This window comes from Giraffa tippelskirchi, chromosome 2 (genome assembly GCF_054371585.1).
Source record: "Giraffa tippelskirchi isolate mGirTip1 chromosome 2, T2T-mGirTip1v1.2.pri, whole genome shotgun sequence".
NCBI classification, from domain to species: Eukaryota; Metazoa; Chordata; class Mammalia; order Artiodactyla; family Giraffidae; genus Giraffa; species Giraffa tippelskirchi.
The window spans coordinates 74026596-74144592 of NC_137276.1; the positions used below are offsets into that span (position 1 = coordinate 74026596).

Here is a 117997-nt window from a genome sequence, read left to right on the forward strand (position 1 = left end):
GTCATGAGGGAGGAAAGCTCTTTGCTTCTAGATTTCTACATGGCCTTGGAATCTAGTGACAATTACAGAGATGAGATCTGCCTATCTAGGACAGATGGAGCTGCTTTGGTGGGCGAAACACTGACCCTGAAGGTGCTTTGACGCAGTGAAGCAGACTTATGGGCACTGCCCCCTGCTCACCCCGGCTGCAGTTCTGTTTCTTGCCTATTTGATGTACTGGGGGGCATAGCAGAGTCTGCACAAGAGCCCTAATGTTGGTGATGCTGGCACATAAGGATGGGGAGGGGAAAGAAACCAGTGTTTCTAGGTGAAGAAATCACAAAGTAGCCAGTGGGACATAAGGGAGCAATTTTATAAAGTCCTTTTTAGCAATCTCCCAGATTGACTGAATCCTTTGGTCATAATGATACTACATATTCATAGCTCTCACTGGTTTCAAACGCAGACAGACTTCAGCAGAAATGCAGCCAGTTAGAGAGAGATAGAAGCAGCAGCAGCAGCCACTGGTGAGTGCTTTATGGCTTACAAAGCAACTCCAGATACAAGTGCTCATTTCATGTGGCGTCACGACCTGTTCAGTGCTTCAGTGACGTCATTTGAACAAATGAATAAACAAATGACATTGGTCAAAAAATAGCTATCTTTATCATTATATCTCAAATGAGGAATTTGAGAGATTAGGTAACGTGCCCAAAGTCATGCAGATGAAATAAGGTTATCTGCCTCTGGATCTGGTAACCTTTCTGTTACATCAGTGCATGCTCTCATTGACACCTTTGTCACTGCATCGCAGAAGCAAACTTGTTATGCTATAAGGTGGCCAGATGCTGCTGCTAAGTCGCTTCAGTTGTGTCCGACTCTGTGCAAGCTCAGTCCGACTCTGTGCAAGCTCATAGACGGCAGCCCACCAGGCTCCGCTGTCCCTGGGATTCTCCAGGCAAGGACACTGGAGTGGGTTGCCATTTCCTTCTCCAATGCGTGAAAGTGAAGTTGCTCAGTCGTGTCCGACTCTTCGCGACCCCGTGCACTGCAGCCTACCAGGCTCCTCTGTCCATGGGATTTTCCAGGCAAGAGTACTGGAGTGGGTTGTCATTGCCTTCTCTGGTAAGGTGGCCTAGGCCATGTCTGTTCCATGCTCTTCTGTGTCTATAAAGGAAAAGAGGCCCAAAGGAATTTAGAGTAAATGACTATAGGGAAAGATGATCTCTTCCACCAAAGACACTTGGATTTTTATCTTCTTCTTAACTGTTTTCCGGAGATTGTATAATTTATGGTATTCAAAAGATCAGAGGTGTACAAAAAGTACTCAGGAAGATGTAGAGGTATTCAGAAATAGAAATGTGAGGTGGCTCTATTCAGAGAAAAGAGATCTGTGTTGGTTAGGGTTGTAACAGCTGCCGTAACAAATTCTAAAATACTCGAAGTTTAACATCATGAAATGTTCTCGTTCATGGGATGGTCCTGTACAGATGTTGCTCATTAGTGATGATGGGCGGATGCTCCATGTTGCCACTCAGGTGTCCAGATGAATGGAGTTTTTGTCATCCTCAACATGTGGCTTCTCAGCACAGATCATGTGAAGCAAGCAAAATAGAGAGGAGAATGGGCCAGGTCTAGAATATCATTACTTTCCACATATCATTGCTAGAACTCAGCCACATGGTTTATGTGAAGCAAAGGAGGCTGAGAAACATAGTTGTGTTTACGATGAGAAGAGGAAACACTGTTGACCAGCCAGCAATCTCTGCTACAGGATCCAAAGGCAGGATGGTCATTATGGGGAAGTGACAACTTCAAAAGACTGAAAAAATTCACATATATCTGCCCTTTAGGTGGAGTTCTCAGATGATTATGATTCTAAACTATAGCTTTGACAAGGAAGGGTGAGTAGGTGGAGGTGAACCTCCACCTTCACCTTTAGTACCAAAATGTTGAAGACTTTCCTGGTCAGCTCAGCCAGAAGTAATTGTTTTCTCCTCTGGATTACCACATTACTCTATATCGTCACCTCCCATGCACTCTTCAGCCTTGACAAGGGCTGTTGTGAGCATAAGTTGAGAGGATGTGTGTGAAGGACTTAGAACAATGGTTGATACCTAGTGAATATCACATATTAGCATTAGTTATTAGTATGTTTATATTGAGGACACGTTTCTGAGATCTCTTTTCTTGCTTTCCATGATGTGGCCCTTTCGTGTGTCTTTTTCTTCTTCTTTTCAGTCTCTTGTTGGCTCTCATTCCACCACTGGTAACTAAATTTGGAATTCTAACAATGTAGTTTTCTAAGTCTTCATCTCTTCCTCATATTCCCTGGGAGAACTCATCCACTCCATGTGACTCCATACATAGTCCGCATGGAAGTTACCCTGGACCTATATCTTGGCACAGTTGTTGTCTCTCAAGTCCAAGTTAGTGAAAATAGGTGCCAGACATTTCTAACAGAGATTTCACAGCCATCAATAACTCAACATGTTCAAAGTGGAATCCATAATCTTTGTCTTCATCACTTGCTCCTCCGTCTATACTTCTGGACTGGAGGAATGGCTTCACCATGTGCTCACTCCCCAAACTAGGAACATGGGGTGCCAGTCTTTTCCTCATTTCCAATATTCAGATTGTAACTGAAGAGGACAACATCATTACTTTTTCTTTTCCAAAGTATTTACTACCCTTTTTGCTGCTACCGTCTCTATAGAATTTCTTCCTCTCTAGGACCTCCCTCTCTGTGGCAGGAATATATTCCAATTTATTGGCTACAGGCTTTGCCATGTGAATTGCTTTGGCCAATGGAATGTGAGCAGCAGTGTAATATGCATGATGTGTGAGCAGAAGCTTTAAGAACCATTGCTTCTTTTCCTTCTGCAATGAGAATGAAATGTCCCAAATAGGGGCTGATCCCTAAGCCTGGATGCAAGAATAAGGAAGATTTGTGCAGCAGAGCTGCAGATGTCCTGCTGCTGACACGTAATATGAGTGAGAAACAAACCTTTATCATCATAAGCCATGAGATTTTTACAGACATTTCTTACTGACACATAGTCAAACGTTGTGCTATTTGGGGCTGGGTAATGAGCAATTAATTATTATTGGAGGAGAGAAAAGTGGCAACCCATGTTATACAAAGATAATATAATGTGTGTGTACATGCTAAGTCACTTCAGTTGAGTCCAACTCTTTGCGACCCTCTGACTGTAGTCTGCCAGGCTTCTCTGTCCATAGGCATTCTCCAGGCAAGAATACTGGAGTGGGTTGCCATGCCTCCTCCAGCGGATCTTCCCCACCCAGGAATCAAACCCGAGTCTCTTATGTCTCCTGCATTGGCAGGCAGGTTCTTTACCACTAACACCACCTGGGAAGCCTCCAAATAATATAATATACAGGGTAAAAAAAAGTTATCCGAAATTACTTGGAAGTATGGATTGAAGGCAAAAGGAGAAGAGGGTGGCAGAGGATGAGATGATTAGAGAGCATCACATTGACTCAATGGACATGAATTTGAGCAAACTCTGGGAGATAGTGAAGGATGGGGAGCCCCTCATGCTTCAGTCCATGGGGTCATATGTGACTTGGCAACTGAACAACAACAACAACCATGAGAATTTGGGAAACAGAATAATGCTGCTATGCCTTGGTTCTATTGGCTACATGTGACAGGAAAGTGAAGAGCTTGAAAATGAAATAGCAGGTCAACAAGCAAAATCAAAAGGGTATATTTAAGCCTCAAAATTGCAGAACTTATAGAAAATAAAAGTATTTGTCAACCTGCACTGAGAAAACACAAAACTAAGAAGGCAAAACTCAGGGACAAAATCGAACTAAAATTTAGTCTCTTACAACAACATAAATTGTATGATCACTGGATGATTATTTTGGAGTAGTGCTTACTGGGCAATTGCTTTCTTTTAAATTTTAAAATTAAAAAATTTAAAATATTTTATTGAGATATAATTGAAGGGCAGTTGCTTTTGACCAACCATCTCCTTTCTCTTTTAGTTCTTTTTAAAGTTTCATTTGAAAATAGAACTCCACCCTTAGAAATTTTTGATAATCTGTTTTATGCATAAATGGTAGGGACTCTAACATGACATTAATTTATTCAACATGTTTGTATTAAGCACTTCCTATGAGTGAGGCATTGTGCTAGGGAATCAGGATGCATTAATGAACAAAACACAAAAATTTCTGTTGTAATAAAGCTTGCAATCTACTGTAACTGAAAGACCAACAAAATTTAGCAGAAAAAAGACAAACTCTGGGAAATGGTGGAAGAGCAGAAGGGGTGGTCAGGCTGGTGTTGACTAAAAAGGAGATGGCATTTATTGACACGTTTCCAAAAAATTAAAATGTGGGAGTGGAAAGGTATTAATATGATGAAGATGTTGGGGTATTGGGTGACTGAGCCTTTTTGTTTTTTTGTTGTTTGGTTCATTTGTTTTTGAGATGAGAGATAATAAAACATTTTTTTTTTAAGTGCTCAAGGAATAATCTACAGAGAAGGAGAGACAGGAGGTGCAAGGAAAAAAGGGGCAACTGAGGAAGCTTTGCCACTTACTTCACAATTTGTCCTGGGGCAAATCATTTCAATGCTGGGTCTTGAAGGTTCTCCTATTTTTAAAATAAGGAGGTTGGACCAGTTCAGTTGTTTTCAAATCATATTCAGGGGTTTTGCAGCCATTTGAGTTTTAAAGTATACTTCTATTCAATTTTAAGAATTGCAATAACAAAAATTATGTTCCCCCAATTTCTATAGGTTAAAGTCTATCAATCCTTATATATACATGTATATCCATATATATGTATATATATCCGGGCCTTCTTTTTGTCAAGACCTTGGAACAATGTGTCTTCTGACATTTGAATCTGTAAAATTAAGTTTCCTAGTTCCATTTTTTAAAAAATATAAAACTTTACTATCTTATATGACTTATTTCTGTGAGAAGGGATGTTCTCAACAGCAACAAACTAGATGCTGAGGCAGGTTTGCTGCTACTGCTGCTAAGTCGCTTCAGTCGTGTCCGACTCTGTGCGACCCCATAGACGGCAGCCCACCAGGCTCCGCCGTCCCTGGGATTCTCCAGGCAAGAATACTGGAGTGGGTTGCCATTTCCTTCTCCAGTGCATGAAAGGGAAAAGTGAAAGTGAAGTCGCTCAGTCGTGTCCGACTCTTAGCGACCCCATGGACTGCAGCCTACCAGGCTTCTCCGTCCGTGGGATTTTCCAGGCAAGAGTACTGGAGTGGGGTGCCATTGCCTTCTCCTGAGGCAGGTTTAGGACTGTTAATAGTCATTCATAATCCCTAATCCATATTTTGGCTTTATCAGATCAGTCATATCATTCTAATTTGACTTTACAAAAGATAAATGTTAAAATTAGGACTATTTCTTGCTTGCTTTTAAAATAAATTTATACTAGTGAAATACTATTAAAACCTAATTTATATGCTAGAGTTCTATGTATGATTTCATTAGCAAAATATATAAAGTTTGAAAGCTGTGGAATAGGATAATCTCTAAAATTCCTTTAAGCTCCATCACATCTATAATTTTGTTGACCTAACAACATAACCTGGATTTATAGGATAATTGCCAACTTCCCACTTTACTTTGTACTTGGAACCGGTTTTTGAAACAAGAAGAAAAGGGAAAAAAATGGCTGTGTGGAGGAGGAGAAAATTCAACTGCACTTATATGAAACCAACTCAGGCTTTCCAGAAAATACACTAAAAAACTAGTGGCCAGCTTTAAATTACTGCTTCCTACAGTGAATTAGGAAATGGATTCCCCTTAGTGGGCCGTATCTGTCTCTTATAAATGACTCTAATTCAGATGGTCACATGAAAATAAAACAGCATCTAGGAGCTGTTTTGAACTGTACCAAACTGAATTCTACTCTTATCCAACCCAACCCCTAATTTTCAAACTGTCAGTGTGTAAAGTATATGCTTTTTGCTTTCTTTGAATTTGCATAAACTCTAGTAATCTTTTTTTTTTTTTTTGGTTGATAACAGTGTTTGTGTTAAAATCACACCTTCTTTTGATTTCTTTCATGCATCTAGGCTTTTCTCCTGTTTGTGGACATAAGTGCTTTTATCTCACTCTGCAATCAGTCACGACCCAGGGTGGAGGGAGGGAATGTTTGGTACAATATTTCCTATATAAACAGTTTTGCTGTAAAAGGAACAATATGGCTCTAATTTTGATGTATGATCAGTTTAGAAACATGCAAACACATTTGAATATACATCCTGTACATGACAATAGCAATGTGAAATTGATACACAAAAGGATTTTTCTTTTTTTTCCTTTGCAACAGTGATTTCCCTAGCTTTCCCCCAACCAGATAATATCAGCTTCATTTGTAAGCTTTTAAGTGAAAATGCCTGCTTTGATAGCTTTCCCAAATGGATAAAAATATATGTAGTCAAATAGATTTTTTTTTAATGGTCAAGTTGTCCCCTGGCACGCACTCTCTATCTTAGTCTAAATACAAATAGAGGCAGCTCAAATCGAAGAGGATTTAAATTTTTCCAATGTAGCTGTGAAGTAAAACTGGAAGCGTTGGTGGTAGACACACAGCTCAGGGATATTCCAGATGCATTTGTTCTGTGTGAGAAAAAAGCACTTGGATCATTAGATCTTATTTGACTGGGCCAGCTAGGAGGAGCAGTGTTTTCCCTCTGGCTGGTTACAAGTGGCCCAGGTGTGGGTTAGCCTTGACCGGAGAGCCCAGCGGTGGCAGTGCCTTTGTTTTCTCTCTCTTTCTCACAGTACATCTTTGGGGTTGGAAAACAGAAACTCAGTGAATGTAGTTGCAATTTGGCTATTGGAAGTCTCTATTACTGAACACAGATCCTTTCTTCTCTTTATTTAAAAAATATTTATTTGTTTATTTATTTATTTAACTGTGCTGGGTCTTAGTTGCGGCAGGCAGGCTCTTCAGTTGCCACACGTGAACTCTTAGCGGCGGCTGTGGGATCTAGTTCTTGAGCCAGGGATTGACTGCATTGGGAGCGTGGAGTCTTAGCCCGTGGACCACAAGTGAAGTCCTCAGAGGTCCTTTCTTGAAATGGACAAGTATCACCATTATCCTATCACCTAGTATCATTTATGACTGTAAATTTATTAGCTAGTATTTATTACTGTAAATTTACTAAATAACAGAATTTATAGGTACAGTTAAACCAACTTATGAAGTTGATACTACAATTAATATCCCTATTTTTCTGAAAAGGAAACTGAAGCTCAGAGACACTATGTAATTTAGTTAAGGTAATATATTTAGGCAGTGGCCTAGCTGGGATTAAAGCCCAGTTTCAGAGTTAATGTTCTTGATTTCAAACTGCCTCTTAGCTCTAATATATGAAAAGTTTTCATTTCCCCATGTTTTTAATCTGTCTTTGTACATAAAGATGCATAAATTTTCTTATGTGAAATTAGAGTGAGTCTACACACACACATACTGGAATACATTACAATTGGAATATTAGGATATTTGGAACTATTTTAAAATTATCTTGAGAATTTTTTTATATTGCTTGTATAGTCTTCATTACTATGATTTTTATCATTTCCAATGGCTGGAAAATTCATATTAAAAATGTATTTACCATGTAATTTCAAATCATGTGCTAGGCATTGTGTTATTATGTACACTAGACATTTTGTTTTCCCCCAAAAAAGAAATTGTTAGAGGTATGTATCATTATCTCCATTTTACAGATGTGGAAGTTGAGAGTCACAGGATTGTGTAACTTACCCAAGATCACACATCTGATCAGTGTCTGGGCTGACTCCATACTGTAGCTCTGTTCATGATCCCATACCTGCCTTCAGAAATGAGCAAATTAAAAATTAGCAAATCAAAATGTGCAATATTTGGGGCGTGGATAGGCATCATATGCTTCACGGTCAATACATTTACTATGTTGATGGCAGCTGAATGTACCAATGGGCACCGATTTTCTTCCTAGTGGAAGCATATATTGTGGACTACAGTGATAGGATCTGTGCTTGGATGGATGATCCAGTGGATCAGGATGCAGTTAGGGAGATTTATCCAAGCCCAGCAATCTGTCAAACAGTATAGGTTTACAGGATCTGGGCATTAGGTTTCCTGAGGTCTGTTCTAGGGGCAAAAGGCCATCAGACAGGGAAGGAGGCATCATTTGGGATGTGTGTGTGTGTGTGTGTGTGTGTGTGTGTGTGTGTGTGCGCGCGCTGATAGGAAGTTCACATCACCTCCAGACTAACATTGGAAATTCTTTTTCTACAAATGCGAAGTCCTAGCTATCTATTTCTCATCCCTCCTCCTTCCTGGTTTCTTTACCTTAAGGCAGGTGTCTTCATCAGTACAGGCTGTTATGACAAAAATGCTATAGACTGGGCAGTTTAAACAGAAAAAATTTACTTCTTACAGATCTGGAGGCTGAGAAGTTCAAGATCAAGGGGCTTGTGGATCCAGTGTCTGGTGAGAGCCTGCTACATGCTTCATAAACAGCCTGCTGGTCCTCACCTGGTAAAGAGCAGAGAGCCAGAGGAAGCTCTCATGTTTCTCCTTATAAGGCCACTAATCTCACTCATGAGGGCTCCACCCTCAAGGACCAATTATCTCCCAAAGGCTTCACCTCCTACTCCATCACATGGGGGATTAGGATTTCAACATGTGAATTTGGGGAAGTGGAGCACATTTAATCCATAATAGCAGGGTTTCCCAACATGTGCTGTGGCAATGACTGGTGGACGGTGATTGCAGCCATGAAATTAAAAGAAGCTTGCTCCTTGGAAGAAAAGCTATGACAAACCTGGACAGTGTGTTAAAAAGCAGAGACATCACTTTATCTACAAAGGTTCATATAGTCAAAGCTATGGTTTTTCCAGTAGTCATGTATGGATGTGAGAGTTGAACCATAAAGAAGACAGAGCACCGAAGAATTGCTGCTTTCGAACTGTGGTGCTGGAGAAGACTCTTGAGAGTCCCTTGGAGACCAAAGGAGTCCCAAGGAGATCAAACCAGCCAATCCTAAAGGAAATCAACCCTGAATGTTCATTAGAAGCACTGATGCTGAAGCTCCAGTACTTTGGTCACCTTATGCAAAGAGCCAACTCATTGGAAAAGACCCTGATGCTGGGAAAGATTGAAGGCAAAAGGAGAAGGGAGTGGCAGAGGATGAGATGGTTGGATAGCATCGCCAACTCACTGAACATGAATCTGAGCAAACTCTGAGAGTGGAGATCAGAGGAGCCTGGCGTGCTACAGTTCATGAGGAGGCAAAGAGTCAGACAAGACTTAGCGACTGAACAACAACAAACAATGACTGGTTCTATGTGTGCATGTCTGAGTTAATTTTTAGGGGTACCCAGGTGAAACATTGGAGAAGGCAATGGCACCCCACTCCAGTACTCTTGCCTGGAAAATCCCATGGATGGAGGAGCCTGGTAAGCTACAGTCCATGGGGTCGCTAAGAGTCGGACACGACTGAGCGACTTCACTTTCACTTTTCCCTTTCATGCACTGGAGAAGGAAATGGCAACCCACTCCAGTATTCTTGCCTGGAAAATCCCATGGATGGAGGAGCCTGGTGAGCTGCCGTCCATGGGGTCGCACAGAGTCGGACACGACTGAAGCAACTTAGCAGCAGCAGGTGAAACATTTAAAACATTTTAATAGTTATGTACTTAATTTATAAATATTTGAAAATATATATAGCACCTCATTAAACAGTGACTTCAACTAGTATTATTGCTTGCAGTGCCATGCTGTGCTTAGTTGCTCAGTTGTGTCCAACTCCTTGCGGCTCCACGGACTATAGCCCGTTGGGCTCCACTGTCCATGCTAATTCTCCAGGCAAGAATACTGGAGGGGGGTGCCATGCTGTCCTCCAGGGGATCTAAAATAAAAAAGTGAGTCATTTAAAGAAAAATGTTAAAAAAAATTATGGGTGGTACTAGGATGTGCAAAAATCCCAAAGGTGGTTGGTGAGGAAGGGAAGTTTGGGGCAATTTACTGTTTAAAACTGTGGTCCCTAATCTTTTTGGCAACAGGGACCAGTTTCATTTCGTGAAAGACAATTTTTCCACGGACTGGGATGTGGTGGGGGGAAAACAGTCTGGGGATGATTCAAGTGCATTACATTTATTGCACACTTTATTTCTATTATTATTACATCAGCTCTACCTCAGATCATCAGGCATGAGATCCCAGAGGTTGGGGACCCCTGGTTTAAAAGATGTTACCTTCTTCCTTTTCATTCTGCACTGCTGGTGCAGTCTGGTACTCCAGGACAATGCTTTCATGATCTTTCTGGCTGGAACCCCTGTCTTTCCCGCTCTTTGAATCCACCACGTCTCTGCCCCAGCACTTGGCACAGAGCCCAGCACAGAGTAGGAAGTTCATCTGGGATCCTCAGTTTCTCTGCCTGTACAACGGCAAGGGCAAGCAGCCCAACCTGTGGCCTGCCTCCTGGCAGCAGGTTCTGGGATCCAGGGCTCTCAAAGTCTGATCTTCTGCTGAGAGAAGGAAACAAGGGACAGAAATAGAACAAGAAATCTTGAACACAGATAAAAGGCTTTTTGATATTTGCATGAAATATGCTTCTTAAAAAGGAACTATTTTTATAGTATTATCTATAAGAGATTATAGGCAAAAATTAATTTTCTAAGTCTTTATAGTTAAAACAGTCTGTGCACAGAAGGAATTTAAATTCCTCTTTTAATAAAAAGCCATGTATTGTCCTGCAGGCAAAGGGCTAGGGTTTGCTTTTTTTTTTTTTTTTAACATGATTATTTTGTGATTTCTGAGGCCAAGAGAAATTTGTAAAATGCTATAAAGACTGCTGTGCTTACCTCACTGCATTCCAGACTGTGTCTATGCTTCCTCATAAAGGATTATTTGGGGGAGGGGAGAATGGCAGAAAATTTACAATATAGCAATTCAATAAGGTATTATAAAGCCATAAAATACAGCAAAGATAGGGACTAAGACTTTCTAGGTGAAGGAATTAATAAATAGGACAAACTGCCTGAGCTAAAGGAATAGGAGGCAAATAATTGAGCTTAGAACTAACTAAAGGTTGAACCAAAGATATTTGAAGTGTTAATTTATTAAATAATCCTTTACTTTCATGGCTTACAATAAAAATATTTGTGGTCAGGAAAGTTAGGAGACAGGAAGTTGAACTCTTCTAAAACCATTTCTGTGCTTGGAATAAAACCAAACCTTTATCCAGTCATAAACCTTATATGTTTATCTGCGAGGGAATAGAGTGGGGAGAGAGAGGGGTGGTGTTTGATTTCTATTTAAGGTACCTCTTTTCGCCCTGGGTTTTGGTCCTGGTGGGGTGTCCTCATGTAGCTTAGAGGAGGCAGCTGTCTCCCCTGCCCTTCCTCTGCCTTGATCCACAGCACCCACCCCCTGAGCTGATGGGTATGTACTGGCTCAGTTTCCCCGCTTTCGTGAAAATTGACAGGGAAGTAGGAAACAGTTTAACGATCAAAGCTGAACTTGATCTTTATCAAAAGGATCCTTTCCATCCTGGAAATCTGAGTCACTTGAAAATAGTTTAGATATAAGAGAGAACCTACCCAAATGTCCACATAGGCCAGCTTGAAAGGAGACCGGGGCAGATGACCATACATGACCTGCCTTTAACAGGATGCCCTGAGAATAGAGGGCTTGAGAACAAGCCACTGCCCTTAGGCTCTTTTTACTTGTGCTGCAGCCTGGTCAAGTTTCAGTGAAGAATTTGATGGGGAAAACCCTCAAGGACAAAATACGAATTTCTTACATGGCTGGATATTTCTAATATCTTTATTGGATGGATGAAGAAGATGAGACCCTAGGTAGTAGAAGCACTTGATGTGATGTGAATCTACTGAGGAGTGAGACTCTGAGTCCTTCTTGAGAGCAAAGTGATTTTGAGCAAGTGATTTAACCTCTGGAAACCTCAGTTTCCTCATCTTTAGCATGGGGTTAATGATAGTTTGTACTTTCATGGATTGTTTATAAATGTCCGAGTGTTCAATTCCAAGTCCAGGGCTAAATGCAGTATAATTTGGCCTTCTTTTTTTCAAAGCTTGGAGAAGGAGTGTTTGTAGGTTTGACATCATCTGCTCACTCTTCACCCAGTGACCTGAGGTGAGGTTGACCAGAGGTGATATAGGAATAAAAGGGGAGAGTGAAGGAAATTAAATTTGCAGGGTGTGTATCATATACCAGGCACTTTACATACATTATCTCATTTTGAAAAAAAGAAGAAAATTTAGGATATGAGGCTTATTATTCTCATTCTCACTTGGAGATATTGAGCTTCCAAATAGGTCCTATGATAATAACTGAGGTATCACAGCTGGGGCAGACCAGGTCCCAAACCAGGTGGCTCTTGTCTCCAAAGTCTAGGCTTTTCCACCCATGGTACATCACCTTTGGTGGTAGAATGGTGGTGCTGGTGGTGGAGGGAGAGAAGGTGGTGGGAAGTACCCACTGCTCCAGTGGCCTGAGATTTCCTCTCCATTAGCTACCAAGAAAGGCACATTGTGATTCAGAGCTCCTGAACATTTGGATTCCATGTTCAGTTCCTGGGGCAGATGCCCTAGGGCTTACAGGGACTGTACACACATATGGTGGTGATTCACTGAGCATCACTTAGAGGCCTGGTTTAGAGGCTTAATGATACAGCAACATGGCTCTCTTTAACTCTCACACTGGCACAGTGAAGTGGGCGTTATGGCAAATTGACATATAGACATTAAGTGGGTGGAACTTCCCCAGTGATCCAGTAGCTAAGACTCCACACTCCTAATGCAGGGAGGCCAGGAATGATCAAATTGCCAATAACCATTGGATCATAGAAAAAGCTAGAGAATTTCAGAAAAACATCTACTTCTGCTTCATTCACTATGCTAAAGCCTTTGACTCTGTAGATCACAAGAAACTGTGGAAAATTCTTAAAGAGTCTGGAATACCAGACCACCTTACCTGCATCCTGAGAAATCCATATGCAGGTCAAGAAGAAACAGCTAGAACTAGACATGAAATAATGGACTGGTTCCAAATTGGGAAAGGAGTACGTCAAGGCTGCATATTGTGACCCTGTTCTGTGCGTGCTATGTTGCTTTAGTTATGTCCGACTCTTTGCGACTCTATGGACTATAGCCCACCAGGCTCCTCTGTCCATGGAATTCTCCAGCCCAGACTACTGGAGTGGGTTGCCATTTCCTTCTCCATCACTCTGCTTATTTAACTTATATGCAGAGTATATCATGTGAGATGCAGGGCTGGATGAAGCACAAGCTGGAATCAAGATTGTGGGGAGAAATATCAATAACCTCAGATATGCAGATAACATCACCCTTATGGCAAAAGTGAAGAGGAATTAAAGAGCCTTTTGATGAAGAGGAAAGAGGAGAGTGAAAAAGCCGGTTTAAAACTCAACATTCAAAAAACGAAGATCATGGCATCCGGTCCCATCACTTCATGTCAAATAGATGGGGAAACAATGGAAACAGTGACAAAGTTTATTTCCTTGGGCTCCAAAATCACTGTGGACAGTGACTGCAGCCATGAAATTAAAAGATGTTTGCTCCTTGGAAGAAAATTTATGACCAACCTAGACAGCATATTAAAAAGCAGAGACATTACTTTGTCCACAAAGGTCCATCTAGTCAAAGCTATGGTTTTTCCAGTAGTCATGTATGGATGTGAGAGTTGGACCATAAACAAAGCTGAGCCCAAATAATTGATGCTTTTGAGATGTGGTGTTGGAGAAGACTCTTAAGAGTCCCTTGGACAGCAAGGAAATCAAACCAGTCCATCCTAAAGGAAATCAACCCTGAATATTCATTGGAAGGACTGATGCTGAAGCTGAGGCTCCATTACTTTGGCCACCTGATGCAATGAGTGGTCTCATTGGAAAAGACCCTGATGCTGGCAAAGATTGAAGGCAGGAGGAGAAGGGCACAACAGAGGGTGAAATGGTTAGATGGCATCACTGACTCAGTGAATATGAGTTTGAGCATACTCTGGGAGATGGTGAAGGACAGGGAAGCCTGGCATGCTAGAGTCCATGGGGTCTCAAAGAGTTGGACATGACTGAGTGACTGAGCAAAAACAACAACAGGTTAGATCCCTAGTCAGGGAACTAGATCCCACATACACCAGCTAAGAGTTCATATGACACGATGAAGATCCAACGTCCACAACTAAGATCCTGCTCAACCAAATAAATAAAGACATTACATATCTTGCAGTGCCAAGATTCAAGGTGCTGTCTTCAGTTAGTTCATCTCATTACCACCAAATGGTGTGACGAAAGAGCTCATGGTGTGAATGAGACAGCACAGTGCTCAGAAAAGTCCACATCACAGGTTTGATCTTTTGGGCCAGTAGAATTGGCCTAGAGAGGAACTTCTTTTAAAGTTTAACGGCGTCTTTGCCCTTTTCCTGGAACATGACTCATCAGCCATGGACCAGGGGACATTTGAGAGACTGGGGATATTTGGGCAGGATTTGGTGAGAGTCACCCACAGCTGTGTAGTGAGTAGGCTTTGGAATCAGTCATTCCTGTCTGAAGTCCTGGCCTCTGTCTCTATGTACATGCAGGGTGTGATTTATCGAGTGGTTCTAAGCCAGTATCCTTTATGGTACAAGTAATCATAATAATTCTTATTTATCTCATGGGATTGTTTTGAAGATTAAATGAGAGCATGTTTGTTAATAGTGCCAAACTAGGGGCAGGATAGAGCCTATGGGGGGTCTGGAAGGTGTTCAAAAATGTTTTAAGTACCTATCAACTTTTAAAAATGTTGAGGTGTCACCAAAATATCTATGTATCAGTATATGTATGCATGTATCATCTATTTATCTTCATCTCTTTCTTTGCCCAAAAATGAAATTCATGATCCAAAGATTTCTCTGAAAATTCAGATCGGGCAGCAAAGGACTCTCGTTCCTAAGATGTAACAGTGAAATCAAGATAAATGGCAGCCACTACTTTAGGAAGAACATGTATTTTCTGGTTTTCTTTTTTGGTTGCCTGCATGCTCTGTCGTCTGCTTTGTTCATCTGGTCCCTGTGGCCTTCACAGTGTAGAGGCGGGCAGATAGTAGCAGCGTTGTGCTTGGCGTAGAGCAACATAGAGAAAGTGGCAGAGTCAGGATTTGAACCCTGGCAGTCTGACCCCAGGGCCAGCAAGATTACTCAATCTATTCTCTGGCCTCACTATTCAAAATGTGATCCACAGACCAGACATCCCGGCATCACCTGGAGCTTGTGAGAGAGGCAGAGTCTTGACCCTACCCTGACCTACCAAATCAGAATCTGCATTTTAATAAGTTCCCTTGGTGATACATCTACATGTGAAAGTTTGAGAAATGCTGCTCTGTAGTTATTATTATTTACTGAACGTTAAAAGTCAGCTTTATAGATAAGGCTAGTATAGTAAATGGAAGATGGGCCTGAGAACTGAAAATAGAATTCAAGTATATTTGCCTTGTGAATTTGATCAAATCTACTCTGGGCCTCTTCATCTTTCTTTGTAAAATGAAGACAGAGCAAAGCTTATATTTTGCATTCATAAAAATGCTTATGAACAGTATGGCGTCTGGTCAAGTGCCTCCAACCCAGTGCTGAGAGCTGAGGCTACTGAGTCCAGTGAGGCCTAGGTAACTCAGGCCTTCCCTCTGGGGCCTCTCAAAGAGGCAAACAAATTAACCATTACATCACTACGACAAACACGAGCCCAGGTCATACACAATGCTGATACCCTGTGATCCTCAAACAGCATCTCAGATGCACTAAATGGTCCCGAGTGTCTTGACCCAGCTCAAAGAGCCCCCATGTGGGTCAGAGCAACTCCCCTGCATAAGGAACACATTTAGTGAAGAAGTCGACTGGCTGTGTTTATAGCCCAGCGGCTGGGTGCAGCCCCAGGGAAAATGTATGTTGGACCAACACACAGTAAAGAATGTGGATCCTACAGACTGTTATTTATTAACATTTATCCTGAGGGGAGAATGCTTTTTAATTTCATTAAAAAAAAATAAAACAAGACCTCTGAGCTCGCGCTGAATTATAGATAGTGCTAATTTGGTTCAATTATTTTGCTCATTATGGGCAGAAACACAAGTGACATTACAGAAACAGGACTGAGAAATCAAGTCCCAGATTACTTTTGTGAAAATACAAGTGGGATTTAAAAATGTATCAAATAACTAGCTGTCACACCTGATTAATACCACCCGATCTAAGAGAAGTGGCCATTCTATCTTCTAAAATGTCATTAAAATATCAAAAATAAAGAGTTCATGTAATTAAAGAAACATTATTTTGTTCATACAGCCTGAAAAAATGTGATTAGGCAGCAGTTCTGAAATGGTGATATTCAATCAGGTAGGCGTGTGTATACCAGCTCAGAGCTGATACTGCTGGTTATGTAAAATGTTGCCTCGTTACTGGCTGCGTTAGGGCAGACGCTGGGGAAAAAGAGAGATGGAGGTGGGGGCGCATGGTTCATTTGCTCTGAAGTCGCAAGGGTGGAGTTTTTTGTTTCAAAGCCAAAATAGCCCTGTTTTATCAACTAAGCTATCTGGGTTACATTTCCTGTCAGCAAAGCGACAGGATCCACATTGACGCTTAGGTTCCAAATAAGACTGATTTACTTATTCTGTCACTAAACACAAGCTGAATTTCCATTCAACAAAAACAAGAATAATTGGTTTGGTTTTGGAAAGACAAGCAATCATTTTTCATTAGAGTGTGCGGGAATGAAGCATGCTGTTGGTTGTTAATCCATGCTTGCAATAGTACCAGGGGATGGGCGTGCAAACAACACTTAGCAATCATTTTCTAGGAAATAATTTTCATAAAGTAGGGGCTCTGTATATCATCAAGTCCCTTAACCCACACATCTGTGTTGGCTTAAGTCATTAAGCAAAAATAAATTCCTATTTGTTGTGTCTTGTTCAAGGTAGGCACTTAATAAATGTTGGTTGAATTAATTTGCAGGCATATGAGTAGAATCTGGTGTAAGGAAACGCTGTTTTCTTGGAGTTCATGAGCTGTACAATTTAGCCTTAGAAATCGGAGGGTGATAAGAAATACTGATGCTTCATAACTGAAGGCCTGGTTGCAGTGTGCAGCCATGCAGTCAGCCTTGTCTAGGTAATGTATTTCGGGAGAGCAGGCACTGGGGGTTTTCTTAGTCCATGAGTTTTCTGGCAGTGGTCAATAAGCAGCTATTCTTGGTGCATGAGTGAGATATTTTGTGAGGACTATTCACTCAAGCAGTGTGTGTACCCAGTGCCAAAGCAAATGGTTGAAAAGTGAAAACTCAGTCAGTCAAATGACTGATTTGATCATGGTTGTTCTGATTTCGAGAGTGGTTTTAGGAGTCTGCAAATCCCAGACAGGATCCATGATGGTGGACAGGTTTTGACTAGTGGCTTCCTGGCTGGGAATAAGAAATATTTAGTCCAGCCCTAGCCCCAGAGGGTAGGTCAATCCTTGACAGTGTCTAAAGGCAGATGAAATTGAAATTAGGGCAATACTTGGACAATGGAAGCCCAGCCCACTGAACCAATGGTCTCCAAAGAGGGATGTGGGAAGGAAATATTAGAACTCTGTATATTGAATTTTGGTCTCATCCTTTTTGCTTTCTGGTTTGTGTGTTTGTGTATGTGTGTGTGTGTGTTTATAGTGTTTATAGTATTTATACTATACATATTTGAAAGTGGAGTGAGTACAAAATTTACAAACAAGTGAATACATGTATTAGGGATGTGTTGAGTTTTTCTAGTAATGGAGTGAAATAACAAAAAAGTGTTTAGAGGTATTGACCTTGTTCAAGCTCTGTGTGGGCCAGGATGGTGTGATGTTTATTTATCTCTGTACACCCAGCTTCCAGCACCACACACAGAAAACATTTTTCATACTATAAGGTCCCTTAGAGCAGGTTCTCTCATTGTTGCTTTATATCATAACCCAAGTACCTAGCAGAGTCTTTGGAATTTAGTAGGTACTCAAAAATTTTTTTTAAATGAAAGCCTACAAGATAAGTCAATTGCCCTCACAGAAGATTTGATAAAGTTTTTGGTACACAGTTGAGGATCTCTACCCTGGGAGATCTTTGAAAACATTTGGCTATTTTGAATCATCTATTTCTCCAAACACTTGAAACAGAGGGCAAAAAGTGCCGTTTTTAACATACGCTCTGCATGTTGTAATGATTCCCTTTCTCTTTATTTACTTATTAATTTTTTAAAAAGATTTTTTTGATATGGACCATGATTAAAGTCTTTATTGAATTTGTTACAATATTGCTTCTGTTGTTTATGTTTCGTTTTTGGCTACCAGGCGTGTGAGATCTTAGCTCCCTGACCAGGGATTGAACCCATACCCTCTGCACTGGAAAGTGAAGTCTTAATTACTGGACCACCAGGAAAGTTCCCCTTTCTCTTTAAATTGTAAACCAGATTTATTTTTAAGCAACACTGATTGATCAATGCCCAGATCTAAATTCTGGCACTAGTTTACTTTTGACATTTAGATTCTCTGCTTTGCAGAAGGGTCACCATAAAATCCCTTTGAATAAAAAATATCTCTATACAATAAAGTTTGACTAATGAAAAGTAAATAAGTATTCACATTTTCAGGAATATTCTTCTGTATTGTGTGAGGCAGACCTTCGGAGTTGTCTAGTGTACTAATATTATATATCTTGATTGGAAAGAGGAGCAGAATGACTGACAGAGGTCATTTAAAATCTCATGGTAAGGTTTAGAGATTGTGTATGCATGTGTTTGTGTGTACATTTTCCCTTATCTGTATTGTGCTAGGTTTTAACCTCATGAATGAGAACAGCAAAGTATAGGGTTAGGAAATCCCAAATTCAAATCTTAGCTGTGCTGTTTATTAGCTATAATTTGCCTAAAGTAATATTCTGGAGTCTTAATTTACAATAACTATTTCCAATAATGCTTCCTTAATAGATATGTGGATTAAGACTCTCAGTTTGTAAATAAAAGGGGATGATTTGCTCCTGTGAATGACAAGTTCAGTTTGATGGCTCTGGGCCCAGATGAATCTGTAGTTTCTCCAACATCATCAGGACTCGTATCTCCCCTCTTTCACCTCTGTCTTCCTCCCTGTCATTCTGAGGCTCAGGTGGGGAAGATGGCTGTAGTTGTTCTGGCAGTACATTTCCTGGAGAAGAGAAAGTATATCTATCTTAGCACCCAGCTATATATATATTTTTGCCTCTCATTGCCTCATTTGATCATGTGCTCATCTCTAAAGCAATTGCTATGGCTCAGGGAATCTGAGATGCTCTTTGGCTTTAGTCTTGGTGAGATACCCATTCATTGCTATGTGCTGTTAGCGCCTCTTACTCCACACACATCACATGGTCTTGGTGTAAGGAGTGGTAGTTCAACAGACAAAAATTGGAGTAAGGTTATGAGATGAAAGAAGAGTGAATGCTAGAAGGAGGTAAAATACCAACGATCTCCCACAGCTAGCTTGTGGGAAGATCAAATCAGTTCATATATGCACAACATGTAAACAATCAGTAAATTATTAAAAGTAGATGATCAGATGAAGTCAATCTCAAGAAATAAGACTCAGAAACAACGTAGGACATATTTGAGATTAAGCACACAAGGAACCTTATTAACTTGGAATAAATTAGTCAAGTGCAGTAAGCAGTATAGAGGTGTGGGAGCACCTGACCCAAAGGGGAAAATGACAGAGAGCAAGAAGGCAGGTGTTAAGGCAGCAAGACTAAGGGACTGGTCAGATGCATGCAATTAGAGACAGGGAGGCAAGTCAAATGTATGACCAACGATGGGGGCATGGGAACATGTTCCTTTATGAGCAAAGGTGACAGGAAAAGCAAACAGCTGAACCCGGACTGTGCCATCCAAAAGAAAATGGCTGACCACACAATGGTGCTTCCACATAGTAGATTAAACTTACTCTGAAGACGAAAAACACAATATTTTTATAAACATGTAATAGTTGGCAATGCTCTATGGTGACCTAAATGAGAAGAAAATTAAACAAAAGAGGGTATATATGTAACCATTTAGTTGATTCACTTTGCTGTACAGCAGAAACTAACATAACATTGTAAACCAACTACACTTCAATAAAAAAAAAACAAAAAAGAAAAAAATTTAATGATTGGGAATGTGTTCATGATATATAAAGTGAAAAAAGAAGGCTAGAAACAGAATAGCACTATGATCCCCATGTATGTAGACTTAGTTATGGAAACATCTGTATTATATAATTCAAAATGACTTCTAGCACAGGGTCCTTCTCTTCTATCTTTGAATTGAGGGAGTATTTTCCATTTTTAAAACAACAAATTTGTAATACTTTTTAAAATTAGAGGGAAATAAATGGTACATTATAAAAGAAAACCAAAACAGCTGTTTCTGATAAACATTGAGCTTCCAGGGAAGAGGTTCTCAGTGAAGATGAGCAACTGGGTTGGTGGCTTGGATCAGAGCATGGGGAAGGAGTGTCCATTTTTGGTCTAAGATTTTGATGGGTGAGAATTCATTCATACCATGGCTTTTGAAGAGAGTCACTGGGAAAGACTGATGTCTGAAGTATCTAAGCCTGGCATCTGTCATTTGCTTTTGACTTGCTTTTGGTTAAGCAAGAAGCTCCCACATATGGAAAAGGCCCTGAGGTCAGAAGACGTGTATGTAGGTGAAGCTTCACTCTGATTTTAAGCAGTAAGATTGTTGGAAAAATCACCTATCCTCTCTAAACCTCAGTTTCTTCATTTCTAGAATGGGGTAAATACTACCAGCCCTCCCTAACTGCTGCAGGATTCAAGAGATGATGTGAAAGGCCTTCCTTAAGGGTCAAATGTTATCCACCTGTGAGCTACTGTTCCCTTTGTCTTGTGACATTTTGTATAACTCAATACCACTTCCTTTCCCCAATGTGGCCTCCCACCCATGGTGGGTACTCATAGGTTCAGTCAATGTGAATAAGTTTACAGATCAATCTATGAATACACTCACATCCTTCACTCACTCTCCACACCAATAATGGTATAGTGTATCACATATTGTTACTGAGAAGCATGGAAAAGTGTGTTTTTCTTTCCCCCCCCAGTGATACCTGCTGGCTTACACCTCACATTTGGTTTAATGCACCAGAGATTATAAAATTGAAAAGGTCATGTGACATCAAACAAAAAGAGGCATCTCTAGATGAGCTTTGCTTCTCAAGTTCTCCCCATCTCAGTAAATGTCACCATCACCCACTCGTTTTCTCAGAAACTTGGAGTCCTTCTCGTCTCTTCCTTCACACTTTATATCTAACCCATCAGCACTGACTCTCAGTCCTGAATCTGACCACTTTTTCTCATCTCCACTAGTTCTACTCAAGTTCCAACCATTATTGTCTCTTTCCTAGAACACTGGTTTAGCCTCCTTAGAGTTTTCTCAGTTCTACTTTTAATCCCTGACAGTCTGCTGTTACACAGTAGCCAGGATGGTGTTTAGAAAAACATTCCCCTTAATTCCTGGTGGTCTAGTGGCTAAGTCTCCACAGTCTCAATGCAGGGGGCCTGGGTTTGATCCCTGGTCAGGAAACTAGATCCTGCATTCTGCAACTAAAGATCCCATGTGCCGCAATTAAGAAGATCCTGCATACCACAACAAAGATCTCCCACTCACAACAGCTACGAACTGGCACTGTTAAATAAATAAATAAATAAATAAATAAATAAGAACATAGGGGACAAAATTTAAAAACAAACAAACAAAAGATTTAAAATAAAAGGAAACAAAAAAAGAAAAACATTTCCCTCTCAGAACCCTCTATTGACTGTACTTTAGGGTAACCAAGTGTAGATGAGTGGAGAAGGAAATGGCAACCCACTCCAGTGTTCTTGCCTGGAGAATCCCAGAGACAGAGGAACCTGGTGGGCTGCTGTCTATGGGGTCGCACAGAGTCGGACACGACTGAAGCGACTTAGCAGCAGCAGCAGCAGCAGTGTAGATGAGAAAGTTTCTCTTTATAAAAGTATTTCTATGAATAAAATAAAGAAGCAATGATAGAATCAGAAAAGTACCATTTAAAAACTCTCTAGTGAGAAGACATATCTAGATAATCATCAATGGCTGCTAAGATTAGTTGAAAAAGAGATAGCCTTACATTATATCTGGAGGCACATACTATCACCTGAGAAGTTTTCCTGCCAAATTTTAAACTTGAATCCAATTTAGCTTCTAGATCTGCCAACTTATAAGAAATACAAGGGATAGAGATACACATCACATTACACAATGGGAAAGCATTTAGCAGACTATGGAAAATGCTACAGGACAAATAACTTGGCTACTTCAATAAATAAATAGCAAGGAGTGGAGAAAAGAGGGGGACCGATTGGACCTGTTTGTCCAGGACTTTCCTAGTTTTAGTACTGGAAGCCCAGCGTCCTGGGAACTCCCTCAGTCTTTGGCAAAGTAGATGGTTGCTCACCCTCGGCAGCAGAAGAGGGGGTGGAAGTGGGCTAGGGAGGTGGACCCCATAGATAAAAAGAGGCTTATGAAACAGACATATGGACTTCATTTGGCTCTTCCTTAAATAAAAATTGTGGAGGGAAAGACAAGATGAATATTTGATGATATTAAGGAATTATTTTGATTTCTTTTTAGGTATGGTTATGACATGATCATGCTTTTTTAAAAAAAAGAGTTATCTTTTGGAGATACATGCTGAAATATTTATATATAAAATGACATGATGTTTAGGATTTCTTTCTACATAATATTGTGGTTCAGAACAAAGGTTTAGATGGAATTAGGCCACCTGAGTTGACAGTGGTTATAGCTGGGTGATGAGACTATGGGGATTTTTCATGCTATTTTCTCTTGTTTTGTAAATGTTTGAAATTTTCCATAATGACATGTCAACGTGCAAACCAACAAATCAAAAGTTCCCCTCTGATGGCTTCCCTTTACACTCAGAAGACAGATCACACACTCTTGCATGGCCCTCAGTAGTTCAGCGTGGTCTGCCTCCTACACCCACGCCCCTCCCCGACACTGGCCTTCCAGACTTCCTCACTGTCTCCTCTGCCTCTCGTGTTTGTTTTTCTCTTTGTCTGAGGCTCCTCCACAGACTTCACCTGCTATAGCCCTTTGCTCAATTCCTACTTCTTCCCTGAGCAGAGTATTGTCTTTCCCTAATTGTATTAATCATGCCTTTTATCTCAGTTCAGTTCAGTTCAGTTGCACAGTCGTGTCCGACTCTTTGTGACCCCATGAACCGCAGCACGCCAGGCCTCCCTGTCCATCACCAACTCCCAGAGCTACCTCAGATTCATGTCCATTGAATCGGTGATGCCATCCAACCATCTCATCCTCTGTCATCTCCTTCTCCTCCCACCTTCAATCTTTCCCAGCATCAGAGTTTTTCCAAGGATTCAGTTTTTCTCATCAGGTGGCCAAAGTATCGGAGTTTCAGCTTCAACATCAGTCCTTCCAATGAACACTCAGGACTGATATCCTTTAGGATGGACTGGTTGGATCTCCTTGCAGTCCAAGGGACTCTCAAGAGTCTTCCCCAACACCACAGTTCAAAAGCATCAATTCTTTGGCACTCAGCTTTCTTTATAGTCCAACTCTCACATCCATACGTGACTACTGGGAAAACCATAGCTTTGACTAGATGGATCTTTATTGGCAAAGTAATGTCTCTGCTTTTTAATATGCTGTCTAGGTTGGTCATAACTTTCCTTCTAAGGAGTAAGTGTCTTTTAATTTCATTGCTGCAATCACCATCTGCAGTGATTTTGGAGCCCAGAAAAATAAAGTCTGCCACGTTTCCACTGTTTCCCCATCTATGTGCCATGAAGAGATGGGACCAGATGCCATGATCTTAGTTTTCTGAATGTTGAGCTTTAAGCCAACTTTTTCACTCTCCACTTTCACTTTCATCAAGAGGCTCTTTAGTTCTTCTTCACTTTATGCCATAAGGGTGGTGTTATCTGCATATTTGAAGTTATTGATATTTCTCCACGCTAGTAAAGTAATGCTCAAAATTCTCCAAGCCAGGCTTCAACAATACGTGAACCGTGAACTTCCAGATGTTCAAGCTGGTTTTAGAGAAGGCAGAGGAACCAGAGATCAAATTGCCAACATCCGCTGGATCATCAAAAAGGCAAGAGAGTTCCAGTAAAACATCTATTTCTGCTTTATTGACTATGCCAAAGCCTTTGACTGTGTGGATCACCACAAACTGTGGAAAATTCTCAAAGAGCTGGGAATACTAGACCACCTGACCTGCCTCTTGAGAAACCTGTATGCAGGTCAGGAAGCAACAGTTAGAACTGGACATGGAACAATAGACTGGTTCCAAATAGGTAAAGGAGTACGTCAAGGCTGTATATTGTCACCCTGCTTATTTAACTTATATGCAGAGTACCTCATGAGAAACGCTGGACTGGATGAAGCACAAGCTGGAATCAAGATTGCAGGGAGAAATTAGGGGGAAGTGCCCCTAAGCTCCCTGCAAAGCACTCTCTCCTTTCCTGAACCTCTGTTTATTCAAGCAGCAAATGGGGCTTATTCTCACTTACTCACTTCACAAATAGTTACTGTATGAATACTATGCAGCAGGTACCAGGGTTATGGGGATCAAGGGATTAACAGAATAGCCTGGGTTCCTACTCTCAAGTACAGGTAGAGATAAACAATAAATAAATAAACATGTGGTAATGCTTTAGTGCACAATTAGTGAATGCTCTGAACTGAAGTTATGGATTATACTCCATATAAAGATATTATAAACTATTGGCCATATTTTCCTTGTGCTGGACATTACACCCTTTTATCTTATTCATTTTATTTTTATTTATTTTTTTATTGGAGTGTAATTTCTTTACAAGGTTGTGTTAGTTTCTGCTGTACAGCAGAGTGAATCAGCTCTATGTGTCCATATATCCCCTCCCACTGGGGCCTCCCTCCCACCCCCATCCCACCCCTTTAAGTCATCACAGAGCACCAAGCTGAGCTCCTGGTGCTATGCAGCATCTTCTCACTGGCTATCCATCTCACACACGGTAGTGTGTGCATGTCACTGCTACTCTCCCTTTCCCCCTCCTATGTTAAAGTGGAGATATTATTGCAAATGGATGAGTTAATGCCAGGAATGTTCTTAACGTAGTTCCTGGCACGTGGTAGGTGCTTCATGGACGGTGGTTTTTATTACTAAGAATGGTATCTGCTACCCTGTTTGTTTTCTTCTTGGGTTGTTAAAAAAATGTAGGGAAGGCAAGACTAGCATACCTTTATTGGTCAAAATACAATTTGGAATATGGTATCCTAAATCTAAGGCATCCCAGGTGGTGTAGAGATAAAGAATCCATCTGCCAATGCAGGAGACACAGGTTTGACCCCTGGGTCAGGAAGATCCTCCGGAGAAGGAAATGGCAACCCTCTCCAGTATTATTGCTTGGAGAATCCTGTGGACTGAGGAGCCTGGCAGGCTACAGTCCACGGGGTCACAAGAGTTGGACACAACTGATCACACGTATGTACCCAGACATTCTAATCTATTTATTAATATGGATCCAGGGCAGGGCCTTCTAGATGGCAGGCAGCCTATAAACCATGTTATGTAAGAGATGGTTGACACATTGACAGAGCTTACCCCCAAAAATAAGACCTGTACGAGTACTATAGATGACTTAGTAGATAATGTATGATCAAGTATAAAAGATAGTAGATACATCTGGGGAGATCCTCAAAGGGGAGGCCAGGGCTCATAACTTACCTGGGCAGATGCTTAGAATCTGCCCTGATACAGAGGGGCTATCTCCAGCAGATTACATCTCTTTGAGGCAGCATCATGTCTGTCTGAACCTGTACTGCACCTCTTGGGTCCAACATTCAGTTCAGTTCAGTTCAGTCGCTCAGTTGTGTCCGACTCTTTGCAACCCCATGGATTGCAGCACACCAGGCCTCCCTGTCCATCACCAACTCCCGGAGTTTACCCAAACTCATGTTCATTGAGTCCGTGATGCCATCCAACCATCTCATCCTCTGTCGTCCCCTTTTCCTCCCGCCTTCAGTCTTTCCCAGCATCAGGGTCTTTTCAAATGAGTCAGTTCTTTGCATCAGGTTATAATAGCATTGAATGAGTCTTTGTCTCATAAAGCAGAGAAGCAGACCTGGATAACCACTTAATGATTCCAAAGTCTTTTGCAGCCCAACCTTAACTTTCTGTGGTTCTTCCTCAATCCAGCCAGCTTGAGAATATATTCAACTCTCTTTTGTTGTTGTTTAGTTGCTAAGTCTTGTCCGACTCTTTTGCGACCCCACAGACTGTAGCCTGCCAGGGCCCTCTGTCCATGGGATTTCCCATGCAAGAATACTGGAGTGGGTTGCCATTTCCTTCCTGACCCAGGGATTGAACTCACATCTTTTGTGTTTCCTGTATTCGCAGGTGGATTCTTTACCACTGAGCCACCAGAGCACTCAGTTAATTACCTGTTTAAGCTCATTATACTTTTTTCACTGAAAGAATTCAGTAAATATGGGGTACTCTAAGATAAACATCACTAGCAGTGTTCCCCTATGCAGTATCTTAAAACTACAAACACAGGAAACCTCTGAAATTGACTAATGATATTTGGGATTCATGAGACATTATCTCACATAAGTAATTGTCAAGGAATAATGAAAATATAAGGCTGTGAAAATTGCAAGGGGTTTACACGGTCATTAGTTTTAACTTCATATGATACTTGGATCCCTTCTGCACATCCTTGCCAAATGGATGTTCAGCCTGTGCTTGAGCATCTTTAGTGATGAGAAATGCACCTCCCTTGAAAAGAGGTATAGCCCTGAATTTGAGAGCATGGACTTTAGGGCAATCGAGACCCTAGATTCAAATCCCAGTGCCACTTCTTACGAGCTAGCTCTGTGCCTTTTGGAAGTTATTTGTGTCTTCACTTTCTCATTTGCAAAGTGGGAAAATAATGCTGCCTATGTCATAGAGTGTGAAATATAAAATGGTTGTGCCATTGCTTGGCACTTAGCAAACATCCAAAAATGGTAGTTCTTTTGTTTATTGAGGCAGAACTATTTACTAGATTGACTATTAGAAAAATTTTCCTTCTACAATTGAAGTTTTTCTTCTTTGTTTCAGAAGATCAAACAGGTGTAGAATCTAATGCCATCTTTAACTGACTGACAGTGGCTTTCTGGAGACCAATGCTCATAATATTGTAAGGCTTTCTCCAGTAGGAAAGAAAGACAAGATGACTTAGTGATGTCAGGCTTGATGCAAGAATTGGGAAATGGGGGAGGTAGAAATTTTGTGAGTGAAAACATTTGGGCAGTTCATTGGATAGTTCTATTTTCCTCCTGGGGATCCTTCAGAATGTTTCTATTCTCTCATGTCCCCCTAATTCTTCTCATCTCATGAGCCCAGCACCCCAAACTTATATTTTTCCTCTTCTTTTGCTGACAGGCTGAGCTCACATCAGTGATGCCCCTCTCATTCAGAGAGCAGGAACAAGTGCTGAGAAGCTGTCAAAAAGCCCTTGCTTTTTAAACAATTCATCAAATGCAACAATGACTTATTGAAAGCACAATATGAATAAGGAGAGGCTGGTCTCAATTTTTGACGTAACAGAGTGACAATTAAACTACGACTAAAGAAACACAAAGCTCTAAAGCAAGGCTCAAGCACTGAAATCACAGAAACCTTCAGGTCTTTTGGTGTGAGGACAACAGTGCTACTTGCCTTAATAGTCCGCGAGGGCTTCATTATATGATATCAGAGAACAATAATTGGCACACATAAGGTTGCCTCACTTACCAGGAAAACAATACATTATAATCATTGTACTCTGTTAAAGGATCAGGGAGGTCTACAGTGATCTTTACGAAGGTTATCAACAATTAATTAAAATAAGGAAATACTATTGCTAAAAAGATTCTGAAAATTTTATTATGTGAAACACCCCATTCATTGAACATACTGCATAATTAGAAATGCATTTTAACCTCAATCACATTTAGGTGGCATATTTAAAAGCAGAAACTATTCAGTGCTGTAGAGAGATTATAAATTAAATAGATAAGAAATAAATATGAGGGGAGGATGAAGAGTTCATTAGGCGAGAGAGTAGATATTGATTTTATTTTCTTTCTACAAGCATTTACCAAGTGCTTTTTATAAGCCAGACATTGTACTGGGCCCCAACAATGCTAAAGGAATGAGATGTGGTCACTTGCTCAGAAAGTTCTTAGTCTAGCAGGAGAAACTAACATGTTAACAATAACTATAGCACAATGGAAGGAAAATAATTCTGCTTGGCAAAAGATGAAGTGTATGGCAGGCAAAGCTAAGAGGAGATGTAATACTTGAATACTGTATTGAAGAATAAGTAGGAATTTGCTGTTTTCCAGATATGCAAAGGGACAGGTATCTTAAGAAGTCATAATATTTTCTGTTGTTTAGCAACCCCTATGCTATATCATCATAGAAGAGCCCAAAATGAGTTTTGCTGGGAAAAAATGAATTTGGGGAATTCTCATAGGAAGGAAGGAAATATTAGAAGTAAGTCTGAACTCAAAGGAGAGAGAAAACCTAAAATGTTTAGACACAAGGAAAGGCTGGAGAGGAAGTTGAATTTACATGGTGGAGCAAAGCATGTGCTTAGACCAAGTCAGGAGAACCACATTTTAGTGGGGCTGTAGCCCTGACCACTATGATCTGATTTGGGTATGAGCTTTACAGTATGTTTCAAGTCACAGCCACCTAGTTACTTCTTCAGACTTTTAATAAGGGGCTGAACCAGCTTGCAATCTAGTTTCCTTCTAGATCTAAAATGCCTTCATGCCCTGAAAGACTAGGGAGCTAGGAAAGACAGCACCTGAAACATAGTAGGTGCTCCCTAAATTCAAAGGAATGAACTACAGCCTACATGGAGGGAACATGTGCCATCTTGTAAAAAGAATTCAAATGGCATTAGACAAATGTCCGATTTTGCAAGTGGCTGGTGTTCTGTAAGTGGCCTGGGGTTGGAACTCAAACAGAGGTGACTGGCAATGAGATGATGACACTAATGATACGGTAAAAGGGAAATACCTGAGGATTTATTGCCCTAGGAATGGCAAGAAAGACGAGATCAAATATTGGTAAGAATGTCAACATTTGGGAATGCTGTTGTGGGACGTAAGTGGCTTAACCTGCGGTATCGTGTTTAATTCTCTATATTGAGGCTATGAGCCTGATCCATGTTCTTGGGGAGCTGGGCTAGATTGACCTCATATGTGATGATCAAGTGTTCTGTAAATAGTCAAGGAGGATGAGGAACCACATATCCACCTTGTCCTGAAGAAAACTCATGAGACTCAGAGGGGAGGCTGGGGCAGGCTATTATGCTCCTAATGAAGAGCATTAAACTTAATGCCAGCCACTAGCCCTTCTAATCCTTCTGATTATATTTTATATTCTCCTTAACAATTTCCACAACACCTTGGTAAAAACCTTATTTAATTGGTCCATGGGGATCAGTGTGTCATGGGGAGAGTCCTAGGAAACCAGTAACGATCTACAGATCTGCAGTTTTGCAACAACACTCGGCATACCACTGTCTGAAGCTTCGGCAGTTTTCAGAGGCAATGGTCTTGTCAGGAATGGGTTCCCAGAGATCTGAGCAGAAAGAAGTCATAGTGCAGAAAGGCACCTCAGTGTCAGGAAAAAGGTGCCTTGAGGAACTCCTCATCTTACTATTATCACAGAGGCTTTGAGGGCATAGAAGTTAAGTAAGGGTGCAAATACCAAGGTGGACGTGAGTAGCAATTATCCCTTAGCATGGCACTTTCCCATAGGTACCTAACAAGCTTATGAAGAAGGAATTTGATTCACGTCAAGCTCTTTGATAAGTGATATTGTCTCAACAGGTTATTATATAAAAAAAACCAAAAAAGTTAAAAGTACTCATATTGTCACTGCTTTCTATTAATGAATAGTATGAGTAAAAATGATGTTTCCATTCTACGTACCAAAAATAAGCACTTAATATTTTGCTGTAAATCTTTTATGAGTTCTGTCTCTCTGTCTCTCTATTTTGTGTATATATGTGGGATCATTCTGTATATATTAGCCTGAAACTATGGATATTGTAGATATGTTTATATATTGATAGATATAAATGTATATTTTAAAAATAGCTGCATAACATTCTATAGTGTATATCATAATTTCAATCAGTGCTCTACTAGTGGACGTTTATTTTTTAAAATTTTGTTGTTAACATGCTGCAACAAAAATCCATTTGTATGCTATGTGTGCTTTCAATTCTGTAGGCTGAGACCTAAAAAAGGAACTAGAAGGTCAAAGGCTATAGACATTAAAAATTTTACTTTTCAAAAGAAGCTGGGTCAGTTAACATTCCCAATATCAATATTTGAGAGTATTTATTTTTGTTACCTCTGGAATCACTTGAAATGATGCCACTCAAATTTCTATATTTTTGCCAAATTGATGGCTAAAAACTAGTAACTCATTAGTGATATAGTTTGTAATTCCCTGACAGCTAGAAGGTTGAACATTTTCTGTGTTTACTGTATATTTGTATTTTCTTATCTTCTAATTGCCCATTCATATATTTTGCTCATATTTGTGATGAGTTATTTTATTTTGAATTAATTTTTAGGAACTCATGATATGTTCCATATTAACCCTTTATTGACTTTTCCTTCTGAAGACAAGTGACCTTCAAAGAAATGTTTAAGAAACAAAACTGTTTATTCAAAGATACTCTCATGCTAAATCTCAATACATGCCATGAAGTGGGGCTGCAGAATGTGGCCTTTAAATACTATTGCCCACTAAAAATACATCAGAATTCTTTGGAAAATTGGCTAGTTCCAGATTTGGGACACAAAAGCTACAAGAAGTACCTAGGATATCTTGACATACTAGAGAAAATTTATCAAAGACTACAAACGTTCAGGAGCCAATCTGAGTCAGCTCCCGCTGGAAAAAGATGTGAAAATGTTAGAATAAAAAGGACATTAACTGCAATGAATTAAAACATATCAAACGGTTTGAATTTTAAACCATGGGGTTAAAATTTACTTTAGAAACCTTTGATTGGTGCAAAAAACCAACTAGTTGTAAAAACTTAGTTTATTTATCAATAAAGAAATCTGTCGAAAAAGAAAAAAAAAAAGAAATCTGTCATTCATCCCACCTTTCCTGTACCTCAGGATAATCACAAAAGTGATAAGTCTTCAGCTGACAAATAAAGCTATTAAGATTAGAATATTACCAGTTGTACAAGGGATCAAATGTAATGACTTCTGATGAATTCTCTGAGTGGGTCACAAGTCTGAACCCCTAATGCAATAAGGATCTAGGCAATGACCATACGTGGCTGTTATTACCACAAAGAGCTCAATATTAACCAGATATTAAATGCCTCCTGATAAACCTCTGCAATATTCTTGCCAAGAAAATCAAAACTAACTGAGCCAATCTCTCACTATAGCGACCATATTACAGGAAATACAGGGGCCAGAGATGTAACATGTAAAATGATATCATGGGGATGATATCAGCAAAACTCAGACTGTAGAATAAAAGACATGGTTACAGCAGCAAATTTCAAGACCAAAAGGAGAGGAAGATGGGGGTGGGGGAGAGGAAATGATCTTTAGAGCAAATGAGACTAGAGAGACCTATCAACTAATTTCAATATATGGGGCTTATTTTGATCTTGATTTGAATGCATACACTTAAAAATATGAGACAGTTGGGCAAATGCCAACACTGACTGTAAATTTAATGATATTACAAAATTAACATTAGCTTTTTAGGTAGGACCAGTTCAGTTCAGTTCAGTCACTCAGTCGTGTCCGACTCTTTGCGACCCCATGAATCGCAGTACGCCAGGCCTCCCTGTCCATCACCAACTCCCGGAGTTTATCCAAACCCATGTCCATCGAGTCGGTGATGCCATCCAACCATCTCATCCTCTGTTGTCCCCTTTTCCTCCTTCCCCCAATCCTTCCCAGCATTAGGGTCTTTTCCAATGAGTCAACTCTTCGCATGAGGTGGCCAAAGTATTAGAGTTTCAGCTTCAAATCAGTCCTTCCAATGAACACCCAGGATTGATCTCCTTTAGGATGGACTGGTTGGATCTTCTTGCAGTCCAAGAGACTCTCAAGAGTCTTCTCCATCAATTCTTTGGCGCTCAGCTTTCTTCACCGTCCAACTCTCACATCCATACATGACCACTGGAAAAACCATAGTCTTGACTAGACGGACCTTTGTTGGCAAAGAAATGTCTCTGCTTTTAAATATGCTATCTAGGTTGGTCATAACTTTCCTTCCAAGGAGTAAGTGTCTTTTAATTTCATGGCTGCAATCACCATCAGCAGTGATTTTGGAGCCACCCAAAATAAAGTCTGACACTGTTTCCACTGTTTCCCCATCTATTTCCCATGAAGTGATGGGACCAGATGCCATGATCTTAGTTTTCTGAACGTTGAGCTTTAAGCCAACTATTTCACTCTCCTCTTTCACTTTCATCAAGAGGCTCTTTAGTTCTTCTTCACTTTCTGCCATAAGGGTGGTGTCGTCTGCATATCTGAGGTTATTGATATTTCTCCCGGCAATCTTGATTCCAGCTTGTGTTTCTTCCAGCCCAGCGTTTCTCATGATGTACTCTGCATATAAGTTAAATAAGCAGGGTGACAATATATAGCCTTGACGTACTCCTTTTCCTATTTGGAACCAGTCTATTGTTCCATGTCCAGTTCTAACTATTGCTTCCTGACCTGCATACAGGTTTCTCAAGAGACAGGTCAGATGGTCTGGTATTCCCATCTCTTTCAGAATTTTCCACAGTTTATTGTGATCCACACAGTCAAAGACTTTGGCATAGTCAATAAAGCAGAAATAGATGTTTTTCTATTTAGAGAAATGCAAATCAAAACCACAATGAGGTATCATTTCACACCAGTCAGAATGGCTGCTATCCAAAAGTCTACAAGCAATAAATGCTGGAGAGGGTGTGAAGAAAAGGGAACCCTCTTACACTGTTGGTGGGAATGCAAACTAGTACAGCCACTATGGAGAACAGTGTGGAGATTCCTTAAAAAACTGGGAATAGAACTGCCATATGACCCAGCAATCCCACTGCTGGGCATATACACCGAGGAAACCAGAATTGAAAGAGACGCGTGTACCCCAATGTTCATCGCAGCACTGTTTACAATAGCCAGGACATGGAAGCAACCTAGATGTCCATCAGCAGACGAATGGATAAGGAAGCTGTGGTACATATACACAATGGAATATTACTCAGCCATTAAAAAAAATACATTTGAATCGGTTCTACTGAGATGGATGAAACTGGAGCCCATTATACAGAGTGAAGTAAGCCAGAAAGAAAAACAACAATACAGTATACTAATGCATATATATGGAATTTGAAAGATGGTAACGATAACCCTATATGCGAGACAGAATAAGAGACACAGATGCATAGAACAATTTTATGGACTCTGAGGGAGAAGGTGAGGGTGGGACGTTCTGGGAGAATAGCATTGAAACATGTATATTATCATATGTGAAACAGAACACCATTCCATGTTCGATGCATGAGACAAGGGCTCAGGGCCGGGGCAATGGGATGACCCAGAGGGATGGGATGGGGAGGGAGGTGGGTGGGGGGTCCAGGAAGGGGAACACATGTAAACTCATGGCTGATTCATGTCAATGTATGGCAAAAACTATTACAATATTGTAAAGTAATTAGCCCCCAACTAAAATAAATAAATTTATAAAAAAAAAAAAAAAGACTTTGGCATAGTCAATAAAGCAGAAATAGATGTTTTTCTGGAACTTTCTTGCTTTTTCGATGATCCAGCGGATGTTGGCAATTTGATCTCTGGTTCCTCTGCCTTTTCTAAAACCAGCTTGAACATCTGGAAGTTCATGGTTCATGTATTGCTGAAGCCTGGCATGGAGAATTTTGAGCATTACTTTATTAGCGTGTGAGATGAGTGCAATTGTGTGGTAGTTTGAGCATTCTTTGGCATTGCCTTTCTTTGGGATTGGAATGAAAACTGACCTTTTCCAGTCCTGTGGCCACTGCTGAGTTTTCCACATTTGCTGGCATACTGAGTGCAGCACTTTCACAGCATCATCTTTTAGGATTTGAAATAGCTCAACTGGAATTCCATCACCTCCACTAGCTTTGTTCATAGTGATGCTTTCTAAGGCCCACTTGACTTCACATTCCAGGATGTCTGGCTCTAGGTGAGTGATCACACCATCATGATTATCTGGGTCGTGAAGATCTTTTTGTACAGTTCTTCTGTGTATTCTTGCTACCTCTTCTTAATATCTTTTGCTTCCGTTAGGTCCATACCATTTCTGTCCTTTATTGAGCCGTTCTTTGCATGAAATGTTCCCTTGGTATCTCTAATTTTCTTGAAGAGATCTCTAGTCTTTCCCATTCTGTTGTTTTCCTCTATTTCTTTGCATTGATTGCTGAGGAAGGCTTTCTTATCTCTCCCTGCTATTCTTTGGAACTCTGCATTCAGATGGGAATATCTTTCCTTTTCTCCTTTGCTTTTTGCTTCTCTTCTTTTCCCAGCTATTTGTAAGGCCTCCTCAGACAGCCATTTTGCTTTTTTGCGTTTCTTTTCCATGGGTATGGTCTTGATCCCTGTCTCCTGTACAATGTCACGAACCTCTGTCCATAGTTCATCAGGCACTCTATCAGATCTAGTCCCTTAAATCTATTTGTCACTTCCACTGTATAATCATAAGGGATTTGATTTAGGTCATACCTGAATGGTCTAGTGGTTTTCCCTACTTTCTTTAATTTAAGTCTGAATCTGGCAATAAGGAGTTCATGATCTGAGCCACAGTCAGCTCCCGTTCTTGTTTTGCTGACTGTATAGAGCTTCTCCATCTTTGGCTGCAAAGAATATAATCAATCTGATTTCAGTGTTGACCATCTGGTGATGTCCATGTGTAGAATCTTTTCTTGTGTTGTTGGAAGAGGGTGTTTGTTTGCTATGGTTTGTTACTTTTTAAAAAGACTATTTATGTCTTAGAGATACACACTGACAATATTTACAGATGAAATGATATGCTGCCTGAGATTTGCTTCAAAGTTATCTAGGTGATGAGGGTGATAGTGAAGATGAAAGAAAACTGCCTGTGTGTTAACTGTTGAAACAAGGTGAGAGGTATTTGGAGGTTCATTATACTACTCTCTCTACTTTCATATATGCTTTAAAATGTCTATAATGATAGCTGGTTGTCTGTTAAAACAGAGTTGGGGTGTGCAAGGCTCTGCTGGCTCAGCCCTCATCCTCACATGCACTGAGACACATGGAAAAATCTCTGGGGTGCCAGGGCAAAGCTTCTTGATAGTATGGATTTTTGTTCCTTTTCATCCCTGAAGAATCCTCAGTGTTTAGAACAGTGCTTGGCACATAGTAGGTTCTCAGCATTTCATGGCATGGATGGACACTTCTCACGTGGCAGTGACAGATGTTAGGTCAGTGTCATCAGAATCTCTGGGGGCACGTGCTACACCACGGAGAACTGGACACAAGCCTCCAAGATTTTGTCCATCTTGGGCCTTCTGGAGACTATGGGTGCAAACGAATCCACAAGTTCATGGCTTAGTTACAAAACCAGAATGTCAGAGATCTGTCTCACATCACAAGCTAAAGACCTTGACAGCTTCGTGGGCCATATGGCAAGGCTGGCCTAACCACCAGGTGCACAGAGGTCCCCGAACCAGAGGCTTCCATATTAGTAACCACCTAGGGGTGTGTTAAAAAGGAGCACAATTGTGCCATTTGCAGAGACGTGGATGGACCTAGAGACGGTCCTACAGAGTAAAGTCAGAAAGAAAAAAACAAGTATCGTACATTAATGCATATATGTGGAATCTAGAGAAATGGCACAGATGAACCTATCTGCAAAGCAGAAATAGAGACACAGATGTAGAGAACAAATGTGTGGACACCAAGGTGGGTAAGAAAGAGTGGGATGAACTGGGAGATTGGGGTTGACATATATACACTACTGTGTAGAAAATAGATAATTAATGAAAACCTACTGTATAGCTCGGCAAACTGTAGTCAGTGCTGTGTGGTGACCTAATGGGAAGAAAATCCCAGAAAGAGTGGATATATGTACACATAGAGCTGATTCACTCTGTTCTACAGTAGAAACTAACACAACATTGTAAAGCAACTATGTTCCTATCAATTTTTTTTTTTTTTAAACTATGGGCTCCTGGGCCCCACTTTCAGAAAATCAGGTTCCCATCTGCCGGCATAGGACCCAGGCAGGCGATTATACAACAAAACCCCACGGGTGATTGTGAGGGCTATAAGCACCATTACCCAGATTATCTCCTCAGCCGCATCCCGCCCGTGGCCTTCAGAGCTGTGGTCCAGGAACAGCACTCCTATAGGGTCTCCCTCTTGGCGGGAGGCTGAGTGGCTTTGTCTTCTAGGGTGCTGAGAAGTCTGCTGTGACACACGGATGGACTGGTTCCAGGTTCATCACCCTCCTCCTCCTGGCTCCGCAGCTCAACTCAGCTCAGTATTTGTTTTCTGAAGTTGAAACATTTTGCTTTTGTGGGCAGTCACTCCTCATTCTCAGTAGGCAACCCTCATGTCCTAGAGATGAACTGTCCTGCTTCTTTGTTTTTAACTAGTAATTTACTAGTTTCTGGAGGTGGGGCTTCCTGCGGTTGCAGTTACTCTCCGGGCTAGTGCTTGCAACTGATATTCTCCCCGCAAGTTACCTGGGAGATGGGCCACCTCCTTAGCTTAGGAGAAGTCTGGTTGATTCTTCCCGGGCCTCGGCCAACTTCTGCTTTCCTATTCTATAACCTTATTGATTAATCAAAACTATTGCTTACAGCTGCTGCTTAATGGATGATGGCTCTGGAGTTTTTCTGAATACAATTATTTATTGCTTTATTGATGTGCTGCTTATTACTCTGTTAAGTGCCATAGGGTGTTTAATTATGTGAAAGGGAAGTGCAAAGGCAGTTGCTGAAAGCTGGAGTTAAAGAGGCCCAGTACCTGAGTTCCTGACAATATGTCATAAAACAGCTTTAAAACACATGCACACACAAAGGACAAACCTTGTTCCAAAGTTTAACGAGCTTGGAAACAGAATGGGCTTGGGGAGCTGCCTTGCCACTTTGCTGTCTGTTATTAGCCATAGTACAAGCAATGAAATCTTGATATTTTAAATGAAAAGGAGACTTTTTTTTGCAGGGGGTGGTGCTTTCATGCCTTTTCTGTTTATTGCTGTTGATTGAAGAGTCTGTGCTAAAGGGCACAGCTAGAAGAATAGCTGATGGGACTGAAAAATAACTTTTGTTAGAATGGGGTGGGGGCCCAAAATGCCCACAGGTTCCATGGACCGGAACCTCCTTTTTGGTAGGTAGTCAACTCTTGCCATTCCTGAAGGCAGTCATATTGCTCCAGGAGAAACTTTAGAAAGAAATGCAAGGGGTGAACTGTTGAAGCACTTGTTGAATTTTGCATCTGTCCTGTTCCTGACAGTGGGGATGAATTCCCTGGAGTGGTGTCAACAAGTTTAATGCCTCAGAGACCTTGGTGAACGTGTGCCATGTTTGAGTAAGCTCCCTTACTGCTAAGTCCGAGTCCTGACCTGACAAAGAAAGAGAAGAGAAAGTTCCATTATTTTAATTCTTTAGATTGGAGGTTTTCAAGTTAAACTCTGAGGCATCCTAGGATTCTTTATTTCAAAGATGGGCAGTCTCACTCATCATGTGCTAAGCTGAGGCAGCAAGATCTTTGGGCAAAACATTTGGGTTGGGGACCTAGTGGACAGCCTTGCTGACCCCAGCACCTCTTCCCTCGTCTTACAAGGCGAAGTCTTCCTCATTCTGCCCTGGGAATCTCACCGGTCGTGGGAAGGCTCCACAGTTTTGATTTAGGGAGGAGAAACTACCTTTCTTCTAGTCCCCTGTAAAATCAGGAATATACAATAAATTAATATCTCAGGAAACGATGGCGTCACAGAGACAAGCATGTATGTATGCTTAACCACTCAGTTGTGTGCAACTCTTTGTGATCTCATGGACTATAGCCTGCCAGGCTCCTCTGTCCATGGGATTTCCCAGGCAAGAATACTGGAGCAGGTTGCCATTTTCTACTCCAGGAGATCTTCCCAATCCAGGGAGTGAAACCACAAGTATGGATGCCTAATAAATAATTTGTATGATGGGTTACACTGTATTACAAAGAGCTCCCAGCCTGGAGTAAGAAGGTGTTGAAATCATACTTCTGCCACTTTTCAGTTTCATGACTGTGGAACAGCACTTAATTTCTCTGAAACTTGCTTCCTTACTAACAAAATGGACAAAATGGTAGCTGCACACAAGCTTGTAGTGGGTATTAGTTGAGATAATAGGTGTAAAAAGTCCAGCCTTGCCCCTGATACATGGTGACTGAGCAAATATTAATGTTCACTTTTTCCTGATAATATATGTAACATTTGTTCTTTTAGATAAGAAAAAAAAATAGAGACCCCTTTTTGACTTTTAATGTAGACCTTCTTAGAATTTTTGTTCCATGTTGAATATTATATAGGCTGTATACTCATTAAGTAAGCTTAAGTAGAAGTTCAGGATTATAACACTGTACATAAAACATAATGTTTTTTGAAAGTATATTTTTACAAACATATATTTACTAAAAGTTTTAAACATATTTGTGAAATTGGGATCAAATATTGTATGCAATTGTATATCCTACTTTTTTATACAATTTTATTATGACAGGCTCATTTAGCAAAGATTTGTTTTGTTTTGGAACTTTAAACTCTGTTCCCAAGAATTCCCGGGAACTAAGTTTGCTCAAGTACATTTTTTTAAAAAGTTGTTTACAATACTTAAAAGCCCAGATCTGTCCTATGTAATAGAGAATGTCTGAAAGAAAATGGGTACTTTTCCATCACTAGGATTCAAACCTGCAGAGATAGCACAGCACCAGGTTGACTGTTTCATTCCTCGCATCAGGCAGTCAGGATTTGAATTGCAGCTCTTCTACTTACTAGCTCTAACTTGACCTTGAAAAAGCTCTTCAATCTCTCTGAGCTCCAGTTTCACATATGTAAAAGGGGAAGCTAATGGCACATAACCCAGAAGGATGTTGAGGAATGGTGGCTGCAACCTAGGTCAGGCACTGTGCATGGCACAGAGTAAGTGCTCAGTAAATGAACAAGCATTATTTGATTCTTAGATTCTCTTCAAGTGAGCTCATTGAGATGCAAGGGAGGGAACTAATCACAAAGAGGACTAACTACTTAAATTCATTCTTGTTGCCTTGGCTGAATTCTTGTGGAAGGCTTAGCAATACCATAAAATAAGAGCATTTGGAGAATGGTGGTCATGACTTTGTCTTCTCTTGTAGAATATGCTCCGTCCAGTGACTCTCAATGCTCTTTTGCAAAACTTTTTTCCCTCAAGATGCTAAACATTAAAAAAATACATATTATTAATTAGATTTTCTTTGTTTTGTCTCTATTATAGCTACATGTTGATGGTATCAAAATATGATAATGTTACAGAAAATCAGTGTTATAGAGTGGTTTAAAACCTTCTCTTTGGCTTCAGGCAGACCTGGGCTACAGTTTTGCATAACATGGGCAAATATCTAAGCCTCAGTTTTATCAACTGTGAAATAGGGATAATAAAAGGGCACTCCTTTTTGTATCTGCTACCATGATTAGCACATACTCAGTGCTCAGACAGACTGCTGGAATCATCCCCAGGCTACGTGTTAGGCATTATCTCCTGGTGTGCTGTGCATGAGACTCCCCTTGCCTGCGCTTTCCAGACAGGTCCACTCTGATGCCTGGCTACATGACTTCACTGGTTCAATGGTTCCAGTATAAATTCTAATCTTCATTTGTTTCGAATCTTAATAAACACTCTATCCTAAATGTGAGCCACAAGATCCATGCAGTCAAGTGCCTGCTGGACACTCTCATGCCCACCCTGACTGCCTGGCTGAGCACTGATGACTCAAACTGAATTTCCTCTCTGTGTAGCTCCAATAGGTCTCTATACGATCTACAACCTAATCCAAATACAAATCAGATTTGGGGGCATTTGGAGAAATGGAGAGGCACTCCCCTACATTGGAAGGATGATTTATGATTTCAAAGTCCTTTCCTGCTCAGAAGTGAGATGACATACATAAAAGGACTGTGCAAACTATCGAGTGCTCAATAAATATGACTTAGTCCTCTTATGATATCCTCTTAGGATCTCACTCTCGGGGGAATGAACAGCAAAAAATTTTTGTCTCCACTTCCAAGATGGGGAAGTTCTGTAGCCAAGAGGTTAAGTGACTGGCTTGGCCGAAAATTTCGTTCACGTTTTTCCTTAACATCTTATGGAAAAAACCTGAACAAAGTTTTTGGCCAACCCAGTATATGAATAGTTGGTGGCACAAGTGGGATTTGAAGTCAGAGAACTGACTCTTGAGTCATTATATTAGCATTGAGTACTTTCCATGTGTCAATTACTGTACCCAGTCTTTTATCACTTACTTCTCCAGTTTTATACCATATGATACTATGAAACAGGCAATTTATATATGGAGCCACAGAGATTAAGGGAAGTAATTTGCTCAAGTTTTTACAACTAGAAAGTGATGGAAGTGATATTTAAACTTTGGTCTGTCTGATAGCAAGCCTGAGCCCATATTATATAGAAAAGTGTTAACTTCTAAAGAAAAGTGTTAACTGTTCAATAGTAAATATTGCATAAGCCATATACGTGCAGCCTTAAAACAGTTAACTGATGTCTTATTCTGTCCTTCCTTTCTTCATTTAACAAACATTGATTAAGCCCCTATGATGCTTTAGCTACTATACTAGACACAACAAAGAACTTCAGTTAAATGTCTCAGAAGTCATTGCTCATATTTAGACACTTCTGTTAGAATACTTCCCATAGTCCCTCACTCTGATGACACTTGAGCGTGCCAGCCTGGTTTCCAATTCCCAGCTCCTGCATTTTGTGGCTTGAGAGCTTCCTTTGGCTACCCAAAATCTGCTTTGCCTGCCTATGTGGTCAGCTGCAAGTACCCCAGAATTAATGCCTCTCAGGAACAACTTCATCCAAAGACTGATAGCAGCTGGTATATAAACACCCCAGCTCCATCTCTCAGGTGGGATAATTCTGAGGTGTGTGTTCTACACTGGCTTCCAGAGTTTTCCATGGAATTAAGCTCCAGGTGCTGACTTGTAGCTGGCTTGGGTTGGCCAAAAAGCTGGTTAGGTTTTCCCACAACATCGAATGGAAGAACCCAAACGAATTTTTTGGCCAACTCAATACATCTCCTATCAGTTGCCCTTCCCATTCTGCCTCATTTTCCTGCTCCCTATCTGGTGTTTCTTTTGCCTCCCAAAATGTCTTGGGGTCTACTTTTGAGGCAACCCTAAGTGAGACTGGGCTCCTAAGGGTTCTTGTATCCTATCGTGACTGATGTTTGGATTCTCATGAAGGCAGGTAGTTAGATTTAAACTGCCTTAGGAGTTAATTCTTGGGCTAGTAGTGATTTATTAGTGGGCTCCAACAAGTTTGGTACCAGGGACCAGTTTCATGGAAGACAATTTTCCCACGGACCAGGGCCAGGGGGATGGTTTTGGGGAGATTCAAGCACATTACATTTATTGTGCACTTTATTTCTATTGTTACATCAAGTCCAGCTCAGATCATCAGGCATTAGATCCTGAAGACTGGGAACCCCCGGTTTAATTCATTCTTACCATGACTTATGTGGGGTTGTTGACAGCTATCACCTACAAGATCCTAGACTCTTAGTGGATACCAAAAAAGGTAATGTACCAAACTTTCTCCTGAGAGAAAATGTTCTTACCTTGCACGAATTTACTTTGTGAGGCCCCCTGGAGCAGAGAATAATTAGGGAACAAGGTACTTGAATATGGTATTATTTTCCTTTTCTTGAATCTTACTGTTTCAAAGGATATGCTTATTGCTCTTGTTGAGAATGGAATACATCCCGAACTCATGAAGGATTTGGGTGGGCTTTACCAGACAAGTCTGAATGGGAAACCTGGAAGTCATCCTTAATCTCCTTAGAGAGCATTTTCATTTTTCTGTGCAACAAAAGTTTATTGAACCTTTATGGGGCTGACCCCCAGGCTAAGCAATGTGGAATATTCACAAACACACAAAATGGATAAAATGCACACTTCCATCTCAAAATTCTTAGGTCTGGGACGGCAATGGAAATGCCACCACCACCCCCCAGCCCTCACCCTTTCAGAGCTCATTTGGATGGTAATACATTGTGTCCTGGAGAACAATCCGAAAATCAAAATGACTTGGTAAATTTGCTTGATTTTAAAAATATAATCTCAGGGAGGGGAAATAGTCTGTCTAGGAGACAAATGGTTACCAATCTTAAAATAGTTCTTGCTTTATTTTTACCCAGCCAACAAACATTCTCTTTTAGAGTCTTAACCTAATTTCCCAGAGTTGCCTGGCCTATCTTTCTCCTCTAATTTTAATGTTCTACTCAAGTCTTTAAGGTCTCAGTTGGTTAATGTTTAATGCGTTCCACAACCAGTGTTTGATGTTTACACTTTATTGGGCTAACCAAATTTGTAGAGCAAATTAAAAGTGTGCAGGTCTTTGGCAAGCCACATTGAGATATGTGTTGCTCAGAAACCATCTCCTTGTTCTACACTGCATGCCCCAAATAGTTTCAATTAACTGTTCTCTGTTCTTGGCAATATCTGCAGTTCTCTGCATTGCTTTTGGGGAGAAATTAACTTCCTAGATTTATAAACATGATACCCTCATACCCTTTCAGAAAGCAAGTCACAGCAGAGAGTACCACTTCTGTGTGAAGTGAGAGTGTCAGCAACAGGTAACCTATTAAGCCAGATTGACCAAAGACCATAAAAAAGTGCACTTGAGAGGGAGTGGGAGAAGCTGGGGGGGAAGATGGGGGCAGGGTGGGGGAGGAGGGAGTAAGGATTGAGGAGCTGGTATTTTTGTTCAAGCAGAAACACACACATAATTTGAAGAAATCATACAAATATAATCACACACAGATTAGGCAGAGCCATTACTACAATCACCTGAAGAAATATATTATTTCTCTTACTCATGGGTTTAATTTCAGCCTCTTATTTTGAACTAACTGAGTGGTGTGGTGTCATGCAATGGACAGGGTAGGGGAAACCGAAGCTTGGCATCTCCAGCCTGCTAGCTCAGGTCTCCTGTTGCAATGTTGCCCTTAACCTTGCTGGGCATCATCTCCACCAGGAGAGCACTGGCTATCACTGGAGTGTCTCCCAATTCAGGTATTTTTGGGATGTGATCCCATCTTTAGTCTCGTTTTTAGTCATAAAATGCCTGGGGAATGGGACATGGGGCTTACACTAATCCTTTATTTTTAAGTTTGTTTTTTTTTTTGATGTGGACCATTTTTTAAACTCTTTATTGAATTTGTTACAATATTGCTTTGGTTTTAGATTTTGGCTTTTTGGTCACCAGACATGTGGAATCTTAGATCCCCAACCAGGGATTGAACCTGCACCCCTGTCATTGGAAAGTGAAGTCTTAACCACTAGACCACCAGGGGAGTCCCTACACCAATCTTCTTAAAGGACACAAGTTTCACAAATAATTGCCCCAAAGATGACAACTTAACTTTAATTTTTTTCAAAGAGTGCCTTGATTGTGGCTAGCTATTAGCAATTTTTCTCTCTATCTTTTTAAGCCAATATTCTCTTTCAGCTTTGCTGAGGGACCCCAGTTTTGACACAGTGCGAGAAGATGTTAAGAAGGTTCTGGTATGTAATCAGCAGATGAAAATGAGGAATCCCCAAACTGCAGGGTCACTGATGGACCAGGGGCGAGGGCTGGAGGGTGGGTAGGCCTCAGGTTTCCCCGGGGTCGGATTTCCTCTGTCTCCTCAAGGCTGCAGAGAGTCAGGCCAGGTCTGTAGCGATAGCTGCTTTCCTGGCACATCAGCAGTGGCTGAACACTAATGTGCTTAACAGTTGGACTTATTTTTAATCTACTGTATTAGGAGCACAAATTTAATCAAGAACAAAATGTTACCAATGTTGTTTTTTTTGTTTCCGCTTATGCATATATCCTTAACGCTGTTTTGTATTCTCTTGTGATAGAAAGCGCTCCATCTGATATCTGATTTATTTCATAACATTAGTTTTTTTTTTAAGTGCAAGTATATGTGGAGGAAAAAAAAGAGAAACGAGGAGCTGAATTTTCACTCAGTGCAGCCCCCCTCGCTTAAAGAAATAACTGCAGTACAGATTTTAACAATTAACATTCCTGCAGTGGATGTCGTTATGGATGGAGCTAATAAATGTTTTCAAACACTCCTCTCCTCAAATACACGGTTCAGCTTATTTTCTGTCATTTGATGGCATGGGTGGGTTGAGACATTCCTCTAAGCTTTTTTTTTCTTCCAAGTCTAAGAAAGAGATCTTATCTTCCTACCCACCCTCACTCACCCCCTTCCTCTGCCCTCCTCTCTCAGTGCCTACTTCACTGAAACCTGACTTGCAGGTCAGCGGGCTGGTAACAGATTAATTTTACTCTGTGAGGAACACCAAGCATTTTGGCCAGGAAACATGAGAACCCTGTTATAATATTACCGTTTTTCTAAATTAAATATTAGGAAAAATTAAACCAAATTGTGGCACAAAGTGCAATGGAAAATATTTCTCTTCCAAACACTCCTCTGTGATAAATGCCTGTGTAAGTGAAAGCACAATAAATATGCACTACATTAAAAACCTAGATTATTCAGGTTTTAAGACTTATAGCTAAAAGTGGTTTAATGTTTCATGCCTAATAATAGATTACTCCTATCACATTTCTAACCTTTATTTCTCCTAGCTTTGAAGTCCAGCCATATAAAGGTTGTTTGTAGAACCACACGAAAGTTAAAGCAAATATTACTTAGAATGATTCATACCGGCAAGAATTTGCAATGAAGGCAGAGGTTGTTTTTTTTTTTTTGGTGTGTATGTGCGTCTGAATCAAAGGAAATGAAATGTTTGTAATATTTTTTGGTTGATAAATTTATTAAAACATTTTAGAGGCTTGTAGTAGAGACACAGCTGACATAAACAAACTGACTGGAAACAGATTATATTCTGCTCTGTGGGGGAGGTGGAATTTAAAGGGGGAAAAATTCCCTGGATTTCAAAAATTGCCACCAGGTCACAGCAATACTTAATTAACTGAATACATTAACGGAAAGCTATAACGTAGATGCTAAAAAAAAGTGAGTGAGGGGGAGCAGACAAGTTCATTTAATCCTGTTTTTTGCTTACAGATTAGCCTTTCAGAATGAGCAACCTGATTTTTTTTTTTTTAAAGGATACATTTACCTTCCAGAGCTTTTCATAGCAAAACATTTTGCATGGTTGCAAAAGAAATTAATTTGTTGCCAGTTGCTCCATACTGGCAGGAATTCTGAATAAAGAATGTAAGCAATCTATCTTTGTTTGCAAGATATAATTAATCTGGCAGTTAAAATTCTTTGGAAACATTCTGATGACTTATGTGGAAAAGTAGCACAGCATTTTCAAAGAAAACTTAGAACTGTATGCAGGGGAAGATAAAAGATATATGAAGTGTTTGTTCTAAGCAATACTATTCATTTAAAGATCATAATGTAACCCCACCCTAGCAATTATTGTGAAAAACAAGACAAATCTCTGTCTATAGCTTTCTGACACAGTCTTGATTTGAGAAACAAAATAAGCACATTACTGTTATAGTCTAATAGACTGCAAGCTGTTTTATTAGAGTCAGCTGAATCCTGTTTTGCATAAAAAAGAACTCTGTTTGCTATCAAGAACACATTTACATTAATATGACTTTGACAAAGTAAAATAAAATCGCATTAAGATGATGTAAGTAGATAAGACAATGAAATCTCTGTGAGAGAGTTTTGGCATACACTAATTACAGTCAAGTCCCTGCAGGAAAAGAACATATTTTTACACCAACTATCCATGTGTTTGAAAATGTAGAGAGCCCAAAATGCAATCCTTCGTTTAGGTATTTCCTGAATACATTGTGCTTCTGAGGTAGATTTTTTTTTTTAAAGGAGCCTGCCTGATAAATAATACTTTCAGTTACTATAATACAAGCAAGTTTCTTTCTGAATACCAGCCTGTAATCATCCTGATTATTTTAAGGGACTTTCCAATATAGGACAGCTGAAAACAAGGTTTTAGATTACATGGTAATTTAGGAATGCATGAAAAGCTAAGCAGTTACCATAATAGGGTTCTGGATAAACTTCATGGTTTTTAGAGCAAAACATAACAACATATGTTTTGTGATTTGTTTCAATGATTTTTCTATACTTTTTTCTGTTCAGGTTCTATCAAAATATTTGGAGACCTCCTCTGTGTACAGCGTTTTTATAACCTTATTTTGAAAACTTTGATGTCTCTCTTTTTAGTTCGGTCATTAAAAGAAAGGCAATGATGGATGATGATAATGCTGTGGATTTTATGACTAATCAGTTCTTGGCAACGGCCATATTTCTTCCGTAGTGAAACTTTAATATTCCTTTGGCCTTGCATAGGCTTAAAAAAAATTTCTTTTTTGGAACTGTGCAACACCAGCTACTTATTAAGTGTTACCAAATAGTTATTGCACAAAAGTTAGCACTCTGATTTAAAACCTGACAAAATAAAGCAATCAGGAAAGAGTATTTCTCCTCCTTCCTGGCTCCTCACAAATTTTGGGTGCCTTGCAATTGCGTTTTTCTCTGTTTTAAAGGCAAGCGTGTGGAGAACAACTACACAGATGGTAGAATTTGAGAGGGGAAAAAAGTCTCCTAAGGTTGAGATGGGCTACAATCTGCATTTCCTTTCCTCAGATGGTCTTTGTGACTATGCAGTTTTTATGAGGAGCCTGATTTTCTGCCTGGAATCTTTGATGTATTGTTCTTGAAGTTGCAACAACAAACACCAGGTGTCTCCACTTAGCTGAGCTAAAGGTTCTGAAAAGGAAGGTGGCTTTGCCAGGAAAAGTTGAAGCAGCCTACCCTGTTCCCTGGTACTCTCTGCTGCTGCCTGGAGGAGCCCAGGAGGGCAGGCTGGGGTGGGGGAGGGGAGTTCATTTTTTGATGAGTATGCAAGCAGAGCTGGTTGACTCAGGCCACATCTGGAAGGGAGCCTGAATTTTGGAAGTCCTGAAGACTGGTGCCCCTGGAAACACTCGTGTGCTAGTGAGGGAGTCTAGTGACCCAGGTGGCAGTGACCCAGATGGCGTTCTTGTCTACTTTGAGAGGGACTGGCCATTTCGAAAGGCAAGAGACCAGTACTGGGTGGGATGGGAGCCTTCCCCTGTGGGAGAGAGACACCATGGGGACCTTTCCTTTGGATACAACTAGCATGAAGACCACTGGTGACTCAGAAGATAAAGAACCTGCCTGCAATGCAGGAGGCCCGGGTTTGATCCCTGTGTCAGGAATATCCCCTGGAGAAGAGAATGGCTACCCACTCAAGTATTCTTGCCTGGAAAATCCTATGGACAGAGGAGCCTGGTGGGCTACAGCCCGTAGGGTGGCAAAGTGTCAGACAGGACTGACCAATTCACACTTTCACTTTCAGACTGAAGACCCAGTGGCTGATGTGTTGGCTTCTTTACTAACACATCTTTATTTCCAAATTGTGATTTCTGTTAAAATGTATTCATTTCTGTACTAAGCAGTGAAAAACTAGACAAAACCTGCTCTTTCATACCGCGTGAATAAAAATATGACCCTTCCATTGGATGCCAAGGGTAACAATTGAGGCCAGTGTTTCCCAAAATATGTTTCATGACATTCCAAATACGGTATTGTGCTGAGACAAGATTTCATATTTCATTGCATCCTAGAACTACTGGGTAAGGAGGCATCTAGATGCAGACCTTCTTAGTAGCCTTCATATACTAATTTGCATTATCTCTTTCCAAGAGATGTCCTCTTTCTCAAATGCATTTGACTAAGGAATCTTTTTTTTTTTTTTTTTCCCAGCCTAGAAATTACCCTAGATAGAAGTGAATATTTTGAGGAACATACTTCGGGGGAAATTGTGAGTGGACACTCTGAATCTTTGTCTTTCCTGAAGTAGACAGGAGGTTATATTGGAATGTGGAAGGAGGGACAAAACCTAGAATGTGAAGGCCACCTGTCTAAGGAAGGAGAGGTCTGCCCCAGAGTATGTGACTGTGGAAGAAGCAGTGATGTCATTACAGAGAAAGGTCTGTTCCCCATCTGGTTCTGAGCAGCCTTTGAAAGACATGGGAAGATGGGAAAGCCAAGACGTGGGCTCTGGTCTCAGTTCTGCCTCTAAGCAGCTGTGCAATCCTGAGTACTTTGCCTACTCTTTTTGATCTTAATTTCTTATTCCTAATAATCAGCACTGAATCTGTATTGTCCTTTAAACACCAAAACAGCTTTATGAGGTAGGTTATGTTATTATGTCTATTTTATAGGTAAGGAATCTGATTAACAGATACTTTAAGAAACTTGCCCAATATCATGCAGCTAGACAGGGATAATGCCAAAAATATTTAAATGACAGTCTTGGACCAGACATTCCATTCTTCAAGATTCAATATTCTGTGATTTTATGAGACTGACTTTAGGTGCGTCTCATATCTATTATGATTGGACAGTCAGTCCTTTAAGCAGAAATCATTCATCTGTCAACAGATTTATTGAACATGTACTCTGTGCCAGAATTAACCAAAGCCTTGGGGAACCCACAGGGAACAAGTCAAAGTCCCTGCCCTCAGGACATTATAGTCTAAGGATGGATGTGGGGACAAGTAAACAGGCTGTAACAAAAATGTTAATGATCACTGACATTTCTATACTGAGTCCTATTATTAAAATATTAAGGCAGACTGTTCAAAAAAGCCAAAAGGTAGAAACAACCTAAACGCCCATCAACTGGTGAATGAAATAAACAAAATGTGGTATATTCACACAATGGAATATTATGCAGCCATAAAAAGAAATGAAGAACTGATATATGCTATGACATGGATTAACCACAAAACATCATGTTATGTGAAAAAAGCCAGATACCAAAGCCACATATTATAGAATTCTATTTATATGAAATGTCCAGAATAGGCAAGCCCATAGAAACAGGAAATAGATTAGTGCTTGCCAGGGTCTAAGGGAGGGGGAGAACGGGGTGTGATGACTTCCTGGGTAAAGGGTTTCTTTTGGGGTTTTATTTGTTTTTGTTTGTTTGGCTGTACCACTTAGCATGCAGAATCCTAGCCCCACTCAGGTATTGAACCTCATGCCCCCTGAATTGGAAGCATGGAGTCTTAACCACTGGACTACCAGGGAAGTTCCCAGGGTTTCTTTTGGGAGTGATGAAATATTCTGTGAGGGTTGCACAACATTGTAAATGTAATCAACGTCACTAATGGTAAATTTTATGCTAAGTGAACTTTACCACAATAAAAGAAAAAACAGTGGTGATGGATAAAGCCAGACTTACTATTCCCATTTCAAATTAATAAATTTCCATTCATCACCTGCATTAAGAAAAAGTGGGCTCAGCACCATCGTAGATGTAAAGGTGAATAAGATGTAATTCCTGTTCTGACGGATTTTACGATCTACTTATTGGAATGATAGAAGGTCAACAATGAATTATAATAAAGTATAATTAAATCAGCATCATATTGGCAGAATAAACAAAGTGATGAGGAATATTTGGGAGAAAGGGACGCTTAATCACCAAGGCCCTGAAGACATCATCAGTGGAAGCCCTAGTCACAAAAACAAAAAGATCCTTTTGTGTCACAATGGTCACATAAAGCAGGGGTTGGTACACAGCCACACAGCTGTCATAGGCTATGGTTGACAAGAAGTAGTGGTCACCAAAAAAGGTGAAGAGGAAGAACCAAGCAAGACAGTGAGAGTAGGGTAAAACTGCCCTGTGGTCCAGCAACATGGCCATCATCTGAGGCACAGTGACAGACAAGTGGCAGGTATCCATGAAAGAGGGGTGACTTGAGGTGAAAAAGAAACGATTCATTTTCAACTGAGGTTTTTGGAAAATCCTCATGGAGGAAGTAGTGGTTCATGTGTCTTGAAGGTTCAATAGCAATTCAATAGATGGAGAAGAGGAAGCCAAGAGACAGGAGGATAAATAACTTGTTGGATGTTATACAGCAGTGATGGAGCAGAAATTGAATCATAGGCTCCTCACCCTAGTTGAATATACTGACTTTCAGTCCTCCTTATTTGTGGATTTGGTATTTGGAAACCTGTCTACTCACCAAAATTTATTTGTAACTCCAAACCAATACTTGAGGCATTTTCACAGGCTTTCAATGGACCTGTGCAGAGTGGCAAAAGATTTGAGTCACTGAACGAGCCTGTGCCCAGCTGAGGTCAAACAAGGCAGTGTTCTGCTTTCCTTTCTCCTCTCATTGCTGTAAACAAGTATCCTTTTCACGGTGTCTTAAGTGCTGTGTTTCACATTTTGGTGCTTTTTGGTGGGTGATTTCACTGTTTATAAAGGCCCCCAAGCATCGTGCTGAGGTGCTGACTAGACTAGTGTTCCTAAGTGCAAAATGGCTGTGATGTGCCTTGTGTTAGATAAGTTTCATTCTGCCTTGACTTACAATGCTGTTGGCTGCGAGTTTGATGTTAATGAACCAACAACGTATTTTAAACAAGGCGTCTTTAAACAAACATATAAAAGTAGGTTGTATATTGATAAGTAGATGAAACATGATCAGAGGCTCACAGGAACCTAACCCTGCATTCCCCCTAGGAGCAGTGGTTCAGAATTCACCATACACTGTTGTCTACGATTTTACTGAACACAATGACCACAAAAAATGAGTATCAACAGTATTTATTATCAACTCTCAGATTTGAAATTGGACCATTCTTTCCCTACTCATCACTCAGCATCAACTGCCACCTCACGGCTAAACATACACACATACGCACACAGGTATGCATGTAGGCACACACGTTGCACTCTCAGGCAGGCACTCACACGTGTGCACACATACACATATATATGGGCTTCTCCCCAGAGTTGCTTACATCATTTTTAGAGTTCAGAACAAAACAAAACTGCAAGGCCCTCGTTCAATCATTATGAAAAACTGAAAAGACGGCAGGAACTGAGCGTTAAGCCAGCTGCAGAGGCCTGAGCACACACTGCTCACCCACGAAGCTGGCCCTGCTTCTCCCTCCAGCTACTCGGTCCTGTCCTCACTTCAGTGTGTGTGCTTCTTTTTTCTCTGGAACAAAGAAAAGCTGATCACCGTTCACCCTACATCACTTGACATGAGTTTATCAAGCCATTTGGACTCACCAAATGTCGGCAGGGAAGAGGGTAACAGACTCACAGACACACAGTCTGTGATGACTCGGTGGCTGAAGGGCTGGCTTGGCCTCGGGCCTCCTGGAGTCGAGGGACTTGGAGGGGATTTCATTTTTCTCACCGACAACCAACCAGAGTCACGTGGACATGCGTGTCAGAGCACAGCAGTGCTGCAGGGCTCTACTCGGTCCCTCGCCAGTCCCCTGGGCCATATTCTCTGCAAGAAGTCTCCTTAATGAGCTGATCGGTCCGGATTTAGCCTCCTTGACGTTCCTGGACCATGCTTTGGGCTTGGCAGCCTCTCTCAGGTGGCCTCCATTCAAGGACTGTGGACTCTCCAGATAGATGTTCAGACTTCCAGGACAGAAGCAGGCGGAAGGCGGCTGCTAGACTCCTGAAGCGGATCTGCTTGGCTCTGAGTTTGCTCTTTACAAAGGCTGTGGCTTAAGTCTCCAGGGAGGAAAGGAAGGGAGGGGGAGAGCAGACATTCTGAAGCAACTCAGCGAAGGCAGGTCCCTGGGCTGCAAACATTTATCAGGGCTTTCGTCACCCCTGATCTCCCCCAGACCTGACAGGAGGGAGATGAAGTCGGGCAGCCTCGTAGGCTCCTGAGGAAGTAGGCTGGGCTTCCTTCTGGAGGGGAGGACCCAGGCAGGTGAGCCAGCTCACTGATTGCACCCTGCAATCTGCAGACCTCTTCACTTCTCTCTGCTCTGCAGCAACACATCACAAGACCTTCAGAATCATCTTCCCAAAAGCTTTCTGAGTCATGGGCAGGGAGCAAGCTGTGCTGTTTTACTAGGGCTGCCCTAACAAAATTTGTATTCTATGGTGTGTATGCTTTCCTTGAAAGTTGCTCAGTTGTGTCCGACTCTTTGTGATCCCATGGGCTGTAGCCTGCCAGGCTCCTCTGTCCATGGAATTCGCCAGGCAAGAATACTGGAGTGGGTAGCCATTCCCTTCTCCTGATGGCTCAATCAGTAAAGAATCCACCTGCCAATGCAGGAGATGCAAGAGATGCAGGTTTGATTCCTGGGTCGGGAAGATACCCTGAGAAGGGCATGGCAACCCACTCCAGTATTCTTGCCTGGAAAATCCCATGGACAGAGAAACCTGGTGGGCTATAGTCCACAGGGTCACAAAGAGTCGGACGTGACTGAAGTGACTGAGCATGCACATACACCTTAACAAAGCGGCAGAGACTGGGTGGCTTAAACAATAGAAATGTATTGTCCTGCAGTCCTGGAGTCCAGAAGTCCAAGATCAAGGTGTTGGCAGATTTGGTTCCTGCTGAGAGCTTTGAGGGAGAATTTGTTCCAGGCCTCTCTCCTTTCATCTTGTAGTTTTCTGGCCACCTTTGGCATCCCTTGGCTCATAGATGCATCCCCTGATTTATGCCTTTATCTTCACCTAGTGTTTTACCTGTGTCTCTGGTTCCAAACTTCCCTCCTTGTATAAAATACTTATAAGGTCCACTCTTCTCCAGTATGTCCTCCTCTTAACTGATTACATCTGCAGTGACCCTGTTTCCAAACAAGGTCACATTCTGAGGTATGGGGGTTCAGACTTCAATGTATGAATCTGGGAAAACTCAATTCAACCCAGAACAGAGGTGTGGTGGGAGTATAGAGCAGAGGTGGGATTTAGCAAGGTGACGCTAGCAGAGATGGGCCAGACCAGAGTGCTGGTTGGACAAGGAGAAGAGGTGGGCCATGAAGTTTCACATGGACTGTGGAGCCAGATTGCAGGCTGTTTTAAAAGCCAGGCAGAGTAAATTCAGACTTAGTGTGGACAGCAAGTGGGAGCTGCTATAGACTCTTGAGCTGGATTATAACAGTGTAAAAATGGCATTTTTAGAGCAATGGCTCAGGCAGTGGTGTTGAGGATGGATCTCAGGGTATGTTGGTAGTGTCAGGGGGTCTAACTGGAATCCAGGAGGAATAAAAGCAGGAGGGGAGTGGAAAGGATGTGACATTTTTAAAGGAAAAGAATATGGTAGGACTTGATTAATTAACTGGGTTCAGGAGATGGGAGCATTAACAATATGTACTTGAGTTGATGATCAAGTTGAGAAGGGAAAAGTGTGCACACAGACATGCATGAATATACACACCCAGATGAAGATCTTAGTTTGGAATGTATTGTGTTTGAAATGATGTTTAGCATCTAAGAGGACATGTGATCTATTCAGAGGTCAGCAAACTTTTCCTGTAAAAGGTCAGAAGTAATTATCTTAGTGATTCATGGGGTCGCAAAGAGTTGGACACGACTGAGCGACTGAACTGAACTTTGTGGGCCAACTGACTCTGTTGTACTACTCAACTCTTCTGGAAAGCAGCCATAGACTCTATGTAAATAGATGGGCATGGCTTCACACCAATAAACCTTCACAAAAAAATGAGCAGCAAGCTGGATTTGGTTTAAAGGCTGTAGTTTGCCAACTTCTGCTCTAGATAATTGGATATATGATACAACCATTTGTTAAAAGGAGAGAGAGCATACATGTCCTTTATAGACTTTGTTATGTCTTTTGGATATTGAATGTTTAGTATTCATTGGAAATTTATGCTATCAACTGAAACCTACCTATTTACTCATGCACACAACATTTTATTGAGAACCAGGTAGGTGCCAAGTATGTTCATATATTATTATGACAATCACTCCCCACCAGCAATTTTGTGAGCTGGGCAACTCTTATTCCCATTTCATAAATGAGGAAACTGAGGAAGCCCTCATCAGGCAGTTTGGAACTTTTAAACTTTTCTGACTAGGAAGTATAATCAGTCTCTGGGTAGAGGCCTTCTACTCAAGGCAAGGCTAGGCTTGAGAGTCTGCATGAAACAGTGTCAAATTTAACATTTGCTTACATGTTGTCAAAGTTTTAAATTTGCTTTCAGGGACTTCCCTGGTGGTCCAGTGCTAAGACTCTGTGCTCCCAATACAGAGCTCTCAGGTTCAATTCCCTGTCAGGGAACTAGATTCATATGCCACAACTAAGACCTGGCACAGCCGAATAAATAAATAAATATTTTTTAAAAATTTGCTTTCAATTAATGGTCTTCAGGATAACTGGACTCTGTTCTTGCTAGAGAGAAAGGTCTTAAAATTATGTGATACCTACAACCTGTCAAGATCCTTGAAATGAAAAAAAAAAACGAGGGAAGATAATTTAAGGCTCATGTAGCTTGCCCTTTTCTCTAGATTATTTACATTTTTTCCTTTGACCCAGTTGACTGCTAAGTCATTCACAGAATCTATCTTGTATAATTTCAGACAACATCATGATCCCTTTGCTAGATTTGCTACAAAAAAGTGGGGAAATTTTGCTCCTGACTTAGCTGAGAGTTGTTATTGAAACATTCCTCCATATATTGCTTCCTATGAGAAAATGATCCCAGAATTTGACATAAGAAAAATCCTTGCCTTTTGAGAAAATATGATTCTGCTCCTCAGTTAAAGTGAATTATGCAACTAATTGTGTTTCCCTTTTTGATTGGGTTTCCAAGAAGCCCAGAGCCATGATTAAAGTGCAAAGATGACAACTGTTGTCATGTACTACCAAATGTTTTCAAGGCCATAGCCCCCTTTTTGTTACTATTTTATTAATTTTATTTTTCCTCCCATAAGCTGCTTCAAATAGTTCTTGGAGAGATGAATATTAAATTTTTTATGTTAAATTGATTCAGAATCAAAGTCAAGTCTTTCAGCCAATCAAAATAATAACCTAATATCCATTAGACTCAGGAAAAAATGTTGTAAAGGACTTTATGATTAAGGATAAATATTTGCTTTGGTAACTCTTAGAGGATACATGGTTTTTGTTCTATGATGACAAATAATTGCATATCTGTTAAGTGACTTGCCTAAAGGGACGCCTATATGTTGGGCTGGCCAAAAAGTTCATTCGGAATTTTCCTTAAGATATTATGGAAAAATACAAATGAACTTTTTGTCTAACCCAATACATTTGCCATAACACTAAGGGCTGGGCGAGGACCCAGAACAAGCATGAAGTTTGGAGTTAGAAGATCTAAGGACTCTAAATACTCAAGTGACTTCAGACAAGTCTCACAACTGCAGCTGGATGGTTTTGAACGTCCCCTGCAAACGCCACCTTCTCGGAAACAACTGCATACCTGCTGCTGTTTGCCATTCACTCCCTTGCACTGTTCCTCAAGTAAATCTTCCTCTTCCAGCAACACTCTAATAAGCATCTGGGTGTCAGGAGCTATATCCAGGCTTGGTTCTATGTCTGTGCTAAACATACCAACATATATATATATATATACACATATATATATGTATATATATATATACACACACACACATACACACACTTTATATATATATATATTCATATATATATATTCGCTGAGTCACATAAACTACATTTCAAATGGACTTACGATAGTTCATAAAGATGAATGCAAAAATATAAGATGAAATAAATAAAAAGTAGTTTTATGCAGAGCAAAAAAAATAATGAAGACTAGAAACATGAGAAGGTATGTAGATAGATAGGTAGGTGGATAGGTAGTAGGAAGGCACCTGGTGGATAAAACCCTAGCACCCATCTGCCTGCAGAGAGCACATTTGGTTTCTGCACAAACACAAATTGCCTTGGAAACTGAAGCAAATGGAATAAAAGTGGGAAGAAATTTCTTTGTCTTAAATTTAACCAACAGAAAAATGGAAACATATCATATATTGATTGGGTGTTAAAAGTCAGTTGCTGAGTCACTGATCTATAAAGGTGCTTACAGGATGTGGTAAATGGAAATTCCTTCAGTCCAAAAGAGCAGTATGGAAGTTCCATAGATTTGCTACAGTAGGACAAGAGGGAGGGAGATTTCCTTTCTGAAGGATTATGTTTCACTGAGGAAAAGTTTTAGTTCCTAACGGCTGCCTATGGCTCCCACAGGATGAGGAGCTCCTTGGAGAGCAAAGCAGAGAGTGAGTAGCAGGGAAAGTGAAAAACAAGAAGGAAACAGGTTGAGGGAATTCAGCAAACAGCCCTTCTTATGAAATTAGTGAGTAATAAGATAATATAAGGCCCATTCCTCTTTATGGGGAATATTCTCTGGTGAACTCTTCAAATGGAAAATTCTCAAATATTGTAATGCACTGATACGAAAGATTTATGTAGCAAGAAGCCAGAACAGATAGCGGAAGAAATTTGAAGCTATGAAGGTTGGCAGTCCTGCTATTAATACTTCATTCATTTAACAAATATTTATAGAGCCATTACCATGTACTAGACACTGTGCCAATCACTTGAGGGAATGGGGGCAAGGGAGATAATGATGAGTAATATATCATATCTGTCTTTAGAAGCATGCATCCTAATGGGGGAGCTGGCATAAGAGAATTCTTTTTAATGCAGTAAAGGTATTTATTGAGCACCTATTATGTACTAAGGCTAGTGCCAGATATTGCAACAAACTAGAATGAACACAATCTGTATTGAAATGCTAAATTAGAAATCTGTTATCAGAAGGTTTTTTGTTTTTTTTCTTTTTTGGTCTCAACAGAGAATTAACACAAAGACCACTGAGAATTGAAGAGATTAAATGGAATTAGACAGGGTCTATGTAGACATGCAACAAAGCAACAGGAAGGGAAACAGATGAGAAATTAGAGCTTTCTTTCTTGAGCTATTTCTTGGTATACTTCTCATGAATAACTATTTAATTTTATATAAACATAAGATTTTCTTAGTTCTGAAGACGGAGATTGTTGGCTCCCTAAAATAGTGACCTCATACCTTATCTAGTGGCAGAGTCTGAATGAATGATCTGAGTCTCCAGGAGAAGAGAATCCAGAGATAGCAGGTATTCCATGTATGTTGCAATACCTTCTGCCCCATGGCCAAGGCAGACATTACTAATAGATCAAAACAGTTTTCCCTGCTATGCCAGGTGATCAGGGGTGGTCTTGGCACATAAAGATGAAGTTTTTTGCCCTCTGAATGCCCTTTAGCCCTTGGGATTTTCCTGGACACTTAATACTATGAGAGACAACTGAATACTTGAGTTTCTTCTGGTCTCTCTCTCTGTGTCTTTATCACTTTCTCTCTCTCTGTCTTGCCCACACATTATGCTATGTGCTTACATACATATTTTAGGTAATACTCACAGTAATCCAGTCAGGTAGGTGCTATTATTATCTCCTGGAAATAACTTGCCTGAGGTCTCACCAGTAGTAACTAGTGAAAAGTGAATTCAAATCCATACCATGAGCCTAATCCCAGAGCTGAAGCTTGTCCCTGCCTGCAGAATCAGAAATGGGAGGCTGTCTCTCCCAGGAAGTAGGGCTGTTCTTGTCAATGGAAAATTCACTCCCTGTTTTCTAAACCTGAAGGCATCATCTGTATTTCCAGGAGAAAAGACAGAGTTGGATGACCCCTCAATCTCATGTTCAGTTCAGTTCAGTTGCTCGGTCGTGTCTACCCTTTGTGACCCCATGGACTGCAGCACACCAGGCTTTCCTATCCTTCACCAACTCCTGGAGCTTGCTCAAACTCATGTCCGTCGAGTCCAAGATGTCATCCAACCATCTCATCCTCTGTCGTCCCCATCTCCTCCCACGTTCAACCTTTCCCAGCATCAGGGTCTTTTCCAATGCGTCAGTTCTTCGCATCAGGTGGCCAAAGTATTGGAGTCTCAGCTTCAGCATCAGTCCTTCCAATGTATATTCAGGATTGATTTCCTTTACAATTGACTGGTTAGATTTCCTTGCAGTCCAAGGGACTCTTAAGAGTCTTCTCCAGCACCACAGTTCAAAAGCATCAATTCTTTGGCGCTCAGCTTTCTTTATAGCCCAACTCTCACATCCATACATGACTACTGGAAAAACCATAGCTTTGACTAGACGGACCTTTGTTGGTAAAGTAATGTCTCTGCTTTTTAATATGCTGTCTAGGTTGGTCATAGCTTTTCTTCCAAGGAGCAAGTGTCTATTAATTTCATGGTTGCAGTCACCATCTGCAGTGATTTTGGAGCCCCCCAAAGTAAAGTCTCTCAGTGTTTCCATTGTTTCCCCATCTATTTCCCATGAAGTGATGGGCCTGGATGCCATGATCCTAGTTTTCTGAATGTTGAGTTTTAAGCCAACTTTTTCACTCTCCTCTTTCACTTTCATTAAGAGGCTCTTTAGTTCTTCTTTGCTTTCTACCAAAATGATGGTGTCGTCTGCGTTTCTGAGGTTATTTTCTCCTGGCAATCTTGATTCCAGCTTGTGCTTCACTCAGTCAGACATCTCATGTTCCTTCTTCTTAACCAGACAAAGGAGGAAACAAGATGAGAGGCCCAGGTATCTGCGCCCGCATCCATCCTTCCCCACCCCCACCCCATCCCCACCCCCAGTGTCAGTGACCATTACATGGAAGCAACATCTGATTCAGAACAGCTGGCCTGGAGGAAAGGGATTAAGTGCCTGGAACACTAATGTCTTTATCTTTTTTCTGGGGATTTTAATTAGCTGATTTGAATTCCATTTCTCATTCTGCCCCATACTCATTTTTTGGGTAAAACAGATTAAGAGGACAAGGCAGGCATTAGAAAAGAGAACCAAGGGACATGGACTTAGAGAATCATAATTCCTGCCAAATCAAGAGTTGAGTCTTAAGGAGAAAAGCTCATTTTCTGAATAAATATTCACAGAACTAAGATGCGGATTGAATAAAAAGGATAGGAAATAAAACAATAACACTACTTATTGAGCTCTTTCTATATGGTACATACTTCTTTAAAAATGTCAATTTTATTTGTTTATGGCTGCACGGAGTCTTCGTTGCTGTGCATGGGCCTTCTCTCATTGTGGTGAGTGGGGGCCACTCTTTGATGCTGCGCAATAGCTTCTCCTTGTAGTGGCTTCTCTTGTTGCAGAGCGCGGGCTCTAGAGTGTGTGGGCTCAGTAGCTGTGGCTCACGGATTTCTTCACCTGCAGCATGTGGAACCTTCCCGTGTTCCCCACAACGGTAGGCAGACTCTCAACCATAGGGCCACGAGGGAAGTCCATCCTACTTCTTTAAGTGCTTTGTATGCGTTAAAATATTTGCATGACCTATAAAGTTGACATTAGTTTTTTCTCTTTTATAGTTGGGGAAAATGAGGATCAGAGAATTTAAGACACTTGCTCAGGATGACACAGCTATTAATGATCAACCCAGGAGTCAAATCATGGTTCCTTAATCCCTAAAGCTCTTAATCAATTTAGTACATCTATGTGAAAATGGTATAAACTATCAAGCACCAAACCCCAAAGATACTATGAGGTTAATTAAGCTTAAGCTTCAGGGGTCCTTTCCAAGACCCTGGGAGAGGCCCCAGTAGTTTTTTTTTTATTCATATTTTTATATTCATTTACGTACAGGGCTGCCTTCAATTATATAAGCTTTGGGCCGCACAAAACTTGAATCTGCCTGGAAGCACCCTATCATTCTAGACCAGACTATCACATCATCCTTCCATTCTCATCTCCCACCAGCCCACAGAAAATCTAGTACAGCATTCTCTTTTCTTGGGTATTATTCATCATCCAAATTCCCAGTGTTTTCCTTCTCTGGAATCTCATTTTTTGAGACAGCAAGTTGTGTTGGGCGCTGACAGCTTCCAGCCACTCAATAAAGAGTATTAATCTTTTTTCTGGCATCTCACATACGACATTGCCAATGGTGTGTTTGTAACCCCTGTGAGAATGGCCAGTCTTCTAATTATAGTAAATGTAGTCAAGGAAAAGGGCCCAGATTTTAAACAAACATCCATTAATTCTGCATTTGCATGTCATGCTCTGAAATCATCTTTTTCTGAGTCACGGATTATCTATTTAGATCAAGCCACGAAAAGCATCGTGTTTTGTTAATTTCAGGCCTTAGGGCAGGGTAAAAGAATTCTAGTCAAATATCTTAAGAGATTCTGTACTCTTCAAAGTAAAACATCTTGGTAAATCATTAATCGTTCTTGAGTGACTTCACATTTAGGACAAGCATATATTTATGCTAAGTGAACTACATTTCCAGAACCACGCAATGTAGAATATACAATTATTGGAAGATTCAGTGAGCACTGGAGAACACTGAAATAAGGTAAAACTTGATTTGGAAATTAATTTGGACCATATGCTTATTGAGACAAGACTTATAAAACTACTTCTTTTTTTTTAATTTTTAAAAATTTATTTATTTTTAGCTGTGCTGGGTCTTTGTTGCGGCCCTCAGGCTTTCTCTAGTTGCAGTGAGTAGGTGCTCCTCTCTAGTTGTGGTGCACAGGTTTCTCCCTGTACTGGCTTCTCCTGTTGTGGAACACGGGCTCCAGAGCGAGCTCGGTAGTTGTAGCACATAGGCTCAGTTGCTCTGTGGCATGTGGGATCCTCCTGGACCAGGGATCAATTCTGTGTTCCCTGCATTGGCAGGCAGATTCTTAACCACGGGACCACCAGGGAAGTCCCAGTACTTATTTCTTATGTATAAAGAAATGTATACTATAAAAACAAACCCAGGTATGTGTAAGGGAGTATTAGTTTAGGCAAGAGCGCTGTAACTAACAATTTGTGGTGGTAACTAACAATGGTAGTGATGATGAGGCTGATAATGATAAAAGTTAGCATGATTAATTATTCACTATGTTAGGTATTGTGCTGAGTACTTTAATATCATCCCATTTAATCCTCATAAGTCTATCATCATCACCATTTCCCAGATGAGGACACTGAGTCCCAGAAAGGTTGAGTGGCTTGCCAACATCATTTGATAAGTTATGGACTTGGGATTTGAACAAGGTCTGTCTCATAGCAGAACCCAAGTTCTTAGACACTTTTTAAGCTATTTTATTTTTTGAAGTTCAGTTTCCTAATTTGCAAAATGAGAGGCTTGACCTCCCTAATCTCTGTTGTTTCTTCCAGCTCTACAGCTCTAGATGCTGCGATTTCAAGTTGCCATCCTCTGACATCAAAAGAATGCTTGTTTTTTCTTTTTTCTTTTTTTGTACTAATATGTTTGTTTATCAAAATGATCTCTACCAGCTCAGGGTAATTAAAACCCCACAGCTCTTACATTCCCCAAATAAACACAGGCGTGCACATCCAGCATCCCTCACAGCACCACACATGGCACCTAAGATGAAAACCTAGAGTAGCTGGAAAGTAGCAAGCTGTGCAAACAGAGGAATAAATATCTGTGTACCCCAGCCCAATGTACTGGAAGTTTCTGCTTATTTACTGACAGCACCAAGTGCTGACCTGGCCAGGGCTCCCATATACAACTTCAGATGTTCAGTTGGCAAAGCGTAATATTCATGATTCTAATATTGATGATAACCAGGTGGCACTAGTGGTAAAGAATCCGCCTGCCTAGGCAGGAGATGCAAGAGCTGCAGGTTCGATCCCTGGGTTGAGGAAGAGTCCATGGAGGAGGAAATGGCAACCCACTTCACTATTCCTGTCTTGGAAATCCCATGGACAGAGGAACCTGGCGGGCTACAGTCTATGGGGTCACAAAGAGTCAGACATGACTGAGCAACTGAGCACAGCACAGCATGCAATAAAGTGGTGGGTTTAGAAATGCAGCATGTTGTTCAGCAGCTTGTGATCCACGTAACCATTTATTAGGTCCAGAATAACAGAATTCACAATATGAAAAAAATGCTCAGTCCTTCCAGATTAAGAAACTCTCATGGCAGTGTTCGTGGTGCACAACCGTAGTTATCATGGGAATCAAGATGTAGAATGTTCCAAGTTCTTGTCATCTCTGGACTTGGAGTATTTGTTTACCTTTTGTCTAAGGTTACATTCCTGAATGGAGGCAGGAACAGAACAGGATTTCCTACAAGGAGTATGGATGACGGTTCTCTAAGTATAGTCTATTAGGACTGGGGAGAGGACCTTTTGTTTGTTTCACAAGGAGCTGATGTGTACTTCCCTTGCTGGCTTAGCTCTTGGACTATTAAGATAAAGTGTGTGAAGCCTTGCCCTCAGGAGCTTGTAGCGTGGGTGAGAAGATGTGCATAAAAATCTATTTGTATTCTTACTGGGTACATACTTCTTTCTCTATCTTATGTTCATGAGAAGATGGCATTGGATCTAGTCCTTAAAGAATAAGAATTTAAACATACAGACATTGGGATGAGTGTGGAGAGGACAAAAAGGTAGGAGGAGAGGTTAGGTGAGGGAAGATAAGGAACAGATTGGGCCTATAACAAGCCTGTCTATATTTTTCTATTACAGCATCATTACATAGTTGTCATTGTGGTATTATTTGCTGACTGCCTCCCTCAACTGGATGGTAAGCTCCTTGAAAGCAGGGACAAGGAACAAAGTCTGTTTTATTTACTGACACATCTCCAGTGCCTATGACCCTGTTAGATCATTAGAAGGGGCTCAGTAGATATGTATACCAAATAGAGAGGAAGACAAATGTGTAACAGGACTGACCTAGAGTTGAGGCACTCACAGAACCCTCAGATCAAAGACATATGGTAATTCAGTGTCCAGAACACCAGACAAGATTTTTTTTAAAAAAAGGCAGAGGCTTACCTTGGTGTGGTCATAATGCTGGCTAGGCAGAGAATAAGAATTAAAGAGGAAAACAAGCAGACATTAAGACTAGAAACAGGGATCAGAATGGGGGACAGTTTAATTAATTTCATCAAATATGGGTCAACAATGAGCCAAGCATTATGGAGGTCAAGATGAACTTCAACAGTGTTTCAAAGGAAGGAAGATTATGTCTTTTAGGTAAACAATAGCTTCACAGTACAGGCAATGTTTCAAGTACAACTTGAATAATAGACAGGATTTTCTTCTAGAATAGAAATGGAGAAAAGAAGGACATTCCAGAAAAACAAATATTAGAGATGAGAAGAGAAAAAGCATTTATGAAGAACCAAACTGTGTGTCCAGTATTAAATATGCCTTACTTAAATCTTATCTATTCTTTGCTGTACCAAATAGGGTAAGATTATAACTGAGGAAACTGATGTTCCCAGTAGACCTGTGACTTGAGTCAATGTCTACCTGACTTAAACCTGGTAAATTATGATAATGATATGTAACATTTAATGTGCCATCTTCCTTATCCTCTTGGGAAACCCCATCTTTCATGAGTAAGGCCAAACATCACTTCCCTGATAATTTTACCTGCAAGCCTCTGCACTGAGTGTTTTGTAGATACCCTACTTAAAGTAGCTGTCTCACTGTATTGCAATTGCCAGATTATATCTATTTAAAACACATTAGAAGGTGAACTGGATAAGGAGAGGGACTGGATGTATCTGCCACTTTCTATAGATGCGCTTTAAGTGGCACTTCTTTGTGTAATCAAGTTTCGAATTCCACATCAGATGAGCAGAGTCTAAAATAAATGGCTGTGCACTAGCTGCAAGGGAGGCTGGTAAAGTGAGTTTCTATCATCAATTTTGTGGTGAAATGGACTAAGATGGTAGAGAATCTCCCAATATACACGTGGTGTTTGGATGAGCTAGACATTCAAAAAGTAAATAAAAATACAGAAGTCTACCAGAGAAGGCAAAGTTGTTAAATCATTCCCTGAAGTACTTTTGAATAAAAAAAAAAAATCAACCCTGGTTTGGCTATGGGTTATGGATAAAGAAAGGATGGGAGAAAGGTCAAAGGAATGACCATCCTCACAAAGACCCAGGTAAGCTGGCCACATGGGTAGGGGCAGCAGGTTGCAGAGTTGACCTCCTGAGTTCAGTGTGCACATCACTGGTGGGACACCAGTGATTTTAAGGGTTCATGAATTTTAAAAGTTTTAAATAGTTTTTTAAATGTGATGTATATTGGACAAAAATAATTAGCACATCAAAGCTGTGAGTTCACAGCTGGTATTGTTTAGGAAAAAGGTTAAGTTAGGTTCAGTTAAAAGGACCAATTCAATATTAGAAGCATTAAATAAATAATACAGCAGGTGGCATGGAGCTGTGGCATGGTTTCTGAAGGTAGCAGAGGAACAGCTGGAGTCTGGAAAAGCTCCCACATGGAGGTGGGAACAGGGCTTCACTCACTGCCTACATGTCCTTATCTCAATGGGTCTCAGCCTCATACATTAAAGGAGTATGAGAACCCTCGAAACCAGGGCCAACATGAGACTTCTTGTGGGGTCTTCAATTGGTTTGCCATGCTTGCCGAGACTGCTTGTGAATTTTAGAGAATTGAATCTGTTCATCTTCATCAGTCAGCCACATCTGGGAAATGTCAGACACCCAAGTTATCCATCTTTAAATGTGGATCTGTACCTGAGTGGCCTTTGGGGGAGGCATCTTCATGGGCAGGTGTGTTTTTGGATTTGATAAATGATTTGCACTCAAATTTTAGAACTTCCCTGGTGGTCCAGTGGTTAAGAATCTGCCTTGCAATGCAGGGGATGCAGGTTTGATCCCCAGTCAGGGAACTAGGATCCCACAGGTCACAGGGCAACTAAGCTCATGCACAGCAATTACTGACCCCACACACCACAACTAAGCAAGTTCATGCACTGCAACAAAAGATCCCGCATGATGCAATGAAAGTCCTGCAACCAAGACCTGACGCAACCAAAATTAAAAACAAAAAACCCGCAAATTTTGATTTGCTCTCGATATGGATCTGCTCTCTGGCTCATTAGCATCCTCCAGCTTTCTCATCTGTAAATCCTTCCCTTGAGTTACTGGCCACTCATCCTCAGATTGTGCATTGACTTGCTTGTGTGCAAGCCCAGAGTTCAGCTGCCAGTCTAGCTCACCAGAGGTCCATGGTGGAGGTGGAAACAAAGTTCCTGAGAATGACATTAATCTGCTTACAGAAGTTCAGCTCTAAGGAAGTTGCATTACCTTTTTTAATGTCTTCCCCTATGTATCATTTAATTCCTTTGGGACTTTTATGTTTCAATAAGACCTGCTACTTCAGGAAGCAAGAGAGGAAAGACGTAAATCCAGATGGGAAGAATAACCTGGATGGATACTGTAGAGCATTGACACTGGTTACAATATTGGAGCAGCTTCAGCATGGGGAGACTCTGGCTGAAAACAAAGTTGTAGCAGTGAGGATGGGCTTCCCTGGTGGCTCAGATGGTAAAGAATCTGCCAGCAATTCAAGAGACCTGGGTTGGATCCCTGGGTTGGGAAGATCCCCTGGAGGAGAAAACGGCTACCCACTCCACTATTCTTGCCTGGAGAAACACCAAGGACAGAGGAGCCTGGCAGGGTCCATGGGCTCTAAAAGAGTTGACACTTCTGAGAGACTAATCATGGCACAACATAGCTGCAGCGGTAAGGATGGCCTAGAGTAACTGTGCTATTGTGAGACAGTAGCTGAAATTTTTTCGTACTTGGATATGTACATAAGAGAGAAATATACAGTTGCCTTAAATGAAGGATCTATTTAGATCTTACATTTGGATTTTACTAGTAGGGGCTTTTGACCCTACTAGTTAAGCTGGGTGGACTCTCAAAGATAGTGGGGCTAAAGATCATACCCTTAGTAAGTTAGTAATTAATTGTATGGTTGATGGTATTACTGCTCACCAAATGTTCCAGTTTCCTTGTGGTACATTTTCTGTGGGGCTTCCCTGATGGCTCAGCAGTAAAGAATCTGCCTGCAATGCAGAATACAGAGGTTCAGTCCTGTGTCAGAAAGATCTCCTGGAGAAGGAAATGGCAACCCACTCTAGTATTCTAGCCTGGGAAATCCCAAGGACAGAGGAGCCTGGCGGTCTACAGTCCATGGGGTCTCAAAAGAGTAGGACACAACTCAGCGACTTAAAGAATGACAAACTTTTTCTGCAGGGCAGTTATACATTTCTACCTTGTTAAATACGCAAGTGGCCAGGATGCTTTAGCTAATGAAATGTGGGTCAGAATGATGGATAATTACTAGGCAAAGGCTTTAAGAGCCAGCAGTGTTTTTTTCTTTTTCCTCTGTCCCAATAGCTAGCAATGTTCCAGGTTGGGTCCCAGAGAAAAAGGGACTTGGAGCAAAGGCATAGCAGACCTTCAGTGGATATGCAATGAATTCAAGAAGTCAATCTTTGTTCCTGTAAACCACTAAGATTGTTTGGTGTTGTGCGTTAATGGCAGTACAATCTAGCCAATTCTGGCTTATGAGTGAGTAGTGATAATAACCCCAGCAATAAGAAAATTGCCCTTTTTGAGCACGTGTGTATATGCATGCTCAGTCACTCAGTTGTGTCCAACTTTTTGCGACTCTGTGGACTGTAGCCCACCAGTTTTCTCTGTCTATGGAATTTTCCAGGCAAGAATACTGGAGTGGGTTGCCATTTCCTACTCCATTTGCTATGCCAAACCCTGTGCTAAGCATTTTATATACTCCATCTCATTTAAGTTGGTAACAACCTTGTAAGGTAGATATATTTCCTCAGTTTACAGATGGGGAAGTTGAAACTCAAGAGGGCTTAAAAGGTTTCTTGTGGTTGCGTCACGAGTGTATGGTCAGGATTTGAACTGGCCCTTGCTATTAGCTGCTTTACTTTATTATACATCCAGACTCCAGTAACTGTTGTTAAGCTGTTGTCCCATGTAAGAGCCAAAGGTTCAGATTCTCAGATCCATTGGATATGGGTCCCTATAGGGAACTTAGACTGTGTGGATAACAACAAACTGTGAAACATTCTTAAAGAGATGGGCATACAGACCACCTTACCTGCCTCCTGAGAAACCTATACTCAGGTCAAGAAGTAACATTTAGAACCAGACACGGAACAACGGACTGGTTCCAAATTGGAAAAGGAGTACACCAAGGCTGTATATTGTCACTGTCTTATGTAATTTATATGCAGAGTACATCATGCAAAATGCTGGGCTGGATGAAGCACAAGCTGGAATCAAGATTGCCAGGAGAAATATCAATAACCTCAGATATGCAGATGACACCACTCTTATGGCAAAAAGTGAAGAGGAGCTAAAGAGCCTCTTGATGAAAGTGAAAGAGGAGAGTGAAAAATCTGGCTTAAAACTCCACATTCAAAAAACTAAGATCGTGGCATCTGGTCCCATCACTTCATGTCAAATAGATGTGGAAACAATGGAAACAGTGACAGACTTTATTTTCTTGGGCTCCAAAATCACTGTAGATGGTGACTGCAGCCATGAAATTAAAAGACACTTGCTCCTTGAAAGAAAAGCTGTGACAATCTTAGACAGAATATTAAAAAGCAGAGACATTACTTTGCCTACAAAGGTCCATCTTGTCAAAGCTATGATTTTTCCAGTAGTCATGTATGGATGTGAGAACTGGACCACAAAGAAGGCTGAACACCAAAGAATTGATGCTTTTGAGCTGTGGTGCTGGAGAAGACTCTTGAGAGTCCCTTGGACTGCAAGGAGATCCAACCAGTCAATCCTAAAGGAAATCAATCCTGAATATTCATTGGAAGGACTTATTCTGAAGCTGAAGCTCCATTATTTTGGCCACCTAATGGGAAGAAGTGACTCGTTGGAAAAGATCCTGATGCTGGGAAAGGTTGAAGGCAGGAGGAGAAGGGGACGACAGAGGATGAGATGGTTGGATGGCATCATGGACTCGATGGACATGAGTTTGAGCAAGCTCCAGGAAATGATGAAAGACAGGGAAGCCTGGCATGCTGCAGTCCATGGGTCACAAAGAGTCAGACACAACTGAGCAGCTGAACAACAACAATAGGGAACAAACTTACAAAAGCAAGGCATGGTCTCCCATAATCCGGGGGACAAAATATGAAAATGTAGCTAATCAATTGCTTATAATTTATAAAAACCTATTATTTACCATATAAGAGAAGAGTCATATGTAATGATTTCCCACTATAAAACAATGCCCTACACCCATAGAAATAACCCAATAATTATACTACCTTGATAGTATGTTGGAATCTATATAAAGTTATATAAAGAGCACAAATATTTATCACCAAAATTCCACTGTACAGGAATTGGGGGGAATATTTGGAGAGACTATTTAATATATTAATATACTACATATGCGTTCTTCCCTGGCAGCTCAGTGGTAAAATTTCCGCCTGCCACTGCAGGAGATGCAGGTTTGATCACTGGGTCAGGAGGATCCCCTGGAGGAGGGAATGGCAACCCACTCCAGTATTCTTGCTGGGAGAATATAATGGGCTGAGGAGACTGGTGGGCTATAGTCCATGGGATTGCAAACAGTTGGACACAAATGAGTGACTAAATAACAACTTACATATGTATGTTTATAAACATTTTAAATTACATAATTTATATGTACATATATATTTATAAATACACATATATGTGTACATATCTATGTATCTATACATAATATGCTTTAGAAATAATGGTCTGGTTTACTCACATTTGAACCACAATATATTGTGTCTGAAAGCCTAGTTATTAGATAATTATAGGCCCAAAATACTCTTGGGACAAGTATGCACCATTACACACAGTAGGGTTTAACAAACTACTGACAACCAACTAAATTAATAAGATATACAAAACCACAGCCATTTGCAATTAAAAAACAAGAATAGCAGCAATTTAAAAAGCACAATCAACCAACTCAAGACAACATGAATAATACACTGACAACAAAGGATCCTTCTTGACACTTATGGGAATTCCATCCAAGTGAATGTGAGCTTGTGCTGGAGCTTGCAGTGTTGCCAAGCATTGTGTGAGAGCCAGAATTGTTAGCAGAGTAATGAATTAGCAGCCTCAATAAACTTATAATGTACTAAATTGAATTTATGAAGACTAAAATTTAGTGACCCCTTATGCCTATGAATTAAATCACGATCAGTTTTCATCCATTGAAATGACAACCGATCAATGAATTTCATTGGTCACAGTTTAATAATCACTGTTCCAAGATGTCTGGTCAACCAGTTGCCCAACTTTTTTCTATTTTGACCTTCTATTTTGAGAGATCTTCTGGCAGATACTTACATACTTGAAACCTCAGGCATTAGGTATCTGCTTCCTATGCGTTTTCAAAAAAGTCTTTAGGGATCTACTGCTCACCTCTGAGAACACATTTGTTTTGCTAGGTGCTTTAGTGCTGAGAGAGAAATGCCTTGTGTTGAGGGCTTGCATGGTTTGTCCTGATCCAGTGGTTAGCATCAAATTTCCTAAGGCTGAAAGAATTCCAGCCCCTTCTTGGACCATAGAACAGAATGACCAACCTGCTCCATAGGTACAGGGCGAAGGAAGGAAAGGGTGCTTCAGACCTTGGTGGAGAAATGCTTTTTGGATTCCTAGCTGAAACAGCCAGGTTAAAAGCCTTTGTGTGACTTTTCCCCAGGGCTCTTTCTGGACCACTCTCCAGGTAATTTTGCAGGCTTCCCCATTCCCTCTCCCCTACTCTTACACCCCCACACCCCTACTTGATCCCAAGCAGAGGTGAAGGGTAACGGCTGACTTGATTTCTGTTCCAATGAACACTGAACAACTGAAGATGTCACTTTCTAAGATTCAAGTTTGATCATTCTCAGTTTGAATCCTGCTGGTACAGCTGCCTGTGTATTTTCTCAGCACATATATTACTACTTAGGATACTCTGTGTTACGTGTTGAGTCATGTCCCCCAGAACAAAAATATTGAAGTCCTAACTCCCTGGGACCTCAGGTTGTGATCTTATTTGGATATAGGGACTTCACAGAGGCAATCAGATTAAATGAGGTCACTAGGATAGGATCCAGTCCACTATGATTGATGTAATTTTACAAGGGGAAATTTATACCCAGAGACAGACATGTACAGAGGAAAGACCATCGAAGACACAGGGAGGGCATTATCTACAAGTCTAGGAATGCTCAAGGCCACCAGACACTAGGAGACACGCAAGGAGCAGACTCGCTCTCACACCCGTAGGAAGGAATCGACCCTGACAATACCTTGAGTTGGGACTTTTAGCCTCCAGAACTGTGAGACAATACACTTCTGTTGGTTAAGCCACCCAGTTACAGCAGCCCCAGGAAACTAATACACCATGTAGCTTTGCCAGTGGTATTAACTCATTAAAATTTAATTCAATTTAACAAGTGCCTGTAAATAAATTCAGGAAGAGGTGGTGATATCCGATAATGGCTTAATGTGCTTCTTCCTTCTCCAGCTCTCTGAATCTCCTCTTCCCCACTGGGACCTGTGCCCTGTTTATCCTCCCATCCTCTCTGTTCCTAAATCCCCTCCATATCCTCAGTTGACCCCCTGCCAGCTTAGACTCCCTGGCCATCATTAGAAGCATTTCCTTGCATTTTATCAGCTACCTCACCCTCTCTCTCCTCGATGTTCTTTTCTGGAAAACCTTGACCTTGATTAAATCCCACTCTGCCTTGACACAAACAATTAAACGTGGCTGGGAAAACACACCCGTTGAACAATAACACTTTAATGAACAGCCACTAACCTGGGCTACCTGTCTAGCCCTTCCCTCCCTCTACAAAGGACTATTTAACTACTTCCCCTGCCTCAAAATTCTGGTATCTTCTCCTTTCCTCTTCCACTCTTCACTCTCAACAAGTGACCTTGCTTCTTGTTTGACAGAGAAGCAATGAAAAGAAGAAATCTAAACATTCCAATTTCCACATTTTCCCAAACCTATGCGATTGCCCTGACTGGCCTCCCTTTACTGTAAGTGGGCCATCCAAGCACCTGTCTAAAGCCAGCCCTCCTCCTGGGCACCAGACTTCAGCTCTTCTCCCTGTGGTGGCCTCCTTCTCACCTGCGTCATCAATGTTCACTGTTTACTCATCTACTGGATATTTCCCATCAGCATACAAACATGCTGAGAGTTTTCACATTAAAAAAAAAAAAAAAGAACCTCTCCTGACACATACCTCTTCCAACGGCCTCTCCATTTCTCAGATCTTATTTATGGAAAAAGAGTTGAGCAAATTGTCTTTAGCTTCTCCTCCAATTTCTTTCTTTTTATTGTCTCTTGAAGTCACTCCAATCAGTCTTTTGTTGCACAGGACTGTCACAAGACTAATCCTGTGATGGTCCAAAGACTTCCAAGTCAATAAGTCCATTGGTAAATTTTCAGTCCACATCTTACTTGACTTACTGGAAATATTATACATGTCACAATGATTATTTCCTTCTCATTGAAATATTTTCTTTCTTTGGAAATCATCTATTGCCCCCTCCCCCAATGTCCCTTAATGCTTTCTCCTCATTTCCCAAACTCTACATGTTGGCATATCCCAGGACTCAGTCCATTTTGAATTTCTTATCTTCTGTATTCGCTTCCATTCCTTAGATGATACCATTCCATCTCATGGTTCAAATATCTAAGTGATCATCATCTCAGCTTTATTTTTCAGTTTTTCTCTCTCCCTGAATTCCAGACTGAGATGCCCACTTGATACTTACATTTAGATGTCTAATAGATTTCAAGTTTAGTATATATCCCTGGGTTGGGAAGATCCCCTGGAAGATATGGCTATCCACTCTAGTATTCTTGCCTGGGAAATCCCATGGACAGAGGAGCCTGATGGGTTACAGTCTATGGGGCTGCACAGAGTTGGACATGACTGAGTGACTGAACACACACACATATATATTTTGGCCATGCAGTGTGGCATGTAGGATCTTAGCTCCCTGATCAGAAATTGAGTGTGGAGTCTTAACCCCTGAACCACCAGGGAAGTTCCTAGATCTCAAGTTTTTTAACATAACCAAAATTAATTTGTAATTTTTTCCTCCAGCAATAGCCTTAGTAAAGTTTTTCTTCCATCAATCAGTTCAGCTCAGTCTCTCAGTTGTGTCCAACTCTTTGCAATACGATGGACTGCAGCACGCCAGGCTTCCCTGCCCATCACCAACTCCCGGAGCCTACTCACACTCATGTCCATTGCATTGGTGATGCCATCCAACCATCTCATCCTCTGTCATCCCCTTCTCCTCCAACCTTCAATCTTTCCCAGCATCAGGGTCTTTTCCAAGGAGTCAGTTCTTTGCATCAGGTGGCCAAAGTATTGGAATTTCAGCTTCAACATCAGTCCTTCCAATGTATATTCAGGACTGATTTCCTTTAGGATTGACTGGTTGGATCTCCTTGCAGTCCAAAGGACTCTCAAGAGTCTGCTCCAACACCACAGTTCAAAAGCATCAATTCTTCAGCACTCAGCTTTCTTTATAGTCCAACTCTCACATCTATACATGACTACTGGAAAAACCATAGCTTTGACTAGACGGACCTTTGTTGGTAAAGTAATGTCTCTGCTTTTTAACATGCCCTCTAGGTTGGGCATAACTTTTCTTCCAAGGACCAAGCATCTTTTAATTTCATGGCTGCAGTCAACATCTGCAGTGATTTTGAAGCCCCCCAAAATAAAGTCTCTCACTGTTTCCATTGTTTCGCCATCTATTTGCCATGAAGTGATGGGACTGGATGCCATGATATTAGTTTTCGGAATGTTGAGTTTTAAGCCGGCTTTTTCACTCTCCTCTTTCACTTTCATCAAGAGGCTTTTTAGTTCTTCACTTTCTACCATAAGGGTAGTGTCACCTGCGTATCTGAAATTACTGATATTTCTCCCAGCAATCTTGATTCCAGCTTGTGCTTCATCCAGTCCAGCATTTCTTATGATGTAGTCTGCATATAAGTTAAATAAGCAGGGTGATAATATACAGCCTTGACATACTCCTTTCCAATTTGGAACCAGTCTGTTGTTCCATGTCCAGTTCTAACTGTGGCTTCTTGACCTGCATACAGATTTCTCAGGAGGCAGGTCAGGTGGTCTGGTATTCTCATCTCTTTAAGAATTTTCCACAGTTTGTTGTGATCCACACAGTCAAAGGCTTTGGCATAGTCAATAAAGGAAAAGTAGATGTTTTTCTGGAACTCTCTTGCTTTTTCGATGATCCAACGAATGTTAGCAATTTGATCTCTGGTTCCTCTACCTTTTCTAAATTCAACTTGAACATCTGGAAGTTCATGGTTCACATATTGTTGAAGCCTGGCTTGCAGAATTTTGAGCATTACTTTGCTAGCGTGTGAGATGAATGCAATTGTGCAGTAGTTTCATCATTCTTTGGCATTGCCTTTCTTTGGGATTGGAATGAAAACTAACCTTTTCCAGTCCTGTGGACACTGCTGAGTTTTCCAGATTTGCTGTAATATTGAGTGCAGCATGTTCACTCAATGCTTTTAGGATGATGCTTTTAGCATCATCTTTTAGGATTTGAAATAGCTCACCTGGAATTCCATTACCTCCACTAGATTTGTTCATACTGATGCTTCCTAAGGCCCACTTGACTTCGCATTTCAGAATGGCTCTAGGTGAGTGATCACACTATTGTGGTTATCTGGGTCATGATGATCTTTTTTGTATAGTTCTTCTGTGTATTCTTGCCACCTCTTCTTAATATCTTCTGCTTCCGTTAGATCCATACTATTTCTGCCCTTTATTGTGCTCATCTTTGCATGAAATGTTTCCTTGGTATCTCTCATTTTCTTGAAGAGATCTCTAGTCTTTCCCATTCTATTGTTTTCCTCTATTTCTTTGCACTGATCTCTGAGGAAGGTTTTCTTATGTCTCCTTGCTATTCTTTGGAACTCTACATTCAAATGGGTATATCTTTCTTTTTCTCCTTTGCCTTTAGCTTTTCTACTGTTCTCAGCTATTTTTAAGGCTTCCTCAGACAACCATTTTGCCTTTTTGCATTTCTTTTTCTTGGGGATCCCCTTTAAAGTTCATAGTAACCCCTCAATAGTTGTTCACTCCTCAAAACTTACATTCACCTAAAACTTGTATTTCATACTTAATCTATCAGAAATAAAGGATATTGTCTCACCCTTTAGAAGGTATATAATACTCAATGAGTCTCCCACCTTTATAACTCAGTGTGGTCCAAGCCACCATTATCTCATACCTGGTTTTTGCAATAGCCTTCTAATTGATTTCCATGCCTCTGCCCTTGTTACTATACAGTTTTACCTAAGCAGCCCTAATGATGGACTGAATTTATTTTTGTAACAGTTTAATTGAGATATTATTCACATACTATATATTTACCTATTTAAACTGTATGATCTAATGGTTTTAAGTATATTTACAGAGTAGTGCAACTGTCAGCACAATAAATTTCAGGGTATTTTAACTGCCCCCCCAAAGAAACCCCATGCCCATTAATAATCACTTCAGATTTCATCCTAACCTTTCCTGCCAACCCCCCCCCCCCATCCTTAGAGAAGCTGCTAATCTAGTTTCTGATTCTATAGATTTGCCTATTTTGGACATTTCGTATAAATAGAATCATACAGTATGTGATCCTTTGTGTCCGGCTTCTTTTACTTAATGTGTTCAAGGTTCATCCAAATTATAGCATGATTTTGTATTTCATTGCCTTTTTTAGTACCAAATAATATTCTATTAGGGCTTCCCAGTGGGTAAAGAATCTGCCTGCAATCCAGGAGATGCAGGAGATGTTGGTTAGTTCCCTGGGTCAGGAAGATCCCCTGGAGGAGGGCATGGCAACTCACTCTAGTATTCTTGCCTGGAGAATCCCATGGACAGAGGAGCCTGGTGGATACAATCCATGGGGTCGCAAAGAGTGAGACATGACTGAAGTAACTGAGTATGCTCGCATGCAATATTCTATTATGTAGCTATATCACACCTTGTTCATTTATTCATCAGTTAATGGACATTTGCATTGTTTCCACTTTTGATTACTGTGAATAATGCTGCTATGAACATTTGTGTTCAATGTTCATATTGGACATACACTTTCATTTCTCTTAGGTATATAAGGAAGAGTGGAATTGCTGAGTCATATGGCAACTCTATGCTTATCCCTTTTGAGGAACTGTCAGATTGTTTTCCAAAGCCACTACATCATTTTACATTCCTACCAACAATGCATGAGGTTCCAGGTTTCTACATCTTTACCAACACTTGTTATTATCTGACATTTTGTTTATAGCCACCCTAGTGAATGTGAAGTGACTTCTCATTCTATAAACTGTTCCTTTGAAAATGTAAGTCACATCATGTCACTCCCTTTTCCTTAGCGCTCTGATGGCACATCACTCATAGTGTACTCTGAGTTTTCACAATGGCTTTTAAGGCTCTATGTTAAGGCCCTGATTTGTCCCCCATCTCTCCCAACCCAACTCTCTTACCTGCCACTTTGCCTTTTTCTCTTTTTGTCCAGTTTGGCCACAGAGCCTTTGTAGTTACTGTTTCTCTGCCTAGAACATGTTTCCTTCACATCCCCACCTGGCTTGCTCCCTTATCTGCTTTGGGTCTCTGTTCAGTTGCTGCCTTATCAAGGAGGTCCTCCCTGAGCACCCAGTAACTCTGAGCCCTCCTTCACACCTTTCCTTTACCCACCACAGCCAACAAATGGAAGTACTTGGTGTGGGAGACCTTTCAGTGGGTATCCCAAGCCATGTGAATTCAGCAGTCTATACCTCCTACTGATAAGGTCTCCACTGCCTATGGTCTTGAAAGACTTGACACTTGAAAAAGAAAAAAAAAATTTTTTTGAGTGTAAGTCTCAGATCTCTCTCTCTGTCCCCCTCTCTTCAAACATATTAATTATTTTCCTTTTTGGCTGTGATGTAATGGTTTGTGGGATCTTAGTTCTCTGACCGGAGAAGGCAACGGCACCCCACTCCAGTACTCTTGCCTGGAAAATCCCATGGATGGAGGAGCCTGGTAGGCTGCAGTCCATGGGGTCGCTACGAGTCGGACATGACTGAGCAACTTCACTTTCACTTTTCCCTTTCATGCACTGGAGAAGGAAACGGCAACCCACTTCAGTATACTTGCCTGGAGAATCCCAGGGATGGGAGAGACTGGTGGACAGCCATCTATGGGGTCGCACAGAGTCAGACACGACTGAGGCGACTTAGCAGCAGCAGCAGCAGCTCCCTGACCAGGGATTGAACCTGAGCCCTCAGCAGTGAGAACAGAGTTCTAACCACTCTACCATGGCATTCCCTTTAATTTTGTTTTTTAATTATGGGTGTGTTTTTTGCTATGAATTTTTTTTTAGTTCTTTCAAGATGAGAGAACATGAGGTGAAGTGCAAACAGCTACTGGATAGGCCATTAACATATAACCTATAACACTGCCAGAGGAGTGTTAATGTCAGAAATTTGGCTCCGTTTATTCTCTGGCTTGTCACTAAATTGCTGTGTGACTCTGGGTAAATCGCTTAACTTTCCTGCGAATATTTCCCCTATTTGTAAACAAAGGGGTTGGACTACAAGATCTTTGATGTTCCCGCTAGCCCTGACACTCTATATTCTGTCAAACTTTTCACCTAATGAGATATTAACTCTGGCTTAGTTTTAGGCCCTGGGGTCCTGGGAACTGGCAGCTATCAGCAAAAGATCTCCAAATGCAATTTGAACTCAGTGGAGCTTAATGTATTTTTGTATCTGGGCTTCAGGAGATCAAACTTTGAGTTGGCATTATGGGGAATTCAGTTACTATTTTTGACAAGCTGTTGGATTTATTGAATGATACATTGCATCTGGCAGTCGTACTGATGAAGCAGGGAACAAGGACAGAGTTAAGAATTTCAAAATAGTTGAAGGACCTTAAAAGATTGACCCTAATGAGGACAGTAGATTCTTTTAAGAACCACAGGGTTTGCCTTCCAAAACTCTCATTATGCAGCACAAGCTACTTCAAGATGGGAGGGAGGTGGTATGAGGGGAGAAGGGTTAGGTGGGAAGCTTTAGGAGGGACAGGACTCAGGTGGGCTAGACAAGAAGCCTGTTACTCTTGCTCTTAATAGATTAGTTGATTTCTTATTAGTGTGTGTCTGTTGGCAGGAGAGGGAATTGACATTTATGAAATTGTGAGGGTAGGAAAGGTTGAGGGTGGTTGGTCTCTATGTTGCTTGTAGAAATAAAAGATTTCATTCCTGTAAACAAAAGGCCTCTTAAGGACAAGTAAATATCAGAGCTAATTTGCACTAATGTGATGGCACATTCTAAAATTGGCTTTCTCTGCGATAGCCTCCCCCTGTGTGATTGTTCGACATGCCCTAGGGCCACCTCTACAGAGGACTGTCTTAATGGGCCAGGTTGGGGATGGATGGGGCTGGAGCCTCAATGTGTGCACGAGGCCCCTGGCCCTAGCCTAGTAAGAAACAGAAAGGCTGAAGGCATTGAAGAAAGTAGGGACACGGTCTGGAATTCCTGCCTCAGTAGCTGGGTGTCCCCAGGGCCCTGGTGATGCCATGTGCTTCTAGGACATCTGTACACAGAGTCATGTTGGTTACATTGGCTTGTGATACATGGCTCTGAGCATAAACCATAGCCATGTGGATGGAAGAAGGAAGCTTTTAGTGCAGAAGGGGCCTGCAGGTTTCATGCTGACTCTCAACACTGATTCATTAGTAGTGATTTTCTGGAACACGTTATTGAGAAGGACTCTAAGTTTCTTATCTAGGCTCAGGAGACATGGATCAGCAATGTCTCCAATGAGTGAAAAGGGTCACAAGGATGTGCAATCTCTGTATCTGCTTGATTTTAGAGAGAAAGTTGAGGCCACAAGAGGGGAAGTGATCTGCCTGAGGTCACAAAGCTTGCTAGACAGTTGGGAGGAAACCCAGGTCTCTGTTCTCTGATGCCTAAAGTAATTACATCTTGTCATGCTGGGAGTTGTCTGGTCAACAGCTAAGGAGGCCCAAAGTTAACCTGGTTCCTTCCCTTTCTAAGCCCTTTAATGGCTATTGTCGTCTTTCTCCTTTTAAGTCCTTATTTGTTTAATCTTCTGGTTAATTTTATGTGTTTAGGTGCGAACAGTTTGAAGTAAGGTGCATGATGGCTCAATAAATTCAGTCCATTCCAGTGGAAAGTGGCCCAGGTTCCTACAAGTTCCTGGAAGTCAACAAGGGCCTTCTATACTTCTAGGGTAGGCTAGGGTCGGCAGCCTTTGTCCAGCAGGAATAAGTTTCAGCATAAGAGACCTACAGGCCCTTACCCCTTAAGAATAAAGGTGTAGGACTTCCTTGGTGGTACAGTGGATAAGAATCCACCGGCCAATGCAGGGGACACAGGTTCAGTCCCTGGTCTGGGAAGACTGTGGAGCAACTAAGCCTGTGCTCTGGAGCCCGTGGTCTGCAAAAAGAAAAGCCATGGAAATGAGAAGCCTATGTGTTACAACAAAGAGTAGCCCCTGCTAGCCACAACTAGAGAACGCCCATGAGCAGCAACAAGGATCCAATGCAACCAAACATAAAATAAATTTTTTAAAAATCAAAAAATAATAAAAATTAAAAAAGAAAAGAGTCTCTTGGGTGGGGGCAGGAATGAGACAGGTCTGGGACCTGGGACCCTTTGCTGCAGTGCTGAATGCTTGCATCTGGACATACCTCTCTTTGAGCAACAAAATACAAAGAAACTGTATGGGACTAAAAATAACTGCATGCATGCAGCAATTAGGGAAAATTTTGGATGAAAGATACAAGGAGACCAAAAAGCTCAACTGCCACTTCTGAAGAGTCCGGAGCAAAAGCAGGGTACTGCACATGCCCCCTGCACACAACACTACCTAAGGGGTGGGCAAACCACCTAAGCCATCCCACCGGCCTGATCTGTTGACACCCCTACCCTCACCCCATACAAGAAACCAGCTTGCCCACATTCAGGGAACTGGGCAAGCAAGGGAAACTGTTGTTTGTTCTCGCTGCCTCCTGTTGCAGTGGGGACCCAATAAAGCCTTGCCTGAAAAAAAAAAAAAAAGCCTCTGTTCCAAAGGATATTCACAAAATGTGTAGGGAAACATGAAGCTGGGACTGACTGGCATGTGATGACACCCTGCTTTGAGCCACATAATAAACTTTCTTTTGGTCTTGCTTCAGCAGGTTTGGGAGTAGCACCTAACTGCTTTCATTGTCTGTGAAAGTGACACTATGACAGAGGTCGTGGAAACACTCTTCTTGGAGTTATGAAACTTTTTAAAGGAAGGTTCATTGTTCTACAGAGTCACATCAGGCATCCATATTTCTTTCAAATGCTTCCCCTCATAAGTTATGATTTGGGAGCTTTTAGTCTCTGGAATTCTCAGTACCTGCTTTCTTCCTAAACGTGAAGTTGCTAACCTAGACTTGCTGAAGATTTTCATCTTATTATGAGGGTTTGTGTCTAATGGACTCTCTAATGGCTGTGGGTCCCTGGTGCTGCTCCCTGATGCTGGCAGTATAGGTTGCTCTTCAGGAATTGCCTTTGGTAGAAGGGAGCTATCTCACAATGGTATGGCCCCTTCTTGGAGGGTGCTCTGTGTCAGGGGCTATATGTATAGGGGTTCAAGAGCAACCTTGAAGGGCTATGCCAGTTGATCAGCAGAGGCCTCAGTTGCAAATGCATCTGTTGAGCATCTTTTCTCCCTAAGCTCAGTTCTGCTTTCCCCACCTTCTTAGAGGCATTGTTCCTGAGAGCAAATCCCAGTAAACATCCTGCGTGCAAATCTTTGTCTCAGAGACTATGTTACAGAGCATACCACCCAAGACAGACTAGATTTTGAGGATGCTAAACAACGCTGGTGGCTCAGATGTTAAAAAAATCAGCCTGTGATGTAGGAGACCCGGGTTCAATCCCTGGGCTCGGAAGATTCCTGGAGAAGGAAATGGCAACCCACTCCAGTATTCTTGCCTGGGAAGTTCCATGGACAGAGGATTCTGGCCAGCTACAGTCTATGGGGTCACAAAGAGTCAGACATGACTGAGTGACTGAGCACACACACACGATAGACAGGGAACCAACAGGTATAACTTAATGTATACAATAAAAAAAATAAAGGATAGATGGTCAAGAAGCTGAAAGCAGCCACCAAAGGGGGAAGAAAGGTCACGATTCTTTACCTATTTTCTGGACTTGAGCCAGTTCTTGGACCTGAAGTCTATTGGCTAAAGGAGAGGTCCGCTCTCCTTGAGGAAGAAGGCTATGACATCATAGCAAAAGCATGCAGTATTAATTCTTTCTGTTCTTTGTGGGCACACTGAAGTAAGGGGATTGTCCAGGCATTTTGAGGAACGTTAGACTTTCCTTATGGCTCAGCTGGTAAAGAATCCGCCTGCAAAGCAGGAGACCTGGGTTCGATCCCTGGGTTGGGATGATCCCCTGGAGAAGGGAAAGGCTACCTTCCAGTATTCTGGCCTGGAGAATTCCATGGACTGTATAGTCCATAGGGTCACAAAGAGTCGGACACGACTGAGCGACTTTCACTTCACAGACACAGGGTTGGAACTGACATTGATGCCAAGAGCAGAAAAAAGTCATCTTGGTCTCCTTATTAGAGTAAGAGAGTTTGGGAGTCAGGTAGTAAATGGAATCCTATCTCTTCCTGGTTCATAGTGGGTCCACATGTTCCACCCGGTGATCATTTCCCTTACCTCGGACTATGTCACTGGAATGAATATGTTTGGTGGTAGGCAGGACCACCATGTCGGTTTCTAGGTCTGTGAGGTAAAAGTTAGCTTAGAGCAAAAGTTCAGGTGGAAGCCTCTGGAACTGTCTTTCTACCTCCACCCTCAATGTTAAATCAAAGCCAATATTACATGTTGGAGGAAAAGTAGAGATTAGTGCTACCTTTAAGTATCTAAAGGATGCAAGGCTAATGATCCTCAGCACATCTCCACCTTGTTTACCAGTCTGACCATTACAAAAACTGAATGGATTCCAGAGGTCAACAGTGGACCAACACAGTCCCAAGGAAGCAGTAGTCCTAATCACAGTTGTGATGCTGGCTATAATATCATTGCTAGAGCAGGGGTTTATGTGGCTTCAGATGTGTAGAACAGTGCGTGGTCATCAATCTGATGACGTCTTTTTTTTTTTTTTTCCATCCTCATCTATAAGAAGAATCAGAAACAACTGACATTTATGGGAGTGAAATTCTTACCCCAGGGCTTTGTGATTTCTCCTTCTCATTGCCATCATATCACCTGAGAGGATTTGGATCATCTGGCTGTGGTGTAGAATATCACATTGATCCTTTACACTGATAATATCATAGTTATTGGATAAGATGAGCAAACAGCAGCAAGTAAGTGGAGGTTTGGGTAAGATATATGGGCTCCAGAGGACAGGAGATACAGTTTACAAAGATAAGTCACTACATTGGTGAAATTTTTAGAGCTCAGGTGGTTTGGGTCATGCCAAGACATCACCTCCAATTAAAAGTCAAATTATTTAATCTCTCTTCTCCTAACACTAAGAAAGAAGAAAACCGGCAGGTGTTTTGGGGTTCTGGGACAATATAGTCCCCACTTGGGAAAACTGCTTGAATCCATTTACCATGTGTGGATGCAGACAGCTTTGAGTGGGCCAAGAGCAGGAAAGGGCTTTGTACAAATCCAGGCTGCAGTGGAAGCACCTCTGCCACTTGGACCATAAGACCTGAAGACTCTATGATGTTAGAAGTCTATGTGGTGTTTAAAAGACTCCATGTGTAATTGATGGAGAGCCCCAGCAAGAGGGTCATAATGCAGGCCCCTACGGTTCTGCAGAGAGGCCATTCCATCCATAGTAGAGAACTATATAGCGTTCAAAAAGTGACACCTGGCATGCTGCTTGGAGCATGTCCTCCCATGATGGTATGATAAAACATCTGACCTTGTACCATTAGGTGGTCTTGTGGTCAGAGTTGCCCATCATTAAATCTGGGTTAAATCTGTCGAGACAGAGAGGACCCATCAGCAACTCATCATCATCATCAGCTGGACAAGGCATAAGCAGGGTCAGAAGGCACAAATAAGCTGTACGAGTGAGTGGCTAGGATCCTGTGTCATTCTCACTTATGTCCCAGGCCCTCTCCCTCAGCAACACCTATGGTGATGGGGAGGGCTCCTTATGACCAGCTGTCAGAGGAGGAAAGAGCAGAGCTTGGTTCACTAGTGGGTCTACTCAAAATGTAGATGGAAGCCAAGAATGGACACCTGCTGCACTATAGTCCTGCTCAGTGACAGACATCAGGGTGTACACTGGAGCCACCACTTTGTGTGAAAGGATAAGTGGTTCAAGGGTAGTATATGCCTGGAAATAATATAAACAGACTCAGCAGTGATGGTGCTCAGTCGCTCAGTTTTATCCGACTCTGCGACCCCATGGACTGTAGCCCACCGGGCTCCTCTGTGTATAGAATTCTCCAGGCAAGAATATTGGAGCGGGTTGCCATTTCCTACTCCAGGGGATCTTCCCAACCCAGGGATTGAACCTGTGTCTCTTGCGTCTCCTGTACTGGCAGGCAGATTCTTTACTACTGAGCCACCTAGAAAGCCTATACACAGACTCAGAGTCAGTGGCAAATGGTGGGGCTGACTGGACAGCAGCCTAGAATGAGCACGATTAGAAAACAGAGGATGATATCTGGGCAAGAAGCATGTGGATGGACAGCATGGAGTGTGAAGATCTTTGTCTAGCATGTTAACCTCCACCTCAGAACATCCACCCCTAAACCAGCATTAGCATCCAAGTTTCTTCCTACTGCAGAATTCGGGGCTTTGGCCAGTGGTTGACCAACTCATCATTTCAGCTTCAACTTACTTTCTTCAGAGAGAACTTCCTCGACTATCTTAACTAAGGGCTTTCCCCCACTACTCTAGTATTAATACATCAGTCAGGGGGGTGTGGGACAGGGGACAAATTCAGAGATGTAAGTCAAAATGAAGTTGCAGTTAACATCTGAGGAAGGCTTCCCCAGATTCCTCGGCGCTGTTCCTAGTGATCTGGGCCTTGCATCTTGCAGGGCAAGACCTCCTTGAGGACAGAGACCATACTGTAGTTTTGCATCTCCCATGTGGCCCACCACTGTGCTTCTTCATTTTTATCTTCTTCGTTTTTCTTAAGGTAAGTAATCCTATTTGGTCTAAGTTGTTTGTGCCTTTGATTAGTCTCCAAATCTTTTCTTATTTACCACTTTATCCCCTATGCTGAAAACAATTCTTGACACAGAAGATGTACTCAATAGTTATTTGTTGAATGAAGGAAAAGAGCTCAGCAAGGGTAAGTAACTTGCCCAAGGCCACAAAGCTAATGAATGTTACAGCAGGGGTTTGAATCCAGGCTTCAAAGTGCTGATTTATGACTTTGGCCAAGATACTGAACATCTTTCTTTGTGTCTTAGTTTCTTCATCTGTATCTACCTTTGGGTTATCGTGAGGATAAAAGGAGTTAGTGTATACAAGTGTTCAGGGTAGTGCCTGACACATTTTTGTCATGGCAGAAGTGTTCATTGTTAAGTAGCAGAATGGGATTTAAACTTGGATGTGACTGGGTCTTAAACTTTGGTGGAGACTTTTAAGTGGCATTTTTGCGGACACTGGGGACTTAGGAGGAGAATCATTTCTGACAAAAGGAAAGAGTAGATACTTGATGTAGTTAACTTCATAATCTCACCAGTCCTTGTGTATTGAGCATCTAATGTATACGAAGCACAGTGGTGGGCCACAGGGAGATGCAAAACTACAGTATGGTCTCTGTCCTCAATGAGGTCTTGCCCTGCAAGACACAAGGCCCAGATCACTAGGGACAGTGCTGAGGCAGGAAATGTCCTTCTTCAAGGCTGAGGATAGCTGTTGTCCTGTGACACCTGCTACATTTCACACTATTTACTTATCCCCCCAATCCAGATGCAGGGAAACACCTACAGAAATCTGGGGAAGCCTTCCTCAGGTGTCAACTGCAACTTCATTTTGACTTATATCTCTGAATTTGTCCCCTGTCCCACACCCCCCCTGGCAAGTGACCAAAGCAGGCCTCCTTGTGACCTGTATGTGGCCCTCTTTGGGCTTGACCTCTGGCCTTCTGATGCCCCAAACCTTGAGCACTGGCTCAGGTTTCTCAAAACTCTCAAAGTGAGTTTTGCTTACAGGCCAGCACTGCTCCAGTTTACACCGTGGCTCATGGAAGCACATGGTCACATTTTTATTCCTGAAACTGAAAACTTGGCCCAAGCTACTCTGGGGTGAATTGTATTGCACTTCGTCTGGTTGTTGGTGCCAGTGTTGTTTCCTGACTACTCTGGCAAGTGCTGAGTTTCTATTTAGTGCATGATTTAACTAAGTTTTACTGTTTGAGTTGAACTCTAAGAATCAAGGTCAATAACAAGGTCCATTAGGCCTTCTTTCCTAGGTTTGTTCATTGCTACAGCCACCTGCCTCCTGCATTTCTGATGGAGGGGGTTGATCCCATATCGGATGCTAGTAGTGTCACGGCTTGGCTAGTATTAGGAATTTAGCCCTTTCTAATGTGGATTTGTGTGAAATATTCAAATCCAGCAGGTCATTTCACTCTTTGTGTTCCTTCTGACTATGTATTACCAGCTTCTCCTTTGCTCTTGGTCTCAGGAAAGGTTATATGTTGTTTAAATTGTATGTGTACATAATGGCCATTATTAGTAATGAAGTGTATTCTTTCAATGGGACATAATCTCCAATAGTATGCAAATCAGCACATTTGTTCTTCCTCAGCGTTTGCTAAAGGCTCCATTCTTGAGCAACATATGGTCTCTAGTCACCTCCTCACTCTGCTCTGAAAATTTTCCATTACACATCTTAATCATCAAATGTTTTTTTTTGCCCTCTGCTTAAGAAATGGATTAAGGCAGGAAAAACTGAGATGACAACCATTTTTAGATCGAAAAGAACCTCTTCTCCTTACTGCCAAAACCCACTGTTGCATTTTTACATTTTCCTTTCTTTTTTTTTTTACGTCACCAATTAGCGCCTCAAAGTGAGTTTTGTGTCTGGCATGTACGGAGTGTGAACTATAAAAATTCTAGCTTCAAAGCTTCTTTTGCTCTATTCTGTGGGAAAAAATTCCCTTTATCAAGAAATTGCTCAGGCACAAGGGATAACTGTTTCAGATGCTTCCCAAACCGCATTTGTCCAGACGGTCAAAGTAATTTTAGAAAATGTGTCGTTCTGATAAAAGTTGATCTGACGAATACCCAGAAAGGAGAAATTAATAAAAGAGCACCTACTATGTGTCAGGCACCGTGTTTGCCTTGTATCATTTAGTTTTCTTAGTAGACAAGGGAAATAACGCAATTTGCCCAAGTCCATCTATTCATTTGACCATGTATTCTTTTACCAAAAAATTATGTAATGAGCACTGTTTTGATCCCTGCCTTTATGGGGCTTGCCATCTAATTAGGAGGACAGAAAAAATATAACCAAATAAATAAATCAATGAAACATAAATGGTGGCAAGTACTCCACAGGCAATAAATAGGGGGTTAAGAGAGAAAATAATTGGTGCTACAGGGTGGGTGGAATTTCCTTGACCTTGGATGGTGCAATGCAAGTAGGGACCAGAGCCTTGACTCAAACTCAAGTTAGTCTTGCCCCAAAGCTGTTTCTTCCCCTACATCTATATTCAGGCCACTCCATTCTGAGTTTTCATCATGACCCTGCTGGGTAACATTTCCTGAGGCCCCACTATGTACCAGGCTATTCAATTTTATGTGTTTCTCAGGAGTTTCCTTATGAAGTAGGAATTATTTTTCCCTCATTTTGCAGATGAGAACCCTGAGGCACAAGAGAACTTTGAAACTTGCCCAAGGTGACATTCTGTTTTTATCCCAAAAACAGAAGGGGAAAGAGAGGATAAAAGATCCATGACTGGGAGTCAAGAATAACAGAGATTTTGAATGGTGCTTTACTTCTTTAAATATATCATATGTCTTTCAGATTAAAAAAGTGATGTGTGTTCATTATAAGCAATTTGGGGAAAAAAAGAATAGAGAAATGTAAAGACAAGAAAAAAAATCACTCATAGTTCTATCAACCAGAAAGGGCAGTATTTTTTTCAATATATAATGACAAAGATAACTGACACTTAAATAGTACTTACAATGTGCCAGGTACATTTTCACGTAATTTATATTGTATTAACTAACTTAATCATCACAGTGCCTCTATAAGGAAGGTACTATGATTATCCCTATACTATAGACAAGCAAAGTGAGATAAAAAAATAGTTAAGTAACATTCTCAAGACCACAGAATGAAACCTGCTCGGGCAGCCTGGTTCTGGAGTCCATACCACTCATCACCCTGCTCTCTCTCTTCTCTCTAAAAAGAGGATGTATTCTTTTACAAACCTAGGATCATATTTTACGTACAATTTTAGACTCCACTTTTTAAGTGAACATTATTTCATGGCCATTTTTCCACATCCTTATATGTTCTTCAAAATATTTTTGATGGCTATATGAATATATTTTATGTAACCACCTCTCAGTGTTACACACTTGGGTTGTTTCCTCTTTCTTTGTAGTTATAAAAAACGATTCAAGGAATGTCTCTGTACATAAAACTTTGATCTGCTTTTTGCTTATTTCCTGGAAGAGGATTACTTGGTCAGAATTTTTGGCATTTCTTCAAATCTAAGGTGATTATTTAAAAAGGTGTTCAGATGTGTGGCACATATTTGAATAACAAAAACCCCAGGAAGTTAGAGATCTTTGTGGCTGAGCAAAAAGAAAAAAAAGCCATCAGAGAAGACTTCATTAAGGAGGTGGGTGGAGTATGAGGCAGCCTTTGGGCAATGCGACGTCAGAGTCTGATGAGAGAAGAATTTCTTTAAGGTCCTGGGCATCAATCTTCTATAAGTCTTGGGCAGGGTCAAAGTAGGAGAAGGCTTCACAGAGTAAAGTCTGAAAGGATCAAAGGAATTTCCAAGGAAGACATGGATTCTGAGGAGAGGAGGTAAGTGGGCCTGGAGCAGTGGGAAGAATATAGGTAGGCCCAGAGGCTGCAAGGAGATCAAACCAGTCAATCCTAAAGGAAATCAGTCCTGAATATTCATTGGAAGGACTGATGTTCCAATACTGTGACCACCTGATGTGACGAGTTGACTCTTTGGAAAAGCCCCTGATGCTGGGAAAGACTGAGTGCAGGAGAAGAAGGGGGCAACAGAGGACGAGATGACTGGATGACGTCACTGACTCTATGGACATGAGTTTGAGCAAACTTCAGGAGATAGTGAAGGACAGGGAAGCCTGGCATGCTGCAGTCCATGGGGTCACAAACAGTTGGACATGACTTAGTGACTGAACAATAATAAAAACAAAGAGATGTGAGAAAACATGCAAGGCTTTTAGCTGATATGGGAAAGATGTGGGAGATAAGCTGAGAAGAGGTAGGCAGGGGCTAGATCGTGAAAGGAGCTCATACATCACATTAAAGAAGACTGCCTTTCTTATGTAGGCAACAGAGCTGTTGAAGAGTTTGAGCTTAAAAAAAGATGTTTTTGATAGCACTGTGGTGCCAGGAAGCAGGCAGGGCAGAAGGGAGTGAGGGCAGGGGAAGACCTGCTTGGGAGGATGTTTGGGGACCCCTGGCACAGTTCTGATTCCAGTAGCTTTGTCCACAGTGGGGGCTTGTGGCCCTATCCAGCATTCTTCATGCCTTGCCAAGAGGAGGACAGAGTGAATATTTATAAACACTGACACAGAAATGAAAAAGTCGCAGAAACAGAGCACAAACACCTCTTCCATGTTGTTGAGAGTAAGCATCCACAAGAAATATTCACGTATGTCAGAGGAGAAAATAATGAGGCAGCGTTCATCCTTAAACAGATTCAACCCATCACTGCTGGGGCCCCAGCAGAAGGGGGGCTGGTTGGGGAGCTCCTTCCATTGTCAGCATTGGCTGCTCCCTTCCAAGCAGACAGGTCACTCAGCGCTTTCTTCCAGGCAATTATTTTCGGGATGACTGGAGATTTCGATCAACCAATCAAGCTTTTATAGAAGCCACTTTCCTTGATTATGTCCGCGATCTTTAACTCAGGGAGAGATTTTCCTCAGTACAGCTTGACAGCCTTAAGTTTTCAATTAATTTCTTTCTCCACTTTCTGCATCTTGCTTATGCTTTCAGTTGTGAAGCTGTAGTGTTCATAGGCTCACATGAACTTCCTGTGACATGTGTGTGTGTGTGTTTGTGTAAGTGTGTTTTAAAGGCATTTGAAGCTTCTTTCTGGCCTTCTTTCAATGAATGTCCCAGGAAAGCTGAGTGAACAGGAAGAACTGAGAAGACATACTGGTGGGTGTAGGAGTTTCTGACTCCTGGATTCAGGACCAGCCCCCAGGGGTTTTAGAATGAGGCAGCATCAGTGTTTTCAAAAGCAAAAGGTGAATTTCTGCGCCAAAAGACATTGATGAATATTTTGAATTTTCATGGATACATATCTATTTCACTGTCATTTATTTCATGGAAATGATTGCTTTCCTTTTAAAATAAAATTATTTGCATAATATATGTGACTTAAAAATGTGCTGTGTGTGTGCTAAATCACTTCAGTTGTGTCTGACTCTTTGCGACCCTATGGACTGATTCTGCCAAGCTTCTCTGTCCATGTAATTCTCCAGGCAAGAATACTGGAGTGGGTTACCCTGCCCTCCTCCAGGGGATCTTCCCAACCCAGGGATCAAAACCGCATCTCCTGCTGCTCCTGCATCACAGGCAGATTCTTTACTGCTGAGCCACCAAGGAAGCCCAAAATAAAAATATTAGGTATATTCAGCTGTTATATGGAAGGTGGCTCTTGAAGGTGGCACTTGAACGTCTTATGATTAGGAGACATTGAGATGAATTTTGGAATCAGAGAGGCATGGATAAAATTCAAACTCTGACTCTTTCTAAATGTGTGCCCATGGGAAAATTACTTAGTATCTCTGCACCTTTGTTTTTCATCTGTAAAACCACCTTTAAGCATTGTTGTAGGATTTAGAGATTCATTTGTTCATTCCTGTATTTATTCAGTCATTAAATGTCTATTGAACATTGGCTAAGTGGCACTCACTGTCTGGGCGCAGGGACCACAGCAGTGGACCAAAATCCCTGTCTTCATGGAGCTCCCCTCCTACTGGGGGCTGGACACAGGCACCAAATGTATATATAGATAGATATGGAAGAAACTCAAGTTCTAAGAAAAACACAACCACATGAGGGAGGGGTTATAGCAAAGCTTCTGAAATGTTGTCAGGTATGTCTGAAGAAAAGCAGGGTGGTCACTGTGTGGTGGAAGTGGATAGAGGGAGAGGGAAAAAGGAGGAAATGATTGGAACAGGAATTCACATGCTGGGGTAGAGAGTGCTATACAGGTACAGTAAAGCCCTTAGGTTTTAACTGTGGTGGGACGAACAGTGATCAATGTATGCATGCATGCTCACTCACTTCAGTCATGTCCAACTCTTTGTAACCCTGTGGACTCTAGCCTGCCAGGCACCTCTGTCTATGGGATTCTCCAGGCAAGAATACTGCAGTAGGTTGCCATGCTCTCCTCCAGGGGATCTTCCTGACCCAGAGATCGAACCTGTGTCACTCACATCTCCTACATTAGCAGGCGGGTTCTTTACCATTAGTGCCACCTGGGAACCCCTGGAAAGTGATCAGTACATTGTATATATTCAATATGATCAATTCCATTAATATTTGAATAGTAATGGATCTAGTAAATCTAGTTACCTAGTTACTAGTACATGTTACCTAGTAACATGCATTGAGCACTACATTAGCCTCCCAGGTTTTGGCAATACCAAGATAAGCTGTATCAGTTTAGTTCAGTTCAGTCACTCAGTCATGTTCAACTCTTTGCGACTCCATAGACTGCAGCACACCAGGCCTCCCTGTCCATCACCAACTCCTGGAGTTTACTCAAACTCGTGTCCATTGAGTCGGTGATGCCATCCAACCATCTCATCCTCTGTCATCCCCTTCTCCTCCCATCTTCAATCTTTCCCAACATCAGGGTCTTTTCAAATGAGTCAGTTCTTTGCATCAGGTGGCCAAAGTATTGGAGTTTCAGCTTCAGCATCAGTCCTTGCAATGAATACTCAGGACTGATTTCCTTTAGAATGGACTGGTTTGATCTCCTTGCTGTCCAAGTGACTCTCAAGAGTCTTCTCCAACACCACAGTTCAAAAGCATCAATTCTTTGGCACTCAGCTTTCTTTATAGTCCAACTCTCACATCCATACATGACTACTGGAAAAACCATATCTTTGACTAGATGGACCTTTGTTGGTAAAGTAATGTCTCTGCTTTTTAATATGCTGTCTAGGTTGGTCATAATTTTTCTTCCAAGGAGCAAGCGTCTTTTAATTTCATGGCTTCAGTGAACATCTGCAGTGATTTTGGATCCCCCCCAAATAAAGTCTGTCACTGTTTCCACGGTTTCCCCATCTATTTGCCATGAAGTGATGGGGCCAGATGCCATGATCTTAGTTTTCTGAATGTTGAGTTTAAAGTCAACTTTTTCACTCTCCTCCTTCACTTTCATCAAGTGGCCGCTTCAGCGCCATGCAGCCACGGTGCCAGCACACCCAGATAAGCAGTATAGAGTGGCCAGATAAGCAGTATAGAGGGGCTCAAATTCTTGCTGGAGAAACAGTCGTCTAATCAATGAATACCTAATGTTCATTGTGCATTTGCTATGTGCCAGGCATATTTACAAGTTTTTTTTTTTTTCTTAATGCAGTAACTCATGTAGTCCTTACAAAGGTATACAATCAGTTATTATACCCATTTTGCAGATGAGGAAGGTGGGGGCACAGCTTATTACCTCTCACCTTTCAAAAAAAAGGAGAGTGAAATAAATATGCTCCCTTTGAGTTTCAAAGTGCAGTGGGTGTGCAGAGCAAACATTACCCCAAAGAAGGAAAATGCAGCCACAGGATTGGCCCTGGAGGGAGGCTGCCACCTACTATCTGTGATGGTGGCCACGATGCCTCTCCTCCTCCTGCTTCTGTTTCCTCATCCATGAAATGGGGTCAGGAGGGTTATCCCTCCCATAGGACAGTCCTGAGGAGAAACCGTGTACGGGAAATGTTTGTGTACGGGAAATGTTTTGGAACAGAGCCTGGCATGTGACAAGTGTCTCTCAAATCTTAGCGATACGCCCCCAGGCATTATGAAAATGCTTCATGAACTGGTCACCCTGGGCTGGGGCCTTGAGGGCTGAGTGACAGAAAGCAAAGGTGGATATGTTAATTTTAGGTTGACAAAGAACCTCTCAGGAAATTTAAGTGTTGAAAGTTCATGATGTGACTGGATGGTGGATGAGGGGGTAGTGGACGATTCTTTTAATTCTGTTAATCTGTGACCGTGAGGAGACCTTGACAGCCATCCTAAGCACAGTGAACTTTTTTTTTTTTAAAGGCCCAGGGAAGCTTTGATCCTTTGAGCACTGGGAGCCTGTGATCTGACCTGTGCTTTCACAGATGTGCCCAGCAGCTGCATGAGGAGAAGAGTGTAATGGTCCAGGTGATAAACACTGGAGGTCTGACCCAGAACAGGAAAGAGTGGAGAGGGAAGGTGACGGACAGAGACATACCGGAGGTGCAATCTACAGGGCCTGCTTCACCTACTCCTTGGAGCTACACACGCACACACTCACACACAGAGCAAGAGAAATTCAGACTCGCCCTACCTCGGCCTCTTTCTGTGTCCTCAAGGGATGAGTCTACTTATAGTTCCTTAGTTTTCCCATCTGCTAAGCGGGAAAAACAAAGCCAGAATCTCATGGCTCCCAGTGGGATATTGTCGTATGTTACGTTAGCGTCAAGAATCCTGTGAAAACGCAGACTCGCTTCACTCCTCCTGCTAATAAAGATCTGTCTTCCTACCAGAAGACAGTACCATCAAACTCACATTTTCTGAGCATTGCAAGCACTGGTTGGGGTTTGAGCTATTCAGTCGCTTCTGATCTGAGATTATTCTAAAAAGACTTTGCAGCTTAGGCTAATTGGGTAATTGGGATGTTTCCAGATGAAATTCGACTTGTATTTTTTTTAAAAATGCTTTGAAGAACTGGTTGCCATGGTGCTGTTCTGCTGACAAGATCCTTCACTGGCTCCCACTGAGCAGCAGTAATGGGCTTCTGTTTATTCTAAGTTTCAGGTCACCTCACCTGAACGTCTTCTCCAAGGAAGCAAGGTACGAAACCGAAGGAATTAGTGGAGTCTGTCCCTTGTTCTCCTGGACCGGGGTGCATCTCAGCAGACATGGAGATTTGTCACTGCAGGGGATGGGAGGGCCCAGCTGGTGGGGAGGGACTTCCCAGACCCCTCTCCTCTGGGCAGCTGGGAGTCAGGGAAGGAACCTCTGTACATCTACCGCAGTGTAAATGGGATGGCTGCTTCGGGCTAAGAGCACTAATCCTCTCATCCTCTCATATTTGTGGGCAAATCGTTGTTTGGCAGAGAGAATTGTCTTTATTTTAAGAAATAACATGGTCTTAAAAATTAATATTTGTGTTTTCATAGTATTACTGTTCTAAATTGGAGAAAGCCTTTGTTTTAACTCAATTTTCCAACCTACTGGACAATCATTCTTACCCGTCGTCCTTTGGCTTCTTGTACCGAGCGTTTGTTATAAGAATGAGAAACATCTTCCCCAGATGCAGTATTTTTGGCTTCATTAAAAGTTTTTCTAGTTCCTCTTCAGTCATGTCAATATTTACCTTGGACAATGCTTTGTATCCTTTTGTTTATAATTCCAGAATTCTCCAAGACAAACTGATTATTCATGACTCCCTGGCCTGGGTTACACTTTAAACATACCTTATGTAGACGTTTTCAGAGTTCGAGTCCCCCAAACTACTTCCTCTACTTCTTCTCGTAGATTCAGAACTTGTAACCTTCCATACTCACTTCACACCCTGGATTTTCTTTGCCTTTCAGGGATCTTCCAAGCATGTCTGTCTTGCTGAGTATGCTCTTAGAACATGCGCAGGTGAAGTTTTTCTTCCTTTCAAGGTTCCCAGATCCCTCCATCTTGCCAAAGAGGCTTTTAGAACGTGGCAATTGTACCCACCTTCCCTGAATGTGCCCATTGTTTCCCCAGAGGCCTCACCCTTCAACTTGCTGAATTTCTGGTTGCCAAAACAGAGAATGCGTGATCCCTGTCTTTGTTGTCTAAAGACTTCCATTTAAACCCCTCAGTGACTAAAAGGAGGCCTCAGTGGTCAACCAGAAACTATAAAGCTACAGAACGTTTTTTCTTGAGAAGCCCACTTACATGGAGTCAGTCTTCTTTCCTTAATTGCTCAGCATTTTATGATTTAGTGTGCTTCCTTCAGTTTTCTGCACATGCCTTACAGTCATAGAGGATTTAAAATTTACACAGTATTTCACATTCATTATTACATTTGATCCTCATAACAACTTGGTGAGAAAGACCCAGAAGTGACCTGCTTGAGATCACAAAGCGATTTGAGTAAACCACAGTTTTTGCCCACGGGGATATTTATATTAATAAGCTATTTGATTTTATGTAAGTCTTTCTGTTCCTGTGAAACACTTTTTCTTGGTTTGGGGACACGGCATGTGCTGTTTTCTCTGCTTGAACAGCTCAACTTCTCCCTTTGACCAGCTCAACTCCTCCCTTTGACCAGCTCAACTCCTACCCATTTTTGAAATGTCAGCTTTGATTTTCATTTCCTCTAGAAGCATTCCCTTGTCCCCCACATCTGGGCTAGAGTTTCTTCCTTTGTGTGCTCTGCTGCTGCTGCTAAGTCGCTTCAGTCGTGTCCGACTCTGTGCGACCCCATAGACGGCAGCCCACCAGGCTCCGCCGTCCCTGGGGTTCTCCAGGCAAGAATACTGGAGTGGGTTGCCGTTTCCTTCTCCAGTGCATGAAAGGGAAAAGTGAAAGTAAAGTCGCTCAGTCGTGTCCAACTCTTAGCAACCCCATGGATTATAGCCTACCAGGCTCCTCCGTCCACGGGATTTTCCTGGCAAGAGTACTCACAGCACCCTTAAAAATAGATAAATAAGCTTACCTCGTGTCTGTCACCTAATGAACACTTGACAAGCATTTGCCGTTACTGTCATTCCCCATCCTATCTCTTACCTGTGCACTTTCTGTTTGCCATTGTATCCCCGGTACCCAGCCCTGAGTTGGTGCTCAATAAACGGCTGTTAAATAAATGAACATGAAGGGCTCATAAATGAACATAAATGAAGGGTTCTCACCAGATCCTTGAATTAAAGAACAGAGAGGGTTCCAAGAGGGTCCAGGGAGTTTGGCATATTTCCAAATTCATTCTTCATAACACCATCTGTATGTTGATAACTAATGACGTTATCTGTTGTTTGTCCTGCAAAGTGTCCTTTTCCCCCTACTGTGTCTTCACGTTTTCCTTTGGGGAATTTCCCCTCTTCCCAGTTCTGATTAGTGTTACTCAGGTGGGGTTGCCCACATCTTGGGATCAGGAGTAGGCCTTATAAACAGAGTCTGTGCTGTGACTCAGCTCAGGCTGGTAACTGTGACTTTCACTGAAACTCTTAGATCAGTGAGGGTCTTGTTTTCCTTTGAAGGTTGCAAGTGATAGAAATAAGCATAGCACTTCTGATTCTTTGGGAACTTGTGGAGGGATCAATGAAGCCACTGCAGAATAACTAGAGCCAAAGAGGTGGTGATAGAGTGAAGGCTGATGAAGACATCACTGAATACCTTGATTCAGCAGGATCTGACTCTGTGGATTTCCAGGTTTATGAACTCTAGACTTTCTTTTTGATTGCAAGTAGTTTGAGTTGTATTCTGATCAGTCATGAACAACAGACACAGTTCTGACTAATTCAATCGAAACCAAAACACTGTGGTATTTTAATTATTGACATTAGTGCTTTTTGTTCCTTTGTGGCCTTGCCTTATGCTTTCACTTCACTCTTTAAAAGAGAAAACAGCTTTTTGCCTAGCCCCCAGTGTTGGGCTGCTCCCCGCAGACCTGTAAACCCTATACTTATCCAGCTTCAAGACTGAAGAGTGAGCCCAGAGTCAGCAGCAGAGACATCAGTGGTTTCATGGATGGGGGATCTTACCCATGTAAAGCAAGGTTCCAGAGCAACACTCCATGGTGTGTGACAGACAGCGGGCAGAACATGGTGGCCAGTCTTCTCTCACCAGAAGGAGGGGGAAGATATCCGTTATAGGAGGAACCGATGTCAGGTTGGCTCATTGGTTATCAGGGAGAGGGGCACACCCCTCACCACCCTTCTGATAAGTTACCAGGTGGAGATGTTCTGATCTAAAGGTTAGAACAATCACTAGCTGTGGCCGAGGTAAGTATGTAGGAAGGTCAGTGATGTGAGTAGATGTAGGTGAAGCAGGCACAGGTTTGGCAGGGGATATACAGCCACCTCAGGTAGCCTGATCATACATTCCACCCCTACATACCCTGCACAACACTTAGAATCTTGCTCGTTCCCCCAACTTCTGTGATATCCCTAGGGTCATATATGTAGAGGGACACTGCAACCATATACCACAAATACAAAACAAACACCAGCAGATAAAGAGCATCAAGAGTGAGATACCTAGTAAGAACAGTCACTTGCCAGAATGTGGGCAAATTTTGGAGCCAAGCACTTACTGGGTCAATGGAGAGGAAATCAATGGCAGCTGCATCCCATCCAGTTATAAGGAAAGTAAAGCTACACCTAGTTTTCCCCAACCCAGATCCACCCCCTTGGGGAGGGGAAAGCCCTGGCTCTAAAATTCGGATGATCTAGGCAGGAGTCACCAGTCACAGTACAGGTCTGCCACCCCAGCATATGTTGAGTGCCATTAGGGGTGGACCCATTAGGTCTTTTTTTTTTTTTTTTTTTAATAAATTTATTTATTTTAGTTGGGGGCTAATTACTTTACAATATTGTAATAGTTTTTGCCATACATTGACATGAATCAGCCATGGGTTTACACATGTAAACCCATTAGGTCTTTCCAAACAAACAAAACCCAGTTAATCCCACTAGTTGGGCTTGTGTGTCTAAAAGCCAGCCTATTCCACTCCACACAGCATAACTGGGGGGCTCGTGGGCAGTCAGTTGTATGGTAATGTTTAACGACAGGGGTCCTTCTGATGTATTGGCATATAGGACTGGAAGATGGGGAGGATCTTTTCCTCCATTGTCAGTCATCTCCACCTAGTCACAGTAGCTGCATCAATTTTTCATGGAAGTCCAGAAAAAGATGACTGTGGCATTTTACTGTAGATCAGCAACTAGACTCATTTCACAGTGAGGCCTGGTTGCTTCCCAGTCCTTGAGTAGACTTCCTTTGCTCAGGTAAGGGATGAAATGTAAGACATCCAACAGGCACAACATGAGGGAGATCATGACCATGAAGTAAAATACAAGCAGTGCCTGCATTCTCAGATAGTACCACACCTGCCTGTGTTTTTTGTCCTGGTCTGCAATGTAGTTCTGAAAACTCAAGTTTGTATTAATACAGGAACATGTCCAAAATCACATCGACAATGGCCACCTAGTTTTACCTTGGATGCCTGAACTACAGATACTCCACTGTGACTTTCAAATGCATTCTCCTCCACAAGTGCCAAAGCAGATGTAATTCAATGCAGGTTCAATAGGCCACATAAAAGGCCACTCTCGTGCGGCCTTAACTTAAAGTTAAGTTTAGCTTAACTAAACTTAGAGTCTAAGTTAAACTATGTACAAGTCAACATTCAAAAAACTAAGATCATGGCATCTAGTCCCATCACTTCATGGCACACAGATGGGGAAAAAATGGAAACAGTGACAGACTTTATTTTCTTGGGCTCCAAAATCACTGTGGATGGTGACTGCAGCCATGAAATTCAAAGATGCTTGCTCCTTGGAAGAAAAGTTATGACAAACCTAGACAGCATATTAAAAAGCAGAGACATCACGTTGCCTACAAAAGTCCATAAAGTCAAAGCTATGGTTTTTCCAGTAGTCATGTACATTGTGAGAGTTGGATCCTAGAGAAGGCTGAGTGCTGAGGCATTGATGCTTTTGAACTGTGGTGTTGGAGAAGACTCTTGAGAGTCCCTTGGACTGCAAGGAGATCCAACTTGTCAATCGTAAAGGAAATTAATCCTGAATATTCACTAGAAGGACTGATGCTGAAGCTGAAGCTCCAATGCTTTGGCTACCTGACGCAAAGAGCCGACTCATTGGAAAAGACCCTGATGCTGGGAAAGATTGAAGGCAGGAGGAGAAGGGGATGACAGAGGATGAGATGGTTGGATGGCATCACCAACTCAATGGACATGAGTTTGAGCAAACTCCAGGAGATGGTGAAGGACAGGGAAGTCTGGCATGCTGTAGTCCATAGGCTTACAAAGAGTTGGACATGACTGAGTGACTGAACAATAAATGTACAAGCCACAAATGTACAAGTCAGAATGACTTCCCCACACCTCCATATGTGAAGATACTTTTCCCATCATTTTCCCTTTTGATTGCAGATCTTTCAACAGACCAAAGTATATGACCCTCAAAGCCAGGGTGAATTCTGCCTGCCTGCCCTGGGTCCAGGTCATGTCTGTGCTAGGCCTCCTTTATATTTGCCTAATTATTCATGTTTGGGGAAAACTGATAAGATATTATGAACAAGCTCAAAGACATACTGATGGAAAAAGACTTTGAAGGGTATGCATTTTATCAGTTAGGCTGAACTGTTACACAAGAATTGTACATGTACTTTTTGCAGCAAACTTTAAGCAAGCGGTGTTACATATCATGAGTAGTTTCACTCTGTGACAACTTCACTAGATAATTTTCTCTTCTTCTGAACATTCAGGGCAAAAGTGTAGCTAACTTTTATAAATTTAGACTTCAATTAATAGGGCTAGACTTTAGTATCTATTGAAACATGATATTTTCCCCTCTAAATTACCCTCATCTCCATCAAACATGGCCAAAGCAAGACTAACTTATTTGCAAAATAAGCCTGGCTGATTGACTACATGTTCTCCTCCAAACTGTCTATAGTGGAACTCTTCAAAAGGAGTCTCAGACTGAATTCCCAAAAAAGCCTCTCAAGGCCAGGAAAGCCATGCCAACAGTCTGCCATCAGATTCTGCCTCAGTGGATTTCTCTCCTCTAGAGATCCCCCAAATATCAAGATTCCTGCACCTGCCTAGGAAATAGTCTTTCCCAATCACCTGACAAAGCTGCTCAGAACCCAAGAGTCTCCAATTTCTGGAGGAACTTGGCAGAAAGAAAAGAAAAATATTTCAAATCTACCACAGGTGTAGTTTACCAAGTTGCGGGACATCAACTTAAGGGGAAGGGGTTTTCTAAAACTGGAAAACACAAATCAAAAGCAGCAATATTCTAGGGACTTCCCTGGTGGTCCAGTGGCTAAGACTCATACTCCCAATGCAGGGGGCCCATGTTTGATCCCGTGTGCTGAAACTAAGATCCTGTGCAGCCAAATAAATATTTTTAAAAATCAGCAATATTCTACACAAAACCCATAAAAACTATAACCATATTCACCAGTTTACTCAGTAATCAGTCCTTTTGCTAACTTTTTATGAAGCCATCAGGTTTTCCCCTAAGATGCTTTAATTCTGTACCCAGTTCAGTGATATGATCTGAAATTTATCAGAGATCTGTACTGACAAAACGTCCTTCCTATGAAACTTCATGAAGATGAAACACTTTTGCAAAAGCATCTGAGTACAGCAACTGTATAAATGACAAAGGACTTTAAAAGGCACATTTAAACACCTACTTACATGTAATCAATAAACTAACTTGGTTATAATAACTAGAGTTATGGCCAATTAAATCTTGACCCTTAAAAATCTTAAATCTCTGGCAAAAACCAAGGAGAAAGTAATTGTGAACTATTTGTCACATCAGCATTTCCTGATTAGAAAACTTACCCTTTATTCTTCCTCTTCTAAGGCAAAGGTAGGTAAACAGCCCTGCCCAGTAATTAATTTTCCAGTATTTTATCTTATTTGAAATGACTTAGATCATCAATGAATTCTCTTCATTTAACTTAGCTTAGTTTCAAGTTATCAAAATCTGGAGAGACTATTATAGATAGACATTCTCAAAACATTATTATTCCTATAGAGTTTTTAAATGCCTCTCTCTTTTTCTCCCTTCATTCTCAGGGATCAGATGATTAAAGTTCCTGAGAGCCCAGGTAGATCATTTACATCTCAAAGGCACAAGAAGAGAAATACCAGTTCCTTCTAGGAAGCTAGCTTTCTCTAACTGCACGTGCTATAGACAGTTTTAGAACACTGCAAGATTCCTATTGTGGCTATTTTCAAGGATTTTTTTTTTCAAGTTTAAATAACAGTAATATACAATAACACAAATCATTCACTCACATTTACATGCCTCACTTTCAGAGAAATAAGTTTAAGTTAACCTTCCCCTTCACTGTGTGTCTGTAGTTTTTCTTAATTTAAAAGGAATGGCCGCAGGACTTTCCTTAGTAGTCCTGTGGCTAAGACTATGAATTCCCAATGCAAGTGACCAAGGTTTGATCCCTGGTTGAGGAACTAGATTCTGCATATGCCACAAGTGAAGAAGTTCGCATGCCGCAACGAAAGATCCTGCATACTATGCAACCAAGATCCTGCACAGCCAAACAAATAAGTAAATATTAAAAAAATGAAAAATAAAATAAAATAAAAGCAGGGCCAGCCCACAGCTGTGGCCACTGCCTTATGGTCTAACCTCTTTTTTCCACTGTAATGGCAGCCGGAATCTCCACCACAGCTTCAGGGCCATGTATGAGTTCTCTGTACTCTCTCGGTGGCCCCCACTCTTCAAAGACAGCCACTACGGGTCCCCAAATACTAGTGGTGGCCACCCTGGGATTTCCCCCGCAACTTTCGGGATGTTCCCTGGAATTTGTGGGCCCCACAACTTCCCACTCCCATCCTTACTTTCCAGAGTCTGGGCATTCACGGGAGTTTCCTCAGTCTCCCAGCTACTCCCTGCAGGGCTACAAGCCCTGGACTTGCCCAGCCTCGGGACTGAAGAAAGAACCCCGAGTCAGTGACAGACACATCAGCGGCTTCATGGGTGGGGGCAGCTTACCTGTCTGAAGCAAGGTCCTAGAGCTTCACCCCACAGTGTGCGGCAGACGCTGGGTAGGACTTGGCAAGTGGGACATGGCGGCCATCTCTGTTCCCGGTGGGAGAGGGTGGATACTGACCTCAGATTGGCTCATTGGTTACCAGGGAAACTGGCAGCAGGGACACGCCTGCTCCTCATCACCCCTTTGATAAGTTAGAGGTGGAGATGTTCTGATATAAAGATTAGAACAATTATTAGCTGCGTCTGGGGCAAGTATGGGGGAAGGTCGGTCATGGGAGCAGGTGGAAGTGAAGCAGGCACTGGTCGAACAGCGGGTGTACAGAGAACAGCCATCTTGGATGGCCTGATCATATACCCAGTTAACCTGAAAATTCAATTAAAGGGCCTCCTCCCAACAGTACAGTTCACTGATGTCTAACTATGCACGTTCCTGGAAAGGCCAGACTACATGAAACTGACATTATGAAAGCTGCATTTTGCATTGAAATAGAAATTGAAAAAGGAACGCATTTGTGCTTGGTTGTGTTGATAGGATTTTACTGATAGGAAGTTTGGAGAGAAGGGTTTACAGGGAAAATATCTAGTTTTTGGTTTACTATCAGTGAAAATTTCCCCCAGTTCTTACCTGTTACTTTATTTACAGAGGGTAATATATTTTTTGCTTTGGAACATCATTCTCTCTTGCTTACCTGGAAGCTCTTGGAATATTTAAGGGTTGCAGCTACTGAGTACTGACTTCTGCATGGATTTTTCTTTAACTTTATCCTAGAATTAATGAGGACAACAAACGGCTGTGCTGATAAACCCATTCTGCTTCGTGACACACTCTGGCAATTGGCAGATGGTCTATCTTGCAGAGGATTCCAGAGGAATGAGAAGAAGGCTGGTAGGAGAATGGGTCCTACTTATTTAAAGCCAGTTTCTTCCATTTTTTCTCCTGGTATTTAGTGTCTTGTCTCCTAATATTTTTCTTCACTCTAATTGGATGGGTGGCCTTCCTTTGCTATGTGTGTTTTTCCACTTGGTTCCACTTCTCTTCCAATTGCAACATTTTCATTCCTTGCCACTGAAAGCTTTGTTCAAACAACCCTTGGGTGAGTGTCTGGGGGTGTTATTCCATAAGAAGCCTACAGCTTGATTCAATCTCAGGATAAAATTACAACCGGAAAAACAGCAAAATGAATAAAAGGAGACAAGAGGTGCTGAGTGACAAAAGCAATCTTGTCACAGTGGTGTTATCCCAACCACTGTGAGCCTGGATGCAGGGCACGCGCCTGTGCTGAGATGTGCCTGGTGCTGTTTTGTCTTTATTACCATGCCTTGAATGCAATTACCCGTTGGATATTTTGTGTTTCTCTTTGAACATATTAACCTGTGTTCTAGGCCTCGAGTGTAAGAAACCTACTTGTGAGTGTCTAGAAATCCAGATACTGTTTTTTGCTTTAAAGTGTCCTTTAAAGAAAGGAAAAGAACCCTCCACTTGCTGCTAAGAAAAAACCAAAAACAAAACAGTCCCTTTTCCCAAATTCCTGTTGCAGAGCTAATAGCCCTGGAAACTGGTGTGGGTATCTCTATGGATATTTGGTTATTTTAGCTCAGAATTTTGCCCTTGAGTTGTTTGATATTCTCTATTTCAAGCTCTTTCTTGGACACTGATTATCAAGGATTCTTTTTTAAGTTGTAGATCGTTTACCTGCTCCTAAGAGATGCTTTCTTTTTTTCCTCAGCTTTATTGAGATATAACTGACAGATAAAATTGTAAATATCTAAGATGCACAACGTGATGGTTTGAATGTGTATACATTGTAAAATGATTACCAAAGTCAATTAATTAACATAACCATCTTTGCACATGTTACCTTTTGTGCACACACACACACGTGTGTGTATGTGTGGTAAGAACACTTAAAATCTACTCTTTTAGCAAATTTCAAGTATATGATACAGTGTTGTTAACTATAGTCACCACACATGTCTCAGATCCCCAGAACTTACCCCTCTTATACGTGAAAGTTTTTACCCTTTGACCAACATTTCCCCAGTCTTGAAGTCTTGGCAATCACCATTCTACTCTCTGGTTTCATGAGTCTGACTTTTTTAGATTTCACATGTAAGTGAGATCATATTTGTTTTTCTGTGTCTGGTTTATTTCACATAACATAATATTCTCCAGTTTCATCCATGTTGTCAAAAATGGCAGGATTTCCTTTCTTTTCATGGTTGAATAATATTCATTGTCTATCTATTTATCTATCTATGTCACATTTTCTTTGATGGACACTCAGGTTGTTCCCATATCTTGGCTATTGTGAATACTGTTGCAGTGAACATGGAAGAGAAGATATCCCTGAGTTACTGATGTTATTTCTTTTGGATGTATACCCAGAATGGGATTGCCTGATTAAGAGAGACTTTATTCTGTAGGAATTGTTTTTGATGGTCTCAAGATGGAAAACTACTCATATCAACAGGCTCTGAGATACTTAAGCCACTTTTGCAACTGGCTCCCAGAGACTGTTCTTTTTACTTTTTGGTGTCTTTAAAAAAATTAATTTATTTTTAGTTGGAGGATAATTGCTTTACCGTGTTGTGTTAGTTTCTGCCATACATCAACTTTAATCAGTCATAGATATTCACATGCCCCTTCCTCTTGAACTTCCCTCCCACCCCATCCCATCCCTCTAGGTTGTCACAGAGTACCAGGCCAAGCTCCTGGTGGCACTATATGGCAACTTTCCACTAGCTGTCTATTTTACATATAGTAGTATATATATTTCAGTGCTACTGTCTCAATTCATCCCACTCTCTCCTTCCCCCACTGTGTCCCTAAGTCTGTTCCCAGAGAATGTTCTTGAAATCCTAACCCCATAAGGAAAGACTGTACTTGCTGGTAGGGAAACAAGTCTTAAGGGAGATTGTCAGGGTTTCCTTGCACCTTAAAGACTCTTGAACTGTGTGACACTGAGGGTCACTTCCAGTTCTGATATTATCCAAGAATGTGGCAGTTCCTTTTTCTACTGATACAACCTCCCTCCCAGCTTTTGGCTGAGTGTCTTCCAACGACAGGGAACTCACTCCTTGAGTAAAGCATTCTTCGGCATTTCTGTAATTGTGAAGATTATCTTCCCACTCCCTGGAAACTCCATGGAGCCTCTCTTCTAGAGCAAAAGGGACTCATCAAATCCTTATTCACATGACAGATCTTCAGTGCTGTCACATCTTCTTTAAGTCATTCTTTTTGGGGCTAAACATCTCTAGGGTGTTAACTGCTGTCCAGGCGTGGACCACTCTTGACCACTCTTGTCTGTAGAAACTCCAACCAGTCAGTCTATATTAGAAACCAATGTGAAGAACTGAGGGTGCTCAAGTGATAGAATTGCGTATCCACACTGACAGGGCTATAGTATCCTTGGTGTGGTCTTACCAGTGCAGACTGGGCTGGGGCTAAGGAATCCCTTTCTGGAAGCTTTTCATGTTCTTGTTCAGAGAAGAAACATCTGCCTCTAAATACCAAAGTAATCCAGGCTCATAGGCAGTACCTAAGATCTGACATTTCTGCTGGGATATACAGAGAACCATGTAAATTCAAATTTATTCAAAATCCAAACTGTGATTTCTAAACTGATACTACCTTTGGTTCCTCCTCTTGACTTTGCTATTTCTGAGAGTAGGACCCAAATTCTTCCATGTCTTTCTGACTTCCTTTTCTCCAGCATCTTCTTACAAATGGGTGCCATTTCTCCTCCATGGGCATCCTGTTCTCTTGGCCCTAGTTCCTTTCCCAAGTGCAACCTACTTTTCAACTGATACTGGTAGTGTGCAAAATGGACAGCATTCCTGTACTAGTTTACACAGTCAGATCTTCTTCAGAGGTCACAGGGAGGAAAGGGCTGGGACAAAAAAAAATCACAACACTTAGGCAGTGCTAATCTGCATTTTCTTAAGACATATATGCAAGAGGGCTAAGGTATGTGTGACAGGAAGTAGAGAACAAAACTATTCAACTTCTTAAAGAGCCTCATGTAGAAAGGGCAACAAGAGGAACACATTCCCAAACTGAGTAATCATCTACAAATAGTTAAAACATAAGTTCCTCCAGCCTTGGCTGCAGGAGTAGGGCAGAGGTCCTGGTTGAGAACTTTGATTTCCCACAGATTGTTTGAGTCTTAAATGAAGTTTGGAAAGGTTCCCTGACATCAAAGGCTGTTCCTTGTGGCTAATCGATTGAGTCTGCTGTCCCTGTCCTCCCCTGAGCCCCCGACGACTGGCAACATATGTCAGTCTCCCTTTTGCCAGCAATTTGGAGGCTTGTGATAATAAAACATCCTTTTTCTGAGTAAGGGAAAGGGTGATCCTGGGGAATGTGAAGGCAGCGGAGAAGAGCAATGATTGACTCCTCCCTGAAAAAACAGACAAAGTCTGATCAATCCCTATCTGAATATCATCTGCATAATTTGAAAATAACACACTGAAGGTAACAGGTCCAGTCCTACTATCCTGGTCACATTTACATCTGGAACAGCTGCCAGGGCCTCTTGGAGTCGATTTTGTTCAGTTCTGCAGTGCTGACTTGAAACCCAGGCAGAAAATGAAAGTGAGCAAATTTACCTCTGGCATTCAAAGAAATGCTTTTTGGTCAAAGTGAGTATTTCTGACCATGACTCATTTTCAAAAGAAGCATTGAATTCGCTTTGTCATCTTTGCCTGGATCGGGCTCAGTCGGCCCTTTTATGATTTTTAAAATATCCTATGCAGCCAGGATGGCATTTATTAGGCTTTAGCTATTCAATATTGCATTTCAATATATAAAAGTCACTGTTCAATTGAATATTGAGTTTTCTAAGGAAGTAAACCTACAGAAAAGAAATTTTCAAGAATCTAAAATAAATGAGCTTAACGAAGATCAAACTGCCCTTTTGGCTGTTTCAAAGATCAAAAGATCTCTCTTTTATAGAAATCAGGAGCAGTTTGAATAGCCTCTTTCCTCTACTGCAAAGCCCCATTTTTTCACTATCATTGATAGCTTGGGACTGCACCATAATGGTACTGGAGGCCCTGGGGAGGAGGGAAGATGGTTTCATTACCCCCAAAGCACCCAGGACTTTTGCGTCTGAAATAGCAGGTTTGCCATTTAGTTAAGTAGAGTGACAAAATGAAAATCTGTCCTCAGCTCCTGCAGGAGGGGTTGGGACATGAGAGGGTCTTAAAGGACATGAGAGGGTCTTTTGACAATTATTTTCAAAGCCTGTGAGTATTTTTGTCTCTGTCTTCCAGAGAGGCTGGATTATACTGGATTACACAGCAGGAAGTTATCTTTGGGTTCACACTGCCCTCTGTTCTGCAAAACTTTGGGAAGCTGTCTAATCTCCCTGTCTCTATCGCTTCATGTGTAAAGTGGGGATAATAATATCCCCAGAGGCTTAAGCTCCTTCCTACCTCAGGGCCTTTGCTCATGCTGTTCCTTCAACCTAACTTGTGCCCAGCCTCTAGGATTCAGCAGGAATGGCTTTTCTTCTAGGAAGTGTTTCATGAACTTGCAGGCCAAGAAATGCCACCCATACTCCCATCAGACAGTGTGCTATGGTTTTCCTTTGTAAAGGTTACCTCAATTGGAATGGAGAACATTGTGTGAATATTGGTGTCATATCTGGCTCCCTCTATAAGAGGTTAGGGAATCTAACTTATTCACCTGTGAAAGTGTTAGCCGCTCAGTTGTGTCCAACTCTTTGTGACCCCATGGACTGTAACCCACCAGGCTCCTCTGTCCATGGGATTTCCCAGGCAAGAATACTAGAGTGGATTGCCATTCCCTTCTCCAGGGGATCTTCCTGATTTGGGGATCAAACATGGGTCTTCTACATCGCAGGCAGATTTTTTACCATCTGAGCCACCAGGGAACCCCCTATTCACTCATGTCTACAGCTAAAACAGAAGCACAAACAATTGTTGAGTGAATGAAATGAATGGAGATAGAGCAATCAAAAAACAGCAGTTCCTATTATTCTCCTGTACTGTGACCTTCTGGGGGCTGGGGGGAGCCTCGCCTCTCCACAAGTGTTGAGGTGAAGCCTCAGTGGAGTAGTGCATCCAAGAACACCTGTGGTTGTGCAGACAGGGATCATCAATCATCTCTCCAGCCAAATGCCTTCTTTATCTGCTTGTTTGTCTCCTCTCTGAGAGCATTAGAACCCTTGTTCCTCCCCTTATGGTCCAGGTTTTCTCCTTCCTGGGATGAGTCTTCTGATTTCACAGAGAGCTCTCGAGGACGGGTCTGCAGTAAGAGGCAAGAAACTGGGTGATGATCCTGGTGCTTCCAGCATGAGTTAGAGAGTTGAGTGGGGGTTGGGGGGAGTTGGAGACATCAGCCGGGTGAGCCTTATTAGTTAGATCAGTTGACACTTTTAAACATCACTACCACCATTACCATCCCTGTCATCATTAACAGCTAAAAGCTTTTTTATAGTTAAAAAAACTGTTGAGTCCCCATCTAGGAAAAAAAAAAATTCCCATCAATATTATCAGCCATGTATAGTTGGAAATTCACCATTAGAATATTTTTTCTTGGGTTAAGCAAATATCCACAAACAGTTACTTTATTGGTTATTAACTACTGATTGTAAAATTAGTTTATCAACTCATTTCATCTGTGAAGATGGTGGTGGGGAGCAAGCATTAAAGGTTTTGGTGCTTATGTAGGCAGGAAGTGTCTCTGTCAGAGTTTAGTTGTAGATAATAGGATTCAGTCTATTTAAAAAAATAAAATAAAAAATGGATCCCATGCCAGAAATGAAGAGCTTACAGAAATCCCTAGAAGGGTTGGAGGAAGAAGCTTTCAGCAGAATTTCTAGAAGTCACACAGTTCAGAACTGACCCACTAAGACAGCGGCCGCCTCTGCCATATGATCAAGTTGGTGAAGAAGGAAGTCACCTCTACAACTGCTGGCTCTAATCCCTTACTATGCCTGCTCCAACATGCACCAACCAAGCGACCCGTGACTTGCCTCTCAGGTGTCACAGTGATAGGGTGTGGATCCACACATCTCTGCCCCGTGCTGGCGAGCAGAAGTGCTAGGTGCAGCCTCCACCTTGACATCTACTTTCAGCTTCGTAACGTCCTGTGGGCAGTGTCTGCATGGCTGAAGTCAGGTTACATGTCAAATCTAAGCTGCCAAGCACCCTGGGAAATGAGACCATTTGGCTTGTCACCCTCAGCAGAGAACAGTGGCTCTGAGGGGGTTGGGATGGGTGAGTGTGAACCAATCTGTAGGCTACATGTTGGGGGCCGGGGAGAGGGGCAAGGCAGGAGAGCATTTTTGTGAGAGAAAGGAAGAAGGGGCTGAAAATAACCTTGACTGACCTTGGCACTGTGCTTAGAGCTGGTCGTCGTTATTCAGAGGAGGCATCTTAGGAATGCCACATGAGGGAGACATCCAGCTTTTCTTTGGGCAGTGGTTTTGAGGTCTTCATGTGAATTATCTTGAGTAAATAAATAGCCTCCTTCTCCTGTGCCCCTGACATTTATGGAGGATGTTTTAGTGCCTTCCTTACCAAAGGAGAAAAGGTGTTCAGACTCACCTGCAACTGGGTGGCCTTTCTTCAGGCTGGTGTCCACTGGGCTGAGAAAACACTCTCATGACAGTGCTGAAAAGCTGTCAGGTGCACCCCCAAAACTTGAGGTGCACCCCAGCAATGGGTGGCACTTCTGCCTTCCCAATAAATCACTATTTCCCTGACGAGGAGACCTCAAGTGCGGGCTCAGAATTGTTCATTTTGGATGAAGTGTGGAAACCCCTCTGGGTTTTGGACAGGCAGTCAGTGGTGCTATCCTGCCATCTTCTTTTTAACATTCAATCCAGCAAACACCTTAAGCTTTTATAAACATCTTCTTTTAATAGCATTGACTCCAAGCTAATAAGGCAACTAGCGAATCAAGTGAAGGTAAATTTCTCATTAACAATTTATGTAACTTTGTTGAAGAGAGCAATTCTAACTTCTGCTAATTGAGTTTGTAACAAAAAAAATGGATCCATTTTACTACCACCCTCAGGACCTTAGTCACACTCCGGGAAAGGTAAAGTAACACTTATTAGCAGACTAAGAAGTAAAAATCTAGGATGGAATGGAAGATTCCAGAACATGGTTAAAGCCCAAAGATTTCAACAGGATTATAAAGCAGAGGCACAGACTGGCATTTCACAGTGTTTTGAATTTTATTGGCCAGAGGAAAGGCCCTTTGACTTGAAGCTAAAACCTTGTGTAAGACTTTGAAGATGCTAGCTTTAGGATATGGGTGATGTGTTCAGTTTCTCTCTCTTTATTTAAGATCCTTCTGGGGAATGTAGCAGAATGAGCTGGGTAGACCTGCAAGAGGACTTACCCTTTTCAGATGATCCAAAGCCTTTCCCTCTGGCTCCAGGGGGTGGCTGTAATTCAGGAGTTTCATAACGAAGGGCTGAGCGAGACTTCCTAAAGTGACAGCCCTGTGGGCAGAGGGACATGTGGTGTGTTTGAGATCGGCCAGTGATTGAATTTGAAGAGATTTAATAATTCTTCTTGAAATTCTCTGCTTTACCCTCAGACGTTCCTCTGGAAGCCTGATTAAATGCGTATTATTTCTTCTTAAGTGATTTTACAGGTCATTTATTTTGGATTTATGAGCATCAACACATTTTAAAAGGTATTAGTGGGCTCTGCTGCTGGATACTTGTTCTCTAAATCATTAACTTTACTCTCTATCAGCATCAGATAATAAGAAATCTTTCAAATATCACCATGTCTTTTCTTATGTATTCATTCAGGCAATGAATATTTTTTCAACACCTTCTGTTTGCTAAGTTCTAGAAGTACCCCAAAGAACAAGACATTCAAGGTCTTCCTCTCACTACAGTGTAGAAATTTAAATAAAAATTTGGTAAAATCTATATTATTGTGAAATCAGGAGGAATGAATTTGAATTAGTCTTCCTTTCCCATTCAATAAAAATCAAGGTCAAATGGAGAGAGGCAAATAGGTTATGGTTCCTTTGTGGATTCTTGGTGTGCGATAACATTTAAAGTAGGAAGATGAGGTGAGTGGGGTGAAAAACTACTACTTTTCCTCTCATCACCTTCTCCCAAGGTACCTGTCCCATAGAATTTGAAATTGTCCAGTTGTTCTAAGTCTGTAGCTCCAAAAGAGAAAACATCCCCTGTGCTGACAGAAATCTCTACACTACCTGTCTGGGGAGGCACACCTCAGCTCCTACTGCGTACGGTATCTTCCCTTTGTGTCCATTCTCAGGGCTGGAGTGTAAGGTGCTAGGACCAAGGTGGAGTGGGTAAAGAGAGTGCAATTAAGTAGATCATTTCAATCATGATGGAGAAGAAAACTCAAAAGGCCCAACCAAGCCAGGTAACTGGGATTATCAGGAGAGGTGAAACAAATACAGCAAAAAATGCTAGTCACCAGACCAAGAACAATTAGATCAAGGTGAGGGCTTGGAATGGAGGCCATGAGACACACTGTTTTTCTGTTTATCTGAAGCATGTTTTCAAGTGTCACAGGTAAGGCCTTGTCAGCTTAAAAGCCCTTGGGGCTGCAAAGATGGAGCCCCCCCAGAAGTGGTCCTCTGTGCAATGGCAGGAAAGCTGGCCTCAGAGAAGCCTGGTCACTTCGCCCATGGCTTGCGGGAAACCTGGATGATGAAGGATGTGGGAGAAGAGCCGAGGATACCACGACCTTCTCAGGAGAATACAGTGGTTAATTCAGAAAACAAAGAGTTCAGCAGCATCCCGAAAGCTGAGATTTTGCCAAGTACTTTCCCCCCATCTCACCTGTTCTTCCGGAGGCCCTGGATGAGCATGCGTAGCTGGAGGGAGGATGGCTGTCCTCACCTGACAGATGATGAAACTGAAACCAGCGAGGACAAGTGAGTTTAAAGTCACAAGGGGACTCTGGGAGTTCCCCGGTGGTCCAGTGAATCTGGACCCGCCTGCCAATGCAGGCAACACAGGTTTGATACCTGGTCTGGAAGATTGCATAAGCCGCAAGGCAACTAAGCCTGCATGTCGCAACTACTGAGCCCGCACACTCATGCTTCTTAATGAGGGAAGCCACCACAGTGAGAAGCCCATGTGCTGCAACTGGAGAAAACCCACATGTAGCAACAAAGATTTTGTGCAGCCAAAAATAAATAAAGTAATTTTTAAAAAGTCACATGACTGTGTAGGGTCAGACCTAGGGCTTAAGTCCAGATCTGATTTTAGCTGCAATTCTCTTTCCAGTACAATTTACATAGTATTCAAATGTTATGTAAAAGTTAGCAATCATGAAATACAGCATTATAAACGTACTGACCCATTGAAACCTGGGATTGTAGCCAAGTCTCTGTGATTCCTTTGGAGACCTTGGCAGTCCCCTGGCCATCTCCTTTTTCATCTTTTTGGCTTTGATTGGCACTGGAGGAAATGTGTGCCTGAGCATTTACTACATAACACAGAGACTGGCATTCTATCTGTGGCCACGGTCCTCTGGATAATGACAATCCTGGAGTACCAGGGAACACTTTATTCAGTAAGATTTCACTCATTTGCTTATTCAGCTGCTGAATTATCTTCCAGGAGTAAATCAGAAGGTTTTACCATTCTATTTGCTTACTTCAGTTGGGAAATCTGAGGGAAATGAGTCCAATTCACTCTTTACATTTCTAATTAAAACATTTTACATTTCAAGCTTTTTGACCGAAAAAACAGATAAGAAACATTGTGTAGAAGGCAGCTTTGAGAAGACACAATCCATGTGACTGCTTTGAGCAAGAAGGGTTAAAAAAGGCAACAACAAAAAACCTGCTCGTTTTTGCTTGCTTAAAAAAAAAAACAACTCAAACCATCTCCAAATGTAGCTTAATCCATTTTCAGACTTTATACATTATGCATCAAGATTTTGTACAAAAGGAGATTGAGAGGAGTGTTTGCATGAAACCACTTCAGTGGATTAAATTTGTAGTTCAGCATATTAGACTAGAAAAGTAGATGGGACATTTTGAGAACCCTGCCTCCTTCCCGTATATGCAAAGTTCATACTTCAGATAAATACATTGTAAAGAATGAGTGGATTCTGGCAGCTGACTTAAAAAAAAAAATAGGAAAGGATTGGGTCTTCCTTCCACTTAGCTTAGCAATGGCTGCAGAATCTTGAAGAACAGAAAGCATAATTGGGAAGGTTGATCTAAGCAGTTCTGCGGTGCCTGAGGTTCTTTCAGGCAAAGCTACCCTGTTCAAGGTGGGAAAACTAGTGTGAAGAGACATTCCCAATAAAACGTGCTCATACAGGTACCTCTGCAATGACTGCAACACCCTCTCACCCCCAGCTTCATTTCACAGCGGACCTGTCCCTAAGGTTGAACGTAAAAGCTCAGAATCAATCATGCAGATATCTTCACCTCATGGAAGTCAAACATCATTGACACCACATTTGGATGTCTGGAGAGACACCACCATTATTACTTCGTTAACTAATGGATTTTGTGGCTCTTGGAAACTCAGTATCTATTTACTCTTAGCCCAGAGTACACTTGCCACCAGAGGAACACAGTTCACCGCCCTAAGACAAAAGTCTGGAGCATCCTGAAAGTAACCCATTTATGGGCTGTGAATGATGGGAGGTCCTAGGGTTGATAGGTGATGGCTGGCCATGAGGCATCATTACTGTTATAAACCATGGGCTGTCCAAACAATCTAAAGAGTCTCTGAGAGTTTCCATAGTAACTTTTATTTTTTTAAGTGTTGAAAATTTCCTAGCGGCATGGCTGGTTGCCTGGGCTACAGTGTTGTGTTGATAGCTCTGGTCCTTTTCTTGGCAGCTGAAGATTAGGACAGTGACCAATGAGAGGGCGGCATTCTTCTCTGAACTTTCCGTCAGGCCGGTGATTCATTTTGAGACCCACATTTTATGAATGCTGTGAATTCAATGCAACGTAGCTGTTGAGGTGTCTACATTCAAATTGGATTCCATTAACTTTATGGTGTGATTAAATGTCTGAATCATGAGGACTCAGGGTTGGATTTATGTGCCTTGTGAAAGCACTTTAGAAGACTGGCAGCTTCAGTGAGTGTAATTTGATGCATGGGATTAGGAGAACAAAACCTAAAAAGATAACAGCTGAAATATAACTTGGATCTGAGAACCCAAACTTGAGAGTTGAGGTGGATGCTCACTCTCAGATGTGCAGAGTGGAGCACTATTCTGCATGTATAATTTTTCCTTTAGAATACTTGATTTTTGACATTAGAAGGGACTTGGTGGTCTGCCATTAGGGTGTTTTTCAAACTTAAAGTACCTAGTCATTAATTGGGGTGCTTATTAAAAATGCCAATTTCCAAGTCTGGCCTCCTGACTCTGCAGGTCTGGAGTGGGGTGCAGGAATTACAGACTTCCTTGGGAGAAAGTGATTTAATCTTCCTACATTTGGAGAAGTGATGTGTCTCACCTATGGCCTGAATCACAGCTAGTGGTAAGAGAGCAAGACCCCAAACTACATCTCTTTACATTTTTCTTCAGGGATGTTTTATTAACTACTTAGTGCACACTCATTCAGATACGTATTTATGACATGGAAATTGTCAGATTTGAGAGCCACACGTACCACGTTAGAAACATCAGAGAAAAACATGGAATGGCAGGGAAAGGGACTCTGATATCTAAAAATTTAAAGAACTCCTGAGGTGTTGAATGGGAGCTGCACAATGCTTCTTTACGTATTTGAGTCAGTTTCAGGCAGTTCCTGACAGTCATGTATAAAATACTTTCATTTCTGCCTTTCTCTTTATGGATTTCTTTGGCTTCACATACCCTACAAACACACAGCATCTGGAAATTCCAGAACAGATGAAATTAAAAACTTCATTATTGCTGTTTGTACTTACTATTTAATTTTTTTTAACTTATGAATTATATTTTCAGATTCTTTGTAACTTCCTATTGAGTGGTCAGCATTTTTTGTATTGCTTTTGAAGAGTTGTTTATATTATTAAAGTTATTAACTCCAAATATGTCATACGTATTGCTGGAAGTATTTTTTTTCAGTTTTTTGTTTTCTATTTTTATTAATGGTAAATTGTCTTTTACATGAAGCAGTTCAGAATTCTCATGTAGTTAATGTAGTTAAAATTTTTCTTCTTACCTGTCCTTGTCTTTGTAATGTTACTTCATTTCTTTTATTTGTTAAGCCCTCTCTATCATGAGATCAGGAAGAGTCATTCATACTTTCTTCTAGTTGTTTTGTAATTTTAATATTTGCATTTAATACTTTAACTCATTGTTATACTCTATAACATGTAACATATAAAACACAAACAGATAACATATAAATATTTTTCCTTAATTATCTCAGCATCATTTCTTGTAGATTTCTTTACTTTCCAATTGGTTTTTCAAGCATGTCATAAGAATTCTTTATTGCATACTGAGACACTGTGCTAAATATTTTTAATGAATTTAAAAATTAATGACTACAGATTTCATTTGATCCTCATAATAAAACTCTAGTATAATTATTTTTATCCCCGTTTTACAGGTGAGTGAACTGAGGCCTAGATACAATACTTATCTACAAAAGGCAGATCTAAGAGGGGATCTCAGGATTAAGTGCCTCCAAATTCTTAGATTCAGTCACCCATGTAAATTTCACCATGAAACAAATTCCTAGTGTTATAGCTGTTTTGGGATTCTTTATCATTTTACTGCCTTGGCAGCTGTGTGCTGTGCTTAATTGCTCAGTCGTGTCTGACTCTTTGCAACCCCGTGGACTATAGTCTTCCAGGCTCCTCTGTCCATTGGGATTCTCCAGGTAAGAATACTGGAGTGGGTTGCCATGCCTGCCTCCAGGGGATCTTCCTGACCCAGGGATCAAACCAGGTCTCCCACATTGCGGCAGATTCTTTACCGTCTGAGCCACCAGGGAAGCCCAATTTGGCGGCTAGTTTTGCACCACCAGGGAAACCCAACTAATATCATACTTTTAAGCATCTCAGCTTTCAGAAATACTTAAAAGTATTTCAGAAAGCCATCTTATGGACTTCCTTGGTGGTCCAGTGTTTAGGAATGCCTGACAATGCAGCGGACATGGGTTCGATCCCTGATCTGGGAAGATTTCTCATGCCATGGGGCAACTAAGCCCATGTACCACAACTACTGAGCCTGTGCTGTAGGGCTTGCAAGCTAAAACTGCATTCACTGCGACTGCTCAAGATGCATGCCTAGGGACTATGCGAAACAAGAGAAGCCCCCATAGTAAGCCCGAACACCCAAATGAAGAGTAGCCCCCACTGGCCACAACTAGAGAAACCCACGTGCAGCAACGAAGACCCAGTGCAGCCATAAATAAATAAATAATTTTTTTAAAAAGCCATTTTCTCTTGTTACTTAAGGTGTATTCATGTTGGCCTCAGACTAACATCAATAAATACAAATCCTGAGATTTTCAATGGAATTACATGTAAAAATGACATCTTGATAGTATTTAAATTTTGCATCAAGCAAAATATCCTTTAGAACAGCTTATTTTTCTTCTGTAGGTCCTTTACATTTCCTATTTTCACTTTAAATATTTTGTATGCTTTTTTACTGTTGTAAGAGAGTTTTCCCCATTATATTTTCTAATCATTATTAATTTGTAGAAAATCTATTTTTTAGTCTTTATTTTTTATCTGACTTTTTTTTAGAATAGAATTCCTCATGAGTTTTTAATGTAGATAATATTATAATCTACAAATAATGATTTCAGCTTTGTGATAATTATACTTTTAATTTCCTTATGTTGTCTTATTCCAGGGGTAGGGAAAATGCAATATCAGTGGTGAAAACAGCCAGCCTGTGTACCTGTGTCCTTTTCCTCTTCCTTCTATAAAACATTCATGAAGGACTTCTCTGTGCCAGGCACTGTCCTAGACCTTGCAGGTAGAGTGTAGAACAAGATAGAAACAGCACCTGCCCTCCTATAGCTGTATCCTGGGCTGGGAGACACACATTTAGCAGGTAATTATTAGTAATTCATTAATTCCATCCCTTATCTCAGTTTTGACTTGAATGGGAATGAACCTAGTGTTTCAGTCCAGGTCACTGTGAGATCTTCTTTAACATGCTGTGTCCTTCTAAGGCAAGGTTCTAGTGTTTTAAAGTCAGGGATGTCCCTGGGGTTTTAAGAAAAAGCTTCTCAACATTGCCTTAAAAAAAAAAAAAGATAAAACTATTGTCAATCCACCCATTTTAGAAACAATAAACTCAAAGCTCAGAGGGCTAATGGAGCATGCCGACATCCTGCACATTTTTTTGTGTGTGACCAAATCCTCCATAGAATCCAGCTTCTAGAACTCATCTCGGTACCATCAGGGCAATGCGCCTATTCACCCACAGCTTAGATCCCCAGGTTAGGAAGATCCCCTGGAGAAGGAAATGGCAACCGGCTCCAATATTCTTGCCTAGAGAATTCCATGGACAGAGGAGCCTGGAGGGCTACAGTTCATGGGGTGGCCAAGAGTCGGACATTCCTGAGCTACTGAGCACACAAGCACCTGCCAATATACAACTTAGACTGAGAACTTTTTCAGAACAGGAGCTGTTTCTTGGAAGCATTCTGTGCTTTCATGGGTTGGAATAGTACCTGCCGCTTTCTAATGGTCACTGCTGTAAAGACTCCCTACTTGTCCCAGAGAGGGCAGGGAAAAGGGCACCCAAGCTTCCGGAGTTGGTCCAGAAGCTGGCAAAGGGCAAGGACACCGAAGGCTAGAGTGTAGCATCAACCTGTACAGTATTTACTTCTTATTAGTTAAAAAAGTTAACATGGAATTTATGGAAAATATAGAAAAAAATTTAAAAATCACCTATAATCTTACCCTCAACAGATAACTTCCATTTTATTTGAATGCTTTATCTTTGCATATCATTTTTTCCCCACAAAACACTTATCATATTGAGTGATAGATTTTTCCTCTAATATCTTGAACAATTTCCCAAGTCTATAATTATGTCATCTTTTTGTTTGTTTTGTCTCATCAGTTAAGGCCTGGCCCCTGAGTTTTCCTTTGCAGTGCTCTGGTGATTCATCTGTCTAGTCATTTTGAAAGAGTTCTAACAAATAAAGCAGCCTAGGAGGACACCTTGAATAAAGACACTTAACTGAATCTAAAATGGCCACACTTGGTTGAATGAATGATGACCTTGTCATCAAAATTTCAGCAGAAAGGAAATGGTACTAATAATTCAATAAGAGTCTTGCACCTTAAGAGCTGAATAGGTTTGGTTTCAAAAATTTCTAGCTATTTTTCATAGACACGTTGGAATGCAATAGCTTCTTCTGTGGCAAACATTTAAAATACCACACCCACACAGAGAGATAATAATCAGCACCAGAAGCATAATCTTTGAAAAAGAGGAAAAAATAAGTCTTTTATCTATCTGTCTACATACCTACCTATCCATCTAAATTTGGAATTGAAGAATGCTGAGAACGCTAGGACGTTCCAAGGTATAAAATATGGAAAAAAACAACAACACAAAAAACATATGAAGGAAAGCTCATTTGCTGGAGTAGAAATGGCAGGGACCTGCCCAACAGCCATTGTATGTTTTTTCCCTCTTGAAAGGAATTCCAATTTTGTTCAACTCCTGGCTGACCATGTATTTCAGGGCCACTCTCCTGCCCCTGCTGGTGAATCCTGACTCATCGAAGTTAATTCTGATCATCCTACTTCCCTTACCAGTATCTGGTTTAGAATTGATCATGTGATCTGGGTCCTCCATGATGTCACTGAGGCTCCCCACCTCTGAGCTTCTTTCTTGTAAGATTATGTAGTGTATTTTTATAATTGTTTAAGCCATTTTGAATTTAAGATTTTATTGCTTTGTAGCCAAAAGCATTCTAAGTGGCACAGGTGGTCACCAATGGCAAGTAAACAAGTGGTGACAGAACATGTGTGAGGGAGGGAAGAACTGAATTCTGTTTCTGTGTCCAACTCTGTCTGTGATCTGACTGTGCTGCTTATTTTTACCTATGGACTGGCCACTACCCAAATCAGAAAATAATGCTTCTGAAATACATATTAATCTTTAGAACCAGGTATAGTTAACATCAAGGGGCAGCATACCAATACTTGCTCTAGCAAGGACTTTAGCTAGGTTCAGGAGTAGGAATCTAGTAAATACGTTTTAGTGAATCAAGGAGTTGAGGAAATAACCTTGGCTTAAGGGAAAAACTATTAGCAAATTAATAATCTAGAGTCTTGTTTATACTTATTATATTAGAGAAATCCCAAGCCATCCATAGACACTTAAAAAATTACTAGCCTCACTTAAAGTAGGAAGTATTGAAGGTGTGGCCTCTCACGCGAGTTTCCTGAGTGTGCAGTTCATCATGCTTGAGAGGCTCAGTCAATTATTTCATAGAAAGTGTGTTTATGAGGGACTGTGGGCTTATATAAGCTAAGAAGTAATTACTTTATGCAATAGAACTATAAGCAGGTCCCTAGTTAATGAATTTGCTGGTTGTTCTCCCAATTTATAGACATTGACCCATATGAGGTATACTGCATATGCATAAGCACAGAGAGACATATTCATTAGTTAATTAGGGCAGGTCAAATTGCGTTAACAGACAGACTCAAGAGTGAAGTCACTCTCAGAAACGGAAGTTTCTTTCTCCCTCATGTGACCGTCTGGATGTGTGATCTGGGTTGGTTAAGTGTCACCTGTTATGTGGTCCTTCAGGAACACAGGCAGACAGCTGCT

At 41.4% G+C, this 117997-nt stretch overlaps 2 long non-coding RNA genes across 2 annotated transcripts; one reads left to right on the forward strand and one right to left on the reverse strand.

Moving 5' to 3' along the window:
• Window positions 1–18879: 18879 nt before the first annotated feature.
• LOC145537973 (uncharacterized) lies at window positions 18880–100326 on the reverse strand. Its single transcript, XR_014076544.1, has 4 exons — window positions 100238–100326; window positions 65982–66052; window positions 36423–37710; window positions 18880–19194 (listed from the first exon to the last, which is right to left on the reverse strand). It is a non-coding gene; the product is annotated as an uncharacterized LOC145537973 (long non-coding RNA).
• Window positions 86920–92842, forward strand: LOC145537974 (uncharacterized). The gene is made up of 2 exons (XR_014076545.1): window positions 86920–87104; window positions 91557–92842. It is a non-coding gene; the product is annotated as an uncharacterized LOC145537974 (long non-coding RNA).
• Window positions 100327–117997: the final 17671 nt, after the last annotated feature.